This window comes from Ctenocephalides felis, unplaced genomic scaffold, assembly GCF_003426905.1.
Source record: "Ctenocephalides felis isolate EL2017-DRISC unplaced genomic scaffold, ASM342690v1 CF-g0.4_SCAFFOLD_01492, whole genome shotgun sequence".
NCBI classification, from domain to species: domain Eukaryota; kingdom Metazoa; phylum Arthropoda; class Insecta; order Siphonaptera; family Pulicidae; genus Ctenocephalides; species Ctenocephalides felis.
Genome location: NW_020537646.1, coordinates 34,313,497 through 34,435,392, shown reverse-complemented (window position 1 = coordinate 34,435,392; position 121,896 = coordinate 34,313,497). Strand labels below are relative to the sequence as shown.

At 28.3% G+C, this 121,896-nt stretch overlaps 3 protein-coding genes across 3 annotated transcripts; 1 reads left to right on the top strand and 2 right to left on the bottom strand.

Annotated features, from left to right (window-relative positions):
- Nucleotides 1–339: 339 nt before the first annotated feature.
- Nucleotides 340–15,022, top strand: LOC113371690 (cyclin-dependent kinase 12-like). Its single transcript, XM_026612342.1, has 17 exons — nucleotides 340–723; nucleotides 1,340–1,504; nucleotides 1,768–2,216; nucleotides 2,349–2,519; nucleotides 3,143–3,279; nucleotides 3,629–3,935; nucleotides 5,008–5,254; nucleotides 5,329–5,805; nucleotides 5,932–6,163; nucleotides 7,696–7,883; nucleotides 9,549–9,716; nucleotides 10,961–11,152; nucleotides 11,219–11,415; nucleotides 11,483–11,561; nucleotides 11,631–11,756; nucleotides 13,529–13,797; nucleotides 14,508–15,022. Exons 2-17 carry the CDS (start codon nucleotides 1,370–1,372, stop codon nucleotides 14,656–14,658), a joined length of 3,525 nt encoding a protein of 1,174 aa, XP_026468127.1. The 5' UTR covers nucleotides 340–723; nucleotides 1,340–1,369; the 3' UTR covers nucleotides 14,659–15,022.
- A 5,547-nt stretch (nucleotides 15,023–20,569) lies between these two features.
- On the bottom strand, nucleotides 20,570–94,340 carry LOC113370540 (fatty acyl-CoA reductase wat-like). The gene is made up of 12 exons (XM_026611218.1): nucleotides 94,219–94,340; nucleotides 49,876–50,011; nucleotides 49,065–49,195; nucleotides 39,908–40,030; nucleotides 34,203–34,328; nucleotides 33,200–33,345; nucleotides 33,016–33,125; nucleotides 23,844–24,045; nucleotides 22,986–23,108; nucleotides 22,667–22,786; nucleotides 20,940–21,197; nucleotides 20,570–20,866 (listed from the first exon to the last, which is right to left on the bottom strand). The coding sequence occupies exons 2-12, from the start codon at nucleotides 50,009–50,011 to the stop codon at nucleotides 20,776–20,778; spliced, it is 1,566 nt and encodes a 521-aa protein (XP_026467003.1). The 5' UTR covers nucleotides 94,219–94,340; the 3' UTR covers nucleotides 20,570–20,775.
- Nucleotides 94,341–103,935: 9,595 nt separating this feature from the next.
- LOC113369911 (puff-specific protein Bx42-like) lies at nucleotides 103,936–107,075 on the bottom strand. The gene is made up of 10 exons (XM_026610529.1): nucleotides 106,944–107,075; nucleotides 106,705–106,859; nucleotides 106,475–106,635; nucleotides 105,877–106,139; nucleotides 105,628–105,809; nucleotides 105,278–105,389; nucleotides 104,893–105,190; nucleotides 104,652–104,739; nucleotides 104,431–104,575; nucleotides 103,936–104,306 (listed from the first exon to the last, which is right to left on the bottom strand). The coding sequence occupies exons 1-10, from the start codon at nucleotides 106,955–106,957 to the stop codon at nucleotides 104,114–104,116; spliced, it is 1,611 nt and encodes a 536-aa protein (XP_026466314.1). The 5' UTR covers nucleotides 106,958–107,075; the 3' UTR covers nucleotides 103,936–104,113.
- Between the last annotated feature and the right edge of the window lie 14,821 nt (nucleotides 107,076–121,896).

Below are 121,896 nucleotides of genomic sequence, written 5' to 3'. Positions count from 1 at the left end.
AAATTGTTATTGAAAACTGTTTGTTAGTAGAATATTTTTTAAAAGTGTTTGTATATGCTGAAATTTTTTAATATATTAGATTTATTTCCATTATTTCAAGTTCAGGTTTTATTGTTAATAAATATATGAATCTCTATATTTCCATATTGTTATGTATCATGTTTTATTTCAACATATCGTCAAAATAAATTCATTAAACATAAATCAGAGAATAATTTAAATATCCCACCACTATTCTACATTGTACCCATACTACCAACTAAACGAACTGAATTATGATTAAAACTTTTTTTCATCGCCTGGCATTATTTAATTTTAATCTAATAACTTATTTGCACATATGCTATTTAATTTCATTATTTTACGCATTAATAATAAAATACTACCATAATTGTCCATTTAAATTTATCTTTTTTAGCATACGGTGATGACGTTGCTGTATAACAATGGCCGATAGCAGACGGCTATTGAATTCCCTTACAATTTATTGCACTTAAATCTAAAGAAATTATTATGATCCATGCTCCATCGAATTGAATGAATATTTTTTTAAGATTTATGATATCAAACTCCATATAATTTATAAATAATTTAGTACTAAGAGACCTTCATATAGCTATAAACCGATAATTAAAATGTCACATATCGAGATATATCATTTAACTATGTGTAACAAAATGTGAAGTGACAAATAAATGGATACGGCTCACGCCGTGATTCCAGGTGAGTCCTTACCTCATATATTTTATTTCACTACAATTTGATGTTAAAATTTACAATGCATATAGCTTTAAATAATTTTGCTATGCGATGCAGTTCCACCCGTACTAATGGCTACCGTAAAATTCACCTTCAGATAAGATTAGTCAAGAATATGCTATTCTTTTTATTACTAGTATATTTGCTTTCTAAAACTTTTAATCTTCTTTTTTTTATTAAAATAAATTTACCTATTGCTTAACAAATTGCATGAAATTTATTGTAGGTTATATGTCGCCAATCTTAACCTTAGTTTTATTCGAAGGTTTAATGACAAATACTAGAAATAGTATTTTGTATTAATATTATATGTAATTTTATCTTTATAATTTTCCATTTTATATTACTGTCGTCTTTATGTAAATATTTGGGAAATAGATATTTTATAATTATATCATTTTGATTTCTTATAAGTGTTTAATAATATAGTATTGAAGTATGGAAGTCCTTTATAAAAATATTTAAATGTGTTAACAAAGTTTTAAATATTTTATTAATCTTATGCAATCTGATATAATGCCAGGTAAATTATTATGAGTATTATTTTGTTTGGGTATTATATTACTGATATTCTTTTTAGATAATTACGATACTGGATGATAGTAAATACATGCAATATCACTATAATAGTGATTCACATATAATGGATAGGGATAGAACAAGTAAACACACTAAACGTCATGGTAGAAATAAAACAGGCAAGAAAACTAAAAAGAAGAAGAGGTCTAAAGACAATACCCCACAGGTAAATGCTAAAATTAAGATTTTTTTATAATTTTGCATTTTTGGTCTGTTTGCCATGAGATAAGTCTTCTTAACATTGTTGTTCGAACTAAAATATGTTTATGTAAATTGAAAAGAAGCCTGAAATTGAAATTCACTAAACTTTCAAAAAACAAGTTGTCTTTAACACAAATCATTATCTCATATTTGGATTGAGCTCTGGCTATTTTGTTTCCATTTCATACATAATAAGCTTAATTATTGAACAAATAATTATGTTTTTAGATAGCATCCCTGAGACCAATAGTTGAATATTCAGATGTGAGCAGTGAGGATTTATCAGCACCAGAAGCTGGCGAAATTCAGTCTGAAGAAAGTCCATTTAGTGAACAATCATATTCTAGGCATTCTGGGATTGCTGAAAGATCCAGAGTCATACCGGAGTATATTGATATTCCTTCAATAAAACCTCATATTAGAAAACACTCACCGACATCTGTGTCATCACATGCCAGAATATATTCACCTATAGTACCTCAAGAAATTTCAATTTCAAGAAAACATATGCGACTAACACCACCTTCTCCACTTGTATATGAAGATGAAGAGGATAGAAAGCACAGGAAGAAGAAAGAAAAAAAACATAAAAGAGACAAAAAGGGGAAAAAGAAGAAAAAGAAAGAGAGATCAAAAGGAAGCAATAGTGAATTATCAGAAATTGAAAGCTATGAGAGGTAATTAAGAGATATGAGAGCTAAGAGAGAAAATCAATTAAATTAAAATAAGTTTACACCGAGAATTTGTTTATTTCTTTTAAACTTACAGTATAATAACTAGTTGAAGTTATAATAATTTTCTTGTTATAGAACTCCAAAATGTGAAGTGGCTTTAAGTGATTGGGAAACACCTGTTGCAGCAGCTGCTAGGTCTGCAAAAGATATTTCACCTGCATCCATCATTAGTCCAGATGAACAATTAATTGAAAATGATTCATATTCACCTTCTAGAAAAACTCCGCCATCTCGATCTTCTGCAAGGTAATTTCTTTTTATCTACATCAATATTTTTTGTTTGACTAATTTTTTATCATGAAAGTAACCATTAACATTGTATTAGTAATAAAGTTTTGTGTACAAGGATTTTAGCGTTCTGGAATTGTTTGATCAATCGAAAGTATAACTATAGATTATTAATGAATGAATAGTTACCATAGTAACTTGTACATTGCCATCAGGGTTCAAATTTCTTTAGTTTTGTTTTAAGATATAAAAGTTTTTTATTTCTAATATTTAATTCAAACAAATTATGAATTACATAACATTGAAATTGTAAATTGTAATGAAATAGAATTATCTATGGCCATTTAAATGGTATTTATATATAATTTTTTTTTGTTCCATATTATTTAAGAAATTACATTAATATTTTTAACCATACTAATATTTTCTTGTTATAATTTTACAGAAAATCTAGAAGCAGCTATTATTCGAAAACCAAATCCAAATCCAAATCATTCCGCCACAGATCCAAATGTTTTCCTCTGAAATCCCAGAAGAAAAGAAGGTGTTATACTTCAAATTTCCTAAAATCCTTCATCAGTCCTATATGTGAAAGTCATTCATTGCATAATACTGTATTATTAAAGCATTATGTATTTCAGACGATCAGATATGTCACCACATACACCTCCCATAGCAACTAGAAATACTAAAATCTTCACCATTGAGGTAGATGATGAATCTAGTTTAGACTTGGTTTACCCGCATAGTAGAAGTATCTCCAAACATAGGAGTCCAGGTACAAATTTACATGTTATTTATAATTTACAAATTGATGGGTAGGCAATTATTTAATGGTACATTTTCCTAATCATTGTAATTAATAGTTGAATAGAATAAAACATTTGTTTTTGCACAAAATTCTGAATCGATTTTCACATCTGAAAAACCATATAAAGGATTAGTTGTTTATTACACTCGCTAAGTTTCAGTATAGATTGCCCAGAGAGTTTTTTTTAATAAAGAAACAAGAAATAATTAAAAGTTATTGTATGGTTCAATTAATTTTTTATAACCTTTTTTTTTTTAAATATAATTTTAAATGATTCAATAATTATATAATAATTTATTTCATTTGTATTTTTTAGATTCTTTTCATCAAGATTCGTGTCATCATCGCCATAGTTCATCACACCGTCACCACAGATCTGTTAATGAAGATCTTGATTTATCACCACCTCCATCCAAGAGAAGAAAAGAGTCAAATCGACACTCCAGTCGAGATCGTATCGTGCGGCATGAATCTCGATCAGCTGGTTCTCGGCATGTTTCTAGTAATATGGTGGTAATTTCCAGAGAAAGGGACGCCAGGAGAGAAAGAAGCAGTAGAATAATTGTCAGATCTAGATCAAAATCAAGAAGTCCAAGCAGGCATAAAATACATTCAAGATCAAGGTGATTAGCTATAAATTCAACTCAAACCAGATGAATTATTTTTCTATATAATAATTCTGCATTAGTTTTGGCAGGTCTTTATAATTTTCTACTTTATTCAACAAATTGTTACATGATTTAATTTATTAGAATGTATGTAACTATAGAAGCTAATGAAGATATTTTCAAGAAATTGCATCCATTTCAAATTTATCTTCATGGATTTGTCATAGAGAAATTGCAGCTTGAGTTAAATTTTCAAATATTTTGTGTGCTATTAATTCCAGTTAATGTTTTAAAAATATCATAAGTTATACATATACATATACATAGTTATATTGATTTTTTTTTTCATATTTTATAAATTGTGAAACATCTGTTAATAGAACAATAAGTCATTAGTCCAGATTTTGGCAAATGCTTAAATAATTTTAATGATATGATATGTGTGTTTGTATGTATGCATGTATACTTTTGAATTTGATGTTTATATATGTATTAACAGAGTCTAATAATTAGGCATAACATCAGTAAAACACATGATTTTCTTTCAAAATTTGTTCTAAAATCAATATGTTTCGGCTATAGTCCTAGTCTTCATTCAAAGAGTTCGAAAAATTAAAAATAGTGAAAATAATGCATCGTATGAATTTATGGTAATGCACTGAGCTAGTAATAAATATAAATATAAATAATAATTTAAACATATTGTATTTAAATATAACCAGTTCAATGTTTATAATATATAATTTAGTGCATTACCATAAACTCATACCATGGAGTATTGTGTTTTCTGTTATTAACACTAAGATATGTAATTTGTAAGTACTTATCACTTTTTGTAATTTCTCAAATTTAATTATACATACATTTTAGTTTTAAAATTTAACTTAACTTTACAGTGATTGATTGCTATGACTACAGTATATATATTTTTATTTTTTTTTAAAAGAAATTTGTTTTTTATTTATGTTATGCCTGATTATATAAATATAATAAATATAAAATAATAATAGTTCAAAGAATGAAGAGAATATAATATATATATCGAAAGTATATTGCAATATCAATGAATTTTTTTAAAATGTTTCAGAACTAGGCGTGTGTCCAGGAGATCATTTAGTCCACAATCTCCAATATTACAAAAACCAAGTTCGTCCACTAGGCTACGGAAATCACGATCAAGGTCAAGAGGAAAAACGATAAAATCGAGATCAAAATCACCAAAAAGTCCTCCAGAAATATCGCCAATTGCCATTGCTAGAAGGATAGACAAAGCCAAAATCAGTGATACTAGTTTATTTGCAGAATTAGTGAAAGACAGATACAAACGAGCTAAGGTTTGTTCTATTCCTGTATTTACCTTCTTTTTTTTTTACTTTGTATATAATTTTTTTTTCAATAAATGCTTTAGGCATGGAAACAGTTAATTGAAAATAAAGAAGAATCACAACCTGCCACTGAAGATTCTACAAATACAACTGAAGATAAAGTTAATTCAGAAACTAACTCCGTTACTCAAGGTACACCGGCCAAAGAAAATGGTGAAATTTTAACAATGGATGATTCAAATTCAATGCCTATGAACATTGACGACATACCAATGCCTACTAATATAGAAGAAATGAAACCAAACATGGATGAAGTAGATAATTCAAATTCAAATAATAAAACAGATGATATTGCGAATATTCAAATTAATATAGAAAATACGGAGCCTGTTAATGACAGTACCACTGTTCCTGATGAGCCAGTTGTGGAAAATTCCATAGTCAACAATGTTGTTAAAAATACAACTCCTAAGAGTTTGACACCGGTCACAAATACTCTTGTTCAAACTCCACCTACACCTGGGAAGGTTATTGCAAATTTGCAGCCAGCAGTAAATAAGGTAATACAGTTTGTTAAATTTTATTTATGGTAATTTGATGAAACATATAAAAATATTCAGAATATTAGGTTCATGATTCAATTGAAATGTATCTGATTTAATCTATTTTTTTTTTTCTTACAACAGGTGAACAATTCTAATACAGTACCAGCAGTTGCTAATAATCAACCCAAAAATCTAACAAAGTTGCCAATGCCTCCGGGTCTGACATCAGCAGAATTAGAAAATATGGCCTCTCCTCCTAGTCGTACTCCTAGCCCACCTAAGTCCCAACCACAAACACAACCACAACCTCAAGCTCAACCTAAAGTAATCAACAAAACTCCTACGAAACCTGCGCCAGCACCTGTTAAGAAAGGTAAGAATTTTATGATTGCTGTATTATTAACATTCTGAAGAAGTGTTTTCGCGAAGAAAATCGAATGCTAATTTTATATTTTCTCGACGTCGCAAATCATTCTGAATCGAATGAGATCAAATATGTGTATATGTATGTGAGCAATTTTTGAGCTTTCGTCGACGTTTAGAATCGAATGAGACCGATTTCAAACATATAAAATCCAATTGATGTAACCTAATAAAGATTCTTAGCGTTGGTCAGTTTTGGCGACAATCGGCCAAGCCGTTGCTTTGTAATTATCAGAAAAGTTTAAAATTTTTTGTCTACATTTTAGCGCACAATTTTGAATCGATTTTAAAAATTCAAATTGTTTGAAAGATATTGGTTGGGAACCGCGTTGATTAGTTCTTAGTAAAGATCGGCCAGGCCGTTTTTTCGAAATTGAATCTAAATTTTTTTTAACCATTTTGATCAAATGGCATACCAATATATTACAAGCCTACGATAAGCGGTTGAATTATTAACATTCATCACAGCTTAGAATTTCGTCGCGCATTCAAAAGATTCTAATCAGAATCTGTGTCGAAACATATGTACGTTCTTTGGTGTCTCGAAGATAGCTAGTGATTACATTACAAATATATTTTTTCAACATGAAACGGAAAATATAATGTATGATAAATCTCGCGATTTGAACTTACAATCTTAACATTTAACTAGTTGGTATTGGTATTTTGCCTTGAGGCAAGATACATGATTTTCCCAATATGTGTAAATAATCGACTTCATGAAAAAAAGAAAATTAATTTATGAGTTATTAAAAGTATTTCGGGTGGTAAAAATCAATAATTTTTATAATTGAACCAGTTTGCGTAGGACTTTAATGGTTTAGTATGTTCATTAAGACCAAGTACTGTCTCGTTATACCAAGTAAATCGGCTAATTTTTCTTTTATCAAAGGTCAAAAATACTACTCATTTTCGGAAACTTTGAATTTTTTAAATTAAATTACTTGTCGTAAGGGAGTAATATTTCAGTAAGTTCTATAAGACCATGATATATATCGGCAAAAAAAGTTCCATAAAAATCGGATCCAATTTTTTTTTCAACAGTTAATTACAAGAAAACGGCTCGGTAGATTTTTATCTGAAACTATGGAGTATCCTTCCCAACTAATATCTTTCGAACAGTTTTTGATTTTTAAAAATCGGTTCGGTAGTTCGAGGTTAAATATGGACGAAATGTTTAACACATTTTCCTCATCGAGATACATCAAATGGCTTTTAAATTTTTGAAATCGGTCTAGGCGTTTTTGAGCAAAGGTCGATTTACGGCAAAAAATCTGTTCACACACACACAATTTCTCCAAATTTGGTCTCATTCGTTTCAGAATGGCTTGAAACGTCGAGAAAACATAAAATTAGCAAATCAGATTTTTTGATGAAAACATAAACTTCTCCTTCGGGAAGTTAATAAATAGGAATAATGTTAATGCTTTTAAAATTTGATGTGCGTATGTACATATATATTTACAAATATTTTTCAATTAGGTATTATGAATTTACCAATGCCTCCAATGGTTCCTGGCACAGAAGACTTAAGTGGCGAAGACGACGATACCACTGGAGGCACACCTCCAACATTTGGCAGTTCTGGATCTAAAGGTCATGGTGTTCATTCTATGAATTCTGTTCAAAGGGCTGCAGGTTTAGGCCCGTCTCCTAGAGGTGGAACTATGGTGAGATTTTTTTTGAGTTACATCTGCTCTTTATAGCACATTGAAAACAAACTTTGTGTATGATTTATTAGGATTACTACTTATGTTTTCATTTTTGTGACTAATTTATTAACTTCTCAAAGAAGAGTTTATATTCGCTAGAAAGTCCGATCCGATATTGTTAATTTTTTCTCGACGTTTTATGTAATTTTCAATCGAATGAGACCAAATTTGGAAAAAGTATGTACAGTAGAACCTCGATTATCCGGTCTAATTGTTGTCGATAGGCATCCGGATAATCGAAAATCCAGATAATCCAAATTATGAAGAATAATGTTTTGTTTATCAAAAATAACAAATGCATACATAGATATCAACAAAAATCGATGTTTATTAGAAAATTAACACTTACATATTTTCTTAGATTACATTATACATATTATATTATTCATGAGGTAAAATATTGAGGTGGTACGTAAAGTATCAATGAAGAAGAAAAGTTGCTTACAAATAATTTGTTGATCGTTTTTGTAAAAACCAACAATATAGAGCTTCTTCTAAGAGTTCATTTTTCGGTCTCTTAACCATTTTCCGATTTTCACTACCCTCTTTACTATCTAACTTGCAAGTGTACGACAAAATTGAAGCGGCATTCTTTTCAATATCGCTTATAGTGGATGTATCTATACTACACCATACCTATCAGCTAACTTACGGCCGGTTTCGCCTTTTTTAATGATTCTATAATATTTATTTTATCTTTAAGGGATAACACCACCCTTTAAAAATGTATATATGCACGTCAAAACAGAGAATGTATTAATGTATATATGCACATCAGAATATGCATGTTCCGACGCGATTATGTCCGGATAATCGCGAATCCGTATAACCGAGGTCCGGATAATCGAGGTTCTACTGTATGTGTGTGTTGTATTGTATGTAACTGATTTCAAAATTTTAAAATCCATTTGATGCAACTTGATGAAGATTAGCTTTGGTTAGTTTTTTTTATACAATCCGCTGAGCCATTTTCTTAGAATAAGTAGAGAAGTGCAAAAGAATTCGTTCACGTTTTAGCCAAAAATCATGAACTGATTTTAAAAATTCAAAAACTATTCAAAAGTCATTTGAAAATCGCATTTTGACAAAGAAGGCTGGGCCGTTTCTTTGTAATCAATTTTTTTTTCAACGATCTTAAAGAATTTTTGTTCCGGAACTTAATGAGCATACTAAAAAATTATTGTCCTACAAGCAGTGGTTCATTTCTAAAAAATATTTGTAATTTGAATTAATCGGCCGCGCTTTTAGAAAAAATACTCCCTGTATGTATCAGGCACATGATTGCTTTTTAGAATGTGTTATAAAAATATTGCGCAAAATTGAGTAATCTGCAATAGTTTCTCTTATTGTGACGCTGTACAGCAATTCTAAATAAATTATCAATTAAGATATTGAATACTTATTGATTTAATCCGATTATGTACACATGTCATGAAATTGATGCATTAGACAAAATGCCACTTACAACTACTATTAAAATATCAACAATTTTATTATTGAAAATAATAAAATTGTTTTTCTAAGCTTGATATGAATTCCATATTCTCATCATATTTTTGTATGTAACATTTTTTTAAGCTGATTTACATATAAGGTTTATTCTCCCTTTTTTTTAAATTTTAGATGAAGCATAAGAGACCTAAAATATTACGGAGAAGAACATCACGTGTGATCTTGTCAAGTCCTAATGCTGTTTTAGGACAAGGTCAATTATCAGGCAGAGATTGGGGTGAAAGGTGTGTTGAGGTATTCCAAATGATTGAACAAATTGGTGAGGGCACTTATGGACAAGTAAGTATCCTATAATTTGAATAAGTAAGATAAATTGCTTCTTTACAATAGTCTTGCATGTTTAAATAATACCAAGGATTACATCAGTAATATAGCATACTTACCTAGGGTTTATACAAAAACCAACATTTCAGAAAACCGGTTTTCGAATTTTAATTTTACTAAAAAACCGGTTTCGAATTTTATATAGAAAATATTTTTGCTCGAATATCCTGTAATTTATCCGCAAATTTAGTGTAATTTAGAGCAGTATTTGACAGAATTTATTTATTGTTCAATTTTATAGATAAAAACAAAATTATTTTAATTTTAATTAGTAGAACTAAAAAATAATAGTTTATCGTGGTTAAATAACTTTGAAAATAATTATTCGTTATTCATGCATCATTTTCACATATAAGAAGAAAATATTTTTGTGAAAGGAAAGTTTTCGAATAAATAAAAATAATACATTTTTAAATAAAAAACACTCATTGAAAAAAATAAAAAAAATATTAGATACATGTTGATACATACTTAATATCATGTTTAGTTTTAAATTAAGCTAAACTCGCGTATTGTCTGTTCCGAGCAATTTTAATTAATTAATTTTAAACATTCTACTTGTTTTTTTGTTTAATAGGATTTAAATATGATTTAAAAAAACTGAGAACGTCTATCAAATTGCTACTTGGACGTGTCCTTTATTGTTTACTCACAAAATTTTCTGAAATAGAAAATACTCCCATACTTGCGACCAAATTATGCTTAATTGTTTTTAAAGTCTGATATATAATAATAATTATAATTATAAGTTTTTTGTTCTTTAATTTGTGACTTCTAGGGTTTAAAACTCTGTTTTTAAAGTTTGAGTAGAGGAAGTTAATTCTTCAAGAAGAAGTCACACTGATTGAAATTAAAATATACACTGGTATAAAAATCTAAATTAATATAAACAAACCTTTTCTGGGAACCACTGCAGACTGATAAGATATCAAATGCTATTGAACCGATATCATTTCAAGAATCAAAACGCTTTCATCTATCTTTATTTGGATATATTTATCATTTTCCATTTATACAGTGAAAACCGACTTTTTTCACTAAAAAACCAGTTTTCGAATTCCATAATTTTCGCCAAAAAAACGGTTTTTGAAAACCGACAAACCCTAATACTTACTATAGCTTTATTTCTAACACATATCTTATTACATAAATTTATGTGTTTATGTATTTGAATATTTTCACTTTATGTATTTTTTTAGGTTTACAAAGCAAAAGACAATAGAACTGATGAACTAGTCGCATTAAAAAAGGTTCGTTTAGAACATGAAAAAGAAGGCTTTCCTATAACAGCAGTTCGTGAAATCAAGATATTACGGCAGCTGAATCATAGAAATATTGTTAATTTACGAGAAATTGTAACAGATAAACAGGATGCTACAGATTTCAGAAAAGTAAGCCCTATAACTTAACACAAAATTCATATTTTGAATAATAAACTATTATATTTGCATTTTTAGGACAAAGGATCATTTTATTTAGTTTTTGAATATATGGATCATGATTTAATGGGACTTTTAGAATCAGGAATGGTAGATTTCAATGAATATAATAATGCAAGCATTATGAAACAGCTTCTAGATGGATTAAATTATTGTCATAAAAGAAATTTTTTACATCGTGATATAAAATGTAGTAATATATTAATGAATAATAGGTGGGTAGTGACTTTTATCATTTTATATTTATGTATTTGTTTTTGCTCATGAAAAAATTATGTCCAGAGGGGAAGTGAAATTGGCTGATTTTGGTTTAGCTAGACTGTATAATGCTGAAGATAGACAAAGGCCGTATACTAATAAGGTTTGCATATATATATAATACTGTAATTAATTATTGTTTATATGTATTACCGAATAATCTATTTTTTAGGTTATTACATTATGGTATCGACCACCAGAATTACTTCTAGGAGAAGAACGATATGGACCAGCAATTGATGTTTGGAGTTGTGGTTGTATATTAGGTGAATTATTTTTGAAAAAGCCATTATTTCAAGTAAGTACACCAATTATTTAATTATTTTCATATTCACCAATGTGCTCATAATTTTTTATCCACAAGTGAGATTATTAAAATGATTTGAATGTAAGTGAATGATTTTTGCAAGAAAATCTTATTTGTTAATCTTTTTTTCTGGAAGTTGCAAGTCATTCTGAATCGTTTATTATTAGAAATTTTCAAAGTATATGCGCCAAAAAAATGGTCAAAAGCGGTATTTTAAAATTTAAAAGGCATTCAATAAACTTCGTTAAGGATAATATGATAAATATTTTGCGACGATCGGTCGAGCTGTTTCTTTATAGTTTATCAGTAAATAAGGGATAAATTTTTCATCAAAATTTTATCTGAAAAATTCTGAACCGTTCAAAATCGTTTTTACTTAGTTAACCTGAAGATACAATTTATGATTTTACTAGGAAGTGCGATTCCCGAGACATTTTTCATCTCTTGATAGCAAAATTGTATATATATATATATATATATATATATATATATATATATGAGTGTGTATATATATATATATATGAGGATTTGCCTTTTTGTCAATGTTTTTTTAAATATAGATTTCACCAATTGCAACAATATAAAAGCCATTTCTTATAGCCGCTTTAGAGTTAGCGGATGAGTACAAAATTGTTCAACATTTTAGTCAAAAGTTGTAAACTAATTTTAATAATTCAACAACTTAAAAAAAATCAGTTAGGAGTTGTGCCAATTAGTTTTTATTAAGGATGCTGTTAAAGATTCTTTTGAAATTAATTGTTAAACTAGCTGTAAGTGGAATTCTGTCTTGAGGCAATTATGGCATCGTGCCTTAAGGCAAATTGCTGGAACTTCCCGTACCGTAACGAAATGTTCGTGGAATACTGAATGTTTTCAAATAGATTATTATAAATATTGTAACATTGTCTAATATTTATAAGAATTATATAAACTGAATTGCAGAGTTGAAATTATTTGTAAAGTATATTAGAACTATAGTCAGAATTAAAAATAAAATCTGAAATATTTTCGATATACAAAAAACTAAAAAAAAAAAAAAAAAAAGAACAAAATTTTTTTCCCAAAATCAATTATTTTATTAAGACAAGCAGAAAGTTCTTTGAATCATTTAACTGGGACGCTTAGTTCTCTCAAAAATTGCCATTTTTTACATATTTAGCTCCGTATCTTCAAAATGGCTGGGCCTGCCTTTGCTAAAAACTAATAAACACTTCTCCCAATCATTACTAATTGAATGTTTTTTAGACAATTCAAATCGGATTCGTTCTCTCAAAAAGTCGATTTCTATTTTCTGCACTCTTTGCTCCGTATTTCCGAAACGGCTGGACCTGCCTTTGCCAAAAACTAATCAGCTCTTTTCCCTATCAATGGGAATCGAATGTTTTTTGAACCATTCAAATCGGTTGATCCGTACGCCCGAAAACGTGGGCGAAAATTTGTATCCATACATACACACACACACACATCCATTTTTTCTGAGGTATGCCAAATCGTTCAGAAACCTTCAAAACGTCGAGAAATGTAAAAATTTTCAATTCCGATTTTCGGCCCATTACAATAACTTACCCTACGGGAATTTAAAAATAATTTGTTGACGATTTTAAATAAACTCATTTATTTATAAGAACTTTCCTTCAATTGTCCTTGCTTAATCTCAATTCTTAAGCCAATTATTTATAAAGCTACACTTACACTTTGTTTAATAATTTTAATAATATTTGATTATTAAAAATTGTATTCTGTACATATCTTATCTTTTACAGGCAAATACAGAAATAATTCAATTGGAAATAATATCTCGCATTTGTGGTACTCCGTCTCCGGCGGTATGGCCATCTGTGATTAACCTGCCCTTATTCCACTCCCTCAAGCCTAAAAAGATTCATCGGAGGAGACTGAGAGAAGAATTTGTTTTCATGCCTTCTTCAGCTATAGATCTTTTAGATAAAATGTTAGAATTGGATCCTGATAAGAGGATTACTGCTGAAGATGCTTTGAAGTCAGCCTGGTTGAAGCATGTGCAGCCAGAGAAGTAAGCATAGAATGAATTAACTGTTGTATAAATTGTTAGAACTTTCATGTTAGAACTGTTACAACTTTTTCGAAGTGATTTTTATTTATATAAATTATTGTAAGGTTGGAGTTATACCCTTTATCTACCCCTTTTGTTTAAACACAGTACATATCTATGATGTGTTATGCTCGTACATCCTTCTCATCCTCATATTTTTCAATAATGTCATGCTTTCAGTCAAGAGAAACGGCTCTTTTTATTTGGACCCATGGTATAAAAGTAAACAATATTTTCTAAATGTACAAAAAGCAAAAAAGCACAAAATCAACATATAACTGTACAATCACTTTTAATGTAAGTTGAGTTTCATAAAACAGCCAAAATAATGATGAAACTGATGTAATTTTTCATATTTTTATTTTGTCATTAACGTTTTTCTAGAGAATTCTTTCTCGCTTAAAGCTCAGATCTTCATTTTTGATTGTATGTCAAAGCAACAAATCGCTGCTTTGGTGGATCGTATTCCCAAACACTTGTATATCATGTCATTTATAAGTAGGGGTACTACTGTGTATGTATTTACGTTCAGTTTCAAAATTTATTCAGTTCTGTTATTTTATTTGATGAAATTGATCCATGTGTTTTAAAAAAAATCTTTAAATTGAATAAAAAAATTTAACACTGTTTAGAGGAATCAATAAACATCATCAAACAATTTCTTATTCCAGAATGCCGGCTCCTGATCTACCGAAAGGACAAGACTGCCATGAGCTATGGAGTAAAAAGCGCCGAAGACAATTACGTGATATGCAAGAAGCTATGTTGAATCAACAACAAGCAGCAGGAAAAGTAATGTTGAAAACCAATGATAGTGCCTAAAATATGAATTTGATTATGTGACTGACTAAACTGAAAGTACTTGTGGGTGAACAAAACTAGTTCGACAGAAGTGCAGTCTGAACAATTAATTAGAATGGTGTTCAAGAACCTTACAATGAAGATGTGCCGTCGTGTATATTTTTTTGTATATAAATTATGTGATACAAATGTTGTGCAAGGAAGTGGAGTAATAAGTGTATGTTTTTTGATAAATCTGAAATGGAAAAAAATATAAAAGTATGAGTTTTTGAGTGATAAGTATCATTATTTTCTAATTTATATATTTGTTTTTTTTTTTTTAGTTTCATTAAGTATTAACACTTAGTTTGAGATGCACATGTTACTTGTGCAGATTAATTTTACCCAGACCAATATCTCTGTATATGAATATAATTCATTTAAGTAGTGTTTTGTTGCTAATCTTTGGTACTATCGTACCATTTTGTAAATAAAGTTAGATAATTTTTTATTGTATATTTGCCAAACATGTGGTAATAAAACTATTATGATAATATATGGACTTCAAAATAAAAAATTATGATTAATTAATAATTGTAGATATTTTACCAAGGTTTTCTAATTAATTAAATACCTGACTTGTGCAAAAAATGTGCGTTTTATCTTGTATATAATAAATTATCTGATACTTAACTTATTTATTCTTTTATTTTTTTCAATTATGTATAAACAGAGATAGGGGAATAATCTTACAAGAACAGAGATAGGGGAATAATCTTACAAGAACTGTCATATTTAGATTAAGAATTTTATGTTCGAAATCCTATTTGAAAATGAGTTTATCCTATTTGAAATGAATTTATCCTATTTGAAATGAATTTGATTCCTGATTTGAATGATTTGAAACAGAAATCACATCAACTCAAATCACGCTTATATATACACAAATATAAGCCAGGACACAAAAAGTGTCATTAAATTTGAGCATATGAAACAGTATTTAGTTGTTTAGAGCTTGACTTGAATGATGACTTGATTGGACTTTGTACATAACTTATACTATCTATAGCATTATGGAAATCTAGAAAGACACTTTCACAGTCAAAGTAAAAATTGTACAATTTTTTTATTTATATCGTGCATGTTTAAAAAAAACTCAATTTTATGTCGTCTCTTCTAAATGCTAAAGAAGATAATATTTATCTAATAAAAGAAATTAGAATCTAGGTGATATATTATAAAAACAGAGATTCTTAATACTAATTCTAAACTTCCTATTGATAATTATGATTCTAAATTTCCTATTGATAAATTCATTGTCACAAATTCAAATTACAATGAAGAAATGTAAATTTATTTTTGTGCTAATGAAATAGCAGGAATCTCAAGGATAAATCTAGATGATTGTTGGAACGTATTGCAACCATTACAAGAATAACTGAATGAATTAACAAGAATGGTGTATGGCATCGTACCTTAAGGCAAATTGCTTAAAATTATTAAAAATGATTTTTTTTTAAACTTTGAAAAAATTGACTTTTTTGGAATGTTTGAAAATTAAGTGTTTATTTAGTTTTGAATATTTTGAACTTTTTTTTCAAAGCAATCGCATTGCTTTAGCTACATAGAGACGAAATATCAAAGCGCGTAAGCGCCGCGTCGCTGTCTAACAGGCAAACGATGTTACGGAACCCAAAAAAATGTAAACAAAATTGATACATATTATAAAAATCTCCATAAAATATCTGATAATTTGATGTGCATATGTCTAATGATCATTTTTGACCGCCAAATGGCATTATTTTACTTTCTTTACTAGATCTCTGAAACCGCTAGACCTGCCTTCCCAAAAATTTGATCAGTTTTTCATCTTGTCGATACAAGTAAAATGTTTTTTGAATTATCAATATCGGACGCACCATTGTCTTAAAAACTGAGTTGCCGTTTTTGGCACTTTTTGCTCCGTATTTTTGTAACGGCTAGATCTGCCTTTGACAAAAACGTCTCCTTATCAATACGAATCGAATGTTTTTTAAATTATTCAAATCGGTTGATCCGTGTTCTCAAAATCGTCGACGAAAATTTGTATCTGCACTCACATACACACACGCACACACACACACATTCATCCATTTTTTCTAAGGTATTCCACAATGTTCAGAAACCTTTGAAACATAAATATATATAGGTAAAAATTTCCATTTTCGATTTTTTTGCGATTACTATATATTGTAACTTATCCTACGAGAAGTTAAAAATAGAATGTAGGTGTTATATTATAAAAACGAGGATTCTTAAAATGCTAATTCTAAATTTCCTATTGATAATGATAATTTTAAATTTCTTATTGATAAATTCATTGCCACAAATTCAAATTACAATGAAAAAAATATAAATCTATTTTTGTGACAATGTAATAATTAGGAATCCCAATAACAAATCTAGATGGTTGTTGGAAAGTATTGCAACCATTGCAAGAATAACAAGCAATTGTTATGCCCGATGCACCACCCCAACATCCTTCCGATTCTTAAGAACGCCACTAGGATAGACGAAGAGTATCGGAGATATTCGAAGATGAACGACTATTCTCCAGGAAATCGCACATTGCAAAATTCATTCTTCAAAGCAGCATCGGCCATATCAGTACTGTTTAATTAACAACAAAGAGATCATATTATTTCAACGTCCTCATATTCATATAATTCTCCATTTATTAAAACTGTGAATTAAGATAAGTACTGTTAAAAAGGCTAAAGGACTAATAGTGTTCTTATCTCTCGAAGAAACTCCGCTGCAAGGCAAAATTTACAACACAATATTTAAAGTTTCATCACAAACTTTATTCTTCTGTCAAATCTAAGATTCTACGTTACACAGAATGTTGAGTCTCGAGGTGGAGGTGGACCTGCCTTTGAGTAAAATGAATGAGCCATATATTTCAGAAAATATATTTTGTAATTTGTATATGCTCAACGTTTTTTTTAAAAAACGGCTGAACCGATTTCAAAAATTCAAGTGGAAAGCGAAAACAATACTTCCGAAATGAGCAGTTGGAAATTTTATAGAACGACAAAATGCCACTTACCCTAATTCAATTTTGAACTTGGTTGTATCTACTTTGATTCAATTCTTTTTATCCGACGACTTGCGCTTCTCAGTAAATTTCATTGTCTTTTTATGGTTTAAGAGTGTAAAAATTGCATCTATCTAATTTGATGGTCATGGATATTGCAATTCCTTTTAATTTTGGTAGAAATATTCCATTACATAAAAAATAAAATAAAATTTGACTCTGGAGACTTAAACCCGCCTTTATACATATTACATAAGGAATTTCTATGATTGAATATACACAAAACAGTTTCAGTTTCACTTGCAAAATTGGATGCAATAAGCCTAATTATAATTCACAAATTATACCATATCAAAGGAGAAGATATTTAAGAATCAAGTGTGTGTAGATTGGTGTTTTTATAAAATAATTAATATGATGTGTTAATTGAAATTGACAAGAACAAATCATTGAAATAATATAAAAGTGACAAGTGTTACAATTTTATTACAATTATATGAACACAGTGTTGAAGTGGTGGTGAAGTGTATGAAGACTCCTTTTTTGCAGTTATTAATGGCGTCTATTGTGGATCCATATTTAAGGTACAAATTATATTTATGCATGTATATATATATATATATATATATATATATATATATATATAGCTGACTGATAAACATTTAGTCATTTATATCGCACAATATAGTATGTTGCTCAATTTACTGAAAATGAAACTAAACATGAAGATATAAGCTTGTCTGATTAATTGCTGTACTTTTATATATTTTCTATAATTGATTTATCAATAAATTATTATTATTATTATTATTATTATTATATTTTATATAATTTTATATTATTATTAAATAAAATATTGTTTTAATTTATGCAATATTAACACGTTGAAGACCACGTGCTCACCCATGTTATGTGTTATCTAGACCGATTTATTTGGTTTATACTAAAATTATGTACTTTAGTCCATTCGCCAATTATTATAGACTCAGTAATTTGACATTGCCTTTTTTTAAAATCATTATGTTTCAATTTTCTATAATTATGTTCCCATTTATAATTATGTTTTAATTTTAACCCACACAAAATTGACGATTTTTGGTGTGATCCACACGTGGAAATACGATTTTCGATGCATTTTCGAAACATTTTACTTTTGTTTACCATGAATTGAAATGGCTTCTAATTTTAATATCATAAATGTTCAATTGGGTCATACAATCGATTAATTTATAAACTAGTGGGGTACATGGCATCGTGCCCTAAGGCAAATTGCTGGTACTTCCCGTACCGTAATTAAAAATCTTGTCACGTCCAAAAAAATACACAAAATGTGTACACATTATTGAAATCTCTGTAAAATATCTGATAAATTTGATGTACATATGCCTAATAAACATATTTGACCGCCAAATGACATTTTTTTAACTTATTTTTATTGGGAGTCCATAACCGCTGGACGTGCTTTCCCAAAAATTTAATCAGTACTCCATCTTGTCAATACAGGTAAAATGTTTTTTGAATGATTAAAATCGGACGCTTCGTTTTTTTGAAAACTGAATTACCATTTTTGGTTCTTTATGCCCCATATCTTCGAAACGGCTAGACCTGCCATCGCCAAAAACTACTCAGCACGTCTTCTTACCAATACGAATCGAATATTTTTTGAATTATTCAAATCGGTTGATTGGCTTTCCCGAAATCGTCGACAAAAATTTGTATCCGCACGCACACACACATACACACACATCCATTTTTTTCAAGGTATGTCAAAATATTCAGAAACTTTTGAAGCGTAAAGATATATAAACATATTCCTTTTCGATTTTTTGCGATTACTACCACTTACTCTATGAGAAGTTAAAAAAATTAAAAGATGTATTCATTTAAAAGAAATATGCTGAATCATGTAATCCAAAACTAAAAATGTTGAACGAAACCAGTTTAATAATGAATTTTATGATTTTCATATTTACTAGTTAAATAGGAAATGCTGATAAAATATATATTTTATATTTTGTTAAATAATAGTTTATTTTATAAAACAATATACATAATATGAACATAACAGAGAATATCGATGAATTTTTCTATCAAATAATGGTATGGGTGATTTTTTTGGAAAGTATTTATAAAAATATATATAGCAAATTTTCACAAAAATTACTAATATAATCAAAAGCATACACAAAAAATTGTATTAATGTAATTAATTATAAATGCTTTTGCCTTTAGTCAGTTTGTGATAATAATTTGATAAAGTGAATTTATACTATTATGTAATATTAGTTTATTATTGGAACGCAAAAGTCAGGTGTGTATTGAAATAAATATCATATCGCCGATTATTGAAATAGAAACGTAATTTGAATAAATTATTATATACACACCTATACATATATATATATATATATATATATATATATATATATATATATATATATATATATATATATATAAATATAATCTTGCGAGTATTTATAAGAAATCTACTTCTCCAAAAAATATATCTTAAGCAATGATGATGAAGGATCCAATAATTCCGATACAATATTTTTCACATAATTATTATACATCATTGGTTTATTAATCCTATTTTAGTAAGTGAAATAATTGATTTGATTAAAAATACTTAATTTTGTCATGTTAAACACATAATACTTTCATACAAAAACGCTTAAGCAATAATATATTACATATAATACACAAAACAATATTTCCATTTCGTTACTGATGAAAACCAAGAAGGTCTAAAAGATAGAATAACGAAAATATTATTTTGTGTGATAATAAAAATAAGCATAATATACATATAAAATCTACAATAATACCTAACAAAAAATAATTCACACACAATTGCACTTCGCTCTTTTTATGCTTTTTTCATTTTTCTTTTATAAATATTGAATCTTATAATAATTTGAATTTATTTTTTATAAAATTGCATAAAATGCTTTTATATCTTACAAAAAATGACTTTGGTTATAACAGATATAACAAAGCACCACAGTCATTCATTTTTAATGTAAATCGTATATGGGCACTTTACAATCTAGATAATATAATTAAAAACTAAATCCTTTGAATTAAATTAACATAGAACTAAATACTGACCATAATCCATATAATATAAATAATGCTATAGTTAACTTTACTATTTGATGTAGATAGTAGAACCTAGAAGTAGAACATAAGATAAAATTATACAAGTCATATTAAAAAATATATTGTTTTTTAAATATTAAATTACCTGTTCCACTTTCGCCTTGCTGCTTCAATTGTGCTTAAATCATCTTTGAATAAGTATATCCTCATTCCTTTGATGTAAGTTTTCATGTAAGCTGACCAATCCATTGTTTGCATGTTGAAATCAAACATTTCTTGATCTTTTGGAGATATTTTCTTCCATAGCGCTTGAACGTTATTATTTGTAAATGTCCATTCATTAGTACAGAAGAATGAGATTACGTTTGAAAACTTGTGGATCTTTTTATAGGCTTTTAATAATCTGCAATAGAAAAAAATACTTTCTTAATCTTTTTGCTAGGGCCGTGTTTTGGGTGACACTGCTGTATGGAACACGTACCGCCCATTAACTCTTGGGGACTGCTGTCCACCTGAGTGGACAAACATACTCTGTGAGGCACAGGCTATTTTATAAACAATGACTCAGTTTGCATCGAAAAGTTGAATAAATTACATATAGCAATGATAAAAAGTGTTGTATTTTGAAAATAATTTTTAGTTATTTTATTAGTATTTTTAGCTTTTTTTTGCTCTAAAGTCTTTTTTTTAATATTTAAAACGACCGAGCGCTTTTTAATATGGCAAAACGACTGGTAAATTTTGTGAAGATGAGTTTCAAATAGACATTCAACCAGACAAATTTTACGAAATTACTATTCGCACCGAAAATAGTGATGAATGTGATGATGATATCCAATTAACAAAAAGAAAAAGTTCGACAAATTAAATGAAGAGTGGAAAAACGTTAGCGAATGTGCCGATTCTCCTTCAATAATCGAGTTTGACATACATCAACGAATACCCCGACTACAAATACCAAGCAATATAAGACATCCAATAGATTATTTTACTTTATATTTTACAAATGAATTATTAGACAATATAATAGAAAAGCAAACCATTATGGCAGCACAAAAATGAACAAATATACTGACTAATCAGTGGCATATTCTAAATTCTAAAAGGAAAAAGGATTGTATTGTCTGACAGAAAAGCACCAGGAGGAAGGCGGCGAACAACATTATATTGTAAAATATGTCAAAATCAACCAGCTATGCATTTTGGAAATTGTTCTGAACGTGACCATTCTTTATAAAATGACCAAAAATAAATTAATATTATAAATGTATGACCTTCAATGACCACAAATTTTTATCAAACAAATTGCATAACATACACAATGAAATCAAGTTTACAGTCGGTACAGTAGATTGTTTTGAAATCGGTGCCGTCCCGTAAATGTTAAGATTTATCAATAAAACTGTAGTTAAAAATGAAAAAATACACTTCTAATATATAGCCTCAAGTGAAAATTGCCCTTCGTGGGTATAGTTGCATATATAATAAAAATGTCAGCAAATACTTCGAGTATAGATGATTAGTCATAACTGGACATAGCATAGGGCAAAAACCATGTGGTTGCTGTGCAGTCAGGCGTTTTTCTCAGGCTGTCGGATAGAAAAAAAAAAACGATGGTAGATGACATGGTCTTTCTGACTCAGCTTCATAACATACTAGTGACGTTGCAGTTTATGTGTAAAACGCCTGAATGCACAGCAATTTCATGACATTTTGACAGTATCCAGTATAATTCGGTAGCATTATGTATAGAAGTTGGAACGTAACATGGCTTTGTCATAATATTGGTCTGTTGTATAATATTGGCCGCAGAATTGGTCCATTAGTTTTCCAATATAGTTTTGATAGTAATATTGTGCAATCACCACGTACCTTGGTTTTTGTCCGACACAGATCGCAAGAGAGTCGATTAACATGGCAGGTAAGAAGTGGAGGAAGATCTTGTACAATTTATTCATGGTAGCAGATTTATTCATTGTGAAACACAAATACCTACAAAATAAAATAATAATTTAGCTTTGTCTTTTCGGCCAAAAATATAGCCAATTGATGGATTTTATTAAAATAAGCAGAGGAAGAGTTAGAATTTCACAAGCAATCAGAACTTATAAGTTCTATGAGCTACTGATGACACGAATATAATATTTTGAAATCTAGAATAAATTATGATTAATTATTTTTGATATCTTACCATATTGCACTGGAAAACGGATAATCAAAACCTAGGCGAACATTCAATTCTGTGTACTGGCCCCATGTCAATGGATTTTCTACTGAAGATACATAGTTGTAAACTGGCATATCTTCTCCAGATCTAGAAAAATAAATAAATAAAATTTATATTCCAATGATTTATATTTTTACATAGAATATATCATTTGAAATTTTGTTTTCTTCAAGACTCAAAACTATTGATTCAAATTCTCACAAATAGACAAATTTGACGATCATGATATAGTTCCATTCTTATTGACATTGATTGTTGAATCAAAAGCAGTTGGTTGAAACATTTTTTTGTTTAGTTTTTTCGGTTTCAATTTAGTTGCAAGTTTTTTCCTACTTTTTATTTTTTTTTTGATCAGCATAAAGTATGTTCTCAAAGGTGTTGCAATGTAATTCCTTAACCTAGTATTATTAAAACGCAAGCCAGTGGTTGTCCTAATACTTTTTAATTATCTAGGATCTTCTAATATTAATCAATAATCAGCAATGCACCGATGAAAACTGATATCGCTACTGCTTGAGTATGATAGAACCTGAAACACATGGTTGCAAAACCAAAGTCTTTCTCACGAAGCCACAGAAAAGTTAAATTTATTTGCAGTAAATATGTATTATAAAAAATATGTCAAACAAAATTGATACTGATCAAAAAGGGATGCGACCAAAAATTGATGCGTAGTTCTCACACGCAATACGAAACGAAAAATACAATATATTGCATCATATTTGAAACTATATAATTAGTATGCGGTTTATGCCAGGAGTTGATGACAAAAATAAAACAATAAAATTTTATGCCAACAAAATAAAATTATTTTCAACCAACCTTCCTTTGCAATTGGTAGCAACATCCCATGCTGCTGCCATTACAGCATTAACAGTCATGTCCACAGGGACAATATTTGCGTTGATGTCTTCATCGCAATGTAAGGTCCTTAGGACCCCTGTCGCAACTCCGGCTACGACTCCGGTGGGTCCATAGAGATTGTCGATCCATCCCACAACTGGTTCCTTGGAAGTAGAAGTTACTGAAACACAAGAATCAAGTGATATGAATACAATTATGAAGCAAGAATATGATAAATGGGTACACTGAATTCTAAAATAATGTGATATATGTGATAAAGAATAGCTCGCCCGTAGGTAAGCGGTTAAGAGCGACGGGACTTGTTTCAGAGATCCTGGGTTCGATACCCACTTCGAGCAGCCTCTTGTCAGGCAGCAGTGACAACGATTTGCACTTGAAAATATAGATAGCAATATGTTTCCAAGTGAAAATAGCCCTTGCCCGGCATTGCTGCACCAATAAAAAAGTCAGCCCTATTAGATTAATTCTAATAACAAAAATCATCAAATATGGATAGATTAACCATTGCGTTACCATCTAAAAATACGAAGTAAGGAGAAGTTTCAGCCCAACAGCTCATAGGACGTAAGGTTCTGATTGCTGTTTAAAAATAATAATAAAAAAATTTAGAGAATAAATAGCAATAATAATATAGTCAAACAAGGTGCAACTGGCATGTTGCCCTAAGCTAAATTATATGAACTTTTCGATATGCAATATTTCATAATAATGCGGTTTAGCAGGCACTCAGCTATTCAACTGCACAAACAGAACTTGGGTAAATTACCTCAAATGGGGTAAAAGTGGATTTTTTGAGGGTAAAAAGTATTTTTAATCGATATTTATTGTATTTGCTGCATAGTTCTCCGTAAGGGTGTATTCTTTCTTTGCCATAGGGGTAATATCAACTTAGACAAAAATATTTTGGGGTAATGATTAAAAAAGTTCTCCGACCGATGGCTAAGATATCTTATGATGTTTGAAATACCATGAACCTCTTCGTTATGCAAAATTGCATAAAATTTCGTCAAAAAAGGTTTTTTTGATAATTAAATAGAAAAAAACAGCCTGGCCGATCTAAAAAACTAATCAGAACCTTTCTCAACTGATATCTTTAAGTTTTCGAATTTTCAAAGGATCACGAAATTGGCAAAAATACTGGTGAATTATTCTGCACATTTTTGTTAATTCTAAAGAAACGGTTTGGTTGATCGTCGTAAAAAATAACAAAAACCACACCAAAGCGAGTGCTTTTCGATTTTCATCAAATGGCTTTTGAATTGTCGAAATTGGTGCAATCATTTTTGATAAAAGCGAAAAGTTCATATAACTTAGATTAAGTCAACACGCCAATTACACCTCGTCGACAAAAAATCGAATATTCTTTCACATACACCTACACACACATATTTTTTTCGATTTTGGTATCAAACGATTCAGAATAATGGAGACATCCAAAAAACATAAAATAGGCCAAATAGATTTTCTGTCGAAATCATAAATACCTCATTCGGAAAGTTAAAAAAGTAAAGGTTAAAAATGATTCTTTTGGAAAATGACGATTAGTTGTTGATGTTATGCTGGAATCACATGATGAAATTTATCATAGTTTTTTTTGTATTTGACTCATATTGAGCTCTTTTACCAAAGAAAGTTTTTTTTTAAATTTCAACAGTAATCAGCATATAACGAGTCCTATAAGTGCTGACTTCTTAAACAACTTGGCTTTATAGATGACAAATAGGACAAAAATCAGCAGAAATTCCTAATGAGGGTTTTTTTTAACTTAAAAACATATTGCCATCAATATTTTCAAGTAAAAACCGATGTAGATGCTGCTTGACACCCGGCTGTCCGCGGCTATTAAATCTCGAATTCGCGGGGTATTTGATCAAATAAGGATATTTTTTTACTAAGATTCTTAATACGTTACATACCTACATTACCATAAAATTTTACATAAGAAATACAGATATCTGATATTTTTGCATATTCGACTTCAAGACTTTTTCTATTATTTATATACATCTATCATATAAATTTCATTTGTTTTAATCATTATCAACCTTCCTTAGACAAAATTAAATATTGTTGTTAAAATAATATGTATAGAAATATTTTCAACTTTATTATCATCTATGGTGACTCACTGCTAATTACATTCTCCACTAATTAGTAAATATAGTAAATGAACACGTTGTCCAATTCCAAAACTTTTCCGACAACAATTCCGCCGAATAATAATTGCGATAAAAATATTTTCAAATGAATTTCAAGTGATAATTACTGACACATATCGCTTCAGGGGCACCTCATATAACTTTCTTAGTAAGTCCTCCATTATGACATTGCTGTCGCCCACACGATATGTGCAAAAATTAATGGCCAGTATAAATGATTGTTTCAATAATGAAAAACCCCGGGTCATTCAGCGGTATTTTTTGTGATTTAACATTTGAAACATTGATTGTTGTTAATTAGTTGAAATAATATTTATCCCGTATATCCCATGATCCTCAATAGCAAGGTCAAGGTAGTTTTGATTTATCTTGGCTTGATATTAAAAACGTGGAAATGATGTAATGTTTGATATATTTGTAACGTATAACGCAAGTTTATGACGTATTGTGACTGAGAAATATGACGTTAAACAATTCATACTGTTTGTTTGTTTATAAAATTCTTCTAGGTAATAGAAATATATTTCATTGTTCCATGTATCTGTTCTGGAAATCCATAGACCACGAGTTAAGTTGTTTAAACTTGTAGTTTATTAATGGAATATGAAATTAGTACTTTTGAGAAAAATCTATTATTTAACTTCCCGACGGAGAAGTTTGTTTTCAAGTCATTCTGATTCGTTTGACACCAGTTGGAAAATTTGTACGAGTATGTATGAGAGCTTAAAATTGACTTGCTCAAGCCTTTAACACCTAAGCATCTAAAAAAGTTGTAAGGACTTATTACATGACAATATTTAAAAATTTAATGTAATAATAACAGAAAATGGATAGTTATCATATCATCATAGGATAGTTATCCTTGACAATCTATATTTTTAAATTTAAATTTAATTTACAATTGTAGTTGAAAAAAATTGAAATTTCTTCTATGTTTTCCCAAAAAACCATTGCACCGATTTCAAAATTTGAAGTCAGTTTATGAAAATCGATAAAGACTCAAGTTGATTAGTTTTGCGTTGTGATTAGTCGAGCCGTTTTTTTATAATTAGAAGATAAGAGCATAATCTTTTGTTTTCACAAAAAAACTGAATCAACTTTGAAAGTTCAAAAACTAATCAAGGCTCTTGATTAGTCTTCTTGAATCTCTTGATTCAAGAGATATTAGTTGTTGGAAAGCGTGCTGATTAGTTTTAGTATAGATCGGACGGACCGTTTCTTTGTAATTTCAAGAAACTTTGCATAGTGATAAAGTTCATATTCTAAACGAATACTTCAAAAATATTATAGGCCTATAAAAAGCGTATCAATTACATAAGTTTATCAAAGTTTGGAATACTGAGCAAAATTTTGGACAATGAAGAGAATAGATCTAGTACTTTTAAAGCTCATTTTCTTAATCCTACGATTTTACCTGCTGTCTATTTCAGGACAGGTGTAAAAATTACCATACAATATAATTTTTTTTTTTTTTTTTTTTTTTTTTTTTTTTTTTATTTATTGTTTTGTCAATCAAGACTTAAAAAGTCTTATAATACAAAATTGCTTATTTAGGTAATAAAGAGAACAATAATATAAAGTAAACAGTATACATAATAAGAAATAATAATTAAGAAACTAAAGGAAAATTATAAAGTGAAGTAAGAAATAAAAATATAAATTAAACAAAAATGGCGTGGTGAAAGGTGTTGCCGACTTAAATTCGCCGGAACACGCATTTGTTCATTGCAGCGGTAGATCGACGGGCCATTTCCTTTTCAGGCGTCTAGTGGGTCTGGGCAACATTTTGATGGTTGGATTTGCGTGGACTTGTAGTTTGTTGTTGTAGGCTAAGCTTCTTGATATTATTTGTTCATGAACTGTTCTGATATTTAAATCCTTATGTAGGCAGAAGTTGGTGATATACCACGGTGCATTTGTCAGTAAACGTAAGATTTTGTTTTGACACCTCTGGATGATGTTGATGTTGGATTTACTGGCACATCCCCAAAGTTCTATGCCAAAAGTCCAGATGGGGATGATAGCCGTTTTGTAGATGAGGATTTTATTCTCAAGTGATAAATTACTTCTTCTGCCTACCAGCCAATACAGATCTTTTATTCTCAGTTGAATTTGTTTTTTCTTGTTGAGTATATGCTCCCTCCAGTTTAATTTAGTGTCGAGGTGCATACCTAAATATTTTACACTGCTGCAATTCGGAATTATTGAATTATTGAGGAGGACAGGAGGACTATTGTGCTTTCTCAAAGAAAAAATAATGTGTTGAGATTTGTCGGTGTTGATCGAGATCTTCCATTTGTGGAGCCAGGATTCTAGTGAAGTAAGGTAATTTTGGATTTTATCAGTGGCAATTGCAATGTCCATGTTGTTCGAGATTATTGCTACGTCATCGGCGTATGTGCAAATCATCAAATCTTCATCAGTAGGTAAATCTCTTGTGTAAAGAATGTAAAGTAGTGGACTCAGGACGCTGCCCTGTGGAACACCACATTCTATGTGGCGTGTGCTTGAATAGTCACCTTTAACTCTTACGCGAAATTTTCTATTACACAAAAAGGAGTATAAATGTTGAAGTAATTGGGAAAAGTAGTTTGTATTTTAGAAAGGAGTCCTGTGTGTGATACTTTGTCGAAAGCTTGACTTACGTCAAGAAATACTGCTACTGCATGTTTTTTATGATTCAAAGCATCCAGAATATAGGTGACTGTTCTATTACATTGTTGGGTTGTTGAGTGGTCCTTTCTGAATCCAAATTGGTGGTTTGGGATCCATTTTTCACCTGGATGATCTTCGCCTAGTCTGAGTAAAATTAGTCTTTCGAGAATCTTGGATAAAACTGGTAAAAGACTAATTGGTCGGTACGAACTGGCATGATGCGGATCTTTATTTTTCTTAGGAATCATTATTATTTCTCCAGTTTTCCAAGCTGTAGGCCAATAGTTGAATTCAAGAATTGCATTGTAAATATTGGTTAAAAATATTATAGAGTTTTTTGGCAATTCTTTTAGCATTTTTGGAGTGATATTGTCGATGCCAGGGGAAGACTTGTTTTTTAATTTTTTGATTGTGCAAGCAACATCATTTGGAGAAAAATGTTTTATTCGTTTTATTGAGTCGATATTTGATTGCCACGAATTATTGCAGACTGGACCTAGGGACAGATTTGTGTCGGTAAAAATATTTTGCAAGTGATCTGCAAAAGCTTCAGCTTTCTCCGTATTTCTTTTTGTCCATGTATATCCATTCAGAGATCGAATCTTCAGTGGAGGGTTCGTTAGTGTTGGTTTCCCTTTGATTTTGATAGGCCTCCAAATGGAGTTGTCAAACCTGTTGAGTTGCAATAGATATGTCTTGAAAGCGTCGTTTTTCCAAACCTTTACTTTATTCTGTAATGTCCTAGTGAGTTGGTTTAACTTAGTTTTATCTTGAGGCTTGTGTGATAGTTGCCATATCCTTCTTGCTATCCTCTTCTGCGAAATTAGTTTTTTAATTTCGGAAGGAATAATAGGTGTGGAATTTTTCGTGCGACAGGTTGGAGTAACTAACTTTGAGGATTCTTTTAAAACTGTTGTGAATTTATTTATCTTGTAGTCAATGTCGGCTGAACTTTTCGGTCTGGAATGTGGAAAAATTTTTGAATCCAGTAAAGCCCTGAATTGATCCCAATTTGTAAATTTGTTGTGGAGGATAGCTGAAGGTTGTTCATTTACAGGAATTGAGCTGAATGTTAACACAATTGCAGAATGATCTGACGAAAGATCATAGCTGTTCTCTATGTCAAAATTATTTAAGGAGATACCTTTAATTATGAAAAAATCCAGAAGATCTGGTACTTTGTCTGGATCAGAGGGCCAATAGGTAGGACTGCCTGTTGAAATATGGAGGAGATTGTTATTTGATATTGCCATGTGAAGTTCTTTTCCTTTCGAAGTTGTCAGCCTGGAGCCCCAAGCTGTGTGTTTACAATTATAGTCACCTCCTAATATAAATTTGGATCCTAGTTGTTCAAAAAAGGACGAATAGTCATTAGCTGAAATTTTGAACCTAGGAGGGCAATATATCGCAGAAATGGTTATCTCAAATGATCTTGTTTCTAATAGGATTTGTGTTGCTTGCATGGATTCTTGTTGGACATTCGGAAGTGCAAAATGTTTTAAGCTGCTTTTGATTAATAATGCTGATCCACCACGAGCGCTACCACTTGGATGGTTTGAATTATAAGTGATATAATTTTGAATTTTAAAATATGTTTTTTCAGTAAAGTGGGTTTCCGAAATGAGGAGAATGTCGATATGATTTAGTTTCAGGAAACACTCCACTTCATATTTGTGAGGAATTAAACCATTAGCGTTCCATTGAGCGATTTTAATTAAGTTTGCCATTATTCAATTTATTAATTAGAGTGGTTAACATGTTGATAACGAGGCTATTTTGTTGCATAAGTTGACTGAAAAAAGTCTTGAATTCTGAGAGAAAAGACGATAAAGTGGTAGAATCGGAGTCCGTGATTGGATTCGAGGAAGTACGTTGCTGATTTCTTGTGGCGTTTGCATAGGAAACTGAGGGGTTAATTGGATTAGGAATTGTGTTGAATTTATGCGAATTGATTTTAGTTGTGATTGAAGGAGTGGGATATGGGGCGTTATTTGTTTCTTTATACAGATTTCTATTTCTTGGCTCGATATTTTCTTTGTAGAAGCTACATCCTCTGTAATTAGCAGTATGCGCACCGTCACAGTGATAACAGTGGGCTGGAGTATTAGGGTCTTTAGTACAATCTTTTGTTCTGTGATTTTCACCACATTTTGAGCAAATAAAAGGTCTGTTGCAGTAAGCCTTAGTATGATTATACATTTGGCAACGTGTGCATTGCACAATGTTGCTGGATTTGCGCGGTGGTTCTACCCTGATTATATTATTTGATATTTTATAAACATTGTATATATTTTTATTGTTTTTATTGGGCTCTAGGTCCACAAAAAACATGTTCAACGGCTCTTTAGTTAACCTATGCCTTATATTGAGAATATTTCTCACGACATGACCCTGTTTTAATAATTCTGATTTTATCAGCTCCGTGTCTGTAGAGAAATGAACATTCCTAAGTACTACCCTGTATGCTTTTTCTTGTTTTAGTTGATAAGTGTGATAAACTACGTTAGTTTGTTTTAAATATTTCGAGAGTTCACGAAAATTATCAACAGTTTGGCATATGATTTTAAAGGTGTTATTGGCGAGGCTTCGAAGATAGTACTGATTTGGCGGAACTATTTTGTTAAACGTGTTTAACATGTCCGCGGGATCTTCAACTCCGTAAATAAATATTGGTGGGGGTTTATTAACGGTTGTTACAGCAGGGGTTTTGTCTTCTACATTTATTGATGATAACGCAGAAAATCTATTATTAGTCGATATATTAATTTGTAAAGGAACATAAGAAGTTTTTCGTTTTTTTGGCGTGAATACTTGCCAAGGGTTAGGATTAGAATCAGTAGTTGGTTGTTCCGAAGAATGTGAATCGTCTTCCATATTGTTAAGATTTTCCGATGTTTGCTCCAAGTTTTCCGAGTTCTCTTCTGATGAATGAATAGATCGGTTAACGTCAAATTTATTAAGATCTTTGTTGTTATCAGTAGAATTTGAAGAATTCACATGAGATGAACGTGATGAAATAGCTATACTTTTGTGGTTTTTTATTGAAATCTGTTTTCTGAAATCACTTTGTCTTGAAGAGTAATTTTCACTTAATTGGTGAGTAATTATTGCATTATTTTGTATAGGTTGTGAAATCAAACCTGATCCGCTTGCTAAAGGTATTTCTTCACTTGGATCTGCAGAAATATCCATATCATTCAAAACATTAAACGATTGAACAATAGGTATGACCGGTTCTTTGTCCCCTCCGATGGGGACCATGTTGCGTAACTCCAAACTACACTCACTGATAAGAGTCTTTTATTTGAACACTCACAGGTAAAAAGGTAAACTGCACTGAAATAATGTTTTTATTTAGAATAGAACACGATGTGCACCGTACGGCTGTCGGCGTTAGAATGGCCACAATATAAAAATGCTTTATTTTCATTGATTAAGTCGATTATTTATACAAATTTGGAAGTTCATACAACTTGCCCTAAGATAATGATACTTTACCCTGATTGTTTTCAATTTATTTGAATTATTTGAAACAATAATTCATAAATTTATATAATAAATATAAGAGAAATCAATTATGTATCATTTAATTTTTAATTAATGTCAGTAATTGTCTAATTTTTATGCTCGAATACCAGTAACAAGGAACAGATACCAATGTTAGACCTAATTTAGTTTCAGATTTTTTATAACATTATATTTATTAATAATAAAACGGTTTGCACAATTTTCAATAAAATTTAGTGGATCATGTAGTTTAAACTCATTAATAGTTTGCAATGTTTGCTATATATAAATCCTGCAAAATCTAAACATATTACATAGTTTATTATCACAATGTTTATTTCAGTATCGTTCTGTTCTTTCATAGTAAAGGACTTGATTGAAGTATAATTATTGAAAATTTCATTAATTTTGATGACTACTTTTATTGCAATTACGATAATTTTAATCCTTTTGTATACTTACTTTTACATATATTTATATACATTATATTTTTTAAAATAAAATAATTATTATTATACTTCATTAGGTTTTATGTGTAAAACGCCTGATCGTACAGCAATTATATAGACATTTACACAGTTCTTACTACCAAGAAACAAGCATACCATAGCGTTGCCATAACAACGCTATTTTATCGTCTATGTTACGGTAACAATGTTCCATTAATTATAGATGTTCTAAAGATTAGTTTTTTGGTTTACATTAATGGGTCAAAAACGTTCATTTATTTTTGTTAGAATGTTAAACGGTTTTAAATAATTGCAATTGGTATATTGCAATGTCATAAGGTAATTATTATTACGACTTACCAATTGCTGGACGGAACATGCCGATAGGAAGTCCTTTGCTTTCGGTTTTGACCAAATCCTCAGCCATTGCCTTTGTGAATGCATAAGTGTTTGGCCAATTTCCGAGAATGCTGAAATAATAATAATAATAAAAAAATTACTCATCAATTGAAAATTTATAAATTTAGAGTTATTATTTATCTACCTGGGTGTTATGTCTTCAACAGCCTTATCGTCCAATTTCTCGATGAGTGCCACTAAATCTTCTCGTTTAACTGAGTATTCGTAAAACTTTTCATCAATTTGGCGCAAATGGCAATTTGAATAAGCTGTAGATACGTGAATTACACTCTGTAAAGAGATAAATACAATATAATATTTAATAAATGCAATACATCTATAAATATCCTGGAAGGTATCATTCGTAAGGTAATACTATATAAGGTATATACTATATATAAGGTAATATAAAACAGCAAGTCCAAGCTCAAAATATTTTCGGTCATAATATCATAAATATTTTCGTATTTCCTAGTCAAAGAATGAAAATCTTATGATGAATGCTCTAGCTGAGAGCATCCACCAGCAAAAATGGTGGATGAATAATGTTTTTTTTTTGCAATATCTAAAAATATTCGTCAAAAACACATGTGCAGACATTTCAGAGTATGAAGATGGCTACATATGTGTTCAATGCAGGTTAATTTTAAATGTTCGGTACTAGTTGCCACTTTTTACCATCATATTTTTTGTTACCGAAGTTTGATTGATAATATTAATTATTTTTTAGCAAAGGTTGCGTTTTTGTTAATTTAGTTTGATTTCTACCTTTGTTATCTAGCATAAGTCATAATTAAATAAACATTTCGTAAAATATTCTTTTGATTTATTTATAAATAACCTTAGGTGTCCGCCACTTGGGGGCTCACCTCTACTGACATTGTGAGATATTCTGATTATGATAATTTAGCTAATTGATTTTTATATTGCTATGTACGAAATTTTTAAAGAGTAATATTTAAGCGATTATTATATTAAAGCACGTCATATTGAAGTGATTTAAATTAAGCAGTTCTCTTCTTCCCGCTATAAGTTCTCATCCTAGATTCCATTACCTTAGTTAAACGAAAAGTTCATTATTTGATATGTATGTTTTAGCAATATCTTGCAAATAATATAAATCTAGCAAATATTTAGTGAATATATACCTTAAGTTGAATCATATGTTTGCACAAGTCCAATATGTCTTTTGTTCCGTGTACGTTAATTGCCATCGCGACACGCAGGTGCTCATCGAATCTTACCGTAGCGGCGGCATGGAACACTATGTTCACCTGAAATAATAAAAAAAGTATTTAAAAAAATGGTGAAAAATCTCTAGAGTTTCATGTATAACACAAAATTAATTATAAAATTTATTTAGCAATTTATAGTAAATACTAGTTTTTTTGTATAGCGAAGGAAATGCTTTTACGAATACTATACTAGGTTTTTTGTCTGGGTATGTCGGATACCGCCTGGATCATAGAATTAGGGGGCTTCCATTAATTACGTGAGCGAGTTTTTAAGGATTTTTGGACCGCTCCTCTGTCTTGGTGATACATCGTGATATTCAAAATTACCCCCCCTCCCCCACCGAACATCACGTGTATTTTTAGTTACATGAAAAAACTATAACAATTTTGATTTTTTTTTGAAAATGTTTGAACTCTTTTAAAAAAATTAGTTCAAAAATAAATACACGTGATATCTTACTATACCCCTCCCTCTCCCCCAGAGATAATAATTTTGATGTTCTTTGCCAAACCTCACATGATTAAAGGACACCCCCTTATGTTATAAGTGTTTGATCATAAAATCTTAAATTTTAATAATTTATCAAATACCTAGAACATTCACTGTCTATTTCAAAACTATCATAAAGCATCTAAAAAAATCCTACAATTTGTATACAAAAATAACAGACCAAGCGTTCTACCTAGTACAGAATAAATGGATTTTATAAATTTCTGAAATCTGTGCAGTTTTTGACAAAATGTCAAAGAAAGATTAAGTTTTGGCTCACATACACACACACACAAAATTGGTCTCAAACGGTTTAGAATAACTTGATACGTTGAGAAAATATAAACCTAGCAAATCGGATTTTCTAGCGAAAATATAAACCTCTTCGTCGGAAAGTTAAAATGGGCTTTCACTGCACTTATATTACTATAACTAGATTACTATAACTTACCCTACCTTTTGTAGGGTAAGTTATAGTAATCCCAAAAAACTAAAATAAATTTTTTTATGTATCTTTACGTTGCAAAGGTTTGGAACATTTTGGCATTCCTTAGAAAAAATGCATGTATGTGCGTGTGTGTGTGCAGATAGGAATTTTTGTCGACGATTTCGGCAATAACCGATTTGAATAATTCAAATAAACATTCGATTCATATTAATAAGAAGACCTGCTGATTAGTTTTTAGAAGAAGCAGGTCCAGCCGATTCGAAGATACGGGGCAAAAAGTGCCTAAAATGGTAACTCAGTTTTTCCATAGAACGGAACGTATGATTTTATTAGTTCAAAAAACATTTTACTTCTATTGACAAAAAGAAAAAAATGATTAAATTTTTGGGAAGGCAGGGCTATCGGTTTTGGAAATCCAGTCAAAAAGTGAAAAAAAGCTATTTGGGGTCAAAAATGATTATTAGACATGTGCACATCAAATCAACATATACAAGATACAACATATAGAGATTTTCGTAATAAATATACATTTTGTTTACATTTCTAAGGGTTCCGTAACAATGTCCATTCGTAAGTCTGCGACGCAGCGCTTATGCGCTTCTATATTTCATCTCTAAAACAGCCACACAGCACAATTGCCTTAAAATAGTTTCAAAATTTAAAAAAATCTAAATTTTCAAAAGACTTTTTTTATCAATAACTTCAAAATATTCAAAAATCTCATTTTTTCAAAATTTTCAAATAATTTAAAAGCTTCCTACAAAAATAATTTTTTGCCTGTGCACCACTAGTTTATTTTATTTTATTTATTTTGAATTTGAATTATTATTTTATGATGAATATTTATGATGTTTTTTGATATAAGATCAAATCAAGAGGTTAATTAAAAAATTAAAAATCTTACATGTTATGAAAAAATATTTCTCAAATTTCTTACTTAATATAATCACTTATTTAAAATAATTGCCTTGCGGATCACTTTAGATTTTATGGTGGGCCAATACGACATTGAAAAGTAAACTTAAAAAAAAATACATTTATTCTAAAATATTTAGTACAAATATTGGCGGTAAATGATACATATATTACTATTAGTATAATATGGACTTTGTGCAAAACGTAGAAATTTTTATGATCATGAATTAAAATAAAGTACATCTCGAAACATTTGTTTTACATTATTATCTAATAACAAAGTTAGTCAAACAGGATGCAGCTAATAAAATTGTACAAATGGAAAAGCGTGAAAAAATATATTATATTATTTGCATACAACATTCTAAACTTTAAACGATGATCCATAAAAACGATCGCATATATTCATTCAATTTTTATTACAGAATTCATATTATATAATTATAATTAGAATATATATTTGTATTCAAAATCACTTCAGGGTTGTAAACAAGCAAAAACTTTATGCTATTTTAGTGTCTTGAAGCAAATAAAGCTAAATCAAATAAAAGCTGCTATTAAGAAATAATGTATTAATTTAAAAACTTTGAACGATACTAAGTAATTAGTACTAAAAATGCATAATGCGTAACTGATACAAAAACAACTCAATTGAAATAGAAATAAAAAAGTTGCAGCATTTTTATAACCATCAATACTTGTGCAGAATAATTATGTATTTATAGATATATAATGAGCTATTGACAATTTTAATGGAAAATTACAATTACATGCCTTTCAAGATGGAATAATTTGTTCGTTTTATTTTATTCTTGCTTATCAGGTTACTTTGTTGATAATCATTGGAAATGTAGGTGAAATATAAATATTTACAGTAATTTGTTTTTATTTGTGTTAATACATTCAAGGACAAATTATTAATGATATTTAATGATTTATTTCTAAATGTATTCTCTATAATGCAAATTTCATAATTTCAAAAATGATCAAAAATAATATGTTATCAAAAATAAATGTTAATTGTTTATTAATTCAAATAACTGATGTTCAATAAATAATGTTTATCGATAATAATAAATAATGTTTTAACAAATATAAAACAGAATATGCGCTGAATGTAAAATTAGGAATATAACTGAATTAATAATTCTCTCTGCAATTAAGTAACTATCTGTCAATCTTCCTAAATTTATATAATATGGAATAAAATTTGAAGATTTTGAATTGCAGAATATTAGCCAGTTAAATAACCAGGTTAAACTAATTTTGGAACTAATTAAAGTCGGTTGATCCATAGTGTGGATTTTTCTGTTTTTTTTTTAATTAGCAATCAGAAATACAAAAAGATTCTTATGAACGACGTCTAAGAAGAACTCCAATGAGATCTTCTTAGTTTAATAATTGATATGATGATGTTATATTGAAGAAAATCTAATCGAAGTGTGGAAAATGTCGAGGACTATATAAGTAAACTCTATACCTTATGAACCTTGAATGCAAATAATTGGAAACGAAATTTGTAATCATTTTTAAGAGCTCCATAAATTAACTGATAATTTGATGTGCATACGTCTAAATGATTATTTTTGACATTTTTCAAAACTTTTTCTTCTAGTTTTCTAAGAATGCACTTGCGTTTACAAAAATTCCATAAATTCTTCATCTTATCAATACAAGTGAAATGTTTTTTGAATCATTCAAATCGCACGCTCCGTTTTCTTAAAAAGTGAATTCCCATTTTTGGCACTTTTTGCCCCGTATCATCGAAACGGCTGGACCTGCCTTTGCAAAAAACAAATCAGCATGTTTCCCATCAATATGTATCAAATGTTATTTGAATCATTCGAATCGGTTGATCTTTGTTCTCGAAATCGTCGACGAAAAATTGTATACGCACATACATTTATACATACACACACATACACACACATGCACACACACATACACACACATCCATTTTTTCAAAGGTATGCAAAATGTTTAGAAACTTTTGGAACGTAAAGACTTGCAAAAAATTTCATTTTCCTTTTTTTTGCGATTACTATAACTTACCCTACAAAAGTTAATAAATAAATTTTTGGGCTATTTATTGTAAAAGTTCACTAGAATAAATGCACATTTGCTAGAATTATTTTATATTTATAGAAAACTACTAGAAAATTACTAGAAAAATAGACATATATTTATATATTTCCCTAATAGGTTTGTTAATGAATATATGAGCGAAGTACGGAAGTTAGTTTTGGTTTGAATGTTTTTTTAGAAAATATTTGATTGTTTCGAAAACTGAAAGAATCTCAAATTTTTAAAAATAAAACATGTGAATGAAATTAAATTCCAGTAATAAAATCGTTATATTGTATGCATCTCAAATAAAATAGTTTTAAAATAGTTTACCATTATTATATCACGTTATTTTCACTATGCATGCCGATGTTTGTTCAAATTTATTTGCTTTTACATGTAAATATACTGAAATCATGTTTAGAATTCGATATTTTAAGTATTTAAAGTTTGTTTATTCAGTAATTATGATCAATTATAATTGAAATTATTATGCAATGGAATGGGTGATGTTTAGTCAATTTGCTATTGTCGTTTTCCGGAGATATGTTTGGATAAATTTCTCTTAAGTAATATTGTTCTTCCTGAACAGGTTTGTTATACAAATATATTGGTGAAGAACATTTACTGATGATTATTTATTTATTTTTCGAAATTAATATGATTTATAATTATTGACAAAAAATTCGTGGTAACTTTTGCATAGAAAATCCTAAATCACTTGATTTGATATTGATACTTTGTAAATTATAGATTAAAAAAACTAGTGGAACAAAAGGCTTCGATTGCAAGAAAAATTATATATATTAATTTTTACTCAAAATTTAACGAACAAAATTCTCTGCATTATTGTTTTCAAATTTAAAATTGAAGTAAGTTATTTCTTTTTCTTATTGTTTTACATATACATTTCATCCACCTATTATTATGTGAAGAGCATTTAGTAATTTTATCTATAGCACATGACTATTAGAAGGAATCCCAATTGTTGTCTTTTCTAGTTGTGATATATTTTATCAATTAGTATTTTTGAATTTTTTTCATAAAATATTCTTATATTTGTTCGTAAATATAATAATCACAACTTTGCTGCCCTACCCGTTTTTGTCAATTAATGCAAAAATTTCGTTAAATACCTCCGTTTGGAAAACAACATCTCAGTTAGACTATCCTGTTCAAAATATTTTATGCTAATTTTAAATATTATTTCGAATCATATCATTTTAAAGGATTTTATTTTCTATGATACTTAGAAAAACCACATATGTAAGTAATCCATAGACGTAAAATAAAAAACAAGGATCTTCCATTTTTTGTTACCAACAGCTTAGAAAATGATTTTATTTTACAAAAGTAATTTTTACCAAATGGTTATTAAATATGTCATTTGAATAAGTAGATAGTAAGTTATGTCATCAGTTATAAATTCAATGAAAATTTCATCATAAATCAAATTTATGGCACAATAGTTTTTTTTTTAAATTTTATGCTCTTTTTCTTATTTTTTATTTACGCCATTCATTTGTTATTAACTTCTTCCTTACAATCTTATAAAATATTTTGAATAGGACATAAAAGCATTAAAATAAAAATTTATTGACTTTTGAAATCTACAAAAATTTATGAATTTTACACCCAATTATGTTTTTAATAATTTAAAAAATTTAACATTCAAAAATAAAGAAACTTATTAATACTTACATTGCTTATGAGGGTCTGTCTGTCTGTAAGATTCAATCCCAATCCGGCTACAGCGCAGTCTCCGGGTATAGCGACCACTTTGTGCCTAAACTTAGGCACTTCTTCTCGTAGCCTACTGAAAACCTGAAAGAAAATAAAAAAATTCCATAAATTCAACGTATTTATATTTCAAATTAGATTCTAAACTAGTTGAAAGCGGCATTTAGCTTTAAGGCAAGTTGCATGAACTTCCCGAAATGTGTAAGAATTGACTTAATCAATCAAAATTGAAATTAAGATATTTAGATAAAATGTTCAACTGATTATTTTGAAAATAATATTTTAGTATGATCTATAAGACTATGGTATCTACATTAAAAAAAATCATAAAAATTGTCGAAGTTTGTTTTTTAGCACTTTATCACAAGAAACGACCCGGCTGTTCTTTACCTAATCAGCACTTCTCCTTCGGGAAGTTCATAAAGTACCCACCTGTGTAAAGTCACATAATAGAGATTTAGTGAGAGGAGAAATCGATTTGACTTTAAAATGAAATAATTTTTCAGTGATGTTAGAAATGTATGTTTTAATTTAATTAATAATTAAATTAATTATGTGTTTATTATTTGAACAGCAATCAGAATTTTCAATATTAGTATTATTTTAATAGTTATGATTTCTTATTGATGCAGCAATTTTTGGCACGGGCTATTATATTTTCACTTGAAAACATATTGCTATCTATATTTCCAAGTGAAAGCCGATGCCACTAGTGCTTGGCATCAGGCTGCCACAAGTGAGTATTGAGGCTGCAACCTCTGATTGAAATTTCATAACTCTAACCATTAATCCATGCGGATTGCTTTAAAATGTAAATACTTTATTTGGGGTGCAAAAATATAATTTGGATTTAAGCAATTATACTGTCAGAACGAAACCAACTACGTTTTTTTTGATATTTTTAAAAAAATTGTAAGCCGGTCAGCCAGGGGACAAAGAGATCTCTCATTTTATTTTTAATTTTAAAGATGTTTTATAGCCTAATAGCAAGGGGACAAAGAGATCTCTCATTTTATTTTTAATTTTAAAGATGTTTTATAGCCTAATAGCAACATTTATTCAATGGGATGCAGTTCAATTATTAGATTGCCCAATAAAATTAAATTCATAATCTAAACATTATAAACAAAAAAATTATCAACACTTACTGCTATCATAAATCTTGTTTGGTAGGTATTTTTGATTAATTTATCATAATTAGAATTTTTGCTTACTGAAATGCAGTTATTACAAATTGAGTGAATACAACTTCTTTTGAATTACATATTTTATAGGCACATTTTTTATAAAAATCGCACTGGGTACAACCTTTGTTTGAAACTTAGTGAGAAGAATCCATCATTATAGTTGAAATAGCTAACAATTCAACTTCATTAAAAAAATCCTAACTTTACTCGTTTTTGAGATATTGCTTGTGTTAGCTTAGGTTCAAAACGCGAATTTTGATTTTGTATGAACATTTTTCACATAATATTGTTTCAAAATAAAAATTTTAATTAAAATATTTAATAAAAACAAATATGATTTTTTTTTAAAATATTCTTGCATGATTATTTCATATAAAAAACTCAACACTACAAAAGTTATTTTTCTTACAAAATCAGGAATGTTTTTAATTCTCTTAGAATTATATTAGTTAATTATTTATCCTTCCCTTAAAAGATTTGTATCAACACGTGTCAGGTAACGGTAGGTTTAATGAACCAAATAAACCAAATATATTCCATGGTCTCAAAGGAAGTTCAAATTTGACGTTAACATATCCATCTTAATTATATTTTGCATTTTCTCATACTATATATATTTAAATGTATTCTATACGCTTGAAAATTTTCTCGGTCATTACTGGCGCTAATGTGACGTGAAATTATAACGTCGATTCAATCAAAACTGATTTTAATAATGACAAAAACATATATGTACTATGTATTAATAATGAGCAAGGAACGGAATTGACAGATCTTTTGAATAAATTATTCGCGTTTGTATAGAATTTGTTATAGGAAGCGAATTTGTCGTATGTTACTTACGTAATTCCAAAAAAACTTGTCTGATATTTAAAAAAATTATAATTATTTCAAAATTAGTAAGTTTTGAAGTAATTTAATGTTTTCAGATCACGTAGCATATTATTGAACATCACAGATGATATTTATATTTACCATGGCTAAAGTATTGTATTTGAACAAGCATTTAAGTATCATAATAAATTCATTTAAAATTATTTAAAAAAAAAATCATTCCAAATTGTATTATGAGTTTTTTTTATAGCATTTTCAACGTTGAGACATATTTGAATCTTAAAAATGTAATGAATAATTTCATAATTTATTTATTCTAAGCTTTTAATACTTGGTACATGTCACGCAAAACAAACCAGGTGTAACAAAAATTACTTTTAATTGATTAAAAAAACATCGAAGTATAACTACAATTTTACAAAAAAAAAAAACTAACTAAAAAATAACATTCTAAATATTTAAATAAAACAATGATGTTAAGCATAATTTGAATTTGTTAAAACATTAATTTGATTATGGTTTTATGGTTTTAGTGTATTATGGTTAATTTGTGTATTATCAAGTGTCAAAACGTACAATTTTTATCCAATATTTATTTCGACGAATTGGCTGATAATTATTTTAAAAATATAAGTTTATAAAATTGAACAAGTGGTGCATAGCCTTGTACCTTGAGGCAAATTGCTGGAACTACCTGTACTGTGGTTTAAAATTATTAAAAGCTTTGAACTTAAAAAAAAGATTTTTTTGAAATTTTAAAACCGATTCAAGTCGTTGGATCTATAGTGACAAAAATGTGGAATTTGTTTGAACTATATAAGTGAAATAAATAAATTTTATAAAACTTGATACAGAACCCTAGAAATGTAAACCTAATTTGTACTCAATATTAAAATCTCTATAAAATATGATAATTTGATGTACATATATCTAATGATAATTTTTGACCGCTAAATGAATTTTTCTAAATTTCTTCCCTGTATCTTTAAAATTGTTGCACCTGCCTTTACAAAAATTTCATCAATTTCATATTTTGTTAATACTAGTTAAATGTTTTTTGAATCATTCAAATCGATTGGTCCGTGCTCCCCAAAACGTCGACAAAAATTGTATCCACACATACATATGTATTCGCACACATTATTGCTTTTTTTATAAGGTATGCCAATATATTCAGAAACTTTTGAAACTCAAATATATAAAAAAATGGACATTTTCGATTTTTTGCCATTACTGTACCTTACCGGTCACCCTAAGGGAAGTTAATAAAATAAAATTAAAGTTTTTCAGCAAATGTTATTTTTGTAACCAAAATAATCTCTTGGTTTTATTATGTAGTTATTTCACACTTTTTTACAGAAGCCTTTGATTTTAATATAATATTAGATTATTAGATATTGGCCAAATAGTCATATTAATGAATATCAACCCTTTCCACTCGGATGCCGCCGCTCTGGCAAATTGTTGCGCTTCTTTAAAATGCTCTAACAACGTAATTTCAGAAATTCTCAACTGATATTATAATTTATTTATCGGGCTACAAGTTAATATACAATATTTTGTAAAAATAGACACACAAATTAATTATTTATTAATTTCAACATTTCGGTTTATTTTCGAAAATCGTGTTTTGAAAACTTCCCCTGTAACAACCTCGCGCCCTCCTGAGGAGTAGCGACCCACAGGTTGGAAATCACGGCATTAAGTACATACTTAGTATGACATTTGATAAATAAAAATGTAAACATATTTGCTATGCAATTTTCTATTATAGTGTTACTGTTAACAGTCTTGGATACTACTCTTTGGGTCGCGATAAATGTATTTAAAATAGAGATAAATTAATTTGAAATAGAGAGAATAATATTATGAATAGAAGTGTTCTAATGCTTCTAATTTTTGTCAAATTAGTTTTTATGGGTTTATTATTAAGAGACTTAAATTTATGACCAATTAGAACATATAAAGCGCATACAATAAATGAGAAATCCGTCTGATTGCTATATTGTTATATAACATTTTGCTTCTCAATTTTACACATAATTACTATAATTGTGAAATTTTTAACTTAGTATTTATAATATATTGGCATTATTTATATTATATTGGCATTATATTATATTGATTAATGTGAATTATTTAATCTGTTAAGTTAAAACTTTCTCAGTTAAAAAAATTTCACCAATTAATATGTAATCGGTTTAAACTTGAAAATGCGTTGAACGCGCAACCGGCAAAACAATGTTCGCGAAATCATTGCCAATTAGAAAAACTAATCAGTGCGAACAAAAACAGAAAACTTACATATGTGAACCCGTGGAAAGATGTCATTGACACAAATTTCGGTCAGGGTTAATAGTTGGTAATGAGTTAGTCGATTTCCTACCAAATTGAGTAAAACTATTAGGATATCTTTTATGTTGTATTAAAAGATTATATAGAGTAGAACGGGGCTTAAAGGTCCGTGGGTAAAAAGGTTTACCACAGATATCTCAAAAACAAGTAAAGTTAAGAATTTTTGAATAATATTTGAAAGTAGAGGGAAAGAAATGTATAACCAGTCATTACCTTGATTCTTATGACCGCGCTATCGGGAGCTAAACATCAATGTTTGAAAATCGGTAACAAAAGTATTTTCTTTTGTTGTTAGTTTTTTTGGTCGTGAGCACTGTTGTTTAGTCCACGAGACCTTGATATACTTTATTCAATTATTTTATAAAATGTGTTATTAATTCAATTCAATTCAATATTACCTCAATAAAAGCTCTTTGTGGGGCAAAAAGGACCAACTGAACTTTTACACTGGCTTATGTGTAAAAAATAAAAAATAACAAATATAAAGTAAATTCAGTAAAATAAAGCAATTTTACAAGAAATAAATTAAATAAATATTATAGTTATTTCAAATTCAAATTCAAAGCATTCTTAACATTTTGGCATACATTGGATGGATACGTGTGTGTATATATGAATATGCGGATACAATTTTTCGTCGTCGATTTCGGGATCAACCGATTTGAATGATTTAAAAAATATTCGATTCGTATTAACGTCGCTGATTAGTTTTTGAGATAGGCAAGCCCAGCCGTTTCGGAGTTTTTGCAACAAAAGTGCAGAATATGACAATTCAGTTTATTACTTCAACATTTTACCTGTATCGAGGAATTGATTACATATTGGGAAGGCAGATCCAGCGGTTTCAGAGATGCAAAACAGTTGAAAGACACCATGTAGTGATCAAAAACAATTTTTACAAATTACTATTATTCTTTTATGTATAAATAGAATCATTGGTAATACAGGTAGACAGGTAGTTTATTTATCAATCCACCATTTTACCTGTCTATCAATTTACCTGCCAATTTTCTTGTCCATTAGTTCACTTATCTACCAAATAACCTGTCTACCTGCTCATCTGTCTACGTATGTATCTATCTACCTGTTTAACTATTTATACATTTACTTGGTTACCTGTCTGCCAGTTTACCAGTCTATCAGTCTGTATATCCATCAATTACCAATTAATTAAAAAAGATATAATTACTCTAATAAGTCTTACAAAATAAGGGTTTGTGGTAGGAGGTTGAAAATTTAGAGACATGTTTTTTTATTGTTCAACAATATGTTTCGGAATTTGTAAAATGGCTCAAAAAGTGGAAAATAAAAATAAATGAAACAAAATCTAGCCATATAACCTTCACAACAAGAACCCTGGACTGCTCAAGCGTAAAAATGAACAACATAAAAATATCAAAATATGAGAGCGTAAAATACCTTGGGATTCATCTGGATAGAAAATTAAGCTGGTCAACGCACATCAAAATAAAAAAACAGATGGAGAAGTTCATAGAGTTCTATTGGCTAATTGACAGGAATTCAAATATGGGTTATGAAAACAACTGCTTTCAACTGCTTTTATAAAAAGCAATAATTATCCCAATCTGGACATACGGAAATGAGCTATGGGCGTGCGCAAGCAATTTAAATATAAAAATAATATAAAGAGCGCAATCTAAAATTTTAAGATGCAATGTGAACGCACCCTGGTACAAATGATACTCTACATAAAGATTTAAAAATTAAAACTATTAATGAAATGATAAAAGAAAGAAGCTAAAACTACCACAAAAAATACCAGGTCACCCAAACAAATATCTAAAATAATTAAGCAAGGAATCTCCTACTTGAAGATTGAAAAAAATGGCCATACGATCTTAAATAAAATGTCAAAAAATAAAAAAATAGAGATCTCATAGGAGATAATCTCTTAAATGCACTATGTTAATAAATCTATGCAAATAAAAAAAATATGTTTTTTATACCCATTACAAAAAAATAAATAAAAATTGATCGAAAAAACTTAAAAAAAATATTAAAAAAGTCTTCAAGCGGCCAACAATTATCACTTGGTTTAAATCAAAATATCCAAAACCTGTCAGGGGATTTACCTAACAATTTCCGAAATTTTCACGGCCATTGTGGACGTATAGATTGTAAAAAAAGGTATAATTACTGATAATTTCTTGCAAAAAAGGGGTTTCAGGTATACATTTATCTCAGTTTTGTTATAAATATATTTAAATATATAAATATATATTTTATGTACTCAATTAAAAGATCTCCAAACAAAGACTACTATTTTCCAAAAGAATTCTCAAAAACATTATTTTATGTTATTGAAAAATTAACACGTTTCATGTCCACTACAATAGCCTGTATTATATTGATTATTGTCTTATTTTCGAATGTGAATGACATTAATCTCGGTCGGGGTTTCGCATCGTATTCGGATCATTCTCCGCCGTCGTCTGAAGATACGTTGTGTTTGCACAACCTTGACGTATTTCCCCACATCTCTGATTTTGGTGAATTCGTCTGTTGTTCGACAAAAATGAAAATTGAGAAATTTTGGCCTTGCCTGCGTCCGTGCAAGGTCTTTTTCAAATTTCTCATCTTCAGGTGTAATTTCATATGTGAATGTACTCATTTGGTAAATGTTTACAGGTGTGGTTGTTTTAGATAATAGATGTGTGAACAAATTGAAATAAAGATGTCGTTTTTAAATAGTTATGGTTATGCAAATGGTTTGCAAATTTGGAAATTTTTTGAAGGCATTCGATATATCTTTATTATGTGTAATAAAATAGAGTTGACATTACACATTCATTACCTAATTTTTCATACAAACATTGTATAAATATCAAGTGTATATGAACAATATTTTAAAAAAAATGTTTGAACAGCAATGAGAATTTTTAGTTTCTATAAGCTGTTGTTATGATTATTCTTACTAATGGCTATTGTAAGTCTACCCAATAATTTTCTTATTGTATTTTTATCATTTTTTTAAAGCAATTCAACGGCTGTCCTTTTCTGATTGTGGTGAAAGAATAATTTTTACTTAGAAATATACTTTTGATTAATATTTTCAAAAGATAATGAATATTACTACTGCTTGATATTCGGTTGCAAGTAATGTCAGATTTACACCCGGAACTAGTGTTTGCAAGACTGTTGCTAAGCCGGGATAAAATGTGGGTCCAGATATACTTCTTTTAAACAAATAGTTTTAAAAAGCTTTGAAAGCTACAATAAAATTAAAAAACGAATGCTTTTCTTATTTTTTCCAAATTATGCTGATAATATTGATGATGATATAAATTAATAATTGCTAATTGACTTGATTTACATTGTAGTTTTCACCGAAGAACTGTTTCCAAAATTTTCTTATCCCGCTCACATTTTGAGCGTAAAAAGATTGATTTATTTTTCAAAGTGGATATAAAACCTTCAGTTAAAAATTTCTAATTTGATTTTAAAATTTAATTTCAAATTCTATGAATTAACCAATTAAAGTTGAAATATGAAAGTCAAACGACTTATTATCATGTCTTTAAAAAATTTAGTTTATACAAAATATAATAATTTATTGGCAACAAACGATATTCCAAATTTATTTAGCAATATTTAAATTTTTAACTTCCCGTAGGGCAAGTTATGGTAATCGCAAAAAAATCTAAAATGTAAATTTTTATATATCTTTACGTTTCAAAACCTTCTGAACATTTTGGCATACCCAAGAAAAAATGGATGTATGTGTGTATGTATATGTGTGTGTGCGGATACAAATTTTCGTCGACGATTTCGGGAACACGAATGAAGCGATTTGAATAATCAAAAAAACATTCGATTCGTATTGATAAGAAGACGTGCTAATTAGTCAAATGGCAAAGACAGGTCTAGCTGTAGATACGGGGCAAAAAGTGCCAAAAACAGCAAATTAGTTTTTAAGAGAACGGAGCGTCCGATTTTAATAAGTCAAAAAACATTTTACTTGTATTGACAAGATAAAGAACTGAATAAATTTATGGAAAGACAGGTCTTTTGGTTTTGGAGATCAAATTATCGGATATTTTATAGAGATTTTAATAATAAAATATAAATTAATATAAATTAAAATATAAATTTCAATAATAAGTATAAATTTTGTTTACATTTCGATAATTCGCCTCTATGCAGCAATACGATTGCAATAAAAAAAGGTTCTAAAATATTTCAAAATGAAGAAAACATTTTTTTTCGAAAAGCCTTTTTTCTAAATCTATTTTTTTCAAATACTAAAAAAAGATTTAATAATTCTTAAAAATAAAAAAAATTGGTACGGGAAGTTTCAGCAATCTGCCTTAAGGTACGATGCCATGGACCACTAGTTTTATTTATTTTTTCAAATAATGCTTTGATGATGGTATAAATCAAAGTAGTGTATTCACTAAATAACTGTTTCAAAAAATTTTTTTTATCCTGCTAATATTTTGAGCGTTAAATGATTGATTTATTTTTCCAAGTGGATATAAAAGCATTAGTTAAAAATATCTATTTTAATTTCAAAATTATATTTCAAATTCTGCGAATTAATTAAAACTCGTGAGGTGAATTTTTCGTGAATTATTATCATAACTTTAAAAAAATTAGTTTAAACAAAATATAATAATTTATTGGCAAAAAATTTATTTAGCAATGTTTAAATTTTTTATTCACTTATTAAAAGTAGGTACATATAAACGGTAAAAGCATGCACATTATATTTTTAAACTTACCGGATCATCAAAAATTTCTTCGACTCTGGTATGAACATCTTTTCCTTTCTTGGTTCTCACCAGGAGATAAAGATTTTCGAGTCCTGGACAAGTTCGCAATAATTTGTCAATCAGGATTTTTCCCATAAAACCTGAAACAATTAAACGATTCAATTGTAATAGGTAAAATGTAAAATACATTTCGTAATTAAATTGTTATAATTATAGTAAAAACAGATTTTTATTAGATTTTTTATTATCAGTAGGTAAATTATAAACTTATTGAAAAGTTTTTTCTTTCAAGCTAAAAATTATTGTGTTAACTCGATCAAATATGAATCTTGAAATTTATAACAAGCTTAGTTAGTCCGTGTATAACAATTAGAACTCATTTTAATTATAAGCTATTGTAATAATTCTTCTTAATTACGTTAGGTGGTTACCTCATGGCTATCTTTACTTATATATATATATATATATATATATATATATATATATATTATTAATAGAATTTTTAACATTAGTGATAAATAATATTTTAGTTTAAGACGAATGTCTTATTCGAGACATATCTTAGTATCATTGAACGTAAGTGTTAATTGTTAATATAAATACAGAAAAGTTGGAAAAACGAATTGCACTCGTGGTTAGCAATAATTCAAAATAGACTGTAGTTTCTTTAGTTAAAAAATTACTTGCTATTCGTCATCAATTACACAAACTTTTGGCTGTCTGATTCAATATCGCGTAAATTATAAAATTGAAAGTTAGCATTGGAAATAATATCGCAAATAGTTTATAATTTTAAATAAAAAATGGAATTATTTTTTACCTGTTCCGCCAGTGAGCAGGACGTTGGCTCCACTGTAGAACTGCTGCAAAGGAGTCCCTGCCAAAACTGGGGCATCTTCATTTACCAATAGGTTTTTCAGATTTGTTTCGTTGTTTCGAATCACCAAATCATCCATCTGAAATAAAATATGAATACGATAAGTTATAATAAAATTACAAACCAATAGAGATATCTGAGAATAAATTATAGCAACTTTACATGACATTTAACAAGATTCTAAATTGGTGGGATGGTAATAATTCAACTGAACACAACATTTTGGAAAGTTGTAGTTTAGGGAGCGTTCATTATTCACGTGATCGATTTATTAAGAATTTTTGGACTTTCCTCCCCTTGGTGATTCGTGGTGATGTTCAAAAAAACCTCTCCCCCTCCGCTACTAAACATGACGTGTATTTTAAGTTAGGAGAAAAAATGGTAAAATATTTTTTTTTTGAAAATGTTTGGTTTTTTTTTAAAAAAAATTAGGTAAAAATAAAAACACATGATATATTTCTATACCCCTCGAACCCCCATGTAATTGTGAATTTTATGTCAAACCTTCCTCCCCCCAAAAACTTTACGTGATTAATGGACGCCTTAATAGAGCAAAATAGACAAATATATGAAAAAAATGGAAGAATTAAATTAAATCCCTGGTTAAACCGTTTAATTCGATGGAATCTATTTTTGGTGGATTTTTTTATAGTATGTAGATGATTAAATGTGTATTAACCCTTTCCACTCGCGAATTCCGAGATTTTAGATTTGAATATGGCGGCATCCGAGTTGAAAGAGTTAAAGGCCAATTAAATTAGTTTAAAAAAGATTTCATATTAAAAGTCAACGTTCAGCATTTGCAAAGACATTTAAGAAGTCAATTATTTTTTAATAATAATAGGATACTAATGTTGTGTAAAACTAAGCTTTTCAAAATTGAAATTAGTTTATATACATATATATTTATCCCATTGCAGTGTTAGAAAATATTCTTTATTGAAGAAGAAATCTAATTAAATTAGCCAACGTGTTGGCTAATAACATGTAACTTATTCATAATACTTTATAACATGGGAAAGTAATTTTATTGTCTTAATTTTCTCAATATTGCAAACAAAGTTGCATACATTAATAATTTTTAATTTGCACAGAAAAAGGGTAAGATTTACATTTTCACAATATAATAGCCTAATTTAAATTGAATTAATTATTTTTTTTCATATGCATTTACAAAAAAAGTATGGAATAAATCAATATCTAAGCTAGTGGTACATGACATCGAGGCCTTCAGGCAAATTGCTGGGAGTTTCCCTATCAGAATCAAATATTCGAGGGAAAAAAATTGTAAAAATGTACTGACATATGAATCACTCAAATCGGGCACTCCGTTTACTCAAACATTGAATTACCATTTTTGGCATTTTTGCATCGTATCTTCGAAATAGCTGGACCTGTCTACGCCAAAATTTAATCAGCACGTCTTCCCATTAATAGAAATCGAATGTTTTTTAACCATGCGCCCGAAATCGTCGACAAATTGTATCTATTGTGTATATATATCATTATATATACATACACACATACACATCTTTAACGCACTAAATTCTTTACACACGTAAAGTTTGCAAAAATTCTCATTTTCGATTTTTTTCTATTACTAATACTATAAGTTACCCTGTGGGAAGTTAATTATTATTGTTTATTAATGGTCACAATACATAACTAATTTGAAATAGATTTAAATTACTATAAAATAAAATCAAATAAATCACAGAAGAAATTTATGGAATATACACGAACAAAGTAAAATTGAAAAAAAAAACGAATCATTATGCTTCGGCAATAATAACTACTTATGTTATTTTCTACACCTTAAGAATATGCATATTATTTAAAATTCTGCTATTAAATTTAGCAATATCAAATTATTTTGTATAAATATTTTTATATGTATATATTTATTTATTTAACACACTCATGTAACTTGCTCCTCACTTCTAAGCTTTAGAATTTAATTTACATTCTAAATAAAATTTTATTTAAGTGTCTTTAGGGCATGATGTTTCAGTGAACTTTTTTATACATTCTATAGATCAATCCCAATCAGTTTGGAGAAATTTAATGTCTCGTAATTAATTTCTTTAAATAGAAGATTGTAAGAAACCGGCCACTTTTATTATTAGCACGTCATTACGCAGGGACTTGTTATCTAACAGCTTTATCATATTATATCACTAGGTTATCGAATCAATATTATGGATTTAAAAATTGCTTTCTTGTGTAGTTGAAACACTGAAATTATTAACTAATGTGTTGCAATTATATATTCGTAATAATATATAATAGTAATAATATAAGATTGACCAAATTTCGCCAACTTTAGTTTGCATTTATAAAGAAATTGTTGCAGTTTTATCATGATTAGAAAAAAATTGATATTGCAAAATAAGGAGCTTTTTTGATTTAATTCTTCAAATCCACTGATTATATTTCCTCAAAATAAAACTAGATTGATATTTTAACTGTTTCTCTACCAAATCAAGTAAAATTAATTCCATAATTATTGATTATAATTTACAATTAATTCATTACAATCATTATAATTAAAAAGTGTGGTGTTACAGTTTACCCTGTGTTTGGGGCTAGTTGTACCATCTAACTTGCCAAGTTGTAACAACACAAAAACGCCAATAATACCTCTGATAATTTATTCTTTAATTATTTTCAATAAAATTGATTTGTTTCTGAGTAATTATTTATAAATCAACTGTCATAAATTTTTATCATAAATCAATGTAAACTACTATATTCATAATACAAATAAAAGATATAGTGTCTCCAACATAATTTACCTATGATGAATCTGTATATAATTCTTATATGTTACAACTAGCCCTCAGATTTTGTTTCAACCAACCCCAGGGGTAATTTTTTTTATAATAATCAAGATAACTATTTGAACAATTCAGAAATTACAAAAAATGGCTAATGTGGTAACCATCAGAGATTAATAAATTTGAAAAAAATTTAGATATACAGAATTTAAAATTAGTGGATATTAATAATGCAAGCTTAAACTTTATGACAGTAAAATTGTATATCACATTTCAAAAATGACGGACCTGCGCAGTTCTGTATATTGCATGGACAATATCTACGACAGTAGAATGCAGAGCGGTTTATAGGTCCTATCGAGACAAAAAATATTTTAATATCATTTAAAAGTCTATTGAAAAAAGCCCGTTTCTAGCTACCCCTGTTACAGATAGCCCCTAGTTCCCCTATTTGTGTTTTCTTACGAGAAGTACTAAATTACAAGTTTAGTTATCAAATTTTTATTCTGTGTGATAACTTTATTTACCAAAAATAATACATATTTCTGTAAGTTAAAATATTAAAAGAAAATAAGAGAAAGACCTCTCTATTGATCTATCTTCCTATTTTAGAACTCAATTGGTCTATCTTACTAATTTAATTCTTTAAGATGGTATAATTTTCAGGTACAATGTGAGTCACAGAATTCAATCACACAATTTAATTTAAGATGCGGTTTAATTGTTAATATACTCGGCTACTTGTAAATTTTAAGTTTTACAATTAGCCGACGTCAATTCACAAATTTGTGCTGTAATATATCTCAAAATAAATTTAACTTTATTAAATAAGTATTTTTCATTGTTCGATTTCTGCTCGTATTTATCCGATTTTTTCTTCATACGGAAGTAATTTCTTAATTTCAACATCGGTAAAAGTGGAACTAATTTACTCCCGCGTATAAATTAATTTTTATTGATAATGGTTATGCTAGCGGCTATTAAAAGATTCGATAGGAAACAACTATTGAATATCAATAATATGTTGCAACCGATTTATTTCCTATAATACATTTCATATTTTTTATTATTATTCAAATATATAAACATAATAGTTAAGATAAAAATTAAATTAATAAAACTAAGACAACTTTTCCTTCTAGCCATCAATGCTCCTGGGTATCAATTTGTAGCAACTTCATGCAAACTTCACGTAACATGTCTTTTTTAAAAAAGTTACTAATATTAAATACAAATTCATGTATACAAACGTTTATCAATGAATTACTGATCTCTATCTTATGAAATTATTATTAGATTTTTCATCTAATGCAGATGGAATTCATTTTGCGGCTATGGCCCCTAAGAGTTATTTTAACTTACAATTAGTATTATATTTGAGACTTATAATCCTAAGTAAACAGCTGATATTAATACTGTTTGATATTAAGTTCGTTGCTTGACCAAGTCTCTACCACGAAGTCATGACCAGCATCATTTTATACATAAAATAGAAATGATATTTCATTTCAGTTCTTTTAAACAAAAACAGTAATTTAATTTATATATAAATAAGTAGGAAAGCTATAGGGACTAATGCCTCGCAAGCTGACGCAATATACAGAACTGTGCAGGTCCGTCATTTTTTATAGGGATAAAAAATTTATCTATCATGAAATTTCGGTTTGTATTATTATTAACGACTAACTTTTAATTTTATATATCTTATTTTGTTTTAACTTTATCAATCTTCGATAATCTGTGACAATTTTTATGATTGCTAAATTGTATAAATAGTATAATTATTAATGAAAAAACACACACCTAGGGTTAGTTGAAATACCGAACTTTTTCTAGAAAATTAATTGTGAAATAATAGTTATGGAATAATTTTTACTTGATATTTTAGAAGAATAGTTAAAGTTAAAAAAACTTCTACGTCGATCCTCTAGCTTCCCTTTTTCTCGCAACTTTAATTTGTAAGTTAACTAATTTTTTATTATAGTTACAGTTACTAAATTGTTACAATTTCAGTAATTGTTATATTTTATTTGAATATTTATGCATTGTATATTATTCCGGAAACATAATTTTACAACCCATTTAAACAGCAATAATACATGATGCGGTGATAGAAAACCTTATATAACAATATATTGCCTAACGCATAATGATCATAAACGACGAACTTATAAATGATATCTTATTTAAAATAACTTTTAATCAAGTTGAACGAGTTTGTAAATCTCTCTTATTAATTAGCACGGCGCATATGTGTCAGACTGTTATATAATTTCGTGTCGACGAATTTCACTTTCCTTAGCAAGAAAAGCAGAGGTACTACTCTTCTATAGTTTTTTGTTAGTTTCTCATAAAAACCCATGTATTCTTGACACTACTGACATAGATCTACTTTTACATAAAAAATCGTTTTAAATCTATTACATTATTCAAGTTTTTTAGATGCTCGTTACATCATTTGGAACAAATGGCACGCGAGGTTAAGCTTTTTTTCGGTTGTAAGTTTCACGACCGCGTTGTTACTTATGCAATAATATGAAGTTTGCATACAAATATTAATTTAATGTTTATGTAAATTTTAATTAAGAGTATAAAAGAAATCGTGTAATATAATAGTCAATTGGCATTACTTTGTAATTTGAAGATAAGAATATGCTTTTGTACGAAGCTAATGATAACAGTTGTAGCAATTTTTGTTTGAAAGGTTTACTAGCTTTTTACAATGCCGTTGATATTTCATTTTTTTCCAATGATTAATAAATATTTATTAAAATCTTTTTAAGTTATTCATTTATTAAAAAATGCAAGATTACATTTTATTCTATATACATTACATAATGTTAATCTTAAAATTATTTTTTTGTATAAAAGAATTTGCTTCAAAGAACCCTGATAAACTATTTGAGGTTTTTAGATTTTTGGGTCACTTAAGATAATGAAGATAATTGTTCAAGAATTTTAATATTTATAAAGAAGTCGATATAAGCTTTATTAAACCTTTATTAATCAGAAATTTAGTTTCAAGGGGCTTGTTGTCTATAAGTTAGTATCGTTTTTACATAATTTTTTAATAATTTTTTTTTAACTTCCCGTAGGGCAAGTTATTGTAATGGGCCGAAAATCGGAATTGAAAATTTTTACATTTCTCGACGTTTTGAAGGTTTCTGAACGTTTTGGCATACTTCAGAAAAAATGGATGTGTGTGTGTGTGTGTGTGTGTATGTATGTATGGATACAAATTTTCGCCCACGTTTTCGGGCGTACGAATCAACCGATTTGAATGGTTTAAAAAACATTCGATTCCTATTAATAAGGAGAAGAGCTGATTAGTTTTTGGCAAAGACAGGTCCAGCAGTTACGGAGATAAGGAGCAAAGAGTGCAGAAAATAGAAATCGAGTTTTTGAGAGAACGGAGCATCCGATTTGAATGATCTAAAAAACATTCAATTAGTAATGATTGGGAGAAGGGGTTAAGAGTTTTTCGCAAAGGCAGGCCCAGCCATTTCGGAGATACAGAGCTAAATGTACAAAAAATAGCAGTTTTTGAGAGAACTAAGCGTCCGATTCAATTGATTCAAAGAACTTTCTGCTTGTCTTAACAAAATAATTGATTTTGGAAAAAAAAATTTGTATTTTTTTTTTTTTTTTTTTTTTTAATTTTTTGTATATCGAAAATAATTCAGATTTTATTTTTAATTCTGACTATAGCTCTAATATACTTTAAACAAATAATTTCAACTCTGCAATTCAGTTTATATAATTCTTATAAATATTAGACAATGTTACAATATTTATAATGATCTATTTGAAAACATTCAATATTCCTCGAACATTTCGTTACGGTACGGGAAGTTCCAGCAATTTGCCTTAAGGCACGATGCCACCCACCCCACTAGTTAGTTTATATGTTGTTCCGAAGTTTTTTTGTCTAAATGCATACCCAAGTATAGCAACACATAAGTAATGTGTCAGAATATTTAATTTAAAATGACATATCACAAAATAGATTAAAATTAAAATAATATGAAATTTAAATCGAAAATCATGATTTAAAAAGTTCTAGTTTCTTGAGGTAGAAAGTAATTAGTAATGTGATAGTAAATAATAATCGTAATTTAAGTTGTGAAAGATAAAAAAGATAAACTGTCCTCAAAGAAATATTGAGATCTTTCCTCACTTTAAAAATGGATAACGTTTATATATTGAAAGGAAAATATTTTCGCAATATTCTCTATGATACAAATAAAATAATAGTAATTACATAGTACCTAAAGTAAATTCAAGAACAAATTATATTAATTTTTGTATTATCCGTAGTATGATAAAATTTGGATTGTCGCAAATGTATGAAATTCAATTTTTAATTCTAGCATATTGAAATTCGACCAACAATATAGGAAATTAAAAAACAATATTGCAAGATATTAATTCCTAGAAACTTTTATAGATTACACAAACGAATCTTATTTGAAACGTACAACTATAATGATATTATAACACTTGCAGAATTCTTTCTATGTTTTATTTAAAAAAATAATAAATTTTGGTATATATTTCATTTTAATGATCAGTCAAATAAGACTAATTTTAAATATAGTCATAATAATAATAACATATTTTATGGTGCTGTAATAAAAAGGATGTAGTCTGAGATGTTTAATTAATAAAACTTTATTCATAGCTTAATTCACAATTTATCAACTTTATCCAATTTGTTAAATTGAATTTCTATTAATATTTGATAGGTTTGATAAATCAATTTTTTTTTTTTTGATATTTTTTTAACAGCAATCAGAACCTTTCGTCCTATGAGCTGTTGGGCTGAAACTTCTCCTTACTTCGTATTTTTTAGATGGTAACCCAATGGTTAATCCATCCATATTTGATGATTTTTGTTATTAGGATTAATCTAATAGTGCTGACTTTTTATTGGTGTAGCAAAGCTGGGCAAGGGCTATTTTCACTTGGAAACGAATTGCTATCTATATTTCCAAGTGAAAATCGTTGTCACTGCTCACTTAGGCTTCAAAAAATCGCTTTTTTGAGGAATTTTTAGGGAATGTTATAAATATTTAATAGAAACGAAACATTCAGGTTTTATTGTTATATATTTTAACATTTTCTTCAATTATTTTTCCTTAAAATATATGTCATAATATGCCGGGGACAAGCATTTTGTCGAGACTATTTCTTCTATAACTCCGAAAATAATTGGAATTTGTTTCTAAAACTTTAGGGATATATTCTTGGCTAGTTTTGGAAAACATTTTTGCAAAGAAAATCTATTTTTTAAGGCCCTAAAGCAGGCTCCCCTTCTTAAATGACTAATGTAATCAGTTTTATTTTTATTATATACCTATCTAAAACTTAACGAAATTATATCCTATACCAAATCTAAAACTTAACGAAAATTGAGTATGATTTCAACATTCTGGCATGATTATTGTGTAACAATGCATTTCGAACTACTAATCACTAGAGTTACATAATGTCTTCCTAGGTTTGAAATTTATGCTTATATTCTTGATTTCCGATTACGACATTATGGAGATTTAATTTTTGCTCGATAATAATTAGCAGCAAACATGTGTAAAACTAATAGAAACGTGTTTATAAACTAATTTTCCTACTGAATTTTTTTTATATCGGTCGTGCAAGTCCTAGAAGGACTTTACATCAAATTTCAAGTAGACAATAATTTTCTTCTTTCACTGTTTGATTCGTTATGAGTCTCTGAAACAGGTTTGACCCGTTGCCGAGAATCAGTTATCAGTCAGATGTGAGAGAAACTACTTTTATAAGGAAACGCCGTACGGACGGCGAAATGTGGAACGTACCTTGACCCAGGACACCACTGCGCTTATTTATTGGAGCCGGCACATCGTACGATGTTACATAAATGATAAGTATGTAGTGCCACATGCGAATATATAAGATATTTGCTATATTATGTAGAAAAGTCGGAATTATAGAGATGCCGAGTTTGATATTTAATATCTAGAAATTGTCGATGGGGTATTATATAACTCAATTGATTGACCTTTTCTTATTAAGGAAGTTGATGCTAAATTAGGTGGTACATGCAATATATGATTGCGCAGGTAGTGTAATGAATAGGACATTTATAGCATAATATTTTGTTGTTTATGGTTGCGTAATATTTTTAGACTCTACAGTTTTCTAGCCAATTTTATTGGTCTGTTTATTCAATTATTAACTTCAGATAGGGTGAGATACAGTAATCGCAAAAAAATCGAGAATGAAAATTTTTGGCATATCTTCAGACTAAGGGCACACCCGTAGGTAATCGGTTAAAACTAAGGGCACACCCGTAGGTGATATCGAATCCGGGACTTAATTTAGTGGTCCCGGATTCGATACCCACTACGAGCAGCCTGTTGTTAGGCAGCAGTGACAACTATTATCACTTAGAAATATAGATAGCAAAATGTTTTTCACCCGGCAGTACAGCACCAATAAAAATACTCGCCATATTACAGAAATTGTAATAATAATATATCATACAGAGATGTGACAACTGATTGGATTGCCATCTATCAAACAGACTAGTATTAAGTCAAATCAGCACAACGACTATTAGGTTCTGATTGCTGTTCAAAAATAATTGAAAAAAAATTCACACTCATCCTGAACATATTGGAATGTCTTAAAAAAACTGAAAGTGTGTGTATGTGTATATGTATGTATATGTGTTTTGTATCGATACAAATTTTCGTCAACGATTTCACACAAAGATCAATCGTTTTCAAGGGTTCAAGAAACACTCGATTCGTATTAGTGGCGAGACATGCCAGTTTTTTTGCAAAGGCAGCACTATCCGATTCGGACAAGTAAAAAATGGCAGTTTTTAAGAGAATGAAACATCTGATTAGATATGATTAAAGAATATTTGATTTGTATTGATTGTGAGATATGCTGATTAGCTTTTGGCAAAGGCAGGTCCATCCGTTTCGGAGACACAAAACAAAAAGTAGAGAAAACACTAGTTTTTGAGAAAATGGAGCATCCGATTTAAATGATTCAAAAAATAATTTACATTTTTTGACAACAAAGCCAAAGTCGATCAATAAGCAATTTTTACTTGATGTCATACTTTTTATGAATAGCGCAATATGGAGCATCCGATTTGAAAGATTCAAAAAATAATTTACTTGTCTTGACAGATTTGATTACATTTCTGCAAAGGTAGGTCCAGCGATTTTGAACAAGTAGAAAAAAAAAATTTTAAAAAAATATAATTGTTGGTCAAATATGATCTTTACAAATCATTAAAAATTCATTCATGTACAAATAGAATTACTGGTACATAGGTAGATAGGTATATAGCTTAGAGAGGGAAACAGGTAGAGAAGTAGAACAGGAGACAGATAGACAGATAAACTAGATAGAGGGATAGACAGGTAAACAAGGGGACCAGTAGGTTGGTAAACACGTAGACAGGTAGACTGATAAACATATAAAGAGGTGAGTCCATAAACTGGTGGACGAGTTGACAGGTGAACATATGGACAGGTAAATAGGTAAACATGTGGACAGCCAGACAGATGAACAGGAAGGAAACAGATAAATAGGTAGAATGGCATACGGTAATTGGTAAACAAGTAGTCTGGTAGATAATATAAATTGTTTCGCATTTAGACGTTCTTTCACTTACGGTTGATGCGATTTCAAAAATTTAAAAGCTATTTAACCGGTACTTGATGTGTAGTCATATTAATTATATTTATATAATAACCAATTGCACTGAAGACATTTACATAATTATATATTACATTTTACTAAGATAAATATATAATTTTCGTAATGTAGTTAAGTATTACTAACTACAGACTTTTGAATAATTGCCACATAAATTACTAACAATAATGCTTGTTTTATATAATATAGATTATTCTAATGTTAGTGTAATTTCGTTGCGTGAAATATAAAGTATAACAATTCGAATTTAGAGTTAAAATTCTGGAACTTTCTGATACTCTAATCGCTTATCTGCTTGACTTTACTCATGCTCAATAGTCAAAGAATTATGTACTATAAAAATACTCTTAATTTAATCCTAATCTAATCGAGAATATAAAATTACTATTACTTTTAATATTATTTAAAAAAAATTATATGATTTCTGCTTATGTTAAAATAAGGCCAATGTATCATCAATGTATAAATGTATTGGTAAATATTCGCCATACATATAATAGTCTAAATATTTTTCTCTGATAAATGAAAATACTTATTTGATCAAAGTTCTGATTAATAAAGCTTAATATAAAAAGCTCTCTTCTATAAATAATTCATTGATTCATCGAAATATCTTGTATTTTCAAATATGGTCATCGAACAAGAAAAATATGAATTGGAATTGTGAGAAACGGCCACAGAATCATCAATACCCCAAATGTGTTGAATTATTTTGAAAATATAGATGAAAACATGTTTGAAATAAAAAAGAGCCAATCTGACAATGCTGCCTAATGTTTTAAATATACCATCATACATCACACGCACATCATGAATATACCATCACACATCACACATAAAAAAATATTTTAAATATAGATAGAACAATTCGGTTGCTTTCTATGAAAGATGGTTCACATAGTTGATAAACATCATGATAGTAACTCATAGGATTAAGTTCTAATTACTATTCCTATTTTTATACATTAAAATAGCAATCAACACATGCGCTCTACGAGCTGCTGTGATGAAATTCCTTAACCATGTCTTATTAGGAGGCAACCCATTGGTTGACCATTCCTTTTCTGATCACAATTTCATCAATTTTTTTTGTCTAATAAAAATGTGTTATATATTTCAACAAAGCCAAAGTCAAGCCAAATGCAATTTTTACTTGATGTCATATTTTGGATCAATAGCGCACCAGTTGCTCAAAATAGAGCAAATTGCACAATAGTTTTCATTATTACGTATTCGAAAAATGACTTATCTCACACGGGAAATGAATCGCGTAGATCTCTATAATTTGCATCGCATTCATCGTGTCATGTTTTCTATGGATAGAAAATTCTCATATTATCTCTCTGATGCACGTCCTTTTATCCATTGTATTGTGATTGCGTTTGGATATCATTACGGCGCATTTCTGTCCGATGGATGCATTACGTAAATTACACAAGAATCGAGTTGGAGAAAGCTGACGAGCAGACATCTCGAAAAAAACACAACACACTACATATACATACTCTACGACAGGCAGGAGTTGGAAACCATCGGGGAATAATTGATTCGATTCAATTAAGAAAACCTAAGCGTTATTAATTATTTAGCACTTGTTATGCATTGAAAAAAAAACATCAAAATTGGTAAAACTAGTTTTTTATTTTTCAATATAGGTGAAGTCCCCGAGTACCGGACACCTTAAGTTATTTATAAATAAATAAAAAAATATTTTACGAAATGTTTATTAAAGTTATGACTTATGTTAGATAACAAAGTTAGAAATCAAACTAAATTAACAAAAACGCAACCTTTGCTAAAAAATAATTAATACTATCAATCAAACTTTGGTAACAAGAAATATGATTTTACAAAGTGGCACCTAGTACCGGACATTTCAAATAACCAGCATTGAACACATAGGTAGCTATCTCTACACTCTGGATATCTGCACATGTGTGTTTGACGAATATTCTTAGATATTGCAAATAAAAAATCACTAATTATCCACCCTTTTGGCTGGGCCACACCGATGCTCTCAGCTGGAGCATTCATCATAAGATTATCATTCTTTGACTAGGAAATACGAAAAAATGAGGGTATGTAGTGACCGTTAGTACTCATACAGAACAAAATTAAATAATTAAAATAAATTACGTTAACTCTCACAAGAAATATCAATGTATTTACCGTCCGGCACTAGGAGACGACTTAGTGTCCGGTGCTAAGGGACAGGCATGTTCGTTCGTTTGGTGGTGCCTACTAAAATTGTTTAAAATATCTTAAAATTCTACCATTTTACGGATAACAATCAAGTACTACTTTTATCATTGAATGCCACTCAAATATAAATGCATAAATACACTAGAATTACTTTCATTGATATTTAGGTGACGCCGTGATTTTGCGCCTAAAACAGCAAAGGGTTGCTCCCGCCGTGGCCTTTTGCGTCACAGGTAAGTCTTGGCGGGTGATCCTGCATCTGTGTGCCCCCCGCGACCCTTTCACTTGTATTTTGATATAAAAAGATTTATACTCGCTTAAATAATACGTGTTAAATTGAGTGTCCGGTATTAGGTGCTGTCCGGCGTTACAGGACTTCCCCCTATCAATTTTCGAATTTAAATAATGTGTATAAGTATATTGATTACTAAAATATTACCCATTTATTTTACTCTACATAAAAGTTAGAATTTTATATTTACTTTAATTCAAGAGAAACTTAGCGTAAAAATATTTTTTTTGCAATAATTATCATAAGAAACTATTTTCTGTGACATGTCTTGTCAATTGTATCATGATAAAAATAAGTTACTGCCTTTATATTTCAATATTGCAGTAGATGTAATAAATTATAAGATATATTAAATAATATAGATTTATAATATTTTATCTTATTTAAAAAAAATCTATGGAATTGTCTAGTTGATAAATAAGGATGTGCTGAGTTCTTAAATAATTGACACTTATTAAAATTTTATAATACAACTAAGTTTTCTTCTGAAATGCAAGGAAAGCAAACATTTGAATAGATTTTCAAAATATTAGTAATTTTAGTTAAATATTATTAGTAATTAATAAATCTTAAATATTGAATCTTAATATAAATATATTTTCAAATAGATCCAGAAAAAATGAATAGTTCGTTCTTATATTGACAAAAAAAATTATATTCTATTATTAGTATTTATATAATACAGATACTTAATTAGATTGTATTAGTTTTTGAAAACCTAATTATTCATATATTTTTATAATTCAACAAATAAAGATAGAGAGTATAAATTACAGATTGTAAAGAATAATTACAATAAAAGCTTTTACTTTAAACAATCATCCTTAATTGGCCATAGAAAAAGATATTAATTTGTTTTCTCAATTAAAAATTTTCGCCGTAGTTCCAGAATAGTAAGCTATCGTACAATAAATATTTTCCAATTTTTCAATCATGACTCAATCATGATTCAATCAATCATTATAATGTAAATAAATAAAATAAAATGTTTCGAATCCGCGCTTCAGGAACTCAAATTGTTCTTGGAATTTCTTCAGTTCAGTGTGTCATAACCGAATGAATAAATTCTGAGCAATCTATAATAAGAGGAAGGTCCGGTTTTCAATCTCTTGCTCTTTTTATATTGAACCCTTTCCGTTTCAAAAATTTCGAAATAATAACGTATACCATTGATCAAGAATTTTTATTTTGTGAGAACATCATTTAAGCTATATAAAGGTAAAGGTGATAAATTTATTTTTAAATATCTAACCTTCATTGGCTATTAATTTTACACATTTGTTCTGAATCAATACATCTGATACAATGGAGATTTTTATCAGCATTTATATTATGAAAAAAATAATAAACCCTGTTAATTTAATTATATTAATCAAAATTATACAATAATGATATAAGTTGTATGCTTCAATTTATGCTTTTATCTGTAAATTCAATAGAATAAGTTAATAACTAGTAGGGTGCATGGCATCTAGCCTTAAGGCAAATTGCTGGAACTTCCCGTATCAGATATTAATTTTTCAAAATCTCTATAAAATATCTGATAATTTGATGTGCATATGTCTAATGATCATTTTTGACCGATTCCGTTCTCTTAAAAACTGAGTTACCGTTTTTGGCACTTTTTGCCCCGTATCTTCGGAATGGCTAGACCTGCCTTCGCCAAAAACTAATCAGCACGTCTCCTTATCAATATGAATCGAATGTTTTTTGAATTATTCAAATCAGTTGATCGGTGTTCCTGAAATCGTCGACGTTAATTTGTAACCGCATACATACAAACGCACGCACACACACACACACACACATACACATACATCCATTTTTTCTAAGTTACGCCAAAATGTTCAGAAACCTTTGAAACGTAAAGATATATAAAAATTTTCATTTTCGATTTTTTTTGCGATTACTATTATAACTTGCCCTACGGGAAGTTAATAAATCTGAAGAAATAAATACATATTGAATTTATGATTCTATTTAAATCAATAAAGATTCCTAAATAAGTATAGCTATAAATTATTGTATATTTTGTTCGTGTATGCTTATAGTACTTTTGGCAAAATTGTTGGTAGACAAAAAACCCATAAAAATATAATTCACTATTTCATTACGATTATATGCATCAGGAGCATATATTTCTCTATCATTGTTAGTAAAAACTTATTACACTTCGATGAAATAAACTTTCTGTGGAGAAAATTGGAAACATGCAAAACTGGGTTAGTCACAGGCAAAGTTAATACGAAATCCATAAATTTCTGGCAGATTACCAATAGATCGATGATAAAGAGACCTTGAAAGAAGTACGATAATAAATAAAACGTCGGTTATATGAGATGACACTTTCTCCTTTACTATGTGTTTGAAATATTTCAACATTCGTCACTTGTCTTGCATCGTCGTAAATTGCGTACTTTGCGATGACATCCATATGGAGCAAACACATTTTTAGTCGAAAGATTTAATAAATTTATAATACGCCAAATTAAAAAAATATTATTATTAACAGCCCTCGAGTTCTAAACCTAGATATGTCATCATACAGCTAAAAATTATACAAAACATTGAATAAGTATAGTAGCAACAAAATAATTTTGAAACTTGATTAAAATAATATGTACTATAGACATTTATCTAGTGTCAAAACGTAAAAATAAATCATTGTCAACATTTTTTTAATATGATAATCTTACGTGTGTTACATATCTTATTCTTAATTAACGAGATCCATAGAAACAAAAATATTAAGAAACCATTTAATTTAGTAACATTATCATCTAATATAGAAATATATAATTGTAATTTAAAAGCCAATAAATTAACAAAAAAACATGTGTTACAATGTTTCAACATCAAAATCACTATTAAGCAAATAAATCAGAGCCCTTCGATAATCTGATATCGTGCAGCAGTAATATCCATTTTCACGTGAAAGTTTAGATCAAAAATATATTTCTAATTTAAAATTGCCTGTTTTATTACCAGTGTTTTGAATGTCAACATGTATGTTAATGTTATTTTTCAGTTTAAACAATAATTATATATTTTGCACTGTTTTTTACAGAATTAAATCTGTCTATTCATGGTTCGTCTGCCAGCCAGGGGCTGGTTGTAATATTTTTTTTAAATTAATATATTTTGAGATTTACTAATTATATTGCTACGAAATCTACTCTACCGAACAAGTGAAACTAATTTCACAACCAATGTTTATTAAATCACAATTAATCAATTTCTACAAAAAGTACTGTGTTGAAAGTTACCCCGTATTTAGGGGCTAGTTGTAACGACAATAACCTCTGTGATAATGTATCCTTCACTCAGTTTTAAGAAAATTAACCTGCTTCTAAGTAATTATTATTTCTATGCATCAACGCAATCTATTACAAATAATACTTTCATATCGTTAAAAATCCCATTGAAAAGTGCCCCGTTGCTAGTTACCCCCGTTACAGATAGCTTTTAGCTCTTTATATATTAGTAGTTCAATTATATATTAGAAAATTAGTTAATGGATATTTACAATTTGTCCACCTGTCCAGAATTGGAAAAAAACATTTTGAGTTGCTACTATTTATATTTTTATTCACTGTTATATTCATTAAAATAGTTAGTTTATCATTAAAACTTTACTGTTATATTTAATGTAAATTATTACAAGTGACTTAATAATATTCAGTTGTTATGTCAACCTTGGGTACCATCAATTGCACAATTATAGCTTTTACATATCAATATCAATATCGTTTACTTTTTATTTGCTTGTGAAATCACACATGTGCAATTATAAATAGAAAAACATCAATTATATTTTGCATTTTTAAATTAAAATACATGATTTGCATTATATTATAATTTGTTTTATTATAAATTTAGTTTGTCATTCATTTGCCATTTACACAATCTTGTATTTTTAGATGCAGTTCGTAAAGAATAAATTCTGTTTTACATTATTAGTTTTAAATATGATTATTTTACAATGACTTTACAATTTTACAATGTCTTATGAGACATTGAAAATTAATTTATGCAATTGGAATTTGTAGTTTAACCATTTTTTGTGAAAATATATAACAGAATTATATATGAAATCAAAACATGAATATTCGCATATGAACGTATCAATTTTAATTTTCATAACATTTTCAATTATTGAAATATTATCGATATTTAACGATTTCTTGTTTTTCTAATATACATTTAGTAAATGCGTGCCATGATTATGCGTAAGTGAAAGAAATATGACGTATTTTTTATGTTTATAATTTATAAATAATAATGTATTGACGTATTTTAGAATAATTTATTATAATTACTTATGATATTAGTGAAAACCGTGAAATATATTTTTTTAAGTTGATTACTACACCTTGAATAATAGATATTGCTAGATCTATTGATATGGAATACAGAAAGTATTGCTTACTTGAATTCAAAATTGACAATCAAGTAAAACTCTATCTTAATACTAGAAGAAATTCGGCTTAGTCTATTTTTTTTTAAAATATTTTAGTACATTGAATTTTATGATCTAATTCATTAAGCTTTGTAATTGATACCGCAACATTAATTTACTTTTTCATAAATATTCAAACAAAATAAATCCTAACAAATTTGTAACCAGGCTTATAGGGTTTGAAAAATTTATAAGAGCTGATAAGAGTAGTGGCTCAATTGTAAGAGCTTTTGTCTTCCTATTATAAGATATTAGGTACAATTTCCTTCTCCTAATAATAAGCATCAGTACAATTATAACATAATTAGAACATAATTGTTATAATTTTTTATTTGAAGCCAAATTTTATAGTTGCATATTTCCAAGTAAAAATAAATATTACTACTACCTAATGTCAGGAGAAAGATATTTCTAATGAAAAAACATAGCATTTTTTTTGTTTATTATTATTTATATTGCATAATTGCTAAATCGTTATAACTTTATATTTTTAACATACTAGTGAATTATTAATATTAATCAGAATTTAAAAAATTAAGTCAAATTTAACGTTCATAATTCTCAATATCGATTGTAATAAATCTAATATATCTAAACGACAAATATAAAATATTTATTGCTATAAATCATCTTAATGTACCTATTTATGAGATAATAAAGATCTCAAATCATTTCGTCCAACTATCTTTTCTTGTGAGAAGCGAAAATGATTTATAACGAAATCATATGGTGAACTCGTATTGGATTCGATTATTTAAAACTGTGTTTTAAATTTATGCCAAGAGTAACGTTAAAATCACACGATGTAGCACCTTTACGATATTTTTATTCAAGTTTCGTCCGCAGATTATGGAGAAAGTGGTGATCGACAGAAATTGATTTTTTATATCGAATGAGAAAAAATATTGTAATAAAAATACCTTCCACTTTATTAATAATAATACCTTTTATATGTACTTTCAATTATTATTATTATTAACGCTATATGCTATTGTCAATCTTTAATTCAAACATTTAATTCAAACATTTAACAACTTGATAGACTATTCCTATATTAAAATGTATGCAATAGAAAATATTAAAAAATATATAGAGCTCTACAACATATACAAGCACAACAAAAATTATTTCTATCATAAATAAAGTTAAGAAATTTAAATAAGCACTTTTTATTTGTTCCTCTAGAGTCTAGAGTGTTATTTTCAAAAGGTTACCTTTAATAATTTTAACAAAAATGTATAATTTTTTATAAATTGTTTATTTTTGCGATTATAAAATTATTTCATGAAAATTTATATAATGATTGATCAAGTTTTTACGGTTAGTTTTTTTATTATACGATCTCTACTGCATTATTTTACTACGATAGTAAATCAAAATGACGAAGACATATGAATCACTAAAATAGTATGGGATTTCCCAACTCATTCATGTTTTCTGAAGAAAGTGTTTTTTTATACAAGATTATATGGCGTATGATAAATCGATGTTTTGCGTGTTTTACTATGGCTAGACTAATTTAAAGTGAAAAAAATAACTCTTCATTAATTGATTCTATAAACATTTTGGCACAAAAAACTTAACCATATAAAATTAGATAGAGTTTAATTTAATAAAATGAGATTCATTGAAATTGAAGCGTTTATGGAGTTTTTAATATAAATTCTAACGTATGAAAATAATCATTTCAGTCCATTTCAACTTTATAAATCATTTGAAAAATTCACCTTTCAGTAGTAGAAGTTGAATCATAATACCATATTTTAAATTAATATAACCTCATAAAACAAATTTTTTATAATTTTGCCTTTATTACTACTACCAGGATTCTGATATAGATTATAACTACAACCACCAATAATTTATTGTTGTATTTTAGATTTGGCTGGTATTATTTTAATATTATTATATAAATTTATCGTAAGGTGAATATTGAGTAAAACAATGATGAGAAATTCATATTATAAACTGTTGTAATATAATAATGCATGTTACAAAGTTACATTTTATTTACTGGTTATTTCAAAATAATAGCAAAATACATAAATATAAGAAAAATTGTGCAAATGATTATTTTATGAAAAAATATATTAATAATGTACTATCTATATATATTTCATAGTTAATTAGTTAGTGCATCTATGGATAATTCAAATTAAAAGTTTCTTTTAAACTTAGCCTCGAGTTGAAAAATCATATACATATAAATGTAACTATATAAATAAGTAAATTCCTACTATAAATCGTCGTTACTTAAATTGTTCAAAATATAAAGTTTGTTTGTACAATAGTAATAGTAATCAATATTTTCCTAGTGTGGTGATTTTTTCCTTTAGCTAAGCTTTTAATTGCGTTTTTTCTGCTCACTCAAGACTCCTAATTATAATATATTTTGAGGGTTGACGTAACAAGACTTTAATCACAAAAAAAAACAAAAAGCAGATAAAATGATATACTTTTATACAAAAGTGAAATTGATTTATTTTTTCAGAAATTGGACACCACAATTATAATATCAACAATGCACCAGATTCTGGAAAACCTGAAAAAGTTGAAAATGTTGAATACACAAGAGTCAATTGAGATTGGTGAGTTATTACATTTATTAAATTATAATTATCAATTATTAAAATTATAAACATACTTCTGAAATGAAACTAATAACATCTCTATACGTTAAGCTGCAATGGAAATTTTCCTTATTTTTATCTACAATTTTCATTAGTGTTTTCAATAATCGTATGGCATGATTTGATTTGATTTTGAAGAAATAAAGCATGTTATATATTTTGGATTATAAAATTGTGATAGGAAAAGTACATATAAAATGACAAGTTGCATTGTTTTTTAATGGCATTTTTTTATTTAATAATATTAATAAGTCCCAATCGTTTTTACTCTTCTTTGGTTGATTGACTACCATTTACATTGTTTTTTAATTAAACAGGCACTATAATAACATATTTATCAAGGAAAAATGCAACTAATTATAAGAACCATTTTTGTCAAAGGGAACAAATCATACATTGTAACAAAACCGAAGACTTTTGAAACAAATGCAAGTCTCTTTTTTTACCGGTGGATATTTTTGGTCTATTTTAACAATTATATCTTGCACATTCAGAGTAGAAGTTCAGAGTCAATCACCTTTGAGAAATTTTTTCTTTCTATAATGCTTGAGAATTAGTACTAAGTCATTTTGTCTATTTTATATGTATGTCATATTACCCGAAAGTGATCAAAAATACATATTTAATCAAAGTTTTATCAAATATCTAGCAACAAAATTAATTGAAATCAATAATTACAAATATTAATATATAAGATCCAACAACTTGAGTAAAAAAGATTCAAAATAAACTTTTCAAGACGCGAAACACGTTTGAACTGATTACTGCGACAAGACTGTGACAATGACGCTCAACATCTGACACATTTGTGTTTATAGTCTCCATCACGTTATAGAGTCGCGGAAACGTTACTCTAATCATCTATTTTGGAAATAGGGTCAATTCGATTTGATGTATCATTTTGTAGATATACCCTTTTGATCGCTTTTTCTCTATTAGTACTCAAAAACGATGATAACGAATATACTTAAATCAATTTTTCAAATAATTTTAATTACTATTATTATTTATATAAATTTTATTATAAATATAAATAATGTTTTAATTTGAATTTAAAGATTTGTGTTTATATCAATTTTTTCTATAACAAAGCTTTCGTTCGAACAATCGGACATCACTAATAAGAAGGTCAGTCGTACGCGATGGCATCGGGGTCACTGGACACGTCTTACACATTTCTTCTATCTATCGTTCGTTCTCTTACACACCTGTGTGTTTGGTTATGATACGCTTACGTATTTTAATTGCAGATCATCTCTATTAAATTAAAATTAATGCAAATTTTTGTTTCGATTAGGATTATTTCGATTTTGACAGAAAATAAGATATTCATTGACTTCGTGGGATATTATTATAAACGTCCGAAAATCGAAAATGAAAATTTTTGCATATATTCGCGTTTCAGAGGTTTATGAATATTTTGGCATACCTTAGGAAAAAAAGATTTGTGTGTGTGTATGGATACAATTTTTCATCCACGTAATCGATTAAATGCAATCAAAAAGCAATCGATTTTTATTAATCGGGAAACATGCTGATTAGTATGAAGCAAAGTGTGCAGAAAATGGTAGTTAAGCTTTTGAGAGAACAGGGCATCCGATTTGAATGATTCAAAGTTAGTTTTTGGCAAAGACAAGCCTTACTCTTTCAGAGACAAGGAGTTAAAATTGTAGAAATTGCAGTTTTCGAGATAATAAAGCTCCCGATTCGAATAATTCAAAAAACATTTTGCTTATGAAGAAACGGTTAATTTGGAAGAACAAAACAACTTCCCCAAAATTAAAATTAATTTAAAATATAATTCGAATTTTAATTTTAATTCCAGCTTAAATTCCAAAACTTTCGCATATAAATAATTTTCTCTTCAAATAAATAATTTTAATTTTGCAATTCAGTTTATATAATGCTTGAGTGAGAAAAAGAAGAGAGAATGTTAGGTAGAGAACTTTTCATAAAATTGCATATAAACTACTATTTCTAAAATATTTCAAGTTGCCAGTGTTTAATTTTGTTTTTCAAAATTATACAGTCCGCCACATTCTTTTATCCAGATTGAAATTGTGTTTAATTTTTGTAAAATATGCTTATTGTACAGTATGTGCCCCAAATATTTTCGAAATTATACATTCTATCATATTTTTTATTCCCTTAAATTATAAGCTATCTTCATTCTAGGCATTTGGTAATTTTTCTGATATTGCACATGCAATTATGCATTCACAGTGGCATTCATTTCATAATAATAGAATGCTGCCAAATGCCTTAGTTACATTTATAAAAAAATGTTTCGAACTTAATATTACAATTTCTATATCAATGCTAGTACAAGTATTGTACAAAATAAATCAATATTTTTCAATTGAATTTAAATGTATCCTATATAATATTTCGGCGTAGAATTCTAAGAGAATTATTATTTTTTATATAATAAATTAATATTTAACTAGTGGGGTGTATGGCATCGTGCCTTAAGGCAAATTGCTGGAACTTCCCGTACCGTAACGAAAAGTTCGAGGAATACTGAATGTTTTCAAATAGATTATTATTAATATTGTAACATTGTCTAATATTTATAGGAATTATATAAACTGAATTGCAAAGTTAAAATTATTTGTTTAAAGTATATTAAAACTTTAGTCAGAATTAAAAATAAAATCTGAATTATTTTCGATATACAAAAAAAAAACTAAAGAAAAAATTAAACAATTTTTTTTTCCAAAATCAATTATTTTGTTAAAACAAGCTGAAAGTTCTTTGAATCATTTAAATTGGACGCTTAGTTCTCTCAAAAACTGCCGTTCTTTGCACATTTAGCTCTGTATCTTCGAAATGGCTGGGCTTACCATTGCCAAAAATTAATAATCACTTTTCCCAATCATTACTAATTGAATATTTTTTACATCATTCAAATCGGATGCTCCGGTCACTCAAAAACTCGATTTCTATTTTCTGCACTCTTTGCTCCGTATCTCCGTAACGGCTGGACCTGCCTTTGCCAAAAACTCTTCAGCACATTTCCCTATCAATAGGAATCGAATGTTTTTTTTAACCATTCAAATCGGTTGATCCGTGCGCCCAAAAACGTGGACGAAAAATTGTATCCATACATACATACACACACACATCCATTTTTTCTGAGGTATGCCAAAATGTTCAGAAACCCTCAAAACGTCGAGAAATGTAAAAATTTTCAATTTCGATTTTCGGTCCATTACAATAACTTACCCTTTGTTTAATCAATTTGTAATAGAATTTCATAATATTTCAGGTGCAATAGGATGAAATGTTGATCTAAAAACTATAAAACTCTCGTTTTTAAGAATTCCATACATAAAAATAGAAATTGAGCTTGATTCATGTTTATGCTAATCTAGAAAACCAAATTCTAGATTTTTTTCTTGAAAAAGTTCAATATTAAGGGTAAAGCAATTAAAAAATTTGAAGTATTGAAAGAAATATTACTTGATTATAGTTATAGTTGTTCATACTTTTCTTGTTGATTATTTTGACTCTACTGGGTGAATTTCTAAAAGCCCTGTACCTGTCAGCAAATAACCTCATGGAACCCAAGGTTCAGATTGGTTATAAGAAATAAATAAAAAGAAATATTTTGACAACGATCAAAACTTTATTTATATATGAATTCCTGTATTTATTAATATCTTGAAGATATTTAAACGTCTATTTAAACAAAAACATTCAAATACTGAACAAAAGCAAAAAAATATTTTTTTATGAAAAAATATAGATTTTTAAAATAATTCGATTTATACAGAGCCCATTCAGCAGCTTTTGCATCTCTCACCTACGCACTTCCAGATAATTTCTCATTGAATAATATCGACGTATCGATTTCACAAAGAAATGTACGTAATGATGTCATCTTAAATTTGCGTAAAATCAATAAAACGACAATTGATGACATTCCAAGGCTTATTGCTTCACCTCAAATATGTTATGAATGAAAATTGTTATTCGTAATTTGCGAGACGATGAAATTATTTATAAACGCTCTAATTATATAGCACGGTTGAAAGTGACAAGCCGATAATTTTAACGTATTGTGCTAGAAAAAAATACAAACTCACTATAGATTGAATTCGAAAGTAATTTATTTAATTGCTAATTATTCTCAATCATTAAGGTATTCGAAAGCAAAAAACAAGTTCAAAAGTTTCACAATCGAAAACAAAATAACTACTATTATCGCATGGACGCAGTAATTGAAAATTTGAGAAAAATTTTAATAGAGTTGTTTATATGCTTAGGTTTCTTATCATTTGCAAAACTTTTGATGCATTTAGTTTTTAAATATTTTAATATACTTTCAATATACAATAGGTATAATTGTGATACATTTCTATTTTAAATTACACTCGAAAATCAGTTTTTTGACTTGTTCCTAATTTCAACGTCTTAATTAGGTAATTTAGATCATAAAGTACAATGATTATAAAGCACAATGATTTCATCTATAATTTAATACGTAATTTCTGTTATGTTATAAAATGAAGCCAAGTTTATGACATTACTAACACATTAGATATTCAATTAATAATACATAAAATCAAAATTAATTATAAATTATATATGAATATAATAGAAATTCTCTTTTAACATGGCTTGTGATAAAATAATGTTGTGATAAAACATTAAATCTTTAATGGCTTATTTTACCCCAAAACTAATAAATATCAATACATGAGAATAGAAGATGATAATTCAGAAATAATGCATAAGAAAAAATTACATGTTAAAAGCATAATATTTCAACTACACTAATATTCAAGTCTTATGTATTTTTTTTTAACAGAAAGTGGCAACGCATTGTTTTATGCCCACTTTTTAAGTACCAGTAGGATAAGTTATAGTAATGGGCCAAAAATCGAAAATGAATATTTTTGAATATCTTCAGGTTTCAGTGGTTTCTGAACATTTTGGCATACTTCAGAATAAATTGATGTGTGTGTAGAAATAATTTTTCGTCGACAATTTTGGGCGTACGGATAAACCAATTTGAATGGTTCAAAAAATATTCGATTCCTATTGATGAGGAATTGTGCTGATTAGTTATTGGCAAAGACAGGTCCAGCGGTCAGTGTCAGTTTTTAAGGGAACGGATCAACCACTTTGAATGATTTGGCGAGAAGTAGTGATTAGATTTAGGCAAAGGCAGATATAACTTTTTTGGAGATACGAAGCTAAATGTGCAAAAGTAATGGCAATTGTTAGAGAACTAAGCATCCCATTTGAATGATATAGAAAAATTTCTGCTTGTGTTTTTATCTCATTTTTGTAGATTTTGATCAATTTTGAATGATTTGGCGAGAAGTAGTGATTAGATTTAGGCAAAGGCAGATACAACCCTTTTGGAGATACGGAGCTAAATGTGCAAAAAATGAGCAGTTTTTAGAGAACTAAGCATCCGATTTGAATGATATAGAAAAATTTGTGCTTGTGTTTTTTATCTCATTTTTCTTAGATTTTGATTTTTAAAAAAATATTCGGATTTTAACTCTAATTCTAGCTAAAGTCCTAGACATCACTTACTTACTTCAAATAAATAATTTTAACTTTGCAATTCAGTTTATATAATACTAGAAATATTAGACATTATTCTTTATTTTAAATCCGATTGATTAAGTTTTGTTTATTTTATTTTTATAATATAAGAATAATGAAAGTTACATTACATTACGTTTATAATAATCAATGTGAAAACATTTAAGATATTTCTCGAAATTTCATTGAGGCACGGAAAGTTGCAGCAAATTGCCTTAAGGCACGATGCCATACACCACTTTTTAATTTTTTTTATATTAGTTACAATTAAATATTATACTGTTTTTTTAAATATTTTATTTTTTAATGATTATTTAGTTAATTGTGATTGAAAAAAATTAAATAAATTCTAACAATATTCTTTAATACCAATCAATAAATGATTCTCTATTTAACGTGTTTATTGAGGAAATAGTTACATATCTCGTAAATAGATAATAAATTGTATTTATTTCATAACCTTCTCTATAGTCCAGAAGTGTTTTAAAATTTCATAAAGAATAGTTTGATGTAAGAGTCGCGAAAAAAGTGTGTCAGTAACGCCGCGTTGCGGGTTCGCGCGGCCGTTATGTTTATTAATTCTTAAACATTCGCAATTCGCTGATTCACAGACCTGAACGATGGACGAGATTCAGAAAATCTATTCTTTTCAGTGCCAGTTATCTGTTATACTTTAATAATAAATCTACAATGAAAATGTAATCTGAATAGTTCCATAAAATCCTTTGTTATTGATCTGGAAATATTCAATTGTTATTCTTATAATATATACCTTGTAGTACATCTGCATAGATATAGGGGGAACTTCCTGAGTGCCGGACACCTAAGGTTATTTATAAATAAATCAAAAAATATTTTACGAAGTGTTTATTAAATTATGACTTATGTTAAATAACAAAGTTAGAAATCAAACTAAATTAACAAAAACGAAATCTTTGCTAAACAATAATTAATACTATCAATCAAACTTTGGTAACAAAAAATATGATTTTACAAAGTGGCACCTAGTACCGGACATTTCAAAATAACCAGCATTGAACAAATAAGTAGCTATCTCCACACTCTGGAATGTCTGCACATTTGTGTTTGACGAATATTCCTAGATATTGCAGAAAAAACACTCTCATCTGGAGTGCATCATAAGATTTTAATTCTTTGGCTAGAAAATACGGAAAATGGGGGCACTCATGAAGAACAAAATTAAATAATCAGAATAAATTACGTCAATTCTCACAAGAAATATAAATATGTTTACTTCAGGTGCTAAGGGACAACTTAGTGTCCGGTGCTAAGGGACAGACAATTTCGTTCATTTTGTGGTACCTACCAAAATTGTTTAAAATGTCTAATACTACTCTACCATTTTACGGATAACAATCAAGTACTACTTTTATTTTTGAATGGCACTAAAATATACATGCATAAATACACTAGAAATACTTCCATTGATATTTAGGTGACGCCGTGTTTTTGCCCCTAGAACAACAAAGGGTTTATCCCGCCGTGGCAGTGTGCGTCACAGGTGAGTCTTGGCGCGTGATCCTGCACTTGTGTGCCCCCCGCGCCCATTTCACTTGTATTTTGAAATAAAAAGATGTATACTCGCTGAAATAATACGTGTTAAATAGAGTGTCTGGCTTTAGGTGCCGTCTGGGGTTGCGGGACTTTCCCCTACATATTTTATATTTTATCAAATAAAATAAAAGCCCATTTTTATAAATAAGTTTTTTCTTCACTTTCTTATTTGCTCTCTGCTAATCACGATAAAAATTAAATGAAAACAGTTGATCTGTGCTCTCAAAATTGCACACACTCGCTCACATACATATACACACTTCTAGGCTGTGGAAATGCCTAATGGCAAACTATACAAATCCCGTAGAATATGTTATAGTAAAGTAAAAATGAAAAAATTTTCATATTTTCACGTTTCATAGGTTTCTAAACATTTTGGCATAACTCAGAAAAAATGGATGAGCGTGTGTGTGTGTATGTCCGCATTTTTGTCCACGTTTTTGGGCGCACGGATCAACCGATTTAAATGGTTCAAAAAACATTCGATTCCTATTGATAGGGAGATGTGCTGATTAGTTTTTGGCAAAAGCAGATCCAGCCATTTCAAACATACAGAGCTAAATGCAAGAGAAATGGCAGTTTTTGAAAGAGTTAAGCATCCGATTTGAATGATTCAAAAAACTTTCTGCTGGTTTTGACGAAATACTTGCTTTTGGACAAAAATTTTTTTGAAACAAAATTTTGTTTTGTATATCGAAAATAATTCAGATTTTAAATTGAATTCTGGCAAATGTTCTGAAGCTCACTTATATACTTTAAATAAATAATTTTAACTTTGTAATTTAGTTTATATAATTCTTATAAATATTTGACAATGTTACAGTATTTATAATAATCTATTTGAAAACATTTAATAATCCTTGAACATTTTGTTACGCTGCGGTAAGTTCCAGCAATTTGACTTAAGGCGAGATGCCATACACCATTAGTTTATTTCATGCGATGATATCTCAATTCAATATGATGAAGCTTAACGCAATAATTAAAAAACAACAGTAATTCAACGAGAAATTACTAAAATATTTTGCTTTTTTATAGACAAAATTGATATGAGATAATGAATAGAGAACAAATTATCAAAATTTTGAATTTGTTCGCATAGAGAAGTTTTGAAATAAGCAAATTATCTATTTATTAATCATTCTATAAGTTGTTAATCAAAAATATGCACTTAAACTTTCTTCATCTTCACTTTATATAGTTAAAAAATGCTTGAATTAATTAATTGTGAATGGATTACGAAAATGTTCATTAAAATCAAGTAACTAGATCTTTATTCACAGATAATTATTAAATACGATTTATACTATTTTTTTATACAAAATATATTTAGGAGAAAATTAGGAAAATTCGAAAAAAATCAACTACTGATTATAAACAAAGGATTTTCTTCGATGAATCTGATGTAAATATATAGTAATTAATACTATGTAGAAATTAGTTTTTGCAAGGAATTGAAACAGATTTACATAATGCTGTATTTATGAAAATTTTAATATTTCCTAATAAAGATAAGGAAGGATAATCAAGTTGCAGTAAAATATAATCCTTATAAAAACTGCATTTCCTTGTGTTTTGTGACAACTGCATTTCTATAGTATCGTGTTCTACAAGTTTTAGAATTGCTGGAAGGCAATCTTAATGTTAGTGATGGGATTGATTGACAGCCATTTCAATATCAATATCAACAGTATTGTGTATTTGTTACGTCCAAAGAACTATTTTCAAGATCGGTGTCAACGCCACATCCCGTATGCAATTATTATGCATTTGACCTACATGACGACTGACGAACGACTTACATGACTTCATCAATGGGAAAGAAATTTTCTACAGTTTTTGCTGAAAATAATATAAGCAAAATAGAGGTGATCAATCAACTGCACACACTTAGTATATATTAATAATAAATAACATAATATTTCTACGAGCTGGAAATTAATGATTCATTATTCACTTTTATTAACACTTAATTTATAAATTAACTAGTGGTGTATCGTGTCGTAAGGCAAATTACTGGAACTTCTCGTACTTTTGAAAACTTAAAAAGTCCTTAGATATTAAATCTTCAAAAAAATAAAAAATAGAGTACACATCAAAAAAGAAAATTAGTAGTGCATGGCATCGTGCTTTAAGGCAAATTGCTGAAATATTCAAAGAATATTAAATGTTTTTAAATGAATTATTATAAATACTGTAACTTGCATTATTCGTATTTTATGGACAAACTAGTGGGCCGTACCAAAAATTATTAATTTTTTAAAAGATTAACATTTTTGAAAAAAATATACTCTGAAAAATTAGATTTTTGAGAAACTATAAATTTTTGACAAAAATTTACTTTTTTTTGAAAAAAAAGACTTTGAAGAAAGGGGTATTTTAAAATATTTTGGAAATTCTGATCTTTTTTCAAAGTAATCGTACTGCTTTAACAACATAGAGACGAAATATCGAAGCGCATAAGCGCTGCGCCGCCGTCTAACGGATAAGCATTGGTACGAAACCCATAATTTTAATAATAAGTATAAAATTTATACTTATTATTAAAATCTCTATAAAATATCTGATGTGCATATGTCTAATGATCATTTTTGATCGCCAGATGGCATTTTTACTAGATCTCCGAAACCGCTAGACCTGCCTTTATGAAAATTTGATCAGTCTTTCATCTTGTTAATACAAGTAAAATGTTTTTTGAATTATTCAAATCGGACGCTCCGTTCTCTTAAAAACGGAGTTACCGTTTTTGTCACTTTTTGCCTAATATCTTCGGAACGGCTAGACCTGCCTTCGCCAAAAACTAATCCGCACGTCTCCTTATCAATATGAATCGAATGTTTTTTGAATTATTCAAATCCGAACACACATACACACGCAAACACATACATCCATTTTTTCTAAGGTATGCCAAAATATTCAGAAACCTCTGAAACGTAAAGATATATAAAAATTTTTATTTTCGATTTTTTGCGATTGCTATAACTTAGCCTACGAAAAGTTAAAAATATCTAATTTTGAAATTTTTTTAAACTTTTTTTTCTGAATCTCCAAAATCGCTGGACCTGCCTTTTCAAAAAGCAATCAATTGTTCATGACGCCAATACAAGTAAAATGTTAAACTATTCAAATTATATGCTGCATTTTCTCACAAACTTAATTTTAAGTTGGACCCGTCTTTGCCAAAAAGTAACAGCACGTCTCCTTATTAATAGGAATCGAATGTTTTTTGAATATTTCAAATCAGTTGATTCGTGCTCCCGAAAACGTGGACGAAGCATTGTATCCATAAATACATACAAATTGTTCATAAACCTTCAAAAACGTGAAGATTAAAAAAAAATCGATTTTTGGACGATTACTATAACTTACTTTACGGGAGTTAATTACAGATCTTGAAGTTTGATTTTTATTCACCAACTATGACTGCTCTAGGTTGAAGTCTATATTATTACCATGTATATTAGAAATTTCAATTTATGAATTTATTAAATTTATTTAATATCCGCATATAGACAAGTTCTAGCAAATTGACTCAAAACACACTGCCCTACACAATTCGCTAAAAATGATTTTCATGTGTCCTATATAAGTCTCAATGATTATTATTAAATATTTCGGCAGCCTAGAAATATCTACTTAGTCATGTTTCCTCATTAGATAAAATACAGTAATGGCACATTAGAAAATAAGAAATTTTTTTAACACGGCATGACTTCACCATTAAATGCCAAACTGATATATTAATTTAATATTTACGAAACACCTGATAGGCGATGTAAGCTTTCTATGACATACAATCCTGGTTCAATAATATCTATCTATACAGTTAAATTGGTCATTGGCAAATAATATTGCCGACACAGATGTAGGAAGTAAACAAATACTTGGTTTTAGATGTGGGAAGTTAAACTTTTATAGTTTGGAGATATTATACAAATTATTACTATAATAACTAAACCAAATATCTATGACAGTATTACAAAATTCTCTATTAGCTTGCAAAATTGTCTTTTATCGAACAAAATATTTAATATTATTTTCAAGTCGGAATTGGAAGAATGTGTTGGAATATCTACTGTTTAATATGAAATTCAGTTTAAATTTTTGTACTAGTCTGGTATCCAAAATCCTTTTTAAATGTTATCAGCATAAAAATTTTTAGACTATAAATGTTTAGATAAAACTGTAATTTTTAGCACGTATTGAACAAATATGCCACCCTAACATTAATACCCAATTTTTAATATATCAAAATATGTATTATTGAAATAAAAAAAAATATAATACTACTAACAAAAAGTATATCAATTAATCTTTTCATATTTGAAGTTGGGAGTTTCTCTATTATGATACCATCAGCCAGAAATGAATCCATTAGATGAAGATATAGCCTATCATAAACAGTTGAATTTTAAAAACTCTGCCACTTAACATTTTTTCATATTTTATTAGCTGATTTGTTGCAAATTATCATATTTCAGATACTACTTAATAAAATAGTATTTGTAATTTCCTTTGTAAATAGTGTTTTCTTATGTAGGAAGATACTTTTATAAATTGGGTATCTGGGTATAAAATGATTAAATCAACAAATAAAATGTGTAAAATCTTTAAGTTTGCAATTGTTTACAAATCGATTAAATGGTTGATTGTTGCTTATTTTTATATTCAAAAGAGCGCTGAAGAAAATTAATTGCTTTTGGTAATTAATTTAATTATCATTGAATGATATAATAGAATTATCTATGGAGACTAATTTGCTTTAATTTTTGTTCAAATGGAGTTTTAGTTTGGATGAAGAGCAAATATCCCTAAGAAATGATAATGAAAATATGCTACTTTGAAGATTTTGAGAAACAAAATTGTTTTTTTATACACGGTTATACAAGTCATTAATATTTTTTGATATTGAATTCAATTGTCTGAATATTGTTTATATCTTTAGAGCCATGGATACTTCAGAGTTTTTCTACACATTTTTCATGTGTAAAGATATAAACATCTTGCGTCTATCACATCTCAATGAAAGCGGTTAAATTTTCACGACTTTCCACTATTTAACTTTCTAATTTATTGTAAATCTCACAGGTTTACATTGAAGCATATAAAGTTTTTGCAAAAATCTTTTTCATATTGTAAAATAGCTTTTAGAAATCTTATTGACAAGACGGTGAATATGGATAAATTGAATTTTGATTCAGAAATACGATCGAGTAAGAAGTAAGCTTTTTTATTCAGAGGAAAGAATTTCTGTAAATGTAAATCAGTATTAACTTTAATATTCGTAACCATGAACCCAAGTAGAAACAAATCGTGGCGCAATATTATACTTTATATAGGCTCTATGTAGTTTAGCAATATTGCTTTAATGCAGTGTTGATAAACAATATTAAAATCCCATTCAAAACTAATATAAGCTCAATATTAAAAACCAAAGATTAATATAAATAATCAATTTTTACCCTACCCTAAATAAAATAAGAATAGTACATTGAATTGATAAAATTGTACTTGAATATATTAAAAATGAATTTTTATCAAATAATTTCAAAATTTTCTAAAATTAACTAATGAATTATTTTTTGGTAGTTTTGTACTTGATATATTAAGAAACATTCGAATTGCATTGGCTTTAAATTTTGCAGTACCTATCTACTAATCACCTTATCAAGATAATTAATAATTCTATCAGGGATGTACTCGTATAATAATATTATTAATTATATGGACGCGTCATACTAAGAATATATGCGTATTTCCAAATGCGTCAAATATAAAAAGTAATTAGATTTTTTATAAAAATATTGTTTTGACCATATGCATTTAAACATAATGTTATCAACAATAATTATGTATATTATGCGTATTACAAATTATTTAAAAATATTAGTAAAGAAACCACAAAACGTTTTCAAACTATCATAAATAATTTATTGCTGAAGAGCTAATAGCACCCATTGCCTATAAAATAAAATGCATTTCAATAAATCTTGTTTATCGCCAAATATCAGTAAGGTTAATATAATCAATTTTTGTTTTGTATATGGAATGCAAAAATGTATGCACAATTTGCCAGTGAAATAAAACACTATCAGAATATTATGAAAAATATATTGTATGGATGCACTTATAATCTGCATCACAACAAATGGTTGTAATTTTGATAAAACTTTCATTTCAACCGCATAAAATTGAATGAAATCATACCTATTGGAAAATATCAATAAGGATGTCATCAAATACATTCTAGATTTTATAAAATCCGTGCAAGAATTTCATTACATAAACGTGGAATGAAACCGATCGATAGATTCTGTTATTGGAAATAGTGTTCTTGCTCTCTCAAACTTAACTGACCATTATACAGTAGTTCATTACAAAGAAATTTCAACTGTGTAAATACGAAATCTCTCGAAGTCGATGTCAGACATGAAGAAATTGCATTTCGAAGGCATCCGACGATGTTAAAATTCAAGGCGCGTTTCGTTACATTACCGAACGGACGACAGCGGGCCAACGGCTCAAGTGTTTGGCCTAATTTCTTACACCATAACTTTTGTATGCATGCGCTTTTTAAGGCACATTTGATGACAAACATTCATAATATTACACACATCAAACATTACACACGATTACACAAATTAAACAGAAGGATAAATAGCTAGTTGGTAATTTATGAACTTCTACAAAGCAGTCGTCAACAAGATTCTAATATTTTGGAAGATACTCTTTGTAGAATCAAAAATAATTATGTTTTCATTTTTCTATTTCTTTTATTAATAGCAACCAAAACATTAGTTACCTTCTATGAGTTATTTTGATTGATATTTAAAAAATATAATTATAGATAATAGTTACCTCAGTATTTACTACTAGATGCAATTTTACTGAATAAAGTTATTTGACTACATTTTTTTAATCTTCTTACTGATTTGAGGTGATTTTCTAATTTGTGATAATGATTAGTGGATCTTGTTTTTGTAAAGTCTTTAAAATATAGCACTTTCAGATTACCATGCAGAATTTGATTGCTCATGTACAAGAGTGCATCTTTCATCATTTTATGGTCCGCTGTGTCAATGCCACATTAGGTTTGCTAGAGCAACCCCAAAGGTCTATTCCGTATGACCTTTAGAAGAATTATTATCGTTTAATAAAAAAATATTTTGTTTTCGAGCGCTTATTTTGAAACTCTGGATTTGATAGTTTTGATTTTAATTATGACGTGGTGCTTCCATGTTAGTCTGGGTTCTAGATGCACACCTAGTTAAGATAAGAATTATTATCGTTTAACAAAAAAAATATTTTGTTTTCGAGCGCTTATTTTGAAACTCTGGATTTGATAGTTTTGATTTTAATTATGACGTGGTGCTTCCATGTTAGTCTGGGTTCTAGATGCACACCTAGTTAAGATAAGAATTATTATCGTTTAATAAAAAAATATTTTGTTTTCGAGCGCTTATTTTGAAACTCTGGATTTGATAGTTTTGATTTTAATTATGACGTGGTGCTTCCATGTTAGTCTGGGTTCTAGATGCACACCTAGTTAATAAACACAATGACTTGATTATGTCTTGATTTCTTTGACTTTTCACTGGATTCTACAAAAGAAGATACCTACAGTAATTTTTCATGTTTCCGTTTTCACTTACTTGTATCAGAGCTGTTATCTTCTATATATATAAAAATAAGTCGGGTTTTCCTTCCTGACGTAATAACTCCAGAACGCACGAACCGATTTTGACAATTTTGCATTCGTTGGAAAGGTCTCGGGCTCCGCAAGGTTTATAGCTAAGAAAATTAGTGCATGGCATCGTACCTTAATGCAAATTGCTGGAACTTCACGCACCGTAATTAAAAATTCGAGTAATAAAAATAATCAACAATTGTTTGAAATAATTTCAAATAGATTATCTTCTATATATATATATATAAAAATAAGTCTATTTAGTATTAAGTCGGTTTAGGTCAGTTCTGCCCATTATTTTTTAGTAGGTACCATAGTACTAGAATTATCCTCTTTATTGACCTTCCAGAAATGATATAAAAAATATTTTTATTTCAGAATAATCAACATGTAATCAGATTTGAATAAATGTTTAACAATAAATGGAATTTTTAAAACAAATAAAGTGATCGTTTTTAATCTCACCATTATATAAAATCAATAACATATTGCTCTATTTAATTTTAGCCAAAGTCATACTACAAAATAATTTTCAATTTTAAATCATCGTCGGTGAGTAATAATATTAGGTATTAATTATTATATACTCTATATTTGGTGTAAATTGTCTAGACTTAATAAGGAATTACCTGAAGTTTTCACTTTACTTCATGTGATTACGATCATAATTTAATCGAAAAAAAAAAATGAAATTAAAACGAAGTCTTATGGACAAAATTCATTCTTATTTTTACATTGCACATTGTAAAATATTCATGCCTTAATATTCTTATTATTCTTGCCTTATCATCCACTTGTTCCATTTTATCACAGATTAATTTAACTTATATTATTTTAAATATTTTAATTTAAATTAAACCTGTTTAATAATTTTCAATATTTATTAACTAAAGCGCCAATTAACCTTGGTTATTCTATTTTGTAACAACAAATAATAAATTTAGAAACGCATTAATACTTGTGTTGCAATAAATAGCTCTTTATAATTAAATATAAATTATACCAAATCAATAAAAAATGCATCTGAATCATGCATTGAATAAGTCGCAATATTTAATTTGTTTATCTGGAATTCCATATATGTACATAGTATTTTATATAATTGTTACGATTTATATGCATATCTATTTTGAATTAATATTATTTTTATTGCATTTTTTATATTTGAATAAGAATGCAGAACGTTTCTGAAATCTAGTTGACAATTTAACAATTGAAAATTAAAAATGTTTTGAAATTGATTACACTAAATGAATAAAAGTTATTAACAATTATTTTTAGGGCTTATCCGTGGTTTAGTGGTATGAGCTTTAATCTTTCAATCCGATTCAGCGGATTTATCAGTTTCGATTCTAGCCACGGAGAGGTTGATATCAAGAAGTAGTGATATCGGTTAGCAGATTCATCTAATTAAAAACCCATTAAAAAGATTCTAATAATAAAATTGATTAAATTTAGAAGAGCAACCGTTGAGTTGCCTTTTGAAAACGTTACTAAGGATCACATTAAACACATCACCTCATAAAACTGTTAAATTCTAATCGCTAAACAAAAGATAAAATTTATGTTTTCATTTTATTGTCAAATAAAAATTGAAAATATTTCAATGTGTGCCATACTAAATTGGTCATTTTATTATAAACTAGTTGCTCTATAAAAACTATATGGAAACGGATAAAGATTCGACGCAAATTTAATAAAAAACCTTCAGTTACGGTCAATATGTAATGAAAAATATTTAAATTTATGTCTTCATTTTTGTTTTCAGATAAGATAGTATATTTTCAAGGATAATGCATTTAGGACTTTATGCTCAAACAAAAATTTATTTAAAAAAATATTGTAATTATATGAAATTATACTACTATCATAATATTTAGATTCATTAGTACAATGTTAGCATAGTTTGAATATTTGCGATAAGCATAAAGCATAAAAACATAATTTATTTTTGTAAATGTATATGGAAGATAATGGATTGTCCTAAACGTTAATGAAAAATATTATCCAATATTAAATATTCATATTAAGTAAAAAACTGAAATAAAATTTAACCACCAAAACTTTGAAGAAAATTGATTAGTTCCTTTTATTAGTTAATCAAAAACTTGAGAAGATACAATATAGAGTTAAATGATATAGTATTATATATGCATAAATATATACCAAGAATTTCAAAATTTTCAAAGATTTAGATATGGACTTAATATATTATTTGCTATCAAAATTTTACACATTATATGAATATTACAGAATGCATAGATAATAACTTACTTTTTGTATACTAAACAAGGATGTAAACAAATAAGCTATTCATATAATGTAATTTATACTGCATTTTCTAACATGTTTATTATAAAAGCAGCAAAATTAATGCATTTCATTTAATTATTCCATTGTTAATTGATTGAGTCCGTATCGTGTTAATTATCAGAACATGGAAAATCTATTGCTTTCATTTAATTTTATTCAAATTTTTATTTACACCGTTTATTTATTATTATGAGCGTTTTGATATAAATAGAACTGGATTATAATACTTGAAATAAAAAAATATTTATAGTGATAAGAATTTATGTCGTATTAAACTGTTAAAGAATGAAAATTACGTGTCTCAAATTATAAATTAAACTTGTAATTATTCTAGTACTAAAATATTATAGTACACATATACATACACATATATTATAGTCAGTATTGTTGTTTAGGTTTATCTAACTTTCTCCTTAAGTTGAATAAACAACGAATCATTTGCGGTTCATTGAAAAAGCAATTAATCTTTAAAATTAAAATTATAATGATTTATGAGACAAACTGGTTTTCTGAATGCTCTGGGAATTATTTGTTAAAAATTTTTTTGTATTATGATGTTTAGTAACGTATATGATAATAATAATCTGATTAACTGCTATTATATAATATTTTAGTTAGTCTTTAGTACTATTCAAGAAAATGCAAATAGAAAATGTCGAACCTACGAGAAACCACAACATCATTTTTTTATTGGACTTTTCTTTGCTATCTTATAGAAGATATTATTTCTGTATTTATTGCTATAATGAACATTAGATAAAAATATGTTTGCACCTATGGTATTCGAAAAATATGATTGCATTTGTCTTATTTAATTAACCACCAATGAGAAAATTGAGTCTTAGACTAGGTTCTTTAAACACATTATATATATTAAAATTTTCAAAATTACTATTGAAAAATGTAATAGAAAAATATTCTCTTTTTCTAAATTATTATCACTTATTTTTTGAATGTCACTAATTTTTTAAGCTATGTGATGCAATTTGTTTTACCGTATACTTAATTGTTCATCAAAATTGTTTTTATAGAATTTAATATACTTGAAAGTATAATAGCTGCAATTTTTGGAAGATTACGAAATACGTGAATTTAACTTTTATATATTACTTAGTTTGATGTTTATTACATATGAATTTTTACACTTATATGAAATAATATGATGAATAAATATCTCAATAAACTAATGCAGAAATTTATAAATTACTTAGACATTAAAATGAAAAATCATTTCATTAAATATGAGTTTTTTCATATAAAATCTTTCATAGCGTTTGATCTTATCTAATACTTTACGACTATCAAAATACTTAATTTTTTTCTACTAATTATTACTTGAAGCAATATTTTTTTTATTCACATCTTCATTTAAAATCTATATGTTCGTATTTTCATTTTATTATATTGGCCATGAAGGTGGCAATCTTCATGGCATTGATCTTTTACACCGGTTAGCTGCTACCCTGTAGAGGGAGTAGCGTGATTTGGATCGGACTTATTTTTCTCACTTCTTAAACTGAAGTTAGCTTAACAACATATGTAATAAATATACAATAAGGATATTTTTTTCAATTAGGCCCTAGTAACAAATCATTAGTGTTATAAACACTTGGAACAAATACATAAATTGTACCAACAAATCGGTGCTTATTACAGTCCACACCTACAAAGGTTAAATTATAACCTAACAAGTTTATCGAAGGAGAGACTAAATACGCATACACACCATGTTGAAATATTTTTTTCTAATTACAATTTAAAGCTATTTATATCTTATTCACATTTCCTATCTGAATTATATAACAATTGCCTAAACATTTCTCTCTAATTATTATTTGTAGCTATATCTTTCTTATTAACATTTCCATCTAAATACTGAGCCAAAATGTCCAAATATATTTTCCAATTATTACTTAAAGCTGTATTTCCATCATAAATCCGTATAACTTCACAAATTAATATTTCTTTGATGAATAATGAACAAATATTATTGCTAAGGAACCGAATCGAATGAGAGTTTAATTAAATGAAGACCCGCTGCGTTCGTACGAATCAATTTAACTTTAAATGGTTTCGATACGCAAATTCGCTTTTGGTCCTTAATCTGAAACAATCTATTTATTGAATTCACATCAAACAGCATATATTTCAACTGAATCACCGGAATAATTAAATTATACTACTACAATTCTATATAGTACAAATCCAGATATATTGTACATTTTTATTTAAGGATTATAGTAATTAATAAAAGCTTTTATGCAATACAATAATTTTGAAGATAATTGCCTATGTATAAAACTTAGTGTAAAATCCTTTGGTTTATTAATACATCTGTAAATAAATTTTAAAATATTATATTTTTAATTTTTTTTTGTTATAATTTATTTTTCTTAATCAAGACTTTAATTTTAGAATATTAATGATTAATGATATGAATTAACAAAATATTTATCAATTACTCAATATATTGACTTTAATTTAATTTAAAACCATGCTAAAGTAATTACGACGTTGATTTCGGTCGCTTATTATTTGTGTCTTAGTAAAATATTTACAAATAGCATTTGAATTATATTTAAACATTTAAGTAATAAATAACACATAATCAATAATGTGCGTCATTAGTAGAACTAATTTATAAAGAATGCAATGTAAATCCTGTTTTGGATTAGTTCATTTATTTGTTTATTGATATTAAAAAATAGTTCATATTTTAGCAAGAAGATTTGATTTGCTTACATTGATTTTTGAATCATTCGATACAAAAATTGAAAAGTTTTGTGTGTAGCAAAATATTACATCTTGTCTACATTTTTTCTAAAAATGTCTGCAAAAATTGGGATTTAAATTCTATTCTAAAAGGAACATGATAAATTTTATATTTTTTGCAATATTAATTAAAACCGTATATATGCCTACTCTATCAAAATCTATGAAGCATTATATCATATTGCGCAGAATAAATTAAATTAAATGTATTAACAATTATTATTATTAACGAATAATTAAACGAGTTACTATTTTTCACCGAATTAAGTAAAAATAATTCCATAACTGTAGTTCATTATTTCACAATTAATAAATTTCTATAAAAAGTGCAACTTTACAAACTTACCACTGATTTGAGTCTAGTTGTAATAATTCATTCTTTACCAATTTTGGGAAATTTGAGTTTTTTCTAAGTAATTTTTGTCATACATCACTGAAAGTTATAATTACGATAATACAAATTAAATATGTGATGTCTCTTATAAATAAATAGTATAAAATAACTTTTTACCACGAATCAACGTAAACTACATTCCATATTTTATCTAATCTTCTTCTTCACTTAAGTCTGTATATAATTATTGTATGTTACAACTTGCCCCAAGGTTTTTTTTAACTACTTTAATGCCAGGTGTGATATTTTCGCGTTATTCAAGATGACAATTCAAATAATTTAGCAATCTCAAAAAATGCAGCACGTTATCAAACATTCAATAAATGAGAAAACTTTAATGCCAGGTGTGATATTTTCGCGTTATTCAAGATGACAATTCAAATAATTTAGCAATCTCAAAAAACGCAGCACGTTATCAAACATTCAAAAAATGAAAAAATGAAAAAAAATGAGATATGTAAAATTTAACCCTTTGGACTCGAATGCCGCCGATTAATAATAACGCAAACCGGAATTTTATGATAGATCAATTTTGTTGCCTGTCAAAAATGACGTACCTGCACAGTTCTGTTTATTCCGTTCGCCTGCAGGACAGTAGCTGACACTAAGGTGCAGGATGGTACAATTGAGCCAAAAATTATTTTAATATTATTTAAGATCCTATTAAAAATCGCCATTTACCTCTATTACCTATAGCCCCTAGCACTTCTATATATGTATGTTTATTATTTCTTTCCCATTGATCGTCAAATATATTTTTCAAGAGATGGCTTTTGTTTTATCATTTTCGATATTATGACACTGCAACAATATTAGTGAAAGGCATCCCATGTAATTTGGAAGTGTGGTGATGATATTAAACTCTGGTCTAGAGATTCATTTCGCAAGCGTTAAAATATACAGCTCCGATTTACACACTTCCTGCTCGTGCTGGATTACGACAATTAAGACGACTGTAACGGATATTTGATCAAAAATCGGCAAAAATATTATGAAATTTTTTGTTGCCGGCTGTTTATTTCATTCATATAACATTTAACGGAACTGCGTTATACAATATGGGCAGTGCGTGGTGCAAGTGGAAAAACTTGCACTCAGTCCTTGCAACCTCAGGAATTCGAGGTGGATTTGTATTTGGAACTAGTGGTACATGGCATCAAGCCTTAAGGCAAATTGCTCGAACTTTGCGTAACATAATTAAATATTCGAGTAGAAAACGATAAATGTTGATCAATGTATAATAAAAATTCTTTTTAAATATCTTCCCAAAAATTTAACCAATTATTCATTTTGTCAATACAAATAAAATGTTTTTTTAACAATTCAAATCAGGCGCTCTGTTACTTCAAAAACATAATTACGAATTTTGGCACTTCGCCGAAAACTAATCAGCACGTCTCCCCATTACGAATCTTTTTTGAATCATTCAAATGATCCATACGCCTAAAATCGTGGACGAAAAATTGTCTCTAAACATAAATACATACACACACATACATCATTTTTTTCTTAGATATGCCAAAATGTTCAGAAACCTTTGAAACGTCAAGATATGTAAAAAAAATTATTTTCGATTTTTTTGCGATTACTATAACTTACCCTACGATAAGTTAAAGATAGATTAAAATATATTTCCAAGAAAAAATATAAAGATCGCCGTGGTGAAAATTAAGGACGTGGGCTAGAATAAATAATCCTCAGTCTCGGATTCGATTCCAACATGGGTCAACTCGATATCAGGCACTATGAGAACAAATTTGCATTTTATAGATTATAGATCTAAAATAAAATTTCATGCGACAACTCTTTTATAGGATTAACTCATATAAAAATATGAAGTCAAAAAATAAGTATAGTCATATATCATAACTATAATCGAATAATTACTGGGTTTCCTTTCAAAAACAACATACAATAAGATGACAAAACAACAACTGAATATTATTTGCAAAATAAAACATCGATACTAATTAACCAAGTGCCCAATTGAAATGGTTAAAATGTAAAAAATAATAATTGTCTTACAACTGGAAGATTTTATTTTTGGTATTTAATGCATTGCCCTGTAGGTTTTGAGTTTTTAGTCATAATTTGCTATTATTGTAAAATAATGGTTTAAAATTAAATTCACGTCCCAAAAAAGTTAATTGCTGGACAAAGACATTTGATGTCTCTGTAACAGTCATGGAACCAATATTGCAAAATTTTGATCCAAACCCATTAAGCGTTTAAGAGCAACTGGTCTTGATTCATAGGTCCCGGGTTCGAGAGCCACTTCGAGCTGCCTGTTATAAGGCAGCAGTGGCAACGATTTTCACTTGGAAATATAGATAGCAATATATTTCCAAGTTAAAATAGCCCTTAATCCGGCATTGCTGCACCAATATAAAAAGTCAGCCCTTTTAGATCAATTCTAATAATAAAAGTCATCAAATATGGATTACCATCTAAAAATACGAAGTGAGGAAAATTTTCAGCCCAACAGATAAAAGAAACTATTTATTTGTCGAAGATGCTAAATGACCTTTGTTTGATAGTACTTGATTCCTAACCATGTCTAATTATGTTCCATGATAGTTGTTACGACTTATTCTATAGCAATCAGAACGATACCAAACTATTAGTTTCATATTTGATACATTAATGAATTTAATTAAATTATAATAATGTTGAATTCTGTTTGTTATAATCGTTATATATAATTATATGTTTGTACGAAGCATTATAAATTATGTTTATAAATAACTTGTGTATTAATCTACATCCTAAATTATTACATCGTATTAGTTAATTAATGTTTTGATTAGATTCTTAAAATTGATTAATTATATAATCATTATATACGATTGGCATAAGTGCTAATGGCATATTGATGTGATTATGAAGATATTTCATTCGGGGTAAATTTTAAATATTTTAATAATAAGGCTGATAATAAGATTTATATTTTTAACATCTGGTTTGTTGAGACAGCATGCATTTAAATTATTAAATTATTTTCTTGTAGAAGATTCAGAAATATTGAAGTATGTCAAGATATAACGAGTGACATAATGAACAAGTTTATATTAAATTGAGTGTTTTTGGAGATACTGTAATATTTGCTCAACTTTTTAATTATACATGGAATATAATAGCTTTATCAATTATCTAAAATAATCTGCATCTTGTAGTAATTGTTTTTCTTTTTACACATCAACGCAATGGGATTAAAAATTATTCAACTAACCCTTTATGAGCCGAATATTGATAACAAAATTAAGGTAGCAAGAAATCAGTAATTATAAGCCTTTATATACATATGAAAAACAAAAAATCTGTTTAAACCATTTTTTCGGTATTAATGAATTATGTGACTTTGGGGTCATAAAGGCCTATAATATTCGCACTTCTCTGTATGAAAATGTTCAGGTTAAAAAGCCTTGCAAAGGTCATAAATATTAATAACATTATAGAATTAAGATTTATGTGTCATTTTATAAAAAGTAAGAATTATTTGATAAAATTTTGAAAAATTTGAAATGTAACCTGAAAGATACGAGTGCCCCGGGGGGGTTAATATACAAAATTAAGTACTGACTATAAATTAAATTGTGGCCATAAGCTAAGTTTAAGAAAATCGAATCGCGCGTAGAACAATTTAAATCCTAATAACATTTCTCAGCACAATGGTTTTCTAAATTTCACAAACTTTTAACATATTAATCTATAAATCCATTACTACATAACAAGCAAAGTACAGATAAACTCAACGCGTATGCATTCAAGTAAGTGTACAAATTTAGGAGAAATTGCTCTTGCATCATTCTGTCCGCGGTATTTCTTTTTACGAAACGCCTCATTACATAATATTACATAGCGCTGAAAAAAAATTGTGTTTATAAAAAATATATAGTAGACTCACATTGCGCGGTTCTTTACTTTCTTCTTTTTCACTAGAATTACAATACGACACGCAGCTCGATGCCACCTGATTAAGTCTTCAGATTTCTGTGTCCCACTTTTTTACAGCGGTAATACTTAGTTTTTTGTAAAATATTTTTTGGATTATTTATTGTCACAAATCACAACACTTTTTGAAGGTAATGTAAAATTTTGATTTATGTTCAACACTTGAGTCACACCAATGGGGTAATTATTTGAAAACACTTGTACTAAAAATTTTGAGGAAAATATATTTTTTTGGATTTTAAAAAAACTTGTTAATTTATTATTTGGCACCTGAGAAAATAAAATAATTAGTGAGGAATAATAACATTTTTTTGGAATTTTTATCAAACTTGAAAATTTTGAACTACATGTGTGTGAGAAAATTTTGTTTAATGTAATGGAATTGACATAATTGGATGACAATTGTAATATATTTTATTTTAAAATATGACTAAAATAGTAAAAAATTGCAAAATGTAGATAGCAAGAATCTTTTCAATATAAAGCACCAATATTGGTGTTTATTTTAAAAATAACAATATTTAAAAAAAAATATATATATATTGAAATTTTACACAAAATGCATTTAAATTAAAATTTTTCCGAATAAAATTTATTTTATTATAAAAATTTTATATTATCGATTTTCTCTATTTATTGACTTGTGTCAATACCTTTCGAGCACATATCACTTTGGATATCCGATACTGACTGAGTACTGAAGAAGTTGAAGACCATGTCTTAACACGGTTCTTCGAGACAACAATGTTTATTTTAGAGAGGGACGCATTACGCGAGAGAAAGAGAGGCGAACACCCGGACTAAATAACGGAACGTAGTCGAATGCGTAGAACCGATACACGTCTGCTACTTCTGATTTTTAACTTTTACCTTTTACCGAAATCGGAAGTAACGTCAGAACGGTGGAGGATCCCGGCAAGAAAGAATCGAATTCGATTTAGGTCAACATCGATTGATATATTTATTATTTTTTCAAATGTTATAATTTATTAACTTCCCGTAGGGCAAGTTATAGTAATCGCAAAAAAATCGAAAATGAAAATTTGTATATATCTTTACGTTTCAGAGGTTTCTGAACATTTTGGCATACCTTAGAAAAAATTGATGTATGTGTGTGTGTGTATGTTTGTGCGGATACAAATTTTCGTCGACTATTTCCGGAACACGGATCAACCGATTTGAATAATTCAAAAAGTATTCGATTCGTATTGATAAGGAGACGTGCTGATTAGTTTTTGGCGAAGGCAGGTCCAGCCGTTTTGGAGATACGGAGCAAAGAGTGCAGAAAATAGAAATCGAGTTTTTGAGAGAACGGAGCATCCAATTTGAATGATCTAAAAAATATTCAATTAGTAATGATTGATAGAAGTGGTTGTTAGTTTTTGGCAAAGGCAGTCCCACCCATTTCGAAGATACAAAGCTAAATGTGTAAAAAATGGCAGTTTTTGAGAGTACTAAGCGCCCGATTTGAATGATTCAAAAAACTTTCTGCTTGTCTTAACAAAATAATTGATTTTGGAAAAATAAAATTTTTGTTTCAACTTTTTTTTTCAAATAAAAAATGTATTTCGAAATTAATTCAGATTTTATTCTTAATTCTGACTATAGTTCTAATATACTTTAAACAAATAATTTCAATTTTGCAATTCAGTTTATATAATTCTTATAAATATCAGACAATGTTACAATATTTATTTATAATAATCTATTTGAAAACATTCAAAATTCCTCGAACATTTCGTTTCGGTACGGAAAGTTCCAGCAATTTGCCTTGAGGCTCAATGCCATACACCCCACAAGTTTTATTTTGTTTTTTAACAAACCCACGCTGTCGATACTACAAAATGTACCAAATATATAATTCTAGTATACCAGTAATAAAAACACCAATATATACCAATAATAAAAATTGGACGACAAATTAATATTAATATGGAAGTGCCGAGCTTGAAGTTCTGCGGGTAAAAAGGTCTACCACCTATATATGTAAAGTTAAAATTTTTTAACGGCAATATTTGAAAGTAGAGGGCAAAACATGTGCAACCAGCCCTAAATCAAGCAACGTAGCTATCAGGAGATTAACGGTAATGTTTGAAAATCTATAACAAAAGTATTCTTTTTTGTTGTTAACTCTTTAAGTAGTGAGCACTGTTATTTAGTGTACGAGACGTTAATATAATTTTTAAGCATATGTAATTTATTTGTTTTATAAGATGTTTTATCATTTTGAACTTAAATTCAACAGATGTTTAAATAGTCTCTATAATAGCTTATATGTGGGTGGGGTAAAAAAAAAAAAAAATAAATCTTTACCCTGGCACACGTGTAAACAATGAAAATAAACTAAACAGCTTTTATTAGAGGTACATTGAATTAATAGTTATTCTAACTCTGCTGTTAAATCTTTTTCGCGAAATACCAGATCAAGGTTATGTACACTGATATCTTTGTAAAAAAGTGTGCCTATGAAGATTATTTTTTGCATTGGTTTACTCTTGTAGACATTATTTCGCAAATTTCCTTTAAAATTAAAAATAATATATTGGATCTGTTTGGCCCCAGGCATCTGACTGTCCCATTTTAAACCGTCTATGGGGTAAAAACGAGACAGATGACAAATTTTAGAAAAATAATAGAAAAACATATTTCTATCATTTGAATTAACTATGAATTTTACTGAACATAGTTCGATAGTTATTTGTTTGATACGTGCTATTTTTGTGATACATTTTTTTAATAAATTAAACTTATTAATTGACAATGGGTAGAGCGGGGCACAAAGGTTCAATTTGGCTTTAAGTTATTATACTATAATGTCTATAAGTTCATTTGGTTTAGACAATATAATTAAAGTTAAATTTAACCTTTGTACCTCGCTCTACCCATTGTCAATTTTTAATTTTAATTTATTAAAAAAATGCATTTATTTTCAAAAAAAATTATAAAATGATTACCATTTAGTATTGTCTTTCTTCAGTCTTGTTTATATTCTCTGTTTGTAATCCTTTGAATATACCGTATACTTTGGTTTTATATTACTAAAGTACACAATTGCTTGGCAGAGTTTCCATCATGATCGACGCACGTCCATCCAACGTTCATGGATGCAAATGTAAATATTTTAAATTCCTTTAAATGACCATAATTTTTAAACTAGGTTTAAGTGGCACTTTATCTTAAAGAAAATTGCATATTTTATTCAAATGAATTGATGAGTTCTTGAAAATTAAACCACTGGTCGTAGGGCCAGTTTTATAAAAATCGTTGAATTTTTTTTCAAGAATTAATTATCAAGAAACGACCTGATCGATGTTTATGCCAATTTTGAAGAAACGTGTGGCAGATCGTTTCGTAAAATAGTTTCGGCCATTTTTGCAAAAACGTCGAACATTTTTTTTATGAATTTTTAAAACCAAGCCACATGTCGTAAGGTTCTTAATATTTTAGTATGTATTGTATAACATATCGAATGCAAAATTTTTGAAATCGGTGCAGCCGTTTTTGGGAAAATGTCGACCCATGATCAAAAATCGACTCAAAAACTTTCAAAGTTGAGAAAAAGTTATGATTATATCGGATTTTTTGGGAAGTTGATAATTTTTGAAAGAACCATAATGATATAAATATGGAGTTAAAAGTGATAAACACGAATACACCTACCATAAATGAAGTAATAACAAAAACAGCACATAAGTATAGAAACAAGCTAATCAGTCACCCAAATTCATTAGCAAACTCATTGATAACGGAGAACTATCCAAGAAGATTGAAAAGAAAAGCGCCACTGGATTTAAGCCATCAACTCTCCTGATAAAAAATGGAAATAACTTAATATAATATTGTAAATTTTATATCGAATGGGAAAACAACTACTGAGTTGTTTTTCCAACATGCCCTTTTAGTATACAATGTTCCTTTTTGGCCGACTATTGTAAATTCATCAAATTTATTAAATGTCCTTAACTGGACAGTTGTAAATAGAAGAGATAATAATAAAAAATAAAAGAAAGTGTTAAACAACATTTGAAAATATAAAAATGTAATGAATGCTATAAATTAAAGTGAATTAAATGTAATCAATGCTACAAATTAAAGTGAATTTTTTTGTTCATTTTATAGTTATCTCAATCATCACAATCATTTCTATTCAATATTGAGTTCACAAGAAAAATTGAGAAATCAATGTTTGATAAAAAAAGAAATAAAAATGTAACAATAATAATTCACAGTATCTATAATAATCATTCAATATTATCATATGAAATTATTAGATATTGAAATATTTGCACTCACACCGTAAAACTGTAGTTATGATTTTACTAATTCCAATACTTCAGAGCTAATTCGTCATAGCATTAGTTAATATTAAAAACTCTATTAATTTAAGGTAAAATCTAATCTATTTGATGTAAAATTTTAATCTCAAGTTAAAATTCGTATCTGCATTCGAGCTTTCAACGAATCCAAATCTTATAATCGTCACAAACAAAATGGATTTGTTAGATTGGAACATAGGTTAAGAAATCCCACTGTCCGGTAGTCTTCGACGGAAGAAGAATTTAATGAGCCATAAATATATTTCAAAACAAATGTCAATATTAGGAAATTGATCATCGAAAGTCGAGATGTGTCGATTTCTTAGGTACTTAAAGTCCATCTGTGTGGTTCGATGAATCAAAGATTACGGGTTAATTTTGAAATCTAAATTGGTATGGCCAGCAATGTCAAGAGACGCAATAAAGGTCAGTGTAAACTATTATTTGATATAAATAAATAATAATGGGTAGTGCTGCCCCAGGGCAGGTCCCTGAGTTGAGTTAAACACCAACTCGATTCAGGGAAGAATAGTGTGAGAGATTTCACACCACAGTGCCAGAGATGGGCTTATTTTCAATTGGAAACATATTTTTGACCTGTATTTTCAATTAAAAATGGACATCGCGCTTGATATAAATACTACGGGTTATTAAGCTGATGAATATCTTCTAAAAAGCTTTAAAAGCTGTTAAACACTGTTGGATTTGTGAATAATAACACTGTTACCTTAGTGTGATTTTATTTATCTTATATCTCAATATTTCAAACGTAGAGCAACTTGGCATCAACATTTTCCGATTTCCAAATTTTTTTTTCTAAGTTTGCAAACCAGTTTAGATATTATGCTTGTAAATATACATGTTCTTTATGCGATGAAATTTCTGGTTTTAACATTTGATTTAAAAGACTGCTACTGAAATTAATTGGACCATATCCATACGTCAGGCATGTTATTATATTATATCAGATATTGAAATATATAATAATTACGCGACTCAAGTTCATAGTTGGATACAAAATATTCTCTATTAGAAGAAAGGTATTAATTTATAAAAAAACATAATATAAAGTAATACTAAAACAATCGATGGTCATAATCAATTGCAAATAATATAACCAAATGAAGTCAATTTTAAAACTCTAGAAAACGATTTACCTAATACGTAATGAACGTTTTCCAAGTAATTTTAGTCCAGTCATTATAGTAAGTTCACCTCGAAATTCGAGATACCCAGCTGTAAGTCTGTAAATACTTGTATTTTGCACCCTAAAAATTGTCTCAAAACCTACAGTACACCCTACTATATGTAGGTTCTGAGACAACTTTTAGGGAGCAAAATACAAGTATTTACAAACTTACAGCTGGTTATCTCGAATTCCAAGATTCTTACCTAATTTAAGCTTAATTGACTGGAACATTAGTAATTAGTCAACTTTGAACGTAATTATCTAGAAGAAAGATTTTGAATAATTTCTTTTACACTTTAAGGATTTAGTTTTTAGACCTTTCTATGGAGTATTTTAATAATTAACGTTTTCAGGGTAAAATAGAATATATATATATAAATATAAATATATATATATATATATATATATATATAAATTAATTATGTATAAATTCATTATGAACATACATGGCCATAATCGACCATTTGACCTAAATTAAAAAATTACATATAACAAAAGCGTACTAAAAGAGTTATGTAACACTATATATGCATTTTTGATATTTCGATTTCTAATGGCTACACTTCATTTGATAATCATATTTTTGATCTTATCAAGTCTTTTGATTTATCGACAAAGAAGACGTCTTCTTTCCTTTAAATGCATAAATGCAATGTTGCTCGATTTCGCACGTTGGCTCATAAAATTAGATAATCAGCATCTTTCGATTATGAATAAATTTATTATTCGTTTATTGATCTGAATATAAGATCTGGCACAACGAACTCAGTGTTGTTACGTTGCAAAGCCGATAGAAGACATATTTGTCATTTTCAAAGATTGCGCAATTATAGATTTCGGTCATATTCAAATTTTTGACCAAGATATTTCAAAATAGACCGATGCCACTGATCTAGTACATATATAATCCGATTATGTATTTATTAGCATTTCAATAATCAAGAATTGGAATCATCCGAAAATGAAAAGAAAATCTATTTGGTTTAGGTTTGCAGTTTTTGAAAATATCTATAAAATATGGCTCAGATAGTCAGATAAAACATAATCATTTCTAAAAAAAATATGTCGTAAAAAATCATTATATTTTATATTTATATTTTTATATAATTATTATATTCGTATTTTTCACTCATAAATATAATTATTTTATAATTATTTAGAAATAAGACACCTTTTGTAGTAACATTTTTATCAATTGAAAAAATAATTTTGTGAAAGCTCCAAACTCGTATTTTACCCGAAATATTAACAAAATGCTTTTATAATAAAATAATCTCATTTATGAAATAGTAAGTATATTAACTTCATATATTATCAATACGCTTTTGTTTTTAAATTTTAACATCTAAGTTGTGTACTTTTTGTTAAAATAAAAATATTATTACTCTCAAAATCAAGATATCATTATTAACTTCCCGTAGGGTTATTGTAATCGTCCAAAAATTGAAATTGAAAAATTTTGCATATCTTCACGTTTTGAAGGTTTCTGAGCATTTTCGCATATCTAAGAAAAAATGAATGTGTGTGTGTATGTATGGTTACAATTATTCGTCCACGGGCGCACGGATCAACTGATTTGAATAGTTCAAAATACATTCGATTCCTGTTGATAGGGAGATGTGGTGATTAGTTTTTGGCAAAGGCAGATCGATCCGTTTCGGAGATATGGAGCAAAGAGTGCAGAAAATAAACAGTTTCTGAAAGAACGAAGCATCCGATTTGAATGATCCGAAAACCATTCAATTTGTAATGATAGGGAGAAGTGGTGGTTAGATTTTGGCAAAGGCTGGTCAAGCCATTTCGGAGTTACGGAGTTTTTGAGAAAACTAAGCATCCGATTTGAATGATTCAGATAGTTTTTTTTTTTCAAATAATTTTATTCTCAAATATATTATGGTACGGGAAGTTCGAGCAATTTGCATTTAGGCACAATGCCTAACACCACTAGTTTATCTTCAGTTTGAAAACAGTCCTAATAAAATATTGATGTAAAAAATATTATATTATAATATAATATTTATTATATTATAAGACTGTAGTATACTACAGTCTTTTGATATCGTACATATAAAATAAGGGTCAATTTTTGAATATACATCATTTTACTGGAGTTTTAAGATTTGTGATTTTATTTATTATTATTCCGCATTTTCACTTAATCCATTTAAATATTCCATATGATTAAGAAATAAAATTATATAATTTTAATTAATATTAAGACATTTTTATATATTTTAACTTTAATATTATGTAATAATTAACATTTTTTATAGTTATGATGATTAATATATCAATAATATAATTAACCCAAATTAAGAATTGAGCTTATAAGATTTTTATATTGTGTAATTATTATATAATAATTAAATTATATATTTAATATGCGTTTTACTGCATTATCGGAACGCTTTGACCGCAGTCTTTTGAAATCAATTTGAATGAACAAGTTAAATCTATAACGGTAGATGTCCGCATGATTTTAAACTAAAAACCTAGTCGTCAAGTCGAATCAAGCGATACGAATCAATACGAATCATTCGAATCAATCGCTTCAACCACATTCGAACCAGATTTTAGTTGACTTAAATCGAGACAGAAATCCATAAATATATATTTTTCATTTTAATAAATTTAAATATGAAATTATCAACTTTAATAAACATGAAAATGAAAAAAATGAATAAAATCATTTTAGCGTCTCGACTTCTGATTCAAATCAAAATGAACCGAATCATCCGATTTATACGACTGAACCGCATCATCTGATTTCAATCGACTAATATGACTTGACCGTATCATCAGACTTCATTCAACTTAACCGAATCAATTAACTTTATTTGATTTAATATGATTCTCATGAGTTAACTTTTGAAATTTCAAAAATGTGTCATGAAGAAATATTTATTAACTTCCCGTAGGGCAAATAGTAATCGCAAAAAATCGAAAATGAAAATTTTTGCATATCCTCACGTTTGGAAGGTTTCTGAACATTTTGGCAAACCTTAGAAAAAATGGATATGTGTGTGTGTGTGTTTGGATACAATTTTCGACCACGATTTCACGAATCAACCGATTTGAATGATTTAAAAATTCGATTACTATCGATGAGAAGACGTGCTGATTCGTTTTTTGTAATGACAGGTCAAGCCGTTTCGAAGATACAGGGCAAAAAGTGCCAAAAACGGTAATTCAGCTCTTGAGAGAACAGAGTACCCGATTTGAATGATTCAAAAAACATTTCACTTGTATTGACGAAGACATAATACATCAAATTATCAGATATTTGATATTTTTTTTTAGAAATGAGTATTAATTTTGTTAGATTCCGCACCAAGATTCTTAATTTTTGAAATTTATTTATACGGTTCAAGCAAATTACAAAGATTTCAGTTTTTTTTTTTCAAAATTCTCAAAAATATATAGTTTTATACTTCAAATATAAGTTTTAAATTTATCCAAAAAATATATCCTCAGAAGGATTTATTTGGCACCTCTTGCTAATGCAAACTTTCTCAAGTGTTTTGAGCGATAAGATCGTAACTGTATATTTTATGAGCAATAAAATATATAGTGAATATAATTATCTATTTGAAAATGTTTAAAACAATTGTTGTTAATCATTGATCAATATTTATTGATTACTTTTTTTTTTCTCGAATATTTAATTCTGGTACGAAAAGTCCAGCAATTTGCCCTAAGACACGATGCCATGCACCACTAGTTTTATATTATGATAAAATTTTTTGCACTGCTAATTTACTGATGTATCAGAGCATATAGATCTTTTGTAGGTTACAAATTATATTTGAAACTCTTTTAAAGTACAATGATAAAGTTGATAAAAATGACAAAGATAAAACTTTATTTGTTACAATTTTCCAACCAAATAAGTATTTTAAATATTATGTTGCATCATTTAATATTCTACAAATATTTTTGTACAGTATGATCAAATATTGTAGAAACAATAATAATTATTATGAGAAATGCACTTAGTGTCTATCACAAATAAATACAATACGTGATATTATTGTAAATACTTATAATATTAATATTTTAATCAAATGAATCCAAGTTTCAGTGTGGGGAATCAAAGTTGCTATATTTCCATATAAAATACTACTTTCACATTAATTTATTAATAAAAAAAATATTTTCAAATAAAAAAGATAGAATGCGGATTGGAAGTACTTTTCACATGTGATTTAAAGTACAATAATGTGAGGTAAACTGTAAAACAGTACAAAATTTGTATTTGTCTAGTATACACTTAAATGTAATTGTCAAGACGAATATTCAAATATTAGCTAACAAATTTGAGTGGTTTCAAAAAACTTCAGAATTTAATCTCTTCGCCTTCTTTTACTATCATCATTGTGCTCATCAGGCTTTTGTGCCTTGGGGGCTCTCTTGGCCTGGTTCAAGAACTGATCCAAACCGAATGGATCCTCTTCTCTTTCAAATTGCACTGGTCCACTTCTTGGTGCTGATGGACCTGATCTGTCCACACCACTAAAATCTTTATCTGGGACAAATCTGAAAAATAAAAATAAAAACATAATATCTGTTATAACTATTAAAAATCAATTCATTTGATTTAGCATTTAAAAAATATGCAACAAGAATTGAATTTAATCTTTGTGTATAACAATTTTCATACCTATTTGTGTTAACAATTTTTTCAAGATCTCCACCATAATTGTCTTGATCAATGTTTTTGCTGGGTCGATATATGTGAGAACCAATAGAGTTTGCATCCCTCCATGGTTTATCATATACATTGTATTGCTCATCATCTCCATAACCTATAAATTAAATTACAAATAAATTATTTGTATTCAATTCTATACTTTATATAATATAAAGATGATTTATACAGACCTGAGTCCATTCCCTTTGTAGTATTGAATAATCTTTGATCAAACTGTCCTCCCTCCGCAATAGTTTTTGCAGGAAGACCCAAGGCAATCTAAAATAGAAAAAGAATTTTTCATACTGCTAAGTTGCAAAATAATATAAAAGTTTAATTCAACTATTAATCACAACTTCTGAAATAAAAAAAATACAAACTAAAAAAACCCTCTTGATATTTGTTTCAACTACTATTTCCAAATATCTTTACCTGTTCACTAATATCTCGTTCCCTCTCTCGTTGCAGTTTACCCCTTTTCTCAGCACCAGCTCTGGCCAAATTTCTTTCTCTAGCTCTCTCTCTGTGCCTTTCAGCTCTTAATTCATCTCGTTCTTTCATTTCACTTGGAATGACTGTTTCACCAGCAGGATCAATTTGCCTGATACCAGCTCTTTCTTCACGAGCTCTTTGAGCAAGTTGACGTAAACTATCTTCTTTCTTTTCTTTTTCTTTTTGAGCTAATTTCTTCTCAAGTTGAGCTCTCATTTCGACAGCTTCACGGGCTTTTCTAAATAAGAAATAGATATTTAGGGAACATAAAAGTATTTACATATTCTTACAAATAATGTAAATGGCAATTTGCAAAACATCTTACCTATCAGCAATATATAAAGCTTCTGCTAATTTAGCAAAATTTTCGTTGATATGAACTTGCTGTAAGCCTCTGCCATCAGCAGCCAAACGCTTATCCAAGGGTATTGTGTAACCTGAAATTATTAGTAGAAATTATTACTTTACAATAAAATGGTACTTTATAATATTTATATTAGGGTTCATTAATATATTCATAGAACTACTTCATCAAATTTCAGATTATATAAATTATTTCCAAGATTCTTATATCTTCAACAATGTTTAGCAAAATATATATAATTACCACAATAAAAATTATATTAAAAAGTTTACTTGCCTTTCATATTAATTGATAAACAAAAATATTATTACCTTTGGCGTTCTTCCAATTAGATATACAGGGAGGAACTTTCCATTCACGTTGTTCTTTAACTGATACTTTCCTTGAAGGACTGTGCAATACAGGTGCAGGTGGAGATGGAGCACCTCTTGGAATCTTTTTATTTATTTTGAACCGAGGGGGTTCCATTGGATCAACTTGAGCCTCAACCATTCTGTTTTATTAAAAGTATTATATGTTAGAATAAATTACACAGAAAACTTCAATATAAAACAACTGACCTTATAACACGTTGTTTTGCTCCAGAATTAAACTGATCGCCTTGCTGCGAAGGTGTGTATCTTATATATTGTGCTGGTGCTTGTTTATCAGCAGCACGTACTGGCATAGCAGCTTGAATTTTAGCACTAGTGATTTTTTCTAGTGCCAATCGTGTTTTTTCCATATTTTCCTTAATAGTTTCTTCATCTGGCTTTTGTAATTCTGGTGCATCATCATTAAGTACTTCTGCAGGTAATAAAGCACTTAAACTCGAATACACAATCTGAAAATAGTAATTCATTTTTTCACTAAACATAGGCTATGAAAATAACTCTCCTCAGCTCTTCACAGTATGGTGATACTTTGTTTAATTAGCAAAATTTATTTCAGAGCAAAATAACACTTTAAATTTATTAAAGCGAAACAACATATTCACACAACTTTGTGTAATTGTTTTTGCCTCTGTCAGCAATTTACTTTGCTACATAAATTTATACATAATTGATATAAAGTAATATTACTTTACAATTTGTTTTGCTTCTTAAATTTGTATATCAACACAATGCCTATAGTTTCTTGTAATAAAACTTTAGCATTAATATATTATTATATACATACTTTATCCTTAGAATGCCCTTGTCTAGCAATTGCATCATATTTAATCTTCCCCGATTGATCAAGTTGCACTGCCAATGCATTCGAAGTACCTTTGTTACTATTAGGCGCTCCCATACCTAATGGGTATTGTGCCACCATAATTTCTGGAAAAGCTCCGCCATCTGCAACATATTTTTACCATATATAACATACAGTTTTCATAGTATATCAAATTAGGCTATTAAAATGACCTCCAAAATCTTGTTCTTGTCGTGGAACCCAACCTCTCCTTTGTCCATAAGGAGGCGCAGCAATTCTTGCTGAAACAAGGGCACCCACGGGTGGTGCTTGTATGCGTCTTTGTTCATCTCGATCCCAAGCGGGTCTCGAAGGAGCTGGTAAAATACTGAAATAATCAATTGTAAATCAGCCATTGTTGTTAAATTATTTTGTCGAAGTTAATAAGCCACTTGTAAATTATTGCACAAACCTTGATAAAGACATTTTTATCTTAGTGACAAATACACAGTTACAACTAGCATTCACTTAATAATATTTTGTTTATTTCCATATGCATTAATTATATTTAGTTATGTCTGGCATTGGCACTAAAGTATGACGGATGTTAAATTGCTAACTTCACTCACCATCACCTTGGCCATGGGTACCAACATTACCAACGTCAAAACAACAATGGATGGTAATGATATGACATTTGAGCGTTGGATACAAACATAGTTTTAGTTTTTAGTGATGGTTTTAATTGTTATTCGACAATGTTACAAGCATTCGTGTGTTTACTGACGTTTATCTTTGTTAATTTGAAATTATATTCAACTGCCAAATTGTGTTATTGTGGTGATACATTGAAAACGAACAATTCATAGAAAATTGTAACCTTAAAATTGTGCATGTTGAAATGTACAATAAAATAATATTCAAATCAGTGTTAGACAGAAAAATACTTTTGTGTTTACTTAGTTATATAACTAAAACATGATTTGGCGTAAAAGATATAAAATGGCTTTGAACTGGACATTAATTCGAAAATTTGATCAAATATTGTAGCAGAATCCATTCGAAGGTAAGAAAAAATTTATTTCTGTTTGTTAAATATTTGATTTATTGCCACCACGTATGATATGAGTCTGAAGAAAACTAATTTAATAGATTTAATACAATATTCAATCATATAATAAATGATTTTATTTTATGATTTACAATACTACAATATGGTATGCGTTGTGCATATGTATACGCAGGGCAGGTCCTTGGGTCTTCAGCGTCCGAATGTCATTTTTTTTCTGGCGCCCCCCTCCCGAATTATTTTAACTGTTTTAACAGTTTATCAATAAAAATGACATTTTTGTTAATTTTTGCAAATACTTTTTAATATATCTGGATTTAGTATCCAAAAAATTAGATACAATCTAAAAGCGCATAAATTACATTGATTTCAAATTTATTCAGAAGATCGATGAGACTTGTGGGCGCTCTCATAATCAAATTGTTGTGTCTTCTTTCGAACTATTTCTTACGGAACTATTTTTAATTTTTTATTTACAACCCGATTTTTTTTAACACATCTTAAAATTTCAGCATGTTTATTACTTCTTGCAAAAATATTTTTAAATTTTAATTTATTTACAACGCATGTGTAATATTAATATTTAAGTTTTGAAACAATTTATTTATTTATTTTGAGAATTTTATGCAATTTATTCTTTTGAGCAAATCATAGAGAGCAAATTCTAGCCTTTCATTATTGAACATAACACTCCTACTTCATATTGGATTATTTTAATTTAATTTTTGATTATATAAAATCCAAAATTGCATCGAACACTTCTCTCATTGATATCGAAAAGGTCGAATTGTATGTATTCATCTTTATTTTCCCATCGTGTCAGATTGTTATTTTAAAGTTAAATTTTTAACGTAATCTAAAAAATTGACCAAAGATTAGTAGAACATGCAATGAAATTATATATTTCTCGAATGATATTGAAAAAAAAATTATATTATAAATTTCATATCTGAACCTCCTGTTGGCGTCCTCTAAGGGGTGCGACCGCGCTTTTCGCATTCATCGCATTATAGGTAGGACCGGCTCTGTGTATACACATGTGAATTGAGTGTACTTGTGTTTATAATTGCGATTCTATACAAGTATATGCACATTATAATTTTTTTAGTTACACTAATTTGGTAACTTTTGGAAACCACTCGGTTTTTCCTTTGAAAAGCCACTGTCAATTAACAAACTAATTACTCAATGTCTATCCATTGATAGATTGTCCATTCATTGGTCTTCTCAATATGTAATCGTTAGTATTATGGTCTTATTAATTATGTACTTATTAATTAATTACGTATTTGAAAATGATTTGTAACACTTACGGGACGGCACCGATTTCAAAACAATCTACTGAACCGGCTGTAAACTTGATTTCATTGTGCATGTTATGCAATTTGTTTGATAAAAATTTGTGGCCATTGAAGGACATACATTTATAACATTAATTTATTTTTGATCATTATGTAAAGTTGACGTTCAAAACAATTTCCAAAATGCTTAGCTGGTTGAATTTTACATGTTTTACAATAAAATGTTGTTTGCCGCCTTCCTCCTGGTGCTTTTCTGTCAGAACAGACAATACAATCCCTTTTTCTTTCTCTCGCATTTAGAATATGCCACTGATTAGTCAGTATATTTGTTCATTTTTTTGTTGCCATAATAGTTTGTTTTTCTATTATATTGTCTAATAATTCATTTGTAAAATATAAAGTAAGTATAATAATCTATTGGATGTCTTATATTGCTTGGTATTTGTAGTCGGGGTGTTTGTTGATGTATGTCAAACTTAATTATTGAAGGAGAATCGGCACATTCGCTAATATCTTTCCACTCTTCCTTTACTGTGTCGAACTTCTTCTTCTTTTTGTTGGTAGGATAATATCATCATCACATTCATCACTATCTTAGGTGTCAATGGAAATTTCGTAAAATTCGTCTGTATAAATGTCCATTTGAAACTCATCATCACTACTGCTTAATTCACAAAATTTACTAGTCGTTTTGCCATATTTAAAAGCGCTCGGTAGTTTTTAATATTTAAAAAAAGCCTATATAACAAAGAATAAGGCTAAAAATACTACTAAAATAACTTAAAATTATTGTTAAAATGAAACACTGTTTATCATTGCTATATGTAATTTATTCAACGTTTTGATGCAAACTGAGTCATTGTTTATAAAATAGCCTGTGTCTCACAGCGTATGTTTGTCCAGCAGTCCCCAAAGAGTTAAGTAAAAAAAACATCACTAGTTGAACAAGATTTGGCTTTCTTTACGAAGTTAAGAAGAATCATTACTACAAAAGATGATAGAACTCTTAAATTCTGATTACTGTTTAATAAAAAAAACTGATCAAGAGTAAGCCGAGTTCTACATTTTGTTAAAACGGCAAACTAATTTTAAAAAGCCAGATTTTATAAAGATTTTATTCAATTATTTATCGTGCCATAACATATGATATTATAACAATTGTTATAGTCATTTAAGGGAGTTGTTCTTTTTTTATATTTTTTTGTTTCGGTTTTGAGATTTTTTGATATTATGAAAGCTAAAAACCTTAGAATTATTTAAAAAAAATCATTTCAATATCTTTTTTTTTGAAGAAGTTATATATATATATATATATATATATATATATATATATCTATACGTATGATCCTCTGAAAGCGTTTTTTTATCGTTCCGCGAGCTATTGTATGCCAGCTGCCTCTTTTTCATTATAATACCTCATGCAGATGACCTTTTTAATGTGTCAGCACCTTTGAACACCATGGTGTATTTCGTACATTAAATTAAATGGTGTATTTAGTACATTATATTAAAAACTTTAAACACGTTTATCTCAAATTGACCTTTTTTAATGCGGTGCCACAAATTAAATGATTTTGTAATTTTTGTTTAAAAAAAACCGCATATCTTTATGATAAATACATTTCGAGAAAAACAAAAACAAATACCTTGCATGTTTTGTAACAAAAAAAAGAACAACCCCCTTAAATGACTTAAAGGTTATATGTACAAACAGCTTTAATGCAATTTTCTAGTTTTCGAGAAATTTTCAAATTTTTCTTTACTAATTTTACGTTTTCTCGACGTTTCAAGTCATTCTGAATGCAATGAGACAAAATTTGAAGGTGTGTGCACACTATCGTCGATTTATTGTCGACATTTTTCAAAAAAGGCTGGATCGATTCAAAAATGTACGTATCTTCATTAAAAGATATTGGATGAAGGTTGATAGGGACTAGCGTGTCAGTTTCGTGCGTCGATCAGGCGAGCTCTTTATATTAGCAGTAAAGCCCTCAATTATTAATCAATTTAGTTTCAAGTATTCAAAAACTATTTGAAAGGTATTTACTGTGCATCGCGTTGATTAGTGTTTGGTGAAGATTGGCCGGGCCGTTTTTTCGCATTTAAATGTTGAATTTTTTTTGATAATTTTGATAAAACTTTGCATGACGATTGATATCCTAGTGTTAAAAAACACCCTGAAATACGACCTACGATAAGCGGTTAAATTATAAAATTTCACCAAAGTTTGGAATTGCGCCCCGCGTGATTCCAATCAGAATCTATGCCTTTCGTTTGTACACAATATGTTTCATGTTTCGAATGTTGTCGCCGATTACAGTTAATGTCCACATTAAAATAAAATACAATCTTAGAACCCGAAACGAATGAAATGAAATGTGTTTAAAATTTAATTTTATATACAGTAAATAATTTAATTACATGTATGTTCGAAAGATATCAATTGGAAATCGCATTGATTCATTTTTAGTAGTAGCGAAAATTTTATTTTTGGAATAGTTGAATATTTCACTTAAATATCTGAATCTCATTTCTTATTGTATGCATACGTATTATGGCGAATCAATGCATATCTCGCCTTAAGGCAAAATGCTACTTTCACCTAGGTCGTTTTAATGATAGAAAAGGGCTAATAAATAACAGCTATATGCAGCCGTTTTATTTGTTATAGATACGATTTTAGTATCGAATAGGCTATTTTTTCGTAATGAATTATTGAAAAAATTTTTTTTAACGATTTTGTAGAAACTTTGTATGTCGATTGATTTCACAGTTTGAAATAACGTACTAAAATATTATAGGCCTACGATAAGCGTTTGAAACGATTTGAAATTCATCAAAGTTTAGAATTTCGCCGCGCGTTTGAGCGATTCTAATTGGAATTCGCGCCGAAGCGTATGCACGTTCTCCAGTCTTTCGTAGATACATACATAGTACATTCTGATTACAGTTGACGTCCACACTTACATATAAAATACATTTTTAGAACACGAAATGGATATGAAATGAAATGTGTTAAATAATTTGATGTATACAATTACAGATATTTTAAGCATATTTGAAATTTTTTAGTGACAGCTAAAATGTTTGTTTCGGAATTACCAATTGAATATTTTATCTAACTAGAATTCAATTTTATTGATTAAGTTGATTATGGATTTGCATCGCAAAGTTCGTGCAACTTGCCTTAATGTAAAATTCTATCTACAACTAGTTAAGTTCAAGTTTAGTCATTTTTCCTTTGTATAGCAGATCTATATAGCCATGCTAATTGTTTTTTTTAATTACAGTATTTGTTACAACTGCAAAATAATTCAACATCTAGTACCAATAATGAACAATAACATAAATTTAAATAAAAAGAGTTCAAAATAAAAGATAGTATTTTCATTAAAATGCTAATTGTTATAGATAAGTTCTTAAGATTAGAAAATCTGCATCAAATTCAGCAAAAATATCTTTTGTCATTATAGATAATTGATAAGTGCTAATTGAGAATTTAATAACTGCTTCAATTCTGTTGTAATTCAATAACAACTTCCTTGATACAAAAATGTTATAATTTATAATGGCGATTGTATATGGTTATGACTTATTAGTATGTAATCATGCGCAAATAAAAAATGTACATATTATGAACTTATATTATTTAGTTTATTACCATAACTCTTCCAATTGGATGTGCGTCCATTATAATGATCTGAAAATTTTCATTTTCTGCATGTGTGTATTCAACGTGTGCGACCCAAGAAAGAATACAGCATACACACCTCGGCATATCGTACATTGTGAGGAATATGGGTTATCCCACAACCCTTACCTTACTCAATGCGCACGCGCGCAGTTTCACGGGCGTCGACATATCGCTCGGTCTTTATTTATGTACTGATGAAAAATAAATTTATTAGTAAAATAATTATATAATATGGAATTATAAAAAAATATAAAATTGTTATCATGACGTGTAAGGATAATTATACAATCTATCAAATTCTACTAAAATATGGGACACCATTTTAATTTTTTAAATTTACACAAGTAATACAAATTTTTGAAATGATCTGCAAAATGTGATAAAAAACATAATATATGAACGAAATCCAATTCAGATAGTATAAAATAATAAGACCATGAGTAATTTTTTTGTAAATAAAGTTCGAAAATCTCAAAAAAATCGAATCCAGATAGAAAAAAATAATAAGAAAATAATTAACCCACCGTCGGTCGGATATTTATTTACCTTCGAACGGTCGAAGTAGTCTGGCCGGACCACACATTTTTTCGTCCTGATTTTTTCATTCGACAGCTAATGAAATTTTGGGAAAGGTCTTGAAATTTCAAGTCGATAGGATTACTAAAAGTATTTTTTTTTTAAATGGAAGTCGAAAAAAGTCTGGCCAGACCACTCCGACCGACGGAGGTTTAAAATGTTTTACGTTCTATATGAATAAAGTTCTAAATTCTCGAAACAAAATGGAATACAGATATAATAAAATAGTAGGACAATAATTAAATTGTTTCTTTGCAAATTATGTTTCAAATTCCTCACGTTTTGATTAATATTACTTTTGTTTTTAGGTTAAATTCTAATTATAAATTTATTAAAATATTTATTTATATTCCTAACAAGCATGAAATACGCACATAAAAGTCTCAGTTGATAATTTTAAAAATCTAATTCATAAATTATTTTTTAATATAAAAACAAGTTTAGTCCAAAATAAGGTAATATTTTTGACACAACATTCAAATTGATAATACCGTTTTGATTGTAAAATTTAAATATTAATTTTCAAAAATGCAATTTCATGCCGTGGTATTGGAAAAAAACATATTTAACCGTGCAATTTGTTATTTATAAAATATTAGATGTTTCCTACCACGTTTTGCAGTGATACATTGAGATAGCATGATTGAGAGATGAGAAACAAAATGAATACATTTTATAGAATTCTAATTTGGCAAATTTTATGAGTACACACTAGTTTTTTTCACTAGCTTTGTAGATATAAAGAGTACCTGGTTGTCTGTATGAAAAACAAAACTTCTCAAATATAAAGATTAATTGATTTAGAATCTAATGATCTAAATTTTAACCTCTCAAATCTTAAAATTGACATTTAGATTTATCGATTGTGAATTCAAATTTTAGAACTGAGAATAGCAATCTTTTAAATTGAAATGCTATATCTGGCGGAAGTATGGGCATTTGACGAATGAGTACATCCTCACCTTTCAAAGACTCCTTTAAAAAAATTGCTTCTACTACGTTTCTCATTATATATTTATAATTCATAAATAAAGATTTGCATTTGTATATTCAAAATTAATAGTGAATATATTTTATTTCCCATAATTCTTCACAGAATTTCAAAGAGTTAAAGCTACAATACACATAGAAATTTATTGGCGCGTGATGCTGCACCTGTGTGCTCCCCCCGCGCCCCCTACGCCCCTTTTACTTGTATTTTGAAATAAAAAGATTTAAACTCGCTTAAATAATACGTGTTAAATAGAGTGTCCGGCACTAGGTGCCGTCCGTCGTTACGGGACTTCCCTCTACATCAGAGCAAATTCTTTTAACACCTAAATTAAAATACTTTCAACTTTAACACGTTGATTGCCTTGTCAGTCATATAAGTGTGACATTAAGAAGTTTTAAATGAGCCATGTCAGACATATATATCTGACAAATTGACCTGCAAATTATTTGGCTTTTCGAAATAAAAAGTGTTCATATCATGTGACCATGTTAATATAGTCATATATGTGTGACATAAAAAATAGTGGTTTTCCAGGAATTTTGCCTGTTTTTTTCTATGATATTTAAGTTTTCTTGATACATTTTCAACTAAATTATCTAATAAAGTTACCATGGCTCATGTGAAATTTTTTCTGATATTATCGTTGCGATTAACGTGCTAAATACCTTTACTAGTAGTGAAGAAATTAATAAAAACATATATATTTTCTTAGTAACCAAATAATGATTAAATTAATAATATATATATTTTATTGTATAACAAAAGTACAAATTGATGCTATTTGCCAAAAATATTAACCTATATAAGTAACAAAATATATGTGTATATTCAGTGCTAAATACCTTTACTAGTAGTGAAGAAATTAATAAAAACAATTATATATATTTTCTTAGTAACCAAATAAGGATTAAATTAATAAAACATATATTTTATTGTATAACAAAAGCACAAATTGATGTAGTTTGTCAAAAATATTAATTACCATATATAAGTAACAATGTGTGTTTTTAGTGTTTAAATTTCATATTTTACCACAAACTACTAATAAAACCCATGCAAAATTATTTAATTAAATTTTGCAATCAGTACCCTTACCCAAACCTCATTAGCAAAGTCGCAATAAAAGAGTCCTTAACATGTATCCACGTATTTCCCACATGTACCATGTGACGATAAAATTTTCCGCTGACCAATGAAATCAGTTTTCTTACAAAGTCCCAGGGGTTTTCAACAACCCTGAAGAGCTCTTATATAAAACACAATCTCGCACAGTTCGCGAACGAACATCAATGATGTTCGCCAGACCGAGTCTCGTAGAAATCAGATTTAATAAAAATATTAAACGAGGTAATGTTCTATATTAAAAACGAGTTATTCATTTTAATAAGTATGAGCTTATTTTGGACCTAGTGATTATTTGAAATAAACTGACATTGTTTACATAATTTGTGTTGTAATAAAATTACTCAATTTAAGGTTATTTAATAAAATTGTGTTCATATACTTTTAAAAAGTGTTTACTGTGTACATAAAAATTACAAACACTGACTAATGAAATTTTTTTTAGTTTAATTACATAATTTAGAAAATATTAATATTTTTCATCCATGTTATTAGAAAAATAAATTAAAAGTTAAAATGTGTGTTAATTTATGATCTTGACTATAATGTGATTAAATCTAATGACTTGATTTGTGAGTTCTGAAAAATAACCGCGGAATATACACTTGGCGCCTCCCTACAAAAATTTATTCTGGTAAGTCACAATTTTAATTTTATGTTATTGACCATGTCCATTCTATTAAATTTTATTATAGTGTGCGCGATAAATTAATTTAAAACATATGTTTTATACTGTGTTTAATTATTTGCCTGAAATGCTGTTAGTTAAATTTGTTTAATGCACCAGTAATTATTATATTATAATCAAACGTTTGTGGAAGCATTTGGAAATGTATACACATATGTTTCATTTTTCACGCTTCAATTAACAAGATTTTATTGATATAATATGGTTATCAAAATTGAACAAATATTAATAAATATAATACAAGGTGCAATTTATTGAGACTTTGTATGGTTTTGATAAAATACAAATAACACAGAAATTTTTATATAAATCTTCAATTAATATAAAAAAAAAGAATTCGGTTCCAAGCGTCCATATTTTTATTATATGTTGAATCGAAGAGGTCTCGGATTTGCGTGAGCATTTTTACTAGTTGTTAGTAGCATTTTGCCTTTTGGCAAGTTGCATAAACTTCTGGATACGTACACATAATTAACTAAATCAATTAGAATTGATATATAGCTATTTAAGTAAAATATTCAACTGTTCTTTCGAAAAAAAATTAGCTTTCACCAAAAATAACCAATACGATTACCAATTCATTCACACATAGAATTGATGTCTATTTATCTGTAATTGTATAAATTAAAATTAGTTGTTTAACACATTTCATTTTATCTATTTCGTGTCCTAAACATGTATTTTATTAACGTTTGGACGTCAGCTGTAATCAGTAGCTACCTACGAAACACAGAACATATATAGATCTTTGGCATAGAATCTGACTAGAATGAATTTTGGTGAATTTTTATAATTCGATCGCTTATCTTAGGCCTACAATATTTTAGTATTTCATTCCAGACTACGAAATCTATTGTTATTCTTAGTTTCATCAAAATCGTAAGAAAAATCTTTGAAAATTTCAACCAAAAAAACATAAGATTATCGAATTTGTTCGCGAAAATATAAACTTCTTCTTGGAAAAGTTCAAAAACCAAAGTATTGTTTTGTATAATAAAATTATTCAAAATGTTTCATATACTAATATATGTTGAAAAGTTGTTTTCTATTATCTTGATGTTTCTAACCATTTTCTATCGAATTTGCCAAAATCTTATGAGAACCTTATACAAAAATGTATGCTCAATAGGTACAATATATTCCCGACACTGCAAATTCACAATTTGTTTATATAGTGCAATTATATAATAGTATCCGTATTCACTGTTTTTAAAAATGTTTTTGCATAGAGTTATGATTTCTTATAATTAGCAAATAATAAAGCAGAAAAATATAGAATAAGTTTATGCCAGGGCTTCTTAAAATTTTGTCCTTCGGGAACCCATTTGCAATTTCGAGATTCTTGGCGACCCCATTTATGACTGCGAGTTTCTGGACGACCCCACAGATATAAAAAAATAAATTAATATTTATTTGGCCCTGGTTTATGCTGTGTGAAAGAAATATTATGTAATAATAATATTAATACAAAATTTTCAATTCAAAAAGCTGTGTAATATGATTGCAATTATTATGATAATTGTTTATGAAAAGATTGATCAATAAAGGTTAATAGAAGAACATTATTACAAATGTTACCCATATCGTAAGTAGTAATACTAAAAAATATACAAATTAGAAATATTAAATTATAAAATATCATAAATTTATAGCTCACAAAATCATATCAATCACAGTATAATTTTTTCTAATAACTATCAAAAGGTGTACCATGTTTTTTATATTTGTTCATATAATCAAAATGATTCTATCATTTATAACAGAATTTGAATTAAATGAAAAGTATGCAATAAAAGTAATATTGAGAAATAATTACTAAATTTCACATGAAGAATCACATGGATGTATATCTGTTCTCCAACAGATATACATCCTGAACATTTTCAGGCGTATAAAAGTAATAAAATTGAATCTTTTACCATATCAGAAACAAATCAAATTTCTAGATATCTTTTTTATTACGTTTTGGGATGAAAATGGTTTGAGAATTTTTGCTTACCTTTGAACTGGCATATTATTCACGTATAGATACAAAAATGTTGATTATATAACTTTTGTTGTTGTATCATTAATCAGATAAAAATTCTATGAGAAAAATTTCGGCGTAAAATAATATTGGATTATTATTATATTTATTATATAATATTTCAGATTACTTTTCATTCGACTGCATCTAATAATTTCAGCAGTGCATAGTTGAAAGATATACTGGAGCTAGGAAATTGTTGTTACTGTTTTTTTTTTGAAATTAATATATCTTAAAATCCATTGATTATATTGCTATGAAATATAGAAAGACAGATTCTGTAACTAACTAACAACTAATCCCTTGATTATTTTACAATAATCAAGCTAACTATTTAAACAATTTAACAATCACAAAAATTGTTGCACATTAAAAATTGATATATTTAAAACGTCTCTAAATGATTAGATTTAGAACATTTCAAAATTCTGCATCTACATATTTCAATTCAATCATTTCATAAAAATATTTTTTGCAAATATTTCGAACAGATGCCCAGTTTGATCAATGTATGATATGATGGTTAAAATTTGATCAGCCTATTAAATATCTAAGCACTTTTAACCCTTTCCACTGGGATGCCGGCGGCGGCAAAACACATATCAATTTCGGAATTTGCGAGTGGAAAGGGTTAATTATTTATCTTGTACATTATTTGAGATTTTATATATTGATATCTTGTATCATCGTTGGCTTAACATTTGGCAAAGTTGGGCCATCTGAAAATATTGGTCGTCTACTATAGTCAAAAAGCTAGTGGAATCTGTAAAACTAACTTTTATTTCTTAGCTCTTACAAATCTGCTAACTACAATACAACATTTCGATACAAATTTTGAGATTAATACCGAACTATTATTATATTTATTAACTTCCCGAAGGAAAAGTATATGTAATAGCTAGAAAATCAGATTTGCGTGTTTAGTTTTTTCTGGACGTTTCAAGTCATTCTGAACTGCACGAGACCAAATTTGGAAAAGTTTGTGTGCGCGTGTATGTGAGCCAATTATTGCTCCTGCGTCGACATTTTTCTTAAAATATCAAATTTAAGCCAAATAAAAATTTAAGAACGTTTATCAGATTTGCCGGCCGGCCGGCCGAGGCGTTTCTTTATAATTAGCAAAAAATGCGAACACGTTCGTCTATTTTTTTTGTTCACAATCCTGCATCTATTTGAAAAATCGTTTGAAAGATATTGGTTGGGAATCGTGTCGATTAGTTTTTGGTAAGGATCTGCCAAGCCGTTTCTTACTATTCAGTAACTATTTGTTGAAATTTTTTATTCTCGAAATAAACAGTTGAACAGTTTACCTAAATATCCGAATCTCAATTCTTATTGATATTACATGCAACTTGTTTTAAGGCAAAATCTTACCTAAACTAGTTTATATTCAGCTTTTCACTAATTATAACATTTTGTCAGGTATATAAAATAAATTATATCTGAAACACTACTTTAGAGAGAGTATACAATACAAATATAATTTTGTGTATGTTATTACTCAAGCTTACATTTTGTGACCTATCTTTCATTTAGTGTGCAGAAGGTATACATATGCAATTCTATATTTATGAGTTCCTTTATGCTAAATATAGAGCAAATGATAAATTATAAATTTGTTTCATCAGAATATTTCAATTAACTTAATGAAGTGCATTCAATCATCCACTCAAACGAAAATCATGCTTTTCTCTATTGCGATATTAAACAAACCAGATATTAATTAATTATATTGAAATAATTGGAAATTAAAATATTGTTGACATTATGGAGAATGAAATAGTGCAGAAATTTAAATGATTTATTGAAACGTTGAAACGACTACATTGTTTGTTAAATGATTTATTTTCTTCATAAATAATTATGACATTCGTACAAATTTAATTTATACTGTTAAATTGAATAAAATCACTAAAATATGAAACAATCATGGAGCAAACTTGCTCCAATATAGATCATAGTTGCCATGACATTAATAATATATAAACAAAAGTATATATCAAATATATCTATTCAAAGCAATGTCTAATAAATCATTGTGAATCAGTTAGTTATTGAGTTTTAATTAAAACGTAATTTAGTATTTATGGAATGCGCTCCATAAAATGATCCCTCGAGCCGGATTAAAAACTACATTGAAGAATTAGAGTGAAGAAATACAGCCAAGAAATACAGTCCACACACATAGTATCAAGGTAGGAGAATTTTGATTATTAAAACTTACGAAAAGCCATCGCATCGAAAATGAAAAATCTCAACATACTGATAGGCAAAACCAGAGCCGCAAAAATGAATATAACGCGTGTAGAAGATTTCGTAAACAATTATCCTTCAGACATAACTATTATAGACCTTAACATGCGTAAAAGATGGCTTAACAAAGCCTTTGAGGAATATAATAAAGCACAAGATCAATTAATAATTCAAAACTTAGATAAACTTATAGATGATCGCGATGCGATGGAAATTAGATATCGTAAGGTTTTGGCTGCAATAGAGAATTTAATCGCATCTCGTAACCAAAATGATGCTGATACGAAAAATACAATAATTAATTTAGTTAACAAACAAAATAATGCAGAAAAATGTAAGAGACAGGAAAATGTTGTTATTTTGCTAGAAGAAACAAAGTTAGAAATGGTTCGCATGCAGGAGAATTTTGCACAAATTGAGGCAAATTTACAAATAGAAGTGAAAGGTTTAAAATCAGATTTAGGTGAAAAAAGTAGACAAGTTGAAAAATTATTAATGCGTAATGAACAATTAGAGAAAGATAATAATTTGCTACAAAACTTAGATGATGATAATAAACGTAAATCAATTATAGATAAAAATATGATCGACGAGCTTAAAAATGAAAATAACAAGTTAAAAGAAGAAATTAAGGAAATAAATACTCACTTAGAAAGTAAATGTCAAGAAAAGTTATTATTACAAGGAACTATTACAAAATTGAAAGATAAACTAGCATTAGAGCACAATGTAGATACTTTATCAAAAGTCAAATTACTAAACAAGAAAGCTGATGATCTTCTAGCGGAAGATTGTTTTATATTTCACAAATGTTCAAGCAATAACATGAAACTAGAAAAGGATAGACAAGCTGAACGAAAAGCAAGGAAGGCTGCATATAGAGCTTGGTATAATCGCAAAAAGGAAGAACGCAAAAGCAGAGCTGAAAAACAGAAACAAATTAAATCAGAATTAGAGTTGAAAATAAAGGAGTTATTTCAACGCAAAATTATTCAAGAAGTTAATTACAAATCTTGGTTAAATAGAAAGAAAAATAATAAGATAAAGGTCCGCATGAAACATCAAATAAATGGGTTACGATATCTGATCATACGGCAAGAACAAGGAAAGGTTTACGGTAAAGAATTGAATAAAGATACAAATAATAACAATTATGTTCAAAAGTTATTGAGAGCGGGCGGAAGGCTGCTAAACGCAAATATCTCATATAATCAGATGCACCCCATAATTTTGCCAACTAATCATCAAGGTACTAACCAATAAGAAAGTTCAAGAAGTAATTCATAATTATACAACATGTCATAAATTCAAACAAACATTGATATGCCAGCTACAGTTACGTAGAATTAATTCAAGAAGAGAGCTAGACGAAAAATAGGACCTGACGACACAGAATACACGATGGAATCAAAGTACAAATAATAAACATTTCAAAAGGTTTATATACCAAATATGAAAATAGTAAATATGAAAATATCTCATTACTATTCAATAAGTGAATAATAGAATTTATGCTAACGTTTGAGGCCGCAGTATGGAGCAAACTTGCTCCAATATAGATCATAGTTGCCATGACATTAATAATATATAAACAAAAGTATATATCAAATATATCTATTCAAAGCAATGTCTAATAAATCATTGTGAATCAATTAGTTATTGAGTTTTAATTAAAACGTAATTTAGTATTTATGGAATGCGC

Bases quoted from the DNA above. Each gene is read 5' to 3' on its own strand.
- LOC113370540 (XM_026611218.1), bottom strand. From the start codon at position 50,011: ATGGATGATTTGGTGATTCGAAACAACGAAACAAATCTGAAAAACCTA. The intron at 33,126-33,199 runs GTAGATAAATAA...TTATTATTTCAG, and splicing joins GTTGAAGACATAACACCCAG to CATTCTCGGAAATTGGCCAA. The intron at 24,046-33,015 runs GTAAGTCGTAAT...CTTGTGTTTCAG, and splicing joins CATGTTCCGTCCAGCAATTG to TAACTTCTACTTCCAAGGAA.
- LOC113371690 (XM_026612342.1), top strand. From the start codon at position 1,370: ATGCAATATCACTATAATAGTGATTCACATATAATGGATAGGGATAGA. The intron at 3,936-5,007 runs GTGATTAGCTAT...AAAATGTTTCAG, and splicing joins AAAATACATTCAAGATCAAG to AACTAGGCGTGTGTCCAGGA. The intron at 6,164-7,695 runs GTAAGAATTTTA...TTTTTCAATTAG, and splicing joins GCCAGCACCTGTTAAGAAAG to GTATTATGAATTTACCAATG.
- LOC113369911 (XM_026610529.1), bottom strand. The intron at 105,191-105,277 runs GTAAGATGTTTT...TTTCTTATTTAG, and splicing joins GCTTTATATATTGCTGATAG to AAAAGCCCGTGAAGCTGTCG. The intron at 104,307-104,430 runs GTATGAAAATTG...TTTATTTTTCAG, and splicing joins AAAATTGTTAACACAAATAG to ATTTGTCCCAGATAAAGATT.